General features: G+C 40.3%; 1 protein-coding gene across 2 annotated transcripts; it reads right to left on the minus strand.

Moving 5' to 3' along the window:
• Positions 1-26451: 26451 nt before the first annotated feature.
• On the minus strand, positions 26452-85283 carry SLC7A11 (solute carrier family 7 member 11). Of its 2 annotated transcripts, none has more exons than XM_058803123.1 (12): positions 85007-85283; positions 82671-82797; positions 78029-78144; positions 69589-69714; positions 66737-66836; positions 63725-63769; positions 40259-40382; positions 38919-39022; positions 38352-38448; positions 35186-35335; positions 33271-33448; positions 26452-28559 (listed from the first exon to the last, which is right to left on the minus strand). In XM_058803123.1, exons 1-12 carry the CDS (start codon positions 85281-85283, stop codon positions 28492-28494), a joined length of 1512 nt encoding a protein of 503 aa, XP_058659106.1. In that variant the 3' UTR covers positions 26452-28491. The 2 variants fall into 2 exon arrangements, with proteins under 2 accessions (XP_058659106.1, XP_058659107.1); XM_058803124.1 differs by having other exon boundaries at positions 26452-28555; positions 33267-33448.
• Positions 85284-144179: the final 58896 nt, after the last annotated feature.

Below are 144179 nucleotides of genomic sequence, written 5' to 3' on the forward strand. Positions count from 1 at the left end.
TTTAGGTCTTCTGATAACGATTCTTGCTTTGGTTTTGGGATTTTGTTTTCTTACTTGCTCAATGGTTTCTTTATAGCATTGTACTTCAAAACATGCCAGAATCTGACTTTTACTAATAGATCATCTTGTTTGCAATTATATGGGTGCATGATACAATATTCTTCATCTTCCATTCCAGGAGAATTTAAAAGCTTTTGGTTTATTGGAGTTTTGGCTTGGATTGTCAGAGGGTTATGTAAAACATTCCTCCTAGTCTAATCTGAATGTGATATCCTGGAATTTTATTGTTCACGAGCACATAAAAGGTCTGACCCAAGCGAAACTCTGTCTGAACTTGAGTTTATTCTGAAGTCACATCCCCTCTATCCAAACTTTTTTTTTTTATTTTTCTAGATACAGAATTTTAAACAAGTGAAATTGAATTCACGTTCAACCTGCCGTTAGTGCAGTCACCTGAAATGTTTGAGAAGCTTAGAATGGTGGAACAAGCACTTATCTTTGTGAGCTTTAAGGTAACTTGAATACCATGCAAAAATAAGTCCCATGGTTCTGGAACACCTCACATTCCAAAAGTCTGAACCACCACAGCTGAAGCACGACTTCAATTTACATGTTTCCATTTGTTTGCAAACAGATCACAGTGCTTTTCTGTTAAACCCACCCAGGAGTGGGAATATGGACACATTGAGAGGCCCCAGCTCCTGCTCGTGAGAATCAGCTGATGCCAGTGGAATTGGGTAATTTACACTATTTGAAAATCTGGCCCTCTGGAATTTTCCATCAAATAGAGCTAGAGTAACAGTTGAGTGGCTAAGCATAAATTCACAGATAGTGAGCATATGTAAAACAGTTGTCCATTTTGTAATTGGCAAAGTAAGAAATAGATTTTTCAGATAAGACTTAGTCCTTCATCTTGCACAAAAGTGCATTCATCTGAAATTTAGATGCTGAAAATACTTGACGATAACTTGCCTTAACACACAGAAGTACTTCAGGCTGGGTACACACAGACCTCCCCAGCACTTAAACCATGGCAAAACCCCTGGAGTGTTCACCAGCCAGTGTTTCCCTCACCACTCAGGGATATGCTGAATTTCTCCTGCTCAAGTGGCTCTGCTTGCAAAAAGAGATTCAATGTTAAAGCAGTGAGGAGCCCAGTTCAGGGAGATAACATCTCTCTTTCTTTCTCAGTCGTGGTAGAAACCAAAATCCCCTCAAGCCCCCTGAAAGCTTAGCCTGACACTGATAACCTCTCCAAGTGAGTCCAGAGGAGGGCCAGGATTGAGATCATAGATCTGGAATATCTCTCTTGTGAAGAGAGGCAGGGAGAGCTGGGGGTGTTCTCCCTAGAGATAAAAGCACACCAGGGGGACCTTAAATTACCTTCCAGTACCTAAAGTGACCTACAAAAGATCTGGAGAGGGACATTTTACAAGGGCAGGTAGTGATAGGAAAAAAGGGAAGGGCTTCAAACTGAAAGAGGGCAGATTTATATCAGATATTAGGTAGAAATTATTTACTGTGAGGATGATTAGGCATTGGAAGAGGTTGCCCAGAGAAGTTGTGGATGCACCATCCCCAAAAGTGTTCAAGGCTAGGCTGGATGGAGCTCTGAACAATCAGTGTATTGAAAGCTATCCCTGCCATTCTGTGATGCTTTGATTCATAGGATTTTTCTGCTTGTTTGCTTTTTCAGAGCAGGGAGGGGTTGGCCAGCTTTCACAGCTGTGCATCCTGAACACACACAGAGACCTTTCCATCTCATTTCTGAGTAAGGTATCTAAACATTTCTCTTGCTTTCTGCTGGGCAGGCTAAACAGCTTCTTACTCAGCATGCCGGTTTTTATAAGCCCCAGCCTTAGGCTTTTAAGAGATATTTCTAAGTCCAGGTGGTGCTATTCAAGGCAACACAGGTAGCAAACGTGATGACTGGGCTGGGCGGTGTGTGCCCAGGGGGGCTGTGGATCCAACACAGCCATGCTACGCCCAGTGCTCTGAGACAGAGCAGAAATTCTCCAGAGTAGAAATCCATTTTGATTTAGGTGAAACGCACATCTTTGAGTCTGTATTTAGAAAACACAGCCCAGCCATCTGAGCAATGCAAACTGGCTCTCCCTGTGCATCATGTCCCTGCATTGCAGCACTAATCCACTAATTGTGATGGTGTTCCCAGGGGTCTCAGGCTGAGGGAAGAGACGAGGATCTGACTCCATGTTTCAGAAGGCTTGATTTATTATTTTATGATATATATTACATTAAAACTATACTAAAAGAATCGAAGAAAGGATTTCATCAGAAGGCTGGCTAAGAATCGAAAAAGAAAGAATGACAACAAAGGCTTGTGGCTCGGACAGAGAGTCTGAGCCAGCCGGGCTGTGATTGGCCATTAATTACAAACATCCAACATGGGCCAATCACAGATGCACCTGTTGCATTCCACAGCAGCAGATAATCAATGTTTGCATTTTGTTCCTGAGGCCTCCCAGCTTCTCAGGAGGGAAAATCTTAAGGAAAGGATTTTTCATAAAAGATGTCTGCGACAGCTAATCTTAGTTTTTTTCTATGGCTAGAATAGGTTAATTTGCCTCCTGATGAGGCAATGAGTTAACTGGAATTTTTTTTTCTTTTGGGGCAATCTGAATCCAGACATAAAAATCTTTCTCATGCTCCTATCACCCCCTAAAATTTGTTCCATGAGTCTTCTGAAGCTGTTTGTCTAAGCTTCAATCATCACACCAAAATAATGCGGTCATCTCCCAAGTGCCAGCCGCTGCCATCTTCTCAGCGGGAAAAAAGGGATCTTTGATCCACGCTAATTATTCATCTCGCCCCACACCTACTACTACTGTTGAAACACATAACACATCAGAAGTAGATTGTGCTATATTTCATGAACATTCACTGCTGGCACGAAGGGACATACCCATCTGTTATTTGCTCTCAGTTTCGCTTGCTGATAAAACAGGAAAGACAGAATGCTGATGGGCTCTTTGGAGCAAAAGGCTTCACTCTTTTACAATTAAAGTCTATAAATAATTTTTTTTTCAGTAGACAGCATGCAGCGTAGCTCAAATCAAAATTACTTCTACTAAATTAAAACTAGGTACTCTGTACTTTTGTTTCTTTTGCATCATGTAACTTTGAGTGATGGAACCTTACAGCAGCGTGACTTTCTTTAAATTGTATTGGACTTTCTCCCAGAACAATCTGCCTTTCTGTTATCTGGATTTCAAACATATGCTCTAGTCTGTTTTTCAGCTGTGTCTTTGTAGAAAAGTCTGTGAGGGGATCTGTGCATTCTGGCTCAGGGACCCAAGGAGGGAAGCAAGGGCAGAAGGCAGAGGGCAGATAGGCAATGCAAATGTCTGCAGGATGGAGGCTTTGACAGATTCTGTCCTTTCAGAGGTTCTCTCTGCTAATTTTTGTGGCCATCACAGATCCCAAGAACTTCCCAGCACAGAGGACAGACAACCTGTAACCCACCAGGAGGGAGTCACAACCCACTGGTAGCAGACATGGTGTTTGTTATAAATTTTCACCGGGCTGAACAAAGACACCAGACACGTGTCAGGAGCTCTTCTGTTTTCTTGTACATTGTTGCAGACATCCTTTATGGAAAATCCTTTCCTTAGGATTTTTCCTCCTGAGAAGCTGGGAGGCCTCAGGAACAAAATGCAAACATTGATTATCTGCTGCTGTGGAATGCAACAGGTGCATCTGTGATTGGCCCATGTTGGATGTTTGTAATTAATGGCCAATCACAGCCCGGATGGCTCAGACTCTCTGTCCGAGCCACAAGCCTTTGTTGCCATTCTTTCTTTTTCGATTCTTAGCTAGCCTGCTGATGAAATCCTTTCTTCTATTCTTTTAGTATAGTTTTAATGCAATATATATCATAAAATAATAAATCAAGCCTTCTGTAACATGGAGTCAGATCCTCATCTCTTCCCTCAACCTGAGACCCCTGTGAACACTGTCACAGTACATCACACTTCAGTGAGTTTTCAACTCCCACCACAAACTCCTGAAAGGTGCTGACTCACAAGCCACAACAAACCTCCAGCATCTTAACAGGGATGGTTTTCATCTCCTGGAACAGGTTTTGTACAGGCAAATTGTGCTTTCAGAGCGTGAGTCGGTCCCTCCTTTTTGTCACTCAGAGCAGTCACCACACTCCCAACCCCCATCCATCAGTGCATCAACTCAGATTTAATCCCAAAAGTATTAAAAGTTACCCTGGAAGATTTCCAGTTTTCCCAGACACATAACCTGGCAGCAGCTCATCTCATACACGTTACCTGTGTCACCCCTCGTGCCCTATCACTGGATCTCTGGCCAGCCCTGGAGTCTTTATTCAGCACAGGAACACTTGGCAGGGACCTCTCTGAGGATCAGACATACTCAATGTCACTCACATCAGTGACAGGGGACATAGAGTTTCTCTTGATATACGTCTCAAAGCAATATTTAAATCTTTATGGAGGAAAGTTAACTTTCTGATAATAATTAAACTTTCTGCATGCTGGTATTCTACAGGCAAGAAGTACAGCAAGAGCCATCCTCTGTGATTCATAGTCAGTGAGTTCTGAGCTTTCAGGATTCAGATGCACTATCCAATAAAGTGCAACAGTTAACAACACCTTCTGTGTGCTTCTCACGATATCTGAAAAAAAGTCATTGTTCTGGCAAGGTCATTTCTACTGCTTGAACCAATTAAACTGCTTAAGGAGAAAAATAGCCTGCTAAGCACAGAAAATTCAGCTCTAGGCTCAAAGTACCTGAACAGTTCTGAGTAAATAACCTTGTAACTTTGGGACAAATTTGCTAACACAAACATCTCTGCATAACTACTGTAATTTTGCTCAATGGGATCAACATATAGATATAATATAACCTTGTGGGTACGCACCCTCCATATGAGATACCCAAATAACTAGAACAGCAAAATTTTGCTGTCCTTCTTCCCCACATCTTGCCCTATTGTCCACAGCAATCTACAACGGGACCAAAACCTGAGGAGGTCTGTTGCCTGGTGAATTCTTACTGCTTTGGGAGGCTGGAGGTCTTCATGAGCTGAGTTACTGTGACACAGACAGCATACTAAAATATCCTAGGAGAACACTTCATGGAAGAACATCAATGCTCCCTGAATATATTATTATTCTATCTTTCCCATACCAACAAGCCTTTTGAGAAGACTGATGCTTCTGTCTTACTGTCATGACTTAACTCCATCCAGCAACCAAGTACCACTTAGTGAGCAGATGCTCACTCGCTCCTTCCCCACTGTGGGATGGGGAGGGGAATCAGAAAAAGAGAAAAAATCCTCATGGATTAAGGTAAGGCTTTAATAATAGAAAATAAGTTAAATAAATTAAATAAAAATAACAAAAACCATTATAGTGACAAGGGGGAAAGAAAGAGAAAGAAATAAAATCCATGACAGACAAGTTGCACATGATAAAATTGCTTACCACCCACTGACCAATAGGCAGCTCATTCCCAAACAGTGATTGCCCTTTTTCTGGGTAACCCTCTCCAGTTTATACTGACCATGACATTCTAAAATATGGAATAGCCTTTTGGCCAGCTCAGTTCAGCTGTCCCAACCATGGTCCCTCCCAGATTCTCGTGCGCCTCCTCACTGCAGGGCCTGGGACACTGAAAAGTGCTTTATTTAAGGTAAGCCCTGCTGAACAACAGCCAAAACATCAGTGTGTTATCCATGTTATTCTCATACTAAATCCAAGCCACAGCACTGTTCCAGCTGCTAAGATGAACATGAACTCTACCCCAGTGTGAGTAACTACTGCTCACTTTGAAAATTTAAAAAGGTTTATTAAACCTTGACAAAATACAACAAAGGACTACATAATGAAAAATTCTCAGTGCTGGGAACTGCCCTAGTGGTTACCACATAGCTAGTTCATCTTCAGGAGGGATGCTCAGTCTTTTATACCCCTGGGGCTGCATCAGCCATCCCTGGCCCTTCCCAAAGTCTGTCAGTCAGCTCTTCTTTGCCATTTATCAGTGGAGACTGTTTTGTAACTGGATTGGAGCTCAGGAGTTGCCATGCCTCACCCCCTATGCAGCCCCCTAAGCTTCTCCATTCCCCACTCCCCCAGGGAAGGGACACATTTCTTTTTAACCTGTTCTAAACACAGGCTGTCTGATGGTCACAATACCAGGGGGAGAGGGAACCATGGGGAGAACAGAGGACATCTAAACTACAATAACATAACTATACATCACTAAAGCTTTTATTAATATCCACACAATAGTTATCCCTTAATTGCAAGAGGAAATCATCTCATTATCCACCTATAACACCAACCTGAAGCAGGACACTTACCAGCACCAGGGGGGTGTTTTGAGATCCTTGAAGAGAAGCATGGACTGAAGTGCAGGCAGCAAGAGGTTTGGGGCAGCAGAGGAGCTGAGCAAGCACAGCCCGGGCAGCTGGAGCCTGCCAGAGAACTTTGCTGCTCTTCATGGAGGGACAGGCCTCACAGCTGCAGCAAGTAGCTTCACCTGGCTGATCCCTAAAAAGTTAAATTTAATTTGGAAAGCAGCTGAAGGCAAGTGCAATCAGCCCCTTATGAGCCTCTGGCTGCAGGACTTGGTCTGCCTGGACACACTACTGATGGGTCAGCTGGGTTTATCTGGACTTGGGGGAGGTACATTGATGTGTACAAAGTCAGGGTAACCTCACAGTGCAAAAATCCCGACTGCATTACTGCTTTGCCTGCAGCAATCGTTGTTACCTCCTCTGTAACTATATCTGTCATTGTTGCAGCTGGACATAATTACACAGCAATTTGTCTACACTTTGGAAAACAATGTGTAGTTTGCAATAGTGTGACCTCACTCTCACAGAGTGCTCTGACTCCATTGTTCATCTCCATGCTTGTCACAGGTTTGGGGGGTTTTTCTTCCTCTTGGGCAGAATAAACAAAAGGATACACAGCAAAACCTTTCCTCCTGCAGGCACTGTGCTTGTGGAGCACAGTTCCCCTCCCTGGAGGCAGAAAGGGCCACCTCTCTCTATGAGTCCTGCAGCATTTCTGAGCCACTAGAACAGAAAAAGGGATTTGGTAGCATCAGGCCATGAACTTTGTGTCATAGGGAAAGGGCAACCTCCGGTGCCCCTTCCCTTGCCTAGGAAAGTTAACAAAGGGAAACAAGGGAAGTCATGCACAGCAGAAGTAAAAAAATGCTGCTGGTAAAAAGTAGGCAGGAATACCTATGTTTAGCATGGTTAACAAATGGTTTTCATCTCTGATCATCTAATACCTCCTGTCTTGAAATGCCCCTATATCCATGTCCACATACACAGATGTATATAACATTAGTTATGTTTTCAACCTGTTTTCATGCCAAAAGCCAGATGGGAGAAATGCTAAGGACTTTATGGGTAGTCCGAACTTTTCATTTCTTCCTTTCAAACAAGGTCTATGGTTTATTTATCCATTCCCTTCAAGTGTGAACACGTTCTGTCATTCATTATTGTATGAACATCCTTAGGGACAACATCCTGCAATTAGAACCCCTTCTGTCACCTTCCTGCTAGGCCTGGAGATAATGCACTATCCAAACATCACCTCATACATAACTCATTCATTTAATTCCCTGCAGTGCACTCACTCCTCACCCTTCTTTGCACTTCCTAAAGCATTTAAATACCATCTTCAAACTATTGCTGTGAGACTAGCCCACAAAACAGCACACAGGACTTAGACCAGTTTTTTGGAGATGCTGTGAAGACAACTTTTCTCTGACCCATAAGAGTGTTTTTCATGGTCTGCTGGCAGCTCAGCCCTTTGAGAAAAGGAGGCCCAAGAGCAAGCCCTTCATAAAAGAGAGCTGCAGCTTATTGCTTTCTCTGCTGCAATTTGTGTTGTTTCCAGGGCCTTGCTGAGCATCCTGGGTCATAGGATTTCCTTTTGCTCAAGTGTGTCAGCAGCAAATCATCTCTGTTCTGGTGGTGCTGCACTCAGCATGCAAACAGTGCAGGCAATGAATTTCAAAACAGAAATGCTGGGAGCTACAGAGAATGTTCTTAGTGTGACCATGTTCACAGGGGTCTCAGGTTGAGGGAAGAGACGAGGATCTGACTCCATGTTTCAGAAGGCTTGATTTATTATTTTATGATATATATTATATTTAAACAATACTAAAATAATAGAAGAGAGGATTTCATCAGAAGGCTAGCTAAGAATAGAAAAAAAGAAAGAATGATAACAAAGGTTTGTGGCTCGGACATAGAGCCTGAGCAGCTGGGCTGTGATTGGCCATTAATTACAAACATCCAACATGGGCCAATCACAGATGCACCTGTTGCATTCCACAGCAGCAGATAATCAATGTTTACATTTTGTTCCTGAGGCCTCCCAGCTTCTCAGGAGGAAAAATCCTAAGGAAAGGATTTTCCATAAAGGATGTCTGTACATTCTTAGTTTTTTGAAGCATTGTCACAATACTCAAACTTCAAGCACCTACAATGAAACGTCTGCTTGGAAAAGAAAGGTTATAATTTATAACAGCAAGAGTTTCTATTGTAAAGCAAACAAAACAAAACAAAACAAAACAAAAAATCCCAAAAATAATCAAACACCTGAGGGAGCAAAATATCAACCAAATATCAATTCCTCTTCAAGCAGCCCTCTGGAGAAATCAGCTATTTCCTTACAAGAGGTGCCACTTAGGAGGAAAGCATTCTCCACTTTTCCTTCTGAAATTAATTTTGTGTTCAATAAAAGCACGAGCATGTGATGGCACTATGCTTCTTACCCTTGCCAGTGCCTGACTATTGTTAGTCTGCTTCCAAAGCCCGTCAAGTGCACCTATTTTCCCTGTTGCTAAATAGCCTGTTTTGTGCAGTTTCTTCCCTCTGCACAATGAGTACAGTGGTGTGTGTCGCTCCAGTGCTGTCATTAGCAGCAGGCTGGAATGAGGCCATGCTTTGCTGGAGCAAAGCCAGACCGGAGAAGTGTCTTAATAAATGCCAACACTTTTCTGAAAGAATACCCCAAACAAAGCACGCCAGGAAAATTCCAGAAAAATATTTTTTCATTGAAATGTATGGGATTTTCCAAACATCAAATATTGGGTTTTATGCATGTTTATTAATTAACATTTAAAAAAAAAAAAAAAAAGCAAAATCTTTATTTTGGTGAGAGGGGCCTGGAGAAGTATGACTGGTTTCTTGTCAGATGAAGCAACCCTCAGGAGCCTAGGGTCTGTTCTGAAAATGTCATTGCTGATGAAAACCCAGAAATTATTCTATGATTCACAGCCCAGGAGCAGGTCCCACTTGCTGGCTGCCACATGTAAGAGGCTCTAGAAGTTTCTCAAAGAGTTTTTTTCCTCCTACTTTTCCCTAGGTTTTTTTGGTTTGGTTTGGTTTGGTTTGGTTTGGTTTTTTTGGGGTTGGTTTTTTTTTTTTTTTTTTTTGGTGTTTTTTTGGTTTGGTTTTTGTTTGGTTGGTTTTTTTTTTTTGTCTCAGGTTTATCACACATACTTCCCTCCCCATTCCCCCAAAAATTAAAAAAGGAAAACAACAAAACAAATATCTCCAAAGCCCCAGGGCTTCTGAATTCCTCAAAACTGCCAAAAGGAATTTCTGTTTTCTGCTCACTGTGCTCTCCAATATTGACTTCTCCAGAGAGTTCACAGTAAGTATGAAATGCAGGTCTACACAACACAACACAACCCAACACAACACAACCCAACACAACACAACACTCAGGGTGACCATGCAGTTTAAAATGAAAGTTCTTTGGTGTCCCTACAAGCAGAAGAAAACCCCAATAGTAATTGAGCAATGTTGCCTGCTCTTAGGTATTTCTCTCATTTGTTTCTCTTTTGGTGGAATACACTATACTTTAAATATATCACTGGAGTCATCAGCAACGCTGTGCTGCCTCATATGAAATGAATTAGGCTCCTTGGAGAGTTAGTTTGGACTTAATGCTGGGTTTAATGGTCTACCTAGTGTGGTTCTCTGCATAACCTGACTGTCATTAAAACTCGCTCTGTGTGGAAAGATGTGAAGATCCAAACCAGATGAATCAGTGCTACATCTGCAAAATTAGTGTAGTGTTGAATTCTGGTCCTCAAAGAGTGCAATGCAGAGCGACTGCAGGGATGACTTATGAGGCAATTTTTCTGTATTAATTTAGATGACATACTCTGCCCTGCAAACATAACTCAGGCATTCTTCTGTCCATGTCACAGGCACAGTCTGCTGAGTCAGCTCTTAGTGGCTTTTGATTTCAGTGCCATAAATTTCAGCAGCTGCTGATAAAATACCTTCTTGTTCTTGTTCTTGTTCTTGCTCTTGCTGACTAGAGCCAGAAGTTAGTTTTACATTTCCCTGAACCTGGAGCTGGGTTCGGTATTACAGTGGTACCGGGAGGTAAAAGTAATTAATTGTTCCTGATCAAAACTTTTCTATAAAAACTATTCTCCTTTTATATATATGAATTTACAAATTACTCTGTTAAAAAAAAAAATCAAAATGTTTTAGACAAGCTGAAAATTCAAGAGGTGTAAAAATCTGCTTCTAGTTGGGGTGAGTGGGCTGTAGTGACAGACCCTATTTACAAAGAAAACTATGGTCTCTTTCTGTCTTAAACCCCAATACTTTTGCCTTAAGCATTCCTTCAGCAGTAGCACCTATTTAACACAATCACAGAATCACTTTGGTTGAAAAAGTCCTCTAAAACTATGAGTCCAACTGCTAACCTAGTACTGCCATTACAAAACCTTGTCCTTAAGCACCACATGTACTCATCTTTTAAATATCTCTAAGGAGGGTGACTTAAGGACTTTCCTGAGCAGTCTATTCCAGTGCTTGGTAACCCTTTCCATGAAGAACTTTTTTCCTAATACCTAATCTAAACCTGCCCCAGCGCAACTTGAGGACGTTTCATCTTGTCCTATTTGTTGTTACTTGGGAGAAGGGACTTGTGTCACTTATACAGGTCAAATTCTAAAAGTAAAATTTTATTTTACTGTTATTCTCAGTCTAACAGGTTGCTCTTTCTGCCATTTTAATGCTTTTATTTGCTGGCACCTTGTGGGCTGTCATGCCATGGCATGAGAGAAGTTTGCTTTCTTTATGAGAAACCACAAACATTGACTACAGATTCACAGATCTTTAGTGGCAATAATGTCCAATATCTTCAGTTCCCTCTGTCCTACTCACACACTCAGTATCAGTCTGTAAGCCAGGCTTCAGGATAGACTGGAGTCTGTCTAGTCCATCCATCCCAAATAATCTGTTGAGGTCCCTTCCAACCCAATTTTTCCTCATTTGATTCTTGTGTGCAAATATAAAAGTCCTACAAAGAAATGAAGCAAAATACAAAACCACAAGAAGTGGTATAAATAAAGGGAAGAAACCAGGGCAATTTTAATCCTGAGATTAATTCTGCTACCATTTGAGATGGTTAAGTACTTCACAAACATCACTAGGAAAATGTCCAGTTCCTAAGGTTCATTTATAAAATGCACTAACATTGAGAGAAGTCTTCCAGGATGACATTCTTCCTCTCCTCACAAAATGTGCTCAGATTTTTGATGATATTTCACAGAGGGACAGCCAGCCCTAGAAGAGCTGATTAATTGCACTCCCTGTTCAACGGGCTAGGTGAAAAGTTGGAATGCAGGCATCTGGCCTAGCAATACCAATTAGGATTGTAAAATGACTAAAGAGATGACTAATGGCTTAAAATTTCACCTTTCCCAGAAATGAAAAGTGGAGGGAGTTAGTTGCATTTATGTGCTAATTCCACCTATAGAGAGACCAGGTGGCTTTTAGAACTTGTTCCATTGATTTTCTCTATTTTTTTCAAGTTTTATTTATTGACATTCCAGCACGAGAATTCTTCTTTCATAGCAGCCACATAACTTATCTTAGCAGAGTTTTACATTTATTTCTTCCCTCCCCTTTTTCCTGATCTCTTTTTTTATAACTCAGAAGCCAATTCTGCAAAGTTTAACTGTAACAGCAGTGTAAGGTTGTGTGACAGTGTTCACAGGGGTCTCAGGTTGAGGGAAGAGACGAGGATCTGACTCTGTGTTTCAGAAGGCTTGATTTATTATTTTATGATATATATTACATTAAAACTATACTAAAAGAATCGAAGAAAGGATTTCCTCAGAAGGCTGGCTAAGAATAGAATAGCAAAGAATGATAACAAAGGTTTGTGGCCCGGCTCTCTGTCCGAGCCAGCCGGGCTGTGATTGGCCATTAATTACAAACATCCAACATGGGCCAATCCCAGATGCACCTGTTGCATTCCACAGCAGCAGATAATCAATGTTTGCATTTTGTTCCTGAGGCCTCCCAGCTTCTCAGGAGGAAAAATCCTAAGGAAAGGATTTTCCATAAAAGATGTCTGTGACAAGGTTGTTCTTTTGCTTAACCTGGTTTGTCACTTATACTAAACAAAAATTTGGCCCTCAGAACAGGTGTTGCATGCAGGAGATAAATGATGGCTCTGTACAGCAAGTTGAAATTTTTGCCTTCTTCTAGACCCTTGTCCTGTCCAGTATCATGTGTCTAAGTCACACCTGAAAAAGCACTTAGGCACATACCTGTTTATAGGCGTCAGAAGTGGTTTCCTGACTAGGAATGCACTACTCAACTGGGGACTGCATTTGCAAATTGCACATTTATCAGTAAATCTGAGTCAGTATTTTAAGAGGAACTGCCTGAATAGCACACATGTGGTGCAGAAATTGCCGTAGCACCAGAAAGAAAAGATATAGCAGGGTGATGATAATCACTATTACTAGTATTTTTATCAATGGAAATTATGAGTAAGTAGTAATAATGTATCCCAGTGTTTTGATTTTAAATGGTTGGTTGGGTTTTTTTCTGAGATTGTTTCACAAAAGTTTGCATTATATTTTAATATACATAAGGCAATATCTCAAGAAGGAAGACAGGCATGTTTCACAGAGCTCTGAACATCAGGACATTTCAACACTTCAGGCCCATGCAATCATACATTTGCAGAGTGTTCCACGGTGGCACTGCTGGATACTGTGCCAGAGGTGTCCTGTTCCCTGCTGAATCCATGAGCAATCCTTGCAGCAGTACTGACCATGTTCAGTGTGCCACTAGGAGCTTTTACAAGTGGAATTAGAGCATTGGGAAAGGAAGATATTTTACTCTCTGCTTTAGACTTTTCACCCATCGACAGCTATCGTGGTGAATAAATAACTTCCAAAGAATTTAGCATCTCCCTGAAAAGGGAGGTTTCTGTTTCCTGTTTTACAAGCTTTGTAATAAGTTTGTTTCCCTCTGTCGAGGAGACAGCTTGCAATACTGTAATATCTACTGCATTTAGGAATAGGACAACTCCATTTATTCAACCTTATTGCACAGTGGGTGGAGGGGGCCAGTTGCCTTTAGTAGGTGACTCAGAGTCTTCAGATCTCTGGACAAGTGGTCTACCTCTCAGTTTGGAAGAGGTTTTAATGTTTTCAATTTATCATTCTGAATTATTTTCAGTTGAAAGACAGATAGTCTGCTTAATGGCTTGAATTTATAGCCTTCTGTTAATAACTTCATCTGACTATGGGGTTCAAATAACAATGGTAAAGACAGACCGTAGGCTTATAGCAAAATATCCTCTGAAAAATTGAGTTCAGTATATGCTACTATAGCTATAAATAAAAGGAACTAGTCTATGACATCTTTACAGAGGAAAAATACCACAGCAGACCTTCTTCTTATGGCCTTTCTAACTGTTTTTTTGTGATTGTTCAATGACTTCATGCATTTCAGAGAAGAAATGCAGCAATGCCTACTTTCCACGTCAGTACTGAAAACAAAATGTTTCACATTCACCATGAGTGTAGTGTCTTGCCTGTACAATTTTTTTTCTCCTGGTACTGTCAGCCACAGAAGGCACAGTCCTGATCCATGCATTGCCAATGGGAAATGGGGAGTATTTGCCTCATATGAGAGGAAGATGTAAACCCTCAGGTGGATAAGATCCTGTTTCTATTGCACACCTCCAGGAGCTATTTATGTTTTCACAGGTGGAAGGCAGACATGAAGCCACTGGCAGATACACTGGAGAAAGGGGGGTTTCTCACAGTCCTTCCCTCCCTATTCCCCTCCACTTATGAGCATTGCCTAACAGACCTGAAAAAATCCTAGAATAGTTTCATTTGGAAGGGAACTTTAAAGATCATCTAGTCCAACTTTAAAGATCATCTAGTCCTCTACAATGAACAGGGACATCTTTAATTATATCAGATTGCAAAGAGCCCCGTCCTTCAGGCCTTGAATGTTTCCAGGGATGGGGATCTTCCACCTCTCTGGAAACTTGTTTTACCACTCTTAGTGTAAAAATTTTCTTCCGTATATCTAATCTAAACAGAACCTGTTTTAATTTAAAACCATTACTCCTTGCCCTGTTGCTATAGGCCCTTCTAAAATGTATTATGATGTAAATCACATTGTTTTCAAAAATAAAAATTTCCTGTGACCATTCAACTAAATAGTGGCCATAGGTAATGCCCTTAATTATGAATAGAACTAATCAAACCTTCTTGAGAGCAACAGTTCTCCTCATTCTGGAGAAAGTCTTCAAAGTCTATCCCATCTTTCTTACAAGTTCCTTGTAAAGAATGAAATGCCACAATCAGGTTTCTCAAGAGCTTTCTCTTGTGCTGAGCAATCTGATTTGGTTTATCCTCACAGCAGAGATGCTACATCCCTCTGACTATTTTTTTGCAGAGAAGAACAAAGAAGCCTCCTCCATAACAGTGAGTTATTGCTGCTGATATTTATCCAGGGTCTAGATCTCACACCTGTCTCCTTCTTCAGCACCCTTGGTCTTCTTTTGGATACAAAGCCTTTCCCTTGTTCAACGCTGTCTGACTTGCAGATGGAACTTTGACTGCAGCTGAACCATTTCCCGTTGTCTCTGTTGCCCATCCAATTGTTCTTCCCATAGGAACACTGCAGTTCAGACGCCAAAGTCTGACCCAAATACACCATCAGGAACTGAGGAACCAAGAGGGTTCCATTCCAAAGCATCACACAGGCGTCTCTGCTACGCAAATATCTGGGTATTGTCTGTGTTTGCATGCATCTGTGGGAGAGTGCATGCATCCCCCAGCTGCTAAGTTACACTCTCTTCATCACTTCAGTCTGAGACAAATGAAATTGCCCCCCAAAAAATGCTGAAAGTGGATCAAAACAAGCTTAACTGAAATAGATGTGGGAGTTTATCAGACTTGATGTAGTAAAACACTAATAAGATCACTCCCATTTCATACATATAAGACTAAGTTTTCAGCACAGATTGATCGTATTGCCAGGGATTAATGGGAATTTTTAGTAACAGATTAGGGTTGCAAAGCATTCTTTTTCTTGTCACAGACATCTTTTATGGAAAATCCTTTCCTTAGGATTTTTCCTCCTGAGAAGCTGGGAGGCCTCAGGAACAAAATGCAAACATTGATTATCTGCTGCTGTGGAATGCAACAGGTGCACCTGGGATTGGCCCATGTTGGATGTTTGTAATTAATGGCCAATCACAGTCAGCTGGCTCGGACAGAGAGCCGAGCCACAAACCTTTGTTATCATTCTTTGCTATTCTATTCTTAGCCAACCTTATGATGAAATCCTTTCTTCTATTCTTTTACCATATTTTTAATGTAATATATATCATAAAATGATAAATCAAGCCTTCTGAAACACAGAGCCAGATCCTCGTCTCTTCCCTCAACCTGAGACCCCTGTGAACACTATCACATTTTCTAAGAAATAGATTTTCCGCTTACTGCTAGCAAGTTTTTAATGCTGCCTTTCTTTTGATCAGAACACTAGGTGCTCTCTGAAGTGCTTTATTTCAGGAAATAAACCATCAGTTCATTGTCTGCAACATTTTGAACTGAATGGGACCAGAGAGAAAGAGCATGGGAGCAGAAATCCCTTTCTAGCCATGACTGTTAAAGCAATCCTCTTGGACCTTATTTTGCTCCCTCTACCTGCATTTATCACATAAGGGTTTGGATGAAGTGAAGCAGCCTCAGGGGAAGGGATGGAGAGTCCCCAGCAACACCGCAGGGGTGGGAAGACCTGAACTGAAGGCCCCAATCACTGGCAGTGACCACTGTATATTTGGCACTTTCTCCTTCAAAATTTGTGCTTGAGGTTTACTGGGAAATAATAATAAAAAAAAAAAAAAAACAAACAAAAAAAAAAAAAAAAACCAAAAAAAAAAAAACTCTTTTCCCTTAACTCCATGTCTATAAAACCAGCTATAAAAGGTAGGTCACTCCATCTGCCCCAGTGACAGTCACCAACATAACCTTTTGGAGAGGGACCGAAGCACCCTGGTTCTGCATTCTCCCCAAATGTTTTCTTCCCTCTGCACATTATCCTGGCTTCTCACTCAGGCATGTGCACTGCTAATTGGATGGATAGTCTTGGGTTGGGTTGATCAGTATTGCTTCAAAGAGTAGGATTTATTTCTTCTAAATTCTCGGTTGCCTTGGCATCTGATGTGTGACTTAGCCTCTTCTAATAGTCTAAGAGTGTTCTTTGTGGTCAGTGGGGAAAAACCAGAGTGCTCCAGAGGGGGTGAAGAGAAAACCCACCATTCTCAAAATGCTGTCAAAGGGTGTGAAAAACAGCCAAGTCCAACAGTGCTGGAGAGACAAAAACGTGCAACTCCACTACAAGCAGAAGGCAGACAGAAAAACTCATCCTTCATAGAGCAGAATATAGATATATATAAATTATATTATATTATATTATATTATATTATATTATATTATATTAATATAAAATAATCATCTTCAAAGATCCAGCATCCACAGCTCTGAAGTTAGCTCTTCATCTGCTCTTATTCTTTTCTGCAAGGCTGTTCATGCAGATGGAATATAACTTTTTTGCTGCAGCTTGATCTACTTAAGAGAGGGAAAAAAAGAAAGGAGCAAAGAAAAGTATTCTCCTGGCCATTTACAGATATATGTATAAATAAATGTATCCAAAAGGAGACAGTCCATGCAGAGCTTTGCCTTTCTTTGTGTGACTCCTAAAACACAAAGAAAACAGAAGGAATTGCTAAGAGAAATCTTGTCCTTTGGACATGAGGAGAAAAAATAAGACTATAAAGTTATTATAACTATAACTTTTTATAGACTAAAGAGAAAACTATAAGGTTTGTAGATGAAAAAATCCATGTTTTGACTATGTAAAAATTTGTTAATGCGGGGAGGTACTTTGTGTACCATTACACAAAGGTTTTTTGTAACCCAGGCTGAAGCTGGTGCATAATCTTAGAAGTGATGCCTATTATTGTGAGCTCATTTCATTGAATAAGTGATTCAGATTCCCTGCTGGTCTCGGTCCTTCACAATGGGGCATCCCCAGCTTCTCTGGGCAGCCTGTGCCAGGGCCTCACCACCCTCTCAGGGAAGAATTTCCAACTAATATCTATTGCAAACCTACCCTCTTTCAGCTGTAATCCATTCTGCTTTGTCCTATCAATAGTCTGTTTGTAAGGAAATCCTGTAGTTGTTTACAAGAGCAAACACTGAGTACCAAGGACAGCAGAATGATGCTGAAGGTTTTGGCAGAAAAGCAAAAAAAACTGCAGACTGAAATGCAGGACTCTGAAGATTACCAATTATTAGAAATAAACTTAATGAAAACCAGAAAGAAATTACGAAATTTAAGATTTTCTGGACTAAAACTTCTAAACATAAATTGTTGTCTTAAAAAAAAGCATATTGAAAATGTCGCATGATAGATAGGAAAACCAACTGGAGTCACAATCAATTTTTGTAAGAACAGAAGCATGAATAAAAAAGCAGCAGCATCATGATACTCATCCAACCTGTATTTTGGTAATGAAGAATAAAGGATTTCTGCAAAACAGGCTGTTAATGCAAAATCCACAAATCTGCCTAGACTTCAGCTAGCTGCTTCTGGAATGATAGTTCCTAGCATTGCCAAGAATGCAATAATATGAAATGTGTATAAAATAAAAGCAAAGTGTTTTTTTAATCAACAAAATCTTTTAGGAATGGACTTGAACTGAAAGCAAAAATTTCAAAGTGCTTTTGGAGCCCCATGAGCAATATGAACACAGTTAAGAGGAAAAAAAATATTACCTTTCCAAAAAGAGTCTAGACCTTCTAAATTATGGCTCTGTAAGTTCCTCTTAAATTTGAATACTCAGTTACTCAGTTTAAAATACATCAAATTAGATGTTTCAAAAGAAATCCAAAACCTGTGGCTGTCTTTTAATACATTATTTTATTACTTCAAAAGTGTAATTGTAACTGAAGCTTCTTCCTGTTATCCCTTGAACATAAATGTTTGGAATTGAAACATAAAATAGTTTGGGCTGACAAAGATCTTAAGGATCACCTTATTTTGACTCCCTTGCCATAAGCAGGGTCACCTTTCATCAGACCAGGTTGCTCAAAGCCCCATCAAACTTGGCCTTGAACGTTTCCAGGTATGGGACATCCACAACATCAATAGATGCCTTAGGAGAAAAGAAACAATATTATGTGCCTGTCTCAATCAATCAATCAATCAATCAATCATCAATCAATCACAATTTTTTTATGGATATAGTTCCTCAGTTGTAGACTAAAGATTTCAAAACAATATTTCTCAAATACTGTTGAATATGAGTTGACTGTCAAGAAACCACAGTTTGTTAATTAGTACAATGTCACCCACACTCAAAAGCATTTGTTGCCTGAATGTAAAATGGGGAAAAACATGGAAGGCAAATCAGATATTTTTAAATGTTTATATGAACATTCATTGTCTGTTCATACAAACAATGCCACCACAGCTTGGGCCTCTTTTCAGCTCAGTCCTGGTCTTGTCCCAGGCAGTTCTTACCTGCCCCCAGGTTTCATACAGCAGCCACTCGTTTCTTCTGGAAAAACACACAGGTGTGTATCTCTGGCATCCCCCTTTAAGGGGAATTTAAGTCTGTTGTTTCCTCCTCAAGACACTAGGACTTGAAATTCATAGGGAGAAAACTCTGCCCATTCTCTCTTAGAGGTGATGCCTGTTGGCACCCTGTCCTGATGCTCTCAATTCAGCCTGTCTCCCTGCTGTTACCTTTCTCCTTTTCTCCAGCCTCCTAAAATAACCCAGCTTTCCCAACTGCCCTCCTGAGCTGAGGCTTCTTTTTTCATTTTGTATTTCCTGAGATGTGTTTAGCTCTCCAGGGAGCTGAATTACTCATCCCCCACGGAGACAGCAGCACAATACTGACAGCACCTCTGTGTTCGCTTTGGAGCTCAATTCCTTTTACACAGCCTATTGGAGCTCGATACAAAAGACTTCCTGGTTTTAGAGCTTCCAGTGACTTACATTTGTCACAAACATGGGCTGCTCGGTAGGTTCTCAAAAGCCACCCACTTTTTCCCAGACTGTTCTCACTGTATTTCACAGTCCCACTGGGTATGGGGACTGATGACTTTCCCAGGTACATTGCACCTTTTCCACCACCCAGACAGGAAAAACCACTCCAGCCAAATTTCCTCACAGTGGCAGCACCTGAAAGACTGATGCTGGAAGTGCCTGGGAGAAGGGACAGGAATATCAGAGTCCCAAAGTTTTGGCAGCACAACTCCCCTCCCGAAGCACTCAGTCCTTCCCAGAGTTTCAGGATTAGTACACAGAACATTGCTCTCATGTGTTCTCCCTCTGCAATGCTTCATTTCTTCTCTCATGCACACCTATTTGTCTGCTTTTATTTAAGAACAAAATGTTTTATATAAGTGTGGAGAAATTGTTGGGTTTTTGTTTCCTAAATATTTGCAGCAGTACTTCTGAAGCATCCCATCATCTGACAAAAAAAGGGAATTTAATGCAAACCCATATTTCCACCTCTCTCCCAATACTGCTGCTTCCTCCACAGAAATTGTTTTACTGATTCTGATTTTTTTAAAATTATTTGGTATTCATGAAAGAGCACAGATTGATAGACTAGAAAGTGATGGCCAGATTTCTGCACAGAACTCAGATAAGCAAAACTATCTCAGTTTTAAAAAGAGTTCTGGTGGGATTTTAGCTCTAATCCACAGGGAAACGTTTCACCCCTGTGCACAACATGATGCAAGGCAGTGTCCCCACTTCTTCCCAGGTCCATTTTAAAGGCTTTTTGCCTGTTTGGAATGCTGTAAGATAGCAGGCTACCCTACCTGGAGATGTTGAGAGGCAGCTTAATGAGAGACAGTGGCCAATAATGTGGTCAAACAGTGATTTAAATAGCTGATCTAACATTAAAAAGATGATTTATTGCCTGAGAGATTGAATCTTCTCTTTCATCAGTTCAGTTAGAAAGAAAGGAAATTGTTGTATTTTAAGAGCAACATTGAAAAATATGGATTGGATGAAATACAAAAGAAAAAACATTTTAATTTTGAAAGTATCAGTGAAGAATATCCAGTGTTCCAGTAGTGGTTACGCCCTCTGAAGGACTTCAAAGTTTGCAGCAGCCTTTCTACCTACCCAAGGGCTATGTTCACATGAGCTGGTATGCACAGTCACTTTGATATGAGTAAACACAGGTGCAGATTTGCATCAATCAAAAAAAAAAAAATCTGTTTAATGTTTTTCCAACAGCTCCTTTTTATTAACTTTTCCTTTTTGATCTAACTTTGTTCCAAGACCAAAATAACAAGCCTTCATCCCATGTATGCACAGTTGCAGTGTTTGGCAAGCTAGGGGCTGGTATGATACCTTACCAAAAAGATGTTCCATTCTTAAGGAAAAGAGGGTCCGTGTTCTTTTGTCTCACTGATGTTGGAGAAAAACAGAGTGTGAAGTACTATAAGTTTGCTACAAAGAGCTTGAAAGAACCTCTTTATTATCATTCACTGCTTTATAGATCCTTGTTAAAAGTGTTAATTTCAATTATCTAAATGTTTTTCTGGCTTGTGTGTCATTTGCAGTAAAATTACCAGGGCCAGATTTACTGGCGTACACCATTTGCTGTGTGCAATTCCAGCCTCAGCTTTAGGGCTACTTTGTGTTTTTGGAGCGGTGCACTGAGCTTTTTAATTATTCTGGCTTATTGCCTATTCCCCACACATTCTATATCAATTTATTATTCCATGGTGGATAGCTGTGTACTTGCCGCAATTTACTTTAGAAACAGCATTAAAAAAGAAGTTGGCATGCATTAAATAATGCTTCATTGATTGTCTTAAACTTGCAACACAGGAGTGCAGCTCTGCATCACTAGCCCGAAAGAATACACACATACGTGTATGTACACAGAACATTGTTTGCATTATAAAAGAGAAAGCCAAATGAAAGCAATACAAGCCAAACATAAATGCATCTCAAGTAGCATCTTGAAAAATCGTGAGAAAACCCAGCACAATGTGCTGCACCACTCTGTAGTTTGTATGCAGGCATATTCCTAACACGAATGAACTGCAATTTCTCCATGAGAGCAGCTTCCAGATGAGTTCTGTTCTTATGACAGATGCACAAAGCCCTCACCAGCAAGGCAGGACAGGGAGATAGTCACAGGCTGCTGCTCCTTGCTCCCTCTGCCCAGGTCAATTTTTGGCTTTCAGGTCCAAATTCGGTGTTCAAGACCAGAGCCTTGGTGCAGACGTGCATTGCCAAGAGCCAAACAGCAACCAAACTCAAGTTTGTATGACCAGAGAATTTCTGATTCTTGAGTAAGCACTTTTTTCTGAGGTAGGAGGAACATCAGTGTTTGCGTGACCACCTAAGCTTTTGACTAACACATAATGATTTCATTTCTAAAAGCTGCACTCTTAGTGAGTGCACAGATGAGCTATTTTATTACCCACATGGGTCTGCTTTAGCTAAAGGCTTTATGTTGCCATTTTAGAAAGGTTTTTGAACAATTTTTGTTTAAAATATGGGTAAAGGAATAAAAATGGGGAGGATGGATTCAACACAAGAGAGAATTATTACCATGAGCTACAATCTGAAGCCTTTCACCACTAAATAAATGTGACAGTGGTGCAGCACTGTATCATTTTCATCATCCAGATGCCTCTGTATGATCAAAGCAGGGCTGCATGAGACTTGCAGTCAAATGCAGTGCTGTCAGAAAGGTAGGATCAATCATCTCTGCCAGCCTGACAGTACAGGATCTGATTTATTCTGCCTCTGACTCCTGTATTTATTGCAAAATCAAAGGCAGGGCTTAGCATTAGTACAAAGCACTGGAGTTTTGTTCAATAGTGAGCTGTTGCATGTGGAACAAGCATCAAATCCCCTGATGTTTAGTGATTCATTTTAAATATATCTGGTACGTGAATTAGCAAACAGAGATGGGAAATACTAACAGCAGCCAAAAGTAATTTATGAATATTGAATTGCACTGTGCAGTACCTGTAGAGAAAATACAGTGAGAATTCCCTTAAAAGCTTCTTTGTCTGCCCCAGCTTTCAAAACACCTGAGGGAGCTGTCCTAAATATAATGCTTAAAAACAAAGGAAAGAAATATGAAAAAGAAAAGGGAAAAAAAAGGAAAAAAACCAAAACAAAACGAAAAAGAAAAAAAAAGAAAAAAGAAAAAAAAACCCAAACTCAGGAAACCTGAAATGTCCCTCTAGAACAGTAGAACAGATATTTTTTAATGAAGCTATTGGTAATTGAAAATATGCAAGTAATTAAGTATACATAGAAGGCTAATCATAAACTTCACTGCTGTGCATGTAGTCTTTCAGCTTGTCCAAATCTCTCACTGTCCCCACAGAGTTTTCATAACCTTGAATGAGTTTTGCCACATGCCCAAATTTTCTAATGCCAAGTTGGCCAAGTCAAGACCTCTAATCAGGTGTTGGAGTGCAAGTGCAAGGATTCTATTAAAACACCACACCCTTGATACCTGAGAGGAGCTGGGCATTTGCTGTGATAAACTTTAAGATCCTCTGGCTGCAATCTGCAAACAAAACTATATGAGCCTGTTAGGAGAGAGCAGCTTGGAACCGCTTTAGAGCTTTATGTGACCCTAATTTATGACTGTGTTGTTTTTCAAAAGTACTGGTTACAGCCTGAAAAACCAGTTTTCTATGACATGACAGCTTTTAGGTGAGGAAAAATAGGAGGTGTAAAAAGATAACAAGCACATGGACAAGAATAGCACCCAGCTTAAAATTAAATACAGATGTTTCAAAGAGCTGGCTTGCAGAAGAGACACTGAATAGAAATGCTCTCAGTGAAAATGTATTTGTAGCCTTCAGTCAGTGTGAATGCAGAAGAAAGCACTGGGAAAATCATCTGCCTAGGAGGTCACGTTTATACCTCTCAGATTTTCCTCATTTTCTCCCAGAAATTTTGCCAAATGTGGAAGAATACACACTTATATAGAACCTGAAACATCTCAGGCTTTGCACTCATGGTGTGCTGGGCTGTGTCATAAGCCCATCTGAAGGCCTGCATCCAGTTTAAGCCAGAGATCCTGCCTTATTGCTTTTAAACACCTTGATAGCATGAAAGCTCAAGTTCCCAAGAAGAGTTATTCATCTGCACCAGTCTGACTGCCTTGCTATGCATATTCATTGGTGGGCATCGTCAGAAATCAGCTGGAAGTCATAATTAAGACAAGCCAGCACTGCTAGCAGCAAATTATAGACATGCTTTAGTTCCAATTACACTGTAATGACTGAGTGGCAAAGAGATAATGGCAGCTGAAGCTGCATCAAACAACTCTCTTCAGGCAGAGCCAAAGGTGCAGGGTAAAATTAGAAGATCCCATAACATTTAACTTCTCATAACTAACAGGGAAGGGGGAAAATAGAAATCGCATTCACGCACATTCACACACAAAACCACATTTAAAAAACAGCACTAAAATTCCTATCTAACAGTTTTACAAAACAAATGAGAGAGGTGATTGCAAAAGCCAGCTTCTTTTTAAAACCCAGGGTTCCAACTTCCCTCGAACAGAACAAGCTCTGGGCTCAGCAAAAGGCCTGTCTGGAGCTAAGGTCACCTGCTCACATCCAGGTCAGGTGCACCACGAAGGAAGGGATGGCATTTCCCTTTCAAAGGAGATGTAGGTGAATTCCTGCATCTGAAAAAGGCCAGTGGAAAAGCTTGGCAGTGAGAACATTTTGTAGCCTGGGTTGGGAGCAGAGAATGAGCTAGAGGAGCATAAAACTGACTGTTGCCACAGCATTTTTAGAACCGTGTTGGATCACCCCCAATAGCATATTTAGAAAATATCAAAGCTTTGGTATGCATCACGACACCGTAGACATTGCTGTTATAGGGAATATGAAGAGGATCCAAACTCTCCTGGTAAAGTTAATCCTTTGTTGGAACAGGTGTTTTATCCACTTGGTTCTTTGCACTTCAAGGAAAAATTATTTCAAATGTTTCTTTGAATAAATAAAGAAATAGGAAAGCGAATGTAAACAGAAATGGTGTCCATTGTTGACATGTCCCCCAAGAGTTCCTAGGCAAAGATACCATAGAAAACAAATTAAACCTGGACTAACACACAGAAGAAAATTCTACAGGCTTCTGAAGGCAACAAAAAAATTCCATGAGTTTGCCAAGTCTCAACAAATCCCCAGAGGTGTTGAAGGCGTGGAGGCTTCCTGCAGTTACTGCAGACACCCCCAGAGAGGAATGGCTCAAAGGATGCAGGGGGAGGGTCAGGGGGCGAAAGGAAAATCACAAGTGATGTCTTCTACAGAAAAGGCTCAGGGATATCTCAATCTGCCCTCTCCTTTGGACAGTACCAGCCTTTCCTGAGACCTTTCCTGCCGGGGGAGAGCCAGGCTAAAGGGACTCCACAGCACCTTCGGCAGGACGCAAACTGGCATGGGCACAAGCATTAATTTTTAGGATGCTTGTCCAGCAGAAGAGTCTCCAGCCTCAATCTGCCCAATCACCATTAGGAGTCATCACACATCGTCCTGCACTGCCCCCTGACCACTCCTGCCTGGGTTCAAATGCCAGACTTCATTCACACTTGGCATCCTTGGCAGACATGAATACAGCTTGTGTATTGGATTTCAGTATATTGGTTACCTGCACCATGCTCTGATGTCCAAGCTGTCTGTGGTCTGCTGCTCATTGAACACAATATTTGATAGGTACAATGCAAAAAATTAAATATCTAATTCCTCCTAAGAAAGATCAACCCCTATTTCTCGAAGACTTATGCTAATTAAAATCTGCTTGGATTGTGATGTATGGCTAATTCTTAAGTCAGAAATTCTGGAGGCACAGAACATAATGGGAAATCCTCTTTATCTTGTTATATCAATTATGCACCCTGTGAAAATAGGTAACTACTACTTTCTTCTGTAGAAAAATACTTGAAAACGATTCTTAAATTGAAGCCTGATTTTCCTGTGAAAATCAAAAAAGCAGGAGCATATGCATTCAGACAAAGAGTTATATTTATATACATATAGTGAAAGGCACATAAACCTTTGACAAGCAAAGTATTTTGGGTTTTTTTTTTCCATTCAGATTGAAAAATATGGAAGATGTAGTGTGGTCAAGAGAAGCCTCTGTTTCAATTTGAATTGAAAATAAGTAATTCTTATGGGGGAATTGTGATGCTCCAGATTAGGAGATGCAAAGGCATGTCAGCCCCTTCAGAGCTTCAGGTGCTGAACAGTTTCTCTATCTTATACTAAACCTGACCAGTATTTGCTACTCACATAAGATACACATTTCTCTTGCCTTCAGTAAAATTTTTACCTATACCCCAGAAAAGTGACAATTCAAAGAAGAAAAAAAAACAGCAACAACCACCTAAACAAACAGGAAAATATCTTTTGGCACATCCAGTTGATATACAAGTGCAAAAGGCAAGAAAAGTAAGAACTACTGAATATCTCCAGAGAAATGGTCTCATTGGCTGACCACCTCAGGCCCTAATAAGAAAAAGTATATATCAAGTTTATTCTTTATTCTAGAAGTATTTCCTCTATGACTCTGAAAATAAATACTTAAAAATCTTATAAGAGAACTTGATGCTTTAAAAAAATATATTTTTCCTCCATTTCTGAAGATATGCCTCACTTTCAAGTGCAATAAAAATCCTTAATACTGATTTTCATCATACTGTGGAAACCCAATTTTATTATTTTGTATTGCTTTTGCATGTGCTATAGAAACGAAATCTGAAATTAAAATCCCTGTGCACCTTCAAAAACCCCAGATTTTTATTTTCCATGTATTGTTTTTCCTCCTAAAGTATACAACTTCACAATCAACAAGTCCTAGGATTTCCCTTGGGATAAATTAACCCTTTACATGAACTAAAGCTAGTAAAGATATGTTCACTGAATCAGGCTTCAAAAACATTTCTAAACTTTAAAGACCACAATGGGAAAATAAAGCAACATTCAGTTATATTTATGGAGCCCATTTATTTCTACAAGTTAACACTGCCAACAATCCAATTTTCAAGTAATGTGGCACAACAGAAGTGAATACATGGGAATGAAACAGAGTGAAAAAGTCATATCCGGTGTGGCTCTGGAAGTGGTTTGCTCTGGATCCCATGCACTTTGCATTCATCAGGGGAGGAATGGGTTAGGTGCACTCCTGCAGGGTGCCAGACAGTTTATTTCTGTCAGAGAGGAGCAGAGTTTGTGTGCTTTGGAGATGCTCCATGGTGACAGAGGCCAAACCCCAATGAACGGGGATGGCCTCAAAGGCAGAACTGTGACCCAAAGGTAAGTACTAAATAAACACACCCACTGTCAGCACAAAAAACGCTCTCAAAACGTTTGCCTAAAAAAAATTTCAAATAACACTAAATTACTGTAAACAGAAAACATTTAAAGAAAAACACTATTTGCAAAATGCTTTCTGTGTCTTAAATTACTGCTCTTCTCCATAAGCAGTTACGTGCATTTCCCTACTTTTGTGAAATTCCACCACAGAGATACAAAATCAAAAAACATGTATACATTTAAGACACATTACTCTACGCCTTTAAAGCAGTAGATATTCTGGATATATACAACACATATACAATACACAGTCTCCCTTTACTGTAGTGGTCTGGCTACTAGTTGTGCTTTTCTCCCAGTTTAGGAAGTTAAATGTTGCTTAGTTCCATAAGAATTTTCATGAAATGTGACTTGCTGAAAGCAGACAGCTCAAATAGTAGTGCATTCAATAGTTAGGTGTTATGCTCTTAACAGAGGGATAATAAACCTTAACCTTAAGGTTGGGTAGTCATTAAGAATATAAAATTCAATTTCTAAGTATTAAAAAACTTCTTCAGCTATACAATTATCTTTTAAAAAGGGCAAAATTTCAGCTCACATTTGAGCCAGAGTTCAGCTCAAAAATAGCTCTGGAGATTCATTTCATTTCATTTTATCTGTTTTGAAGGCCTTTCTCTGTTTCTGCTGAGATAAAACCCATGAGAAGACAGGAAAAGCACATGTTCCTCAATGTTCCAAAGCTCTGTTAACTGGAGTGTGCTTGAGTGAAAAGCACACATCCTACTCAAATCAGCAAATCTGCTGTAGCCTGCCTTATATCTTACTCATAAGAAAATATTGCATTTATTGCCATGTCTGTACCATTTCCCACCAAGTGACATCTATTTCTGCCCACCAACACTGATATAAAACTTTAAAATCAGGCTTGCCTGACTGATAACTGCAGGATCATATGCTCCTAGATAGGAAATATTCATACAGCAGTGGAGGTGATCTTCAAATATTTTGATTCATTTTGAAGGTCAGTGCTCAACTTGCTGGATTTTGTGTGTGTAGGCACACAAACACTGGTAAAACCAGTGATCAATTCCAGCCTGGTAAAAAAGTTAGTGTGCATAAAATTACTGCGAAAATTCCCATGCTAAAATCTTTCTGCCCCACTGGCAGAAATGTTGAGTCCCAGGAGATGTTTCTGTTGGCTATGGTTTAAGAACTCTGGAATGAAGAAACCTGGAGTTTGCCACCACAAAGGTCTGAGGATTGGTGCTCCTGCATCTGTGCACTGGGGCTTCCAGCAAGCCAAAAGAAGTCAAATCAGGCTGCCAAAGAGAGTGGTGGGAAGAATGTAGGATGTGAAACTCAGCAGCTTTACTTCACCCTTGCCCTGGTGAGGGTTGAGATCTCCAGGGACAGAAAGCAAGATCCATCTTCACAGTACACCGAGCTGTCACACATCACTTAAACCCATCTCCAGTGACAAGGCAAACAAAATCCCAGTATGATGAACTTACAGTCTGTTAAAATAATACACTGTTAACCAAAAAAACCAGTAAAGAGTTCCCTCGTAGCACAAGTACTTGCTTTCTACATATAGATTAACCGTGTTCAAAAAGTGTTGCAACAGCATCATGGAAGACAATTCTGGTGAGGGACTTGTTCAGTATCCGTTGCAACTGTGACTTGTTCCTCCAGTTTGCAGCATGTTAGGAAGGGAGATAAATCTCCCTACTCTTTTTATTTCAGGTAGAAATGAAACACCAAGCCAAAAGCTGTGCATGATGATCATGATTTTTGATTTTCCTCTGCTGGGATGACTTCCAGGAGGATTTGCAATGTTGTGGTTACCCTGCCTGCAAAGATAAAAGCATATACATGGTAAGATTTTGCAGGAGACAAAAGGAGGAGTGGTCAGGAAAATTATCTTAGCTTCTATGCAGGCTACTTGCACATAGACTTCACACAGGTCATATACATTTATCATTTAAACTCGACATTTTCCTATTAACTGTTTTCCATGCCTCTGATCCAAGGCTATGCATACACAATAGTAATAGAAGGGTATGGATGTATAATCTTATTCAATAAAAGTCTGCATGCTTTTAAAGGCTATCTTAAAAAAATTACTACTCTGCAGAACTGCTTAGCTTTATCAAGATTTTATGTTGAAATAAAATTCTGGAAAAATTCAAATAACTTAATTTATCTGTGCCAAGACCTGCCTAAGCAAAAAAAAAAAGTCACTCATCCAAGTAACTTCATGTTTTCTTTTTTTCACTCTGAACATTTATTTCCTTCTGGTGCTTTTGGTGGTTTTCTTTTTAGGGTACTGATGCATAAATGGCACAGTTAATTCTCGTACAGCACATAGAGAATAGTAAAAGAACATTTTTTTCAAATTTCTTTCACTTATCACTCTTTTTTAATATCCTATTTTAAATAAGCAGAAATTGTTGAAAAGAAAGTTCTCATTTTCCTTGAATGTCTGGCATGAATGTTGACAAGGACACAATGCCAGAAGGGTAAAATAGTGCAGCTCACAAAAGATATGAACTGAAACCGTTTCTCTGATCTCCTGTCTAAGGCAGATTCCACCACCCTTTCCTCTTTTCTCTGGATGTCACCAGTTCAGTGCAAAGCCAGGTTGCCCTTAGACTATAAACAGACAGGGGCAGAGTCTCCAGGCTTTGCATTTCCCTCCCATCTGCTTTGCCTACCCGTTGTGGGGACATCAGAGCTGGGCTGGGTGCAGCAGGGAGCAAAGACAGCAGCAGGAAAACAGCAAGGCTTCACCCCTGCCATCCCAGCCCTTCCAGCTCTGAGGACAAGCAAAGGGAAAAAGAAAATTTTATGAAGCTGAGCAGAGGCATGACAGTTCTTAGGAGAGGGCACAGCAGCAGAAGGAAATCCTGGGCATCTCTAGAGCTGGCTGTGATTCTGTTCACCTCAGTGGACATGCCCACCAGCAGCAAGACCTTGCCCAGCTCTCCATTTCCATGCAGCAGTTTTTCTCTCTCCTGGGGTGAAGCCACAGCGGAGCAGAAAATTTAGGGGAGCTGGCATTCTTTGCATTTTTTGGTTGCAATACACCCAGAATAAATCAGTATAAGGAGCATTTTCCCCTATGAAAATGTCCCAATCTGTTTCCAGGCAGTACCTACCTCTATGTGGTCTGCTTGGAGCAGTACCTAGAGTTACAGGACCAATTTTGCATTTGTCACAAGACAGCTTAACATGCCATGGCAATGCAGATAACTTCCCCAGCCCACTTAAAATCCTAATTATCCCTTTTTGAGAAAATTCACTGCAAATGGGTCCCAGGGGACATCCTTTATAAAAAAAAAAAAAAAAAAACCAAAAAAAAAAAAAAAAAAACCAAAAAAAAAAAAAAAAAAAAAACAACCCAGACTTTGTATCCACACAAGCACTACGTAAAGTTTGTTGAGATAGTCTCCCATGGATCCCACCACAAACTCGACAAAGAGAAGTAAATTGAGCATATAACACTTTGCCCTAAGTGAACAAGTGTTATCCTCTGGAATTGCTAAATAACCCTGGCAGATATTTTTCTATATAAAGAGATCTCATTTCCATCAAGGGCTCAGGTATGAAAAAAAAAGTAGGATTCAACTTTTTACCTCTTTGCAATTCAACTCATTGTAAAGGAATAGATGTTTTTAAGCAAAAGTCTAGGGTTGGGTTTTCAGCTGGGGAAGTACAGATAGAAGCATTCTCATGCAGGTGATGCATCCTTTTACACACTGATTTGCTGCTTAGGATTTGCTAGGCTCAACTTTTTTTTCATTTTCACCTTAGTTTTACAAAAAGAAAGAATGCAGTTGTCAAACGAAGCCTGTACCAGCTGAAAATTATTTGTCCCAGCACACCTAGTTCTACAGCAGAATTCCTTTGAAAGAGGACAGAACAAAATGTTATTCTCATTGCAAAACACCATCCCAGAATCTACAAACCCTGAGAGCTGTAAAGTTACCTCTTGTTCAATGCAGCAGTTGCATAAGGAGAATGGGCAATGTAAATTCCCTAAGTACAGATCAAAGCCTTTCAGCCCTGGGAGGGGATTCCTTGGGTAATCCATTCCAGGGCTCTGCTGGTGTGATCAGCCTGAAACTCCTTTCAGAAATACAGGTATCTTCAGCCTGGCTCTTTTATCCCACTACTCATTCTGCCTTTCCTCTGATCCTTACAAAGCCTGTTCAGGATATTCCCTCTGACCTTACATGGGACTGGTCTGCGCCCATGGGCATTTGCACCTTATGGGGTTTATGAGCACAGCTGGGCAGCTGGACCAGTCAATGCCTCAAGGAGTTGACATTTCAAAGCCCCACACCAGCTGCCCATGTGCTGATCTGGGCACGTGAAACAGCTTGGGAATAGTATTGGCAGCACAGCAGTGTGCCCAGACTAGCAGGCTGCTACTTCTCCTCTGGTACCACAGGAAACACTTTGGTCAAGTATAAGTAGATTGGATTCATCACATTTGTAAAAACAAAAAAAAAAAAAAAACCAAACAAACAAACAAACAAAAAAAGTCATTTATCTTCTCATAGAAAGTTACTCAGTTACTCTGGCAAAAATCTACCTCTTAAATGAAAATCCCGTTTTTTTATGCTGTCCTTTACCTTGTGTCAGGAATCACACTTTCATGCCCATGCAAGACATATTGTTTCAAGGTTAGAATATCAAGCTTGCAGCAGCCCAATTTCTTTTCTATATCTCACAGAGGTACCTTAAGTGAATTTATCCTCAATCAATACCTTTTGTAAATGTTTTCAGGCTCCCAAAATAATGCCAGCTTAATGACTCCACAGAGAAGGTTTATTGCTTCTCTTTAGGGAAAAAGAAAAATCTGTTTCACAAGTAAATCTCCACTCTGCCCCTGCTCAAAACTGTCAGCATCAGTTTTCTGTCATTACTGTTGTTATTTTAGGGATAATAATTGCAAAGAAAACGAGCTGTTTCCCTCACTGACTGGCTTCTGCTGCATTCCTCTCTGAGCCAGTACACCATGCCCATCCATAGATATGACACAGGCACACAGGCTTCTTTCTAGGAGGAGAATTTTGTGTTATCTCAAATCTAGAAATTATTCACCTTCCTTGTCACAGTTGGCAGAAAAATCTTCACATCTATCCAGTCTACCTTAAAGAGAAGAATATTCTTTCTCTTGCCCAAATAATGTAGTTCAACACTGTCATCCCGTGGCCAAAGATTCAAGTAGCTGTATTCCAAAACCTCTGAGACACAACAGAAAATGCCAAAAAATCTCCTGAATTTTGATGAGGGGAAAATTCCTACACCCTAAATGTCAAGACTGAGAGATTATAAACAGACTAAACCCCAACTACTTAATAGAATGTCCTTCTGCGTACAACTGCTTTAATTTGTACTGAAGATTTCTACCCATTCCGAGGACAATGCAAGTAATTTATAACATTTTTGCTATAAAATTAAGATTTTGCTAGTGCAAACTAACATATTTTGCTGTAAATACTTCCTGCCCTATTGTCTATGGACTTCCCAGCATGTATTGAGAGGGAAATTCACATATTCTACAGAAGATAGGATATAACTCTATAAATTATTTATATTGAGAAAATATATACAGCTGGTTACACTGTAATTACATATAAAAGCACTATTCTTTTCTTGAGAGCAGCTCATTTTAAATCATCAATTAAGACTGAAGCACAGAAGACAATATGCACTTTTAATTCAGCATCTACAGAAATCAACTAGTTTTAGTTAAAGATTTCACAGGCTGAGTTTTAGTTTTGCAGAAAAATAAATTATCTTTTTTTGTTGTTTAATAAATTATCCATCATTCCTGAAATACCTTGCCAATAGTCTTATTTGATATTTTGAAAATTCCCTTTATTTTAGAAGCCTATCATCCTAGTAACAAAAAAATGAGAGTGAAGAGCTGTAATAAACTATAAATAAATACTGACTTCTAATTGAATTTTTTCAAATAATCCTTCTCTAACGCATCAGAACTTCCACAAATCCTTTCAAAACCTTTCAGAAATGGTACAGAAAGTATTCTCAGTGTATTTCAGGCATGATATACTACCGAGCCAAGCCACACAGAAGTCATTCTTCATGAAGCACAGAAATGATTTCCAAAGAGGCCAGGGTATATGCTGCTATTGCCCTGTCAGGAGCCACTGCTAAGGAGAGCATCCCCATGAATCCCCACCTGACTGAATCTTCCAGACACTTCCAGCCCCGTTCCAAACACTCCTCAGTGGTCTACAGACACACAGTGTCGGCAGGGAGCACCAAGCTCATCCTGATAGCACACTTGCTTTGCTCAAAATTCCAAACAGATTCTCCAAGGAGTGCAGTGCTGTCTTCATTAGCACAGAGGCAGGGCCAGGAGAAGGTGATGGTGGTTTAAAAGGAATTAGGTTTAGGGGAGGGCAGGAAAGAAGCATCAGTCCTTTGAAGTCAATCACTGGCTGAGGAACAGCCCTGCTGTGAATGTCCCTCATTAGTTAGGGGACACTGGACTTGCCTAGAAGGACTTACCACCCCAGGACTTACCCAGAAGCTTTCTGAACCACTTTGGCTTGTTGTCCCACACAATGAAGAGGTAGTAGGCAGGAATGCCTGTCAGGGTTATGGCAAATCCAATCCCTGTGTTCACTGGGTCAGAGTAAAGCGACAGCGCCACCATGAAGAGGCAAGTGAAGGAAAACAACGCTGGAATAAATAAAGGAACCTGAAAAATAGCCACACAAAGGACCATTAAATAATAAGGTCATTGTAAAGTAATGACCAAGGCATTTAGCTTTCCATGAGATGTAAATTGGATAAGACCCAGCAGTACAGGACAGTTCTGGAGAAATAAGGGTACCTAGAACAGGCACACAAAATGTCAGTGACTGCAGAAGCCAGGCCCTGCCAAGTGCTATGCAGTGAGTACCACAGAAGTGTCTTAATTACACTCTAAAACACTCCAGTGTTTTACTTCCTTTAAAATGCAAGGATTGTAAATAAGTTACATTGTAAAAGTCCTTCCTGTAATCCCCCAGCCTATAAGCAAGCAGCTCTAACCACAGTAAAGATTTCCATTTTGATAATTACCCATTAGAAAACATTTTAAAACACAACCAGGAGCTCAAGTCACCTTTTAAAACTATTAGGAACATATTGATTTTCTTCCTAAGGTAAAAATCAAAATCTAGCAGGAAGAGAGCAAATTAAACAGCAATTTGATTAGTGATAAAGATATTTGATAGTGTTATGCACCTGATAGGGATTGAAAAAGCACTTTCTGACTGTATGACTGATGGCATTGCCAGTGTCACTGCTGAAAGCACACAAAGTAACCATATCAAATTTATTTGCTCAATTTTCAAAAACACCAATACAATCACTCTCTTAGCAAGTCTCTGAAGGAAATGCCTACAGGCATGGCTTATGAGACATTAAGTGTAATGAAAAATTGAGAATTCCTTGGAGATTGTTCTCTTCCTTTCATGCCTCAAAGCATTACTGTTCTTCTTTTGTGTACTGTCAAAGCTTTTCTTTAATCAAAGCAAAATAGGCTGTACTTATTTACTATTATACTTCCTTATTTACTAATATACCTACAAGAATGCAACAATACACATTCTTAGTTCTGCACAAAATAGTTGTCTTGGCAGCATCTAAACAGAGATATATTTCCCAGTTTTTTGATGATGGATATTATCTTTCTGGATACACAATGGGACAACTTACTTTGTATGATGCTACTTAAAACAAGCAAGAAAAATAGCAGAACCAAGGCCAAAATAGATACTATTCAAGGGGCTGGACTATTAGCATTTTCTTTCAGGGTTCACAATAAGTCTGTCTGCCAATCCACTGCAAGTGCCAAATATTACAATAATCACACTGACCACTTATTTGCACAGAAAATTGGCATACTTGATATTGGACAGGCAATGACATAAATGCCCTCTCTCATAAATTCTTGTGCTTGACATGACTTTTTTTATCATGTTATTGTATATTTGATCATAAAATTATCCAGGCCTTTATCAAAGGAGACATTAAACAGAGGACTGGCTGAAAATCAGGTTGGCTCAAGTAACCCCAATATTTGCAGCCTGAGCCCTCTGTGGCTGCAGAGTGCCCGCGGTATTTTCACACAGCTCGCATCGCACAGCCTGAGCACAACAGACAGGCAAAACTGAGCAAATGCCTTCATCTCAGCACAGCACCTTCAGTCTCTGCTCCCCAAGCATAGGCAAGAGGGAAGAATTCTTTTCCAGGATGGAACACAGCTGGGGTAGCACTGGGGACCTAGCAGGAAAGCTCTCACTCTTCACAGCAAAGCACTGTTTTCTCTTAAATCGGTTTTTCCTGAGAAAGAGGTTAGCCTGTTACATCAGAAAATGCTCTCTTGCTGTCTGACTGCAGAACAGAGAGGAGGGAGGATTCATGTAAAAGAGTAGAGAGCAGATGTTACCTTGAAAGGACGAGGCATATCAGGACGTTTATATCTGAGATAAATCAACCCAGCAACTACCAGTCCAATAAAAAGCCACCTGGCAAAGCTGAGGAAATTCAAGAGGCTGTAGAGATCCCCGTTGAATAACATTATCATTGTGAGAGGATGCTGCAAAAGAAATTCAGAGCATAAGAGGGGTTTAGTAGATCGATCTCTATTATTTTACAGCGGCGATGTCAAAGTTTTCCTCAGGGACAAGCAGCACAGCCTTATGCACACACTTGAGTGCCACAGACTTCAGGCTTGCCTTTGTCATAAAATCAGGTGTGTGATCAATGTCTAGCTGTCCCCTGAGACCATTTTGCATCAATATATATCTGTCCTGGGTGGCCACACATAGTCAATACAGATCTGTCCCCTGTGACCCAGACAAAAATACACAGGCACGCTGCACCACCAAAGTGCTGGAGCATCCTGGGCAGCACTCTCGTGGGATATAAGCTCACTGCAGGTTTACTTGCTCATTGCTGATGTAAATAATAAGAACAGTTAAATTTTGGTCACATCTAATCATATGAAAGCAGAAGTTTCTAGGTGTTTTGTGGAAGGAAAAAGTCTTAGTCCCCCAGGCTTCACAGGGGAAGTGAGCAAGGAGGACATGGCAAGGGGCAGTTCCACACCATGAGATGCCAGCTGGGCACACTGGGCTGCCACCAGTGGGGGTTTGCCTTTGTCCAGACTTGCTGAGTGTACACTTACGGCACATTGTAAATGCAAATATTTATGAGAAGAAGGAAGAATTTAGCTGTCACTCAGGTAGCTACTGAAGAGCAAGAAGGAGAGAGGACACCAGAATACACACAGTTCCTCACTAAAAATCTAGTCTGAGATACAAGGCTTCTGTGGGGCAGGCAGAAGGTTATGTACAAACTGGTGTTTTATTGTGGGTTAGATGGTTAGGGAAGGCTACATGGATCTATTTCAAAGGAGTATCTGGAGAAAAAAAATATCCTTGCATTTGGGCATGAAGGAGTAAGTCAAATTCACCATATCCCTCATTCTTCAGCAGGAGGGAAGGTCTTGGAAGTTAGAGGTTTATAACAAGGCCACAGGTGAAATCAACTGCAGATGCAGTAAAACACTGGGCTAAATGTTTACACATAGAAAACTAACTTGTATTATTTACCTAGATTCACAGCCACGCTCTCCTTTTTTTCAAAGGAGTGCGGACAACATGGATTTGAATCAGAAGACTCAATATTTCAAATGTGGGTCTCTGGCCTCCAACCTGTAATAAAGTACTTGGTTCCCTACAATAGATAGTAATCAAACTCCTATGTAAATGTCAAGGGAAATTATACCACTGAATTGTATTGGGCAAGATTTCTTCTCTGCAAACTCAACCTCTAAAAGCTTAAAATCTGAGTCATAACTAGAATGCAAGCTATGTACAATAATGAAAGTGAAGGAGAGCTATCAAGAGAAAATACAAGAAAGCAGGATTACAATCAGATGGCTTGATTTCTATGAGTCACTACACACATCTATCAAATTCCTCATGTTGGTGAGAAATACTTCTGGTCCAGGTAGCTCAACTTGCAGACTGAGATGCAAATTGAAATGCAGGCTGAGCTCTGTGTAGAGGCCTGAGAGAAGAGGCCATGAATAGCCAACTTTTGAGGCAACAAAAAATGGTCAGACTGGAAAATTACTCTAGCAACATACACACATAAACAGATTTCTTAATTTAAAAAAAAAAAAAAAGTGTTGGTTTGTTTTGGCTTTTTTTTTTTTTTAAATTTAACAAGCCTCAAGCGCATGCTCGTTTTCTCAGTTTATCCTCAAAAGCTCTTTCCTTTTTTACAGTGTGTAGAACTTGGAAGGAGAAATAAAATAGGGAAATGCTAAAATTACTATTGATGTAGAATATATCCTGCCATTGCTCTATTTGCAGTAAGGTGAGCTAAAAAATTGCAATCTTTGAAGGAAAGCCATCTTCATACTAGAATCTGACTTTTTCAAAGGAAATCAATGCACTTGGTGTAACAGGACCACATGCAATAGCAGGAAATGTCTGTCAGGAAAAAAAAATAATATTAATACGTTTTGTGCATTTCATTCCACAGAAAACAGTCAATGCAATTTACCCACAAGGTATGACTACACCCAAAAAAATAAAATGCAAAGTAAATGTTTATGGAAAATTAATTTCATTAAAACGTTTCACCATAATCACACTGCCTAATTTTCAAAACTTCAAAGCCTATGGTTATATGTGCACATATGAAATTCAACAATTCAGCAGTGAGCTTATAGGCTTCAAGAGCAAAAACCAATTTAAATTCCACAAGGATTTGCTCTTAGCAGCATAGACTCATAGGTGCATCTTTTGCTTTGGCTGAGAGTCCTTAAATATGGCAGAGACCCATCCAGATACACTGCAGTCATTGATCCCCAAAGTGGGGCTGAATACCCATGAATATGAGGACTGCATGTTAAGTGAAAATCTTCCTGGCACTATGAAAACTGAACTTTGAAGCTGGCATTCTGACATTCAGTCCTAACATTTTACCATAAAAATTAGTCTGCAAAGCTAACACATGGCCAACATTTACCTTTGCTGCTTATTTTAGAAGTCTGTAACAGGATTTCCACCGAAGCACCAGTGGTTTCCCTTAGAAAACCCACCGACCATTTCACAGGCACATGTTCTCTCATTTTTTAATCATCACTATGCTGGACAGCTGAAGGTTCTTCCTCCTTTATCTTAGTTGCAAAACTGCTTGCATTTTTTACTATAAGGTAGTAAAATGAGCCCTTAGGGTACTCCCAGATGCTGGTGTTTAATTCAACTTTCAGTTAACTGAATCCCTTTTTTGTTTGTTTAACTAGAATTTGTTTCTCTGAAAGGCAACTAGATCACCACTAGCAGGTCCTTAGAAATTAGAAAAGAGCAATAAGAAGTGAATTAGATTGCAGTGAGAGGCAAGAAAGCAAGGAGGAGATGATGGAATAAGAACAACTCACAAATCTCATTCCTCTTTCTCCTGTCCTCCACCCTGCCCAAAGCCCATGTTCACATTAATAAATGAGACTCAAGCAGTGCCCAAATTCTGTTTGAATACTCTAGAGCAAGCCTTGTAATATGAATTCTAGTGCAGGAACATTTGTTTGTATGATTTACCAAAACAATGACAGCTGGCAGAGGAGTGTGCTTGCGGACATGAATCATGGAGAGAATTTCTGGAAGGTGACCCTCACGGGATGCAACGAAGAACATCCTGGTGGGAAATAAATGTGGACAGACTTTAAATGTGCTCATTACTGTGAGTACGCAAAGTGGCTCATGAAAGTCACAGAGCACAGCAGAACTTCTTAGTCTTGTTTGAGGTGTTCTAAATGAAAGCACTGGCAGGAGAAACCCCCACACAGAAAGCAAAACTATCTCTGAAGTTGTCCCTTGACTGGTGTTGGGAAGGAGTTAATATTTTCCCTGCAGTTTTCCTCCTTTACATGAAAAAAAAGCAGCCATTGATTAAGGGCTAGCCTCAGAGACATTAATTTCCAAGCCATTCAAAGGATTTTTAAAATAGTACCCCACACAAAGTGAGAAAAAGCCCTACACCTGGTAAACAGTGTAGTCATTCATCATATCCCGCTACAGAATAAACCTTACTCTCCCTTCCCCTTGCTTCCATACCTTCAGTGTGTCTCCCAAGCCCTGACCCCCAGGAACACCAGCAGTGCTCACCTGGATACTGCAAAAACGCCACCATTCATAGATCCAAAGCAGGAGAGAGCCACAAACACGGGCACAGCTAAAGAGAAGTTTCCCATCAGTCGTTCGGCAAAGGTCTGTTAGAAGAGACAGAGAAACACACAATGACTTTCATAAAACGGGAAAATAATTTCCTTCTATTAACAAATTATCACGGCGTTAGTTATCCCCCTTCTCTGCATCCCTCACTGAAAACTGTGCAGTGCATTTGTTCCTTCTTTTGTGAGAGTTCAGCTGATACAGCTGGGCTGTCCTACCCCCACCGCTGAGGGCGTGTGGAAGGGCATGGCTCCAGCTGAAGCCACGATTGGGAGGTGGAATCAGGCCCAGACTCATACCAATTTAAACCATTATGGCTCCAAAGAAGAAGATCAAGACCTGAATGGATTAAGATTTGATCTGCACACTTAATACCTTTTTTCTCCCGTTTTCCTTGCACTCAGCTGGTACTACCCAGTGCTATCATCTAGAGTTTTAGGCTAACAGAGGAGCCTTAATGGGAGTTTGGGGCACCACAGGCAAGATGCATAATTTTTGTCGTGTTTATAAAATGTTTTCTTTGTAGCTCTCCCATTAGCTACAGAATTTGGTCATTTTTCAAAACTCACGTCAATTGAAATAGCCACAGGCAGTATCACTACTGGAAAAAAAATGGAATTATTTATTTCCTCATTGTGCCTCAGACACCAGAAATATAAAATATAAAATATAATATATAAAATATAAAATATAAAACATAAAACATAAAATATAAAATATAAAATATAAAATATAAAATATAAAATATAAAAAATAAAATATAAAATATAAAATATAACATATAAAATATAGTGTTTCCTAGCCAGGTCACCTTGCAACTCCTTCCCAAATGAGCTCCAATACTCACAGCAACCCCCTTCCCAAGTACTCAGGACACACATTGCGCAGAGACAAAGTTACTGTATTCTGCCACTCCAGATATTTCAGAGTTCTCTCTTCCATAAATATCTGTAATTCCTGCTTCCCAGGAGCTGAGTTTACAATTTAGCTCTGAATTTTTCAAGCATGTACTTGGCTATGAAATGTAAGTCCTATTGACTTTGTTATGAGGTAAATACAGTCCAATGTTACATTGTAAATGCTACCGATGACCTGAACTGCAATCCCACTCATCAGTCAAAAATCAAATTTCACTGAGATGCTGATAAGTGCTGCCATACTAAAACCTGACTGGATGTGTCCACCCAATCTTTTTCCCCCCTGAAAACAAGAATAATATCAACAAACATAACTGCAGCAGGAATATATCTTTGTACTTTTCTTCTGTAACTTACCACTGCTACAGCTTTTGAAAGCAGCAATTCCCCAGCACTGATTGTAGTGAAATAAGCCACGTTTGTTAACACATAGCCAACTGTGACGATAATCATTGAAATGCATATTGCGAGGGGTATGTTTCTGAAATACACAAGGCAGCTCATTATTTTGCAATCTGGTTGCTAATCCCTGAACATGAAACAAATAACATGGGAAAAAGCCACTAATGATGGTGAATGCACATTTAGAGATCCCAAAATATCATCACTAGAAACTACCAGTAAAAAAAAAGGGAATAAACAAAACCTTCTGGACAAAGGAAATAGGTTTATAATGAAGAGGTGAGAAACCATTTGAGGGAGGAGTCCTTTGGGGGACACCAAGGGGATTATGGCCCCCATGCTTCCCATTGGTCCCCCACTTCCCTTTTAAGTTGCCTACTCAGATTATTGACCTGCAAGTTGAACCCAAACACCTGGAGGTGTTTGACATCTTCCCCTGGATACCAAAATATCCAGCATGCAAAATTCTGCCCTTTCCTCCTGGGTGTATTTCTTCTTTTACACACCTTACCACATCCCAGTGATCTCTCTCACTATTCAGGGGAACATGAGAGCAGAACATGACACAGAAAGGGAAACAGTACAAATTTGTAAATTTAGTACAGCACAAATGATACTGAAAAGCACAACCCTCCTGCCATCCTAGCTAAAATAGAGAACAACAAACAAAAAAATAATAATACCAAACTTTTATGTAGCATGTCCTTCTAGTCAGAAAAGTGGAATTATTTCTGTTTTTAAAAGGAGGAACAGAGGCACAGTGAATGTGTCCAAAGCCACACTGCAAGCAAATGTTTGAGTCAGGAGAAAAACCCAGGTGCCCCAAGTGTTAATCTAGTCTCTTTCCACCTAATATTATTGATATCTATGTCACACCGAGAAAAACCTCAGATCTGAAACCAATCCTTTAGTTCCAAGGCTGGCATGTACATTCTCTCTGAGGAGAGCTGAGAGCTCCTCCTTCACGGCTGGTTCCTTCCAGCTTTCTATATTAAGGCTGCTTTTGGAGGGATGGTGGGGTTGCCATATTTAAAGAAGGTCACCCCAGCAGGTGGCTAAAGGAAAGACAGGACTAGGAATTCTGGAATTCCAGAAGAGATCACAAGCACATTTCTCAAGGACTATTGTAATCACCTCAAAGGAAAAGGTATTTTGAAAACCAGCACAAAGATTTTTCTTTTCTGATATTTTTTTCTCAAAGAAACATAGCCAGGTAAGAATTTAAGGATCTTATTCACTTTATTTCTCAAATAGATGCTTCACATCATTATGGCTGTATAGGGCTGAAAACAAGCTCTGAGACTGAATAAATAAATATATTTATAAATAAGTAAAACAGGACGGTATCATTGTTGCACATCTTGCCCACCTCAGAAACCATGGTGTCAAATGTTCCCATTAACCCAGACACACAGGTGGGTAAGAGGATCGTGCTGGGCATGTAACACCAAATCTGAGTAGGCATCACGATACTGTATTAAGCCACAGTTACCTCATGCACACATCTCAGGTGAAGAAACTGGAAGGAGGAAAGCCAGTCAGCTTGTAGGATGTGTCTATTGATGGAGAAGATGACAGCAAGGACTAGAGCAAAGAGCCCAGAATACAGGTGCTGTATTGCTGGAAAACCCACAGTTATGGACACAAGAAATAACTGCAGCTCTGTGTGGCGATAATTTATGCCAAAATGAGGTTTGTAACTCAGATAGATAATAGAAGGCAAAATGGGGTCTGTAAGTTGCTAGATATATTGGAATCAGTTGGGTTAAGCTTCTTACCTGACGTGGGCATATAAATTGAATTCAATCCTCTTAGCATCTGATTCAAGGTAGGGATACATGGATTGAAAGCCTCTCAGAGCAGGTATTTTATGTATATTTTCTGCATCGCAGATGAATGCTTCAACCACCAAGCTTTTGGAAAAATCAGCCCTGACTCCAACCTTAAAAAGAGTGTTTTCAGCCAAATATAGTAAATTTGGACTTTTTTCACAAATACCATTTAAATGACTGAAAGCATAGTGCTAAACTTAATAGATTATCTATGTTTGTTCTAACTCTTACTAAACACATTATATCCACATCTAATTTAAATCCAGTTTAACTTGTGATAAAACAAAATGGCAATTCAAAATGGGGAGGAGGTGGTGGGGCTAAGAATCATGCTTCCAAACATGTGAAGAATACGTATTTTATGATTGGCTTTTCACAAATATTAAAATGAATATTACATGTGTTATCTTAGAAAGTGATGCTGTATTCATTTTCTCAAGTAGCATGTTAAATATAGTTTTAGGTTAAAACATAATGGTAAAACAGAAACTGTGCTATGTAGGATACTTTTTTTCTAAAGAAAGGACGCACACTGAGATAGCGGCCACAGGACACCTAAATCTTTGAGAGAAAGAGAATTTATTGCCCCATTATCAGAAGAAACAAACATCTTCCTGCCTCACTCAGCCATGAAGACACCGTTAGGATTAAGAGGAAGAAGCTGACGATGACCAGACAGAATCCTGGTTTGTGTTTGAATGGAATTTATGCATCATGTATGAAGTGTATGAATATGCAACAGGCCATTATTTTTAAGGGTTAATCCTCTGTTAACGTGTGTCCTTTATCAGGCTTATTTTGCCCAGAAAAAGGTACCTGGATATCCGTAACTCTTTGTTTCTGTTGTCTCATATTGTCCTAATCCAAATTGTCTAAATTATTATTACTCTAATTATATTACTATTGTTATAACCATTTTATTACTATTAAACTTTTAAAATTTTAAAAAAACAAGTGATTGGAATTTTTCACAAAACGCGACCATTCTCTGAGCGCTGCAAGTCCTGCTTTGTTATGCTGAAGAGTGCTAACGCCCTTGGATAGTAATACCAACAAACACATTCAGAAGAATAAAACCCCTGAACAAGCCAGAACTAGTCAGGAAGCACTGTTAATTAAAAAGCCTGCAAATCATAACCCAGCGCCTGGAGCAGCACAAGGGATGCTGTGACTTCTCAGCCCCCAAGCCCCTGTTCCTGGAGGAAACGAGTGCTCAGGCTGCAGCACCTTTTGTCTCCTGGCCAGGAGTAAGCTTTCAGAGGGCTGTGCTATCCCTGCACAGCCCTTCCAAGTGCTGCTTATTACCCCACTGCTTCCAGCGGCAGGTTCCGACAGAAATACAAGGCCAGTTTCGAGATTTCGGGGATAAGCGGTACAGTATGGTTCACTTCTCACTGACACCTCCATTCAGATTCGCGTTGATCCTCAAAACACCTGAAAACACAGGCAGACAGGCAGGAACCATATGCAAAACCACTGAGTGAGAGCTTAAATTGTGTCTTTTCTATCCATCCAGTTTAAGAGATAGTGCCCAATTTGCAACAGAATCCCATTATCAGATTCTCTGCTGTGAACTACAGTCTCCATGCTGGAATAAAAGCTATAATGCCATTAGCAATAAAGACTAATCCTTTCCTTAGAGGAGCACTGTATCAATTTTCTTGGAATATTTTAGATACTCTCCAGACCTCCAAATCTGTCTCTAAATAAGAAAAATCATACCTAGGTTCTAGTCTCCATAAACTGCCTCTACTGATGCAGTTTCCACCTTTTCACTGCTGAATTCTATGAATCACACACAACACAGGGTGCCCACAATACTGATAAGCCATGTTTCTGATGTAAAACAAATTCACAGCTGCCTCACAGCTAGCTGAGACTTTTGGACTACAGAGAGAAAATTCAATAATTTGTTGGAAGGGGAAACTGCTGCCAGGAAAGTCTTCTTGCAACACTCATGTCTTCTCCCAAATCTTTGAAGAAAATCAGTATCAAAGGGAATCTGCGGAAATCTGAATGAGGACAATGTTGACCCTATAATTAAACAGTCTTTTAAAAAGTGGGTGAGAGACAATTAGGATAGTTTCTGTGTAGCTGAATGTTGACTACAATTGAATTGAATTTTCATACCTTTTAAGACTTACCCATCCTTAGCTGCTATTCAAAGCTAAATCTTCCCCTTCTGCCCTATACACAGAGTAACTGTAATGAAGAATCACACTTGAGCAAAGAGTGCATTTACCCTGTGATTCCCAGAAAAAGAGTCACCAAGGAGCCTACCATCACACAGAAGTTCAGGGTTGGGAATACACTAGCCCATACTGTGCCATACAGGGCTGAAATGGTTGCCAAGCCATGCTGTATATTGCTTGGGAGCAAATTTCCTTCCTCTAGAGCCTGTAAAAGGCACCAGAGCTAGGGCATATGGTTCAGTTAATCAGGATAACCACTGGGCTTTGCACTTAACCTTCAGTGCTGCAGAATCATAGATCTGCTGATAACCTGTTCTAGTACATCTCTACTCCTACAGATATTTTTGCAGGGAAAAAAAAAAAAACGAAAGCAGAGCAAGCAAGAGAAAGGAAAAAAAAAAAAAAAACAAAAAAAAACAAAAAAAAAAACAATATAAATGGAAAAAGAGAGAAAGCCAGAGGAAGAACCCAAGGGTGACAAAAACCATGTCAATAAATCAGCTGAGGAGCATTCCTAGAAATGCACAGCACATATTCCAGGTTAATGTCAACTTTTATAACAGCAAACAGCGCACTAAGGGCCATGTCCACTGAGGGCTGTTTTCCCTATGAAATGACAACCACACAGTCAAAGACACCCCTCCAAGCTGAGCTCACAACAGTGAAGCATCTTCCTGCCACATTCTTTGTCACTTAGAGGTCATACCAAAACCTCTTCCTTGCATCCATATCAAAGCCAGGTATTACAAATACTCAACATAGTCAACTGTCCTGGACAAAGCTGCACTAGCAGGACCCAGCCAGGAAACATAAATAAAAAGGTTGAAATAAATAACTTAATTACAGTTACATGAAATTACATCTTTACTGTAGTAAAAAAATTGTGGAAGATAATTTTGCATATAAATTTAGAATGACAATAACAAAGGAGGAAAGAAATCCTAATTCCCTCACATGATTTATGGGCAAGAATTTACTTAGCTTTCATGAGCATGATGCTGTATATTCTATATTTCCTTACTTGAAAATTTACCACCAGAGGAGTTTGAAAAGTTCCCTTGTGCAATAATTTATTCACCATTTGCAATCCGCTAAGCAATTTTTCAAATGAACTCTTTCCTGATTTTGGCACTCTTAAAAAAAAAATCTAATCATCCACTGCACTGCCCATAGCACCAAAACTTGGCAGAAAAAGAGCACATTTAGCACAAGAGTAAATTTATCCAAATAACCTGACACTGAGAAAAAAAAAACCCAAAAACCAAAAAACAAACAAACAAAGAAAAAAAAAACAAATACAGAAAGTGGCAAGAAAAATTTAATATTTCCAGGACTTCAGCGCAAGACTAGAAGACATACAGGCTTGCCTTAGTCAGCACTGTGTTCCAGAGTCCAAACTATGTCTCTCACCATTCCCAGGTGGTCATTCCATGAGCTGTGGCAATCCTAAATCCTGGACAGCAAGCAGAACATTTCAATATAAACTCACTTATCCCTGACATGTTTTTCATGTAAAACACAGCCTATTAGACAGGACTTTACACTGAAGGGATCAAATCATCCTCACCATATCAATAGGTGAAAAAACTACAATCTCATCCATCTGCTAGGAGAAAAGGCAGACGTAAAACTGCATTTTAGGTCACCTCCCAGGACTGAATCGAAGCCAGGAATGGAGAGACAGAAGGGATGGGCATCATGACAGCACCTCTCAGATCCACATATTTCTACATGCTAACCAGTGTCTCAGCAACTGCTGACTTCAGCAGTTATTTTGTTCAGCTATTATTTTGTTTATCGAAGATTCCCATCAGCAAATTATCTCTTCACTGCCTTCCAAAATGTTCCATCCTTGTGTTCCAGATCAGAGGGACTTGCAGTCTGTGGGCTTGCAGCTTAGGCAATATTCAATTATATAACTGCCCTCTGTCATCCTGTGATCTTTTTTTGATTTTTGAGAGGAGGAATGAAAGAAAGGAAAGCCCAGTCATTAAGCTGCACTCTCATTTACACCACCACATGCTCCATGGAAGCTACTGCTGGAGTGAAGTTTTAAAGGGGTCCCCTTATTCATTTCCGTGCTTTGGTTCCATATCTCTTACTTCAGAGACACAGCAGCATGACTCTGGGATAAAAGAGTGAAGAATCAGGCTGCAGTCTGTATTTAAAAGCCTTCTTGCCTTCTATATACCTAGCAAGAGAAGAAAAGAGCTTCTGCTGTGCTAATTACTTATTGTCTTCTCAGTGTTTGGCTTCACTGGTTCAGATTATAATTGCTTACAGTTTGTAAATAGGGTCTTCCATGACCAACTGACTTTAAAGGGTCATACTGTGTATTCAGTGTGCTGCAAAAGGCAGGAAATTTTATTAACTTCTCAGACGTTTTTGGCACTTTTTCCAACAGGTTTTCCTCAAAAACTAATCAGCATAAATACTGCCTTAAGACTTAGGTATTAATTGCGCAGGGTAACACTCTTCCATAAAATATCTCCTTTCAGGCAAACTCTCCCAGCTCAAGTCTCAAGAGGCAAATCTGTCCACAGCCCTTGAGAAACTAAGAATAGTTGTTATGCTCACAAGGGGATTTGCTTTATTTTAATAGATGTTTAAAGTTGGCTGTGATGTCTTTGTGTAAACTTAGGTTGCCAAGCCAGGTATCTGACCACAGTGCTCATTTATGCCAAGCCCCACCCTGTCAAGTAAATACCTTTTATGAAACATCTTTCTTGGAAGAGCAAAATGAACTCTGAAACTTGGACTGCCAGCCAGAGACACTCCTCATGGTCAAGCAGGATCCTGAAGCATTTTGCATGGAATGCATAGCACTATTGGCATTCCCAAAGAAAACTGTGCCAACATATCAGATGTCAAAAGTGACAGCTAAATACACAAAGAACTTTTGAGATTACAGCACTAAATATTAGTCCCTCTGTCTCTGCTTAGTCTTTTCTTCTATAGCAGGCATGTGAGCACTCCCAGGAGCCAGAAATTAAGCATAAGAGGCAGCACACAGAGCTACTATGGGGACTAATTTTTAAAATCTCTGAAAAAGAAGAAATGGAATACAGACTTGAAACATAAAATATCAACCACCCCGTGATTTCTCAGTCAACTCTATTTCTATAAGTACATCAAGTGCCAGTGTTCAACATCTTCATATTGCAAACTTATTGTACTAAGTTTAAAACTGTTTCCAAAAGACGTGTGAATAACCAAATGTGACTTTTATTTTGCACTGTAACTTGACCCCAAGTTCAAGTGCAAAATAAAAGCCACATTTGGTTATTACAAATGGCATTATCACATCCCTCTTGACAATTTGAAAGTCCCAAGGAGCTTGCTTTTCTTTCCTACTGCTACAGTCATACCTGCAGGGAACTAGGCCTACCCTAGGAACTCAAGTGTGCTTATTGTTAAGAGTCAGGGAGGCTTAACCAGAGAACAGCCAGGTGCCTGGAAAAAGCAGGATCTCTAGCAAAGGATCTGCATTTTGCATTTCAGAACCTGAAATGGTGATGAAGATGGCCAGAAGACAATGGTTATTTATCTACTGTACTGCAATTAAAGTGAGGTTTAGTTAAAAGGTTGTCTGCCACTCTCACAAAAGCTTGCCATTTAAAAAGCAGCAGAGTCTAAATTCAGAGGATTCAAATACAAATATACTGTCGCACCTGGGTTTGATGAATGACTTCTATGTTTCTATCTTACATCATCATTTAACATCACCCTCCTTTTATTTCATTTGTGGGGAACATTATTGTCCTCGAGGAAGTTTGTGACCTTTTCCACCAGAGGGACAAAACCTCAGATTTTACCTTTTTTGCCCAGCTCCCTCCCAGCCAAAAGATGAAAGGAGTACCGCTGCTCTCTCAAAGAAAGTTCCAGCATTTTATTTGCTCCTGAGGTCTATTTGTGGAAGTGCTCCCAGCACTGCCAGTGGTGTAGATCATGGTGAGAAGCAGTAGCAAATCATTGTGCTTGCTTGGAGGCAAGGAAGCCATAAAAACAAACCTGACACAGGGCTGTAAAAAATAAACATCTACCTGCACCCAGCTCCTGCATGGAAATGAAGGGGAAAGAGGGCAGAGGCACAACCCAAAGCACTTCCTCCAAGCTGCTTTATTTAGTGGGTCTAGTGGGTCTAACTTCCTCTTAGCTACTCCATATCATCACATATCTCATTGCCAGACTTAAATAAATGCAAAAGGGAAGAAGTGAAGTGATTGTGTATCAAAAGTAGTTCAATTTATTACAGCAGTGTGACGGTGTTCACAGGGGTCTCAGGTTGAGGGAAGAGATGAGGATCTGACTCCATGTTTCAGAAGGCTTGATTTATTATTTTATGATATATATCACATTAAAGCTATGCTAAAAGAATAGAAGAAAGGATTTCATCAGCAGGCTAGCTAAGAATAGAATAGGAAGGAATGATAACAAAGGTTTGTGGCTCGGCTCTCTGTCTGAGCCAGCTGGGCTGTGATTGGCCATTAATTACAAACATCCAACATGGGCCAATCACAGATGCACCTGTTGCATTCCACAGCAGCAGATAATCAATGTTTGCATTTTGTTCCTGAGGCCTCCCAGCTTCTCAGGAGGAAAAATCCTAAGGAAAGGATTTTTCATAAAAGATGTCTGTGACACAGCGGGCTCTCCTGGGAATTTGAAATTATTAATTCCCTGAGCGCCTGATTTATGAACAGTGTCTACTTTCTCCAGACAGGATCACTTTTCTTAGGAAAAATGGACCACTGGCAGCAGTTGGCAGTGGGGGAGTGAGGGATATTTAGAATTATAAACAAGGGAATCTGATCTGGGAAATGTGCTGATCAGGCCACGTAGCTGAGAAACCTAACCCACCATCTCCTGCATAACAATATCATGGCCAGGGAAAGAGATCACAGTGGCTGTGAAAGGAATCCAACTGAAAACAGTGCTGTTTGTCACAGTACCGTCCCCACACTGCCACAAGTACCTCAGGGTTTGCAGGGAGTGGGGCTGGGGTGGAAGCAGAGCCCTGCCTTGATCTGTGAGTATTTCTACAGTCTATGTTTGTCATTTGGGCCAGGGCAAAGGACAGAGAAGCACTTTGAGGAATGCAAGGGAGCTGGCAAGGCTGCTATCATTCCCAAAATGATCTACTCACACTCACAGCCTGGCAACAAGTAGCCTGAATACCAAACTCCTCACTCAGTTCCAGTGGAAGGTACAGGAGGGAATGCTACCCCCTTAACCCCTCTAATAGCTGGACTTTTGGGGAAGCATCACTGGGAGCATATTAATGACTCCTTACAGGAATAAAGGAAGGCAAATGCTTAGATGCAATGAGCACAAAGGGAAGAACATACATCACTGCATGTATGTGCATAAAAGGAGCCAGATTTTTCATACTTGCTAAATTCCTTGACATTTAATTTTGAGCAGGAGAGTTTCCACAATGCCAAGGATCATAAAGGAACAATTTGCTGCTGTAGGTTACCATTGATATTTCAGCATGAATGAAAATTGCACCATTTGGTGATGAAAAGAGCAACTATTTGTAATAAGGAGCGCCATGGAAACTGAAATATCATTTACCAATGTGATATGTAATGGAGTTCATTCATGCTGTATAAACAGATATGTGTGGGTATAAAATACTGTAAAAATTATGTTTCAACCTCCCCAGCCAGGAACAGAGATCTATTCAGATTGTAACTAATTCCTGGCAGCTCAAGATAGCATGAGACCTGTTTATCGTCTGAATGGAACCTTCCTGGACCATCAAGGATCATTTCGTTATCTCCTGCACCTGGGAGATAACATCGGGGCCTTCCTGGTGATTCATTGCAGTGTCCCAAGAATTTCACTAGATTCAGACACCTCCTGATTGCATCTGGGTACTCAGGGACCGATACCAACTTATTACATGTGAAAGCAAACTTCCCCTGTGTACCAAACTTCTGTCTGCAGACCGGGACCCATCTTTGCCTATTTCAACATATGTATGGAAATAGATTTGCATTCGAAGAAGTGAATAGAAAGATGTGGTCACCTGTGCCTCAGGCAAAATGAACTGTATATAAGCTGGATGCTGGAAACACTCAGGGTGAACCTTAGAGGGGACACTGTCACTCTGTAGGTCGAACCTCTGGTTTCACCCAGCGCCAATACCTGGGACCGACGCTGTCTTGATTGTGGTGGTTGCTCGAAATTCTATTTTTTTTGCAATTGACCCAATAAATCGTTGTTAAATTTTTCATAAATTCGGCTATCGATTTGATCATTTATAACAACCAATACAGGGTCTTCTTCCAAAGAAATTCAAAATGAGAAAAAATGGTAAATGCAGGTGTCTTAAAGCATTGGCATTTTGAAAGACACAAAAAGGTGTAAATGAAATTAAAAGGAGATGTCTTAACAATACTGCACTGCCATGAAGGTGGCTATCTGGCAGATAAATTGTTTTCTCTGCAGAAAGCAGGGAAATTGTGGTCTTGCTAAGGACAGCCCAGCAAAGCACCTACAGATGTGGGACAGCCTATACAGCCACTGAAATAACTCTGTAGGAGTTCTGACATATAACAGAAATCCATAAAACTTCATATGTGAGCTTAAATATGCCTTTGCAGCACACAGTAACTGGAAGCACTTGAATGGAGTTCAAATGTGAATATCAACTTTTTCTACTTTATTACCTTCTGTGCTTTGAGTAGGGAAACAGTAAGCTGAAATCCTCTCTCACTAAAACTTCATAATGCTGAAACTACAATCACAGGCATAGGAGAAAAGCTTATCCTTGTCTTTTTTGATGAAGTGATATCATGAATCAAAATATGGACAATTTTCAGAATGGCCAGTAAGGCTGACGTTTCCTTTTTCTGTGTTCAAACTGAGAAATCTTAAACATCACCTTAAACATAATCTTAGTTAATCCTGAAATTCTGCTGCAAATCAAGTTCCTGCAGTTGATAGTGACATGAAATAGCCAGACTTAGTAGCCTATTTCAATTATCTTGGACAGTATAATCAATGAGACTCAGGATTTTAAGGCTGACTCATCTTTGCCATTGCACATTGTTCAGTGTACTCTCTGCAAAATGCCCTACTCTTCCATGCTAAAAGCTTAAAATGAAAGTGATAATGAGGGTTCATACAGAATTTACCACATTATCTCTTATCCTGACCCATAACATCAGCTTAAAAGGACCATGTACTGGCCATCACAAATCCCTACATCCTGGCACTCCACAGCAGCCTGTCCAGCACCAGCCTCCCTGACTTCTGCATTTGAAAGTAAACCTAGATAATCATAGAGAGATTTAGGTTGAAAGGGACCCTTAAACGTTCCCCTACTTCCCTTGAAGAGCACAGACACCTTCCCCTGGATCAGATAGCTCAGAACCCCACCCAACCCTGGCCTTGAATGTTCCCAGGATGGGGCATCCACCACTGCCCCAGGCAACCCATTCCACTGCTTTGCAATTGTAAACCTCTTCTTCCATGTAGCTAATCTAAACCTATTCTCCTTTGGTTTAAAATCATTACCCCTTTTTCTGTACATTGCAACAGATCCTTTATAAAAATTCTGTCTTCATTTTTCTTGCAGGACCCCATTTAAAAACACCAGCTCTGGGAAACAGAGACAAATTTATGTGTCAGTGTAGCAATAGTGCTTGCAAGACATTTTTTCAGTAACCAAAATAAGCACAAAGCAAATGGCAGCTTTTGGGCCTCTGTGTGGGCAAAAATATATTCTTAAAAGCAGAGAAAATATGTAATTCACTGCACTCCAGGGTCATTCCAATAAAGCATCGTGACTCTGTCAACACTTAACACCAAGCTGAGGTGGCTTAAAGCTTGGATCTGTTCATGTCTGGGATAGTCTGCAACTAAGAAAAAGCCTCTGCTCATGACTTTTACAATCACCAAGCAAGAACCTTAAAGCATTGCTGCTTTTTTTTCACATCCATTGAAATATTTCTTCCTTAGACTCACAAGCAGCTTATCCTCTAATGGGAGTTTTGCCCAAGGAAAATGAATTTCATGGTCTTCTACATTCCTTGTGGATAAATCTTTACTTTTATCTGGTTTTGCTTAGCAACTGTTTTTTTTTTTTCTGTAATAAACAGATACGATGAACTAGAAGTGCCTGTCATTCCTTTACAGTGCTAGATCACTGTAAATTTTCTTTCCTTTAAAACACCCCCACATAGAAGTTAAACCTCTTGCCCTATCAGAGTGCTCCTATTCATTATCCATTCTTATTATCTATGGAGTAGGTCTCTAAATTGCTGTCAGATCTTTCCAAATGATGGTATCAAAACTATTCTTGTAAGGGATTTTCCATTCCATCATACTTTAAAAAATTAAATACTGTTACTGTATAGTCCACTTTTTGACAATAAACAAAACATAATGTCAAGGTGAAGATGGAAATAACAGCACTTGTTCAACAGCAAGTGCTACAAGTGAATGAGGATTGACAGAATAAACCACAGCAACACTACTTGTGAAATGCAGATTATTCACTTCACAGCACCCCTGGAGCATTAATAATCTTATATAAATCCTCTTAGTTTACATTTCATGGATATAGGCTGTACTGTAATTTAAATGCTTAAAAACCCTAATGGTCACTTATTTAACAATAGTTGTTCCATAAATAAAATATCACTGTCACTTTGTGTTTAAAATTCCAAGATATTCACAGCCAAATATCAACATGTAAATGATCAGAACCTGCTCCCAGAACATCTGCACACCCATAAGCACTCACATAAAACAGCCATCATGCTGTGAAGGGGTGTGCAGGGGAATAACAATCATAGCATTCACTAGGTAAAGATCAATTCTCCCTGATGGAAATTCTGCTGTAACACAGGAAATTATGTACTCATCTACAGGAAAGATATACAAAGCCAAATTGTCTCATTTTTATATGCTATTACAGATCTTAAACACAAGCCAGCAATCTCACTGCCTATTAAAAATGAACAATCAGATAAGAGAACCCCATTTAATGTCTCATACAAAAAGACTGTGTCAGAGTAAGTCATTGTGCTGGCTGAAGTAAGTGGAACATATTCCTTTTCTTGTGTTTGTAATACCATTGCTATTGGAATTGTGACCATGCCAACTACTCATGGTGACATGGCACATGTTATTAACTCTTTGTGCATTATAAAACTCCAATCTGATGTGCATGACTGCAATAAAGAGCATATGGCCCTTGCCATTTTTGTTGCCCATTGTTTTGTTTGTATTTTGTTTTCCGATTTTGTATCTTATCCCAGTAAAAAATGCTGTCTTGCTTTCTCTGAAAGTCATCTCACCACCTCTGTCAGATGATGCTAGCCAGCACCAGCCTAGTGGTATACTCCAGTAAAAGATTTGCTGTTAATGGCAAGCAAGATGCTGCTACATGTGCTGGTGTAACACCCTGCTTACCTAACACTGCCTTAGCACTCTGCTCTTCCTCATTTTTGAGGCTCAGCATTAAAGAGAAAATGAAATAAAAATTGGCAGAAGAGGGTCATCCCCCTTCTGGCTCCAGGAGAGGATGCACCACATACAGATCACAACATTGCACTATGAATTAAAGTAGCTATTGCTGCCCTATATAAATAACCATGGGTAGTGGGGGTCATTTGCTGTCACAAATACCAGGATAAATGGCTGTGAGACCCCTTTTTCTATACCCAGGCTATAAACCAACACTGACTGTACCCATGAGAAAAGGCTGACCTGTAATTTCATAAGGAATTTCAGGGTTTTGGCTGGGGTTTCCAGCAAGATTTCAGTGCCATTTGAAAAACAGATTTAAATCTCAGACCAAAACATTAGGGCGAGTGCTCTGAGTCACCTCCACAAGAACTAATGCTGTTGGTAAACAACAGAAATAAGAGCTCAAGCATCACACAAAGCCAGGTTCCAGTTTTAAAGTGGGAAGGAGAAAATCTGGGAGAGGTTTACCTACAACACAGAGGAGCACCCACACTAGAAATTCTATAAAACACACTTGCTTTCACAAAGAGTGCAACACCCTTAGGACCCAGGACAGGAGATGTGAGGTGCAGCTTCAGTGACTGCTCTGAATCACCTCAGCTGGACTTGTCACCCTAGTGAATTTACTCATGTTTCTTCTATCTACCCCTAATACACTATTGCCCATCACTTTTACAGTAATTTCAGCCAAGCCTCCTGCTTAGGAACCACCAAAAGAGAATGGAAATGTCTAATGGAACCTTCACTGTGGCAGAGAGAACAGCTGCTCAGCCCTGAGAAACCCATCATCTCTCCAGTAAAATACACTCTGTTCTGCAGCAGAGCATCAGTCTTGCAAGGGATTTTTATTCCCACCATGAATATTTTGCTGAGCAACTCAGGTTCCCCATGAAGAGGAAACTGTCACCCTTCTCTACAGGTACTGCTATGTAACTCAGTGAAACAGAAATAGATGTTAGAACAGTTTTGCATGTGTATCAGCTGGTGAAAATGAAGGAAAATCTGGGGCAATGGAAACTTCAAAGGTTACAATATTTTGTGTTACATTACCGTGCTGGTAAAGCAGATTACGATTTTTCCAGCTACCCAGAGAGACTGTGGATAAACATTTGTTTTACTTCCTGGAGAGCTGATTCATAGTAACCATGATTCATATAAACAAACAGAAGTGATTTTAAAAAAACAAAAAAAGTAAAACCAGCAACAGGAAAGCAAACAAACTTTACACTCAGGAGGTTATCACATTGGCAAACAAAATGAACCACGAGAGCTAGAAAGGAGCAATGTGTTGCGCAGTGGCACAACACCGTGCACCACACACTGAATAGCCACTGTGGGGACAGACAGACAGCCACTGTGGGGACAGACAGGGCCAGCATATGGGCTTGCCACATCCTCACATCTTGGAGACACCAGAGCTCCGTGAAACAGAGGGGCTGCAGGACCCTCTGCAGCGCCCAGGACACGCCTTCTCCACTGCAGAGCAGGAGGCAGGGCAGGAAGCTCCTCCACCCGAGCTCCCTGGACTTTGCTTCCTCAGAAGAGGCGCCACAGGCTTGGCAGAGGAAAGCCTGTTTGAGGGCTTGTATCCTAAGTGGGCACCTCCACGTAGATGTTTTCCCCTTCTGTGTACACTGCAAGCAGAACCTCACCCATACCTTCCGCTGTCACCTATGAACTAACGAAAACAGGCACTTGTAAAAATCAAAAGATTGAAATCATGCAATAGTTTTGGTTGAAAGGGACCTTAAAGACCATCTAGTTTCACCCTCTGCCATGGACAGGGACACTTTCCCCTTGACCAGTCTGCTCAATCATCATCCCTTCAGAAGAGATTAGTCCAGACCCCCTTTCTCCACTGGCCCTGGATAAACAGAAGAGATAAGGACAGGCATCACAGCAGCCCAGGCATTCACATGTCCATTCATCTGGTGGGTTTGCAGGAACCTCTCCCACCCTCCCAGGATCCTGCCCCAATGATGCATTTTTAGAACTATCAAATAGTTCTAACAAATAATCTTCAAAAAGTTTTAGTTGTCTCCGGGATTCTGAAGGAATTTATCCAGTCATTTTCATTTCAAGTTGGTTCTTTTATCTTAAGCCACAGAGTCTACACTGACAGAAACAAACATATCAAAGCAATGGCTTCTGAAGTATTGCCTTAATGTAGATCTGCCTTAGAGGAGGAGGACGATCCCTCGGACAGCACGTGCTCCCACCCTGCTTTACCATATTCCCTCCCAACAGCACACACAGAGCAGAACCACTACTGCCCCTGTGTCCTGGCATATAGCAGTATGGAATTACACTGGGATATAGCAGTATGGAATTACACTCTCTGCCCTTGCAATTCATCTTTTTCCTTCCATCCTCCACCTATGCTTGCTGCATAGATTTGATTTTTCAGGTAGCTGACTACTGTCACAGACATCTTTTATGAAAAATCCTTTCCTTAGGATTTTTCTTCCTGAGAAGCTGGGGGGCCTCAGGAACAAAATGCAAACATTGATTATCTGCTGCTGTAGAATGCAACAGGTGCATCTGGGATTGGCCCATGTTGGTTTCTAATTAATGGCCAATCACAGTCAGCTGGCTCGGACTCTCTGTCGAGCCACAAGCCTTTGTTATCATTCTTTCTTTTTCTATTCTTAGCCAGCCTTCTGATGAAATCCTTTCTTCTATTCTTTAGTACAGCTTTAATGTAATATAAATCACAAAATAATAAATCAAGCCTTCTGAAACATGGAGTCAGATCTTCGTCTCTCCCTCATCCAAAGACCCCTGTGAACACTGTCACAGACTACCTTCCTGATTTCTGACTAATGTCTTGGCAGTGTCCTTATTACATTTTTGAGACATAAAAGAGGTTAGAATCAGATTCTCTATCAGACAATTAGGGGGAAAAGAGCAGAGGTAGCGCTATTAATTTCAACTCACATATCCACAGATAAAACCCAGCGCAGCAATACTGTAGCTAACCATGCATTTATAGCACTCATTTTTATTCTGCCATTTTCCCACTCACTCTTCTCCAAAACCCATGCCAGGTGTGTGCTATAAGTTAACTTTGTATGAGATAATAATTCAGTTTATAAAAATCAAACAAATACATAGAAAAAGACAACTACTGTGTTTGTTTGTTGTGCACAAACCTTTAGGTATGAAAACTGCATTGCCTCATCCTGAATATTTACACAGCCTTCAGCTTGACTTTTATGTGAGTAGGAATATTTTACACAAGGAATATAAATGTTAGAACAGGCAATTATACAAGTGACCTTGCCTTGCTTCATTCAATAGTGAATTATTAGTCGTCTCAACTGCGGTTTTATAAGACATCCTTATTGTCTTAATTAATGATCAAGGAACATCTTTGAAATCTTTACAGACACTATAGATTACATCACTCTCTTTTCTAATTTACTCATATTGACTGGCATATCAGTTTAAAGCCTGCCACAGGTAGCTCTTCACTGCAGTTTCTAAACAGAACATCACTTTTTTTTTCTTTTTTCTTTTTTTTTTCTTTTACGTAAAACAGAAAGATAATAAAGAGGAAGTAGAAGTTAGAAAGACCTGAAGACAGTTGAACCAATTCAAATGCTAAACTGGGGTTTAGAAATCAGCTGCCAATGACAAAGATGCAGCACCCCAGGGTCATCTCTCCTATGGTGTAGAATTTCACCACAGGATTCAACAGTGACATAAGCACCCCAAAAAAAATGGGGTAGGGGGAAAAAAAGCAAATAACTGCACATGGGAAAAGGAAAAATAAATAACAATATCTGATAATATGTATTGAATTATTGAATATGTGCGTCACATACACACCCTGAACACCATAGACTGTAACAGCATCCCTAACTAAATGCCTTAGGAAAACATGCAGCCTCTGGAAAGCAGCAGGCACACACAGTGGCTGCCCCTGCCTGTGTCAGAGGAAAGGAAGAGGAATAGTGCCCGATGAAATCTGCAGCCCTTTTGTTATCCCTGCTGCTGGAGCCTTTGCTCCCTGTGAATTCATGCAGGGAGTCATCTTCCCAGACCCTCTGCTGCCCGCTTCTCCTGCCCCAGTGAATTCAGAGCACTGCTCAGACGCAAGGTGCATCTGTCAAAGACAGGGCTGGGGATTTGCTGTGTTTTCTGCATGCATCTGGGTCCCTCCAGACTCAGGCTGCACAGCACACTGTGGTCTCTATTCCCTCTGTCTTGTGACACAGCGCTGCTGTGAAGTAAGGCCTCATGCACCTGTGGGGCAGGGGACACTCAGGTGAGGCAGGAGGAATTTGCATTCAACAGCCAAGAGTAAGGAAAACAAGAACAGAAGGATTGGATCTGCATCCTCACTTAATTATATATGGTAGCTACTATGTTGAAAGTCTCAAAAATTACAGGGCCAAAGAAATGTCTTCACTACAAGACTACAGGATAACCCACATTATCAAATCCAAAAATCCAGTCCAATGTATTTGAAGTTAACAAAAAAAGAAAGAAACCAATTACTTGGACTTTAGTTTGGGTTACCATCCAATTCCATTCTGAATCTTTCCCCATTTTTACCTCAAGCTGGTAACACAGTTAAAATCACAGTTTTCCTTCTTACTCTGGTTGGAAATATTTTGTGAATTCAGTGACCCCCAACAAATCCTATCACAGACAGAACCCAATTAGGGTTCACAAGCAAGTTGCAACCCTTGAATCATTTGCATCTATCACATGAAACTCAATCATATTTTGTCAGCAGATCCAACAGATTGTCAAGATTAGGGCATTTATGGCACATCTCCTGAGGGGTGGGATGGAGGGTAATCTTAGGTTACAGTGTAAGATGTAACCAAAAGTATGTATTCTATGACCACCTGTTAAAATCAGGTGGGGCAGTGTTCTTTATCTCTTCCATGACTCATGCCTGATAACTCCAGGGGATATCTTCTGTTAATGGGCCATCAAGCTTCACTGAATGACTCTTAAAATTACACCATCCCATTGTGAGAGGCTCCGCCCAGGGGGAGGAGCCAAGCATTCCTAACTGCATATAATCTGAGACTTGGAGCACCACAAACAGCCTTATCTATTGGATTCCCGGAGGACAAGAGCTACATAAACACCACTGGATGGTCAGAGGAAGACCAAACCCTTCTACAGGATCCCTGCTCCAACAGAATCACACCTGGCACTGCAGGAGGGCTGCAGCCACCATTTAATGGGACTGCTGCCAACACCCTGACCCACAGGGTGTCAGGTTGTATCCTCACTCTGTCAGGTTAAGCCATTTTTTTTTTTCATTTATTTTCATTTTCCTATTAAATTGTAGATCTGATGTGGAGTCTCTTACTGATTTGCTTTCAAACTAGTGCAAGAGTGAAGAAGGGAAATGTTGGAGCCAGAACTCAGGAGTGTCCAAGGCGAGGTTGGAGGGGGCCCTGAGAAGCCTGGTCTAAAATCTCCCGAACTAAGAGTGAAGAAAGAATATAAATAAAAGGCAAAGCAACTCAGGATAGTTGAGTCCCGCTCATAAGAGAATTTCCAACTTCCAGCAAGAGCACCATCCTCCAACTAAAAAGAATAAAATAAATTTATGAAAGGAGAAAAGTTTGTTCCCATACTGAGATGTCAGAAATCATGCATCCAAGACTGAAATACTTAGTTTCAGAAATGAGTTATTAGTAATTTCTAAAAGAAACAATAATTAATGAGTTGAAGATGTGAGTCATAGTAAGGAGCCAATAAGATTAGTGAGAAAGCAAAAGTAAAGGAAAGATCATTTTATTAAGAACAGCTGGTGAATCAGCTCCCCTGAGAGCTAGGAATTGTCTATTTGTCCCTCTCAAACACACACAAATACTACTGAATCACATTCTTAATTAAATGTTTTTCATACATTTTACAAATAGCAAAACCCATGCTTGGTTTCCTGAAAGCAGATTTGAGCTAGTAAATTAGTTTGTTTTCTTTATTTGGCAGATTCAGCTTCCCATTAAAGGATTTTCTAGATCTGAAAACACAATTTTATCACTTACAGAGGGCAAAAATAAACTGCAGAAATTGTTGTTGAATTCACCAGGTTCAGACACCTCATCTGAGGTGCCTCCCAGATAACTGGAAGAATTTAAGCAGATTGCAATGCTGTTAGATATAGTCAAATTTAGAAAGTATAAAACTTCTATTAAAGAGACACAGAAATAGCTGGGGGAGGCTAATTAGGATTATGATGAAGAATGAGTATTCAAGTGCAAAAAATCTACCAAGACATAAATAATATATAGAGGAAAAACTGCAAATGCTCACTTAACAGACCTGGTTTTCCCTTTAAGGTAATCTGATGGATTCACATGAGCAAATGGGCTTTACAAAATACTGGAAAGATTAGCATTTGTCTCTTTTCATTATCTTCAGGTCAAACATCACAATGTAATCCTATAACTTCTGCACTGAATATTTGGCATTGTAGCATGACATGAAGAAAATGAATTGGAGTCAAATGTATCTTTTAGGAATAAGCAGAATATAATGATACAAGAAAGATGTCAAGCTCCAAGCAGATAAACCTTTCAAGTGTCTAAGAGTAGTGATATTAATATTCCTCTTCAGAGTAAATCTTGTCATTAAATTATAAAATAACAACCAAAAAATGTAAGAAGCAGAGAGGCAGAAATATCAAAGGTTTGCAACCTCTCAATTAACACTGAAAAGATTTTTTTACTCTTTTGCTTACTGGTAATCTGATCCCTAATCAGTGGTTAGATTGACAATGAGCAACAGTGCAATTCAAGTTTCTGACTGACTTTGGCAGGGGGCTGCATTTTAATGAGAAGTGCCAAAAATCAGACGGCCACAAATAACAGGGGAGCTGGAAGAGTTGTAGCATCTCAGCCACCATTCCCCTCCCATCCATCTGCATCTCTGTAATTCTCAGACAGATTGAAGAACACACCCCTAATATTTTATTTCTCTCACTCAGTCCTCATAGACACAAAGTTGACTCTATAATTAGAATGAACGGGCGGCACACATTAGCTAGACATGACATTCACATTATTTAAAAACAGTATAAAAATAGATTTTTTCAAACATTTTGATAGCCTGATTTTATAAAATGTCTGATGATATCAAGCTCGGGTGGCTTGCTATACAGCTACTGTTTCTTGGTATTTTGGAAAAGAAGGAATAAATGAAGTGAGAAGAACGTGGAAAAATCTAATAGACAAACTGACTGATCTCAGACACCAAGGTCATAGCAAAGCAATTCATTTCTTGGTTTTTCAACAGCACAAGACATGATTTATCAATCTGAGACTACACTTATAAACACTATACATCTCAATAATATGTTCTTTGCACTGTGTAATTTTTTAAACAATGATACATTGCCTGGGCTGGACCAAAGTTATTTTGCAAACAAAAATGAAATATTTGCCAATGAAATGGTTCAATAAGGCAGGGGGGTGGGGGTGAAGGAGAAATGGGAAAAAAAAAAAAAAGAGAAGAGATAGAGAGACAAAAGAAAGGATTATGCCAAATAGCAGCTGTGCTTAACTGCAACTGCAAAGTAATCTATGCTGTAAAATGTTTTCAGAATCCACATCCTTTGAAATTCTATTATTTTTGTCCACTAAATGAAAAATATTCCCTAAGTTCAACAACACCAACAAAAACCTGCACTGCCAAATAAATAAAATTATTTAGTAAAACAAGAGCCATAAATTCACATCTCTCTCAAGTTGCCCACTTGATGGCAGACAGCCTTGAAGTCAGTAAGGAATTTGAGTCTAAGTTTCCCTCCCCTTAGAGTGAAACAATGTTTTCTCTCTCTTCCAACACAAGCCTAATCTTCACAACTTGAAGAATTCAGGCCAATCATCTACTCATAGTGAGGATGGAGCACAATTTTGTTAAAGTGGGATTCACTTTGGCCAGCATCTGACACAACCTGGCTCTGACTTTGACAGGGCTCTGAAAGTGTTCATGTGATGTGAAAACACTTTTGTGTTAATCTTCTCGTCTGGAGGCTGCCAAAATTCTTGATGAACTACAGCACTGATCCTGCAGTGCTCTACCTAGGGAGGGAAGAGGGAAGTGCTCTTCAGGCATGAGCTGCTTTCAGGGTTTTGATTGAAAAAACTCAGCCTGTTTCTTGAGAGTACATAGTGGGTGTGACAGTGTTCACAGGGGTCTGAAGATGAGGGAAGAGATGAGGATCTGACTCCATGTTTTAGAAGGCTTGATTTATTATTTTATGATATATATTACATTAAAACTATACTAAAAGAATAGAAGAAAGGACTTCATCAGAGGGCTGGCTAAGAATCGAAAAAGAAAGAATGATAACAAAGGCTTGTGGCTCGGCTCTCTGTCTGAGCCAGCTGACTGTGACTGGCCATTAATTACAAACATCCAACATGGGCCAATCCCAGATGCACCTGTTGCATTCCACAGCAGCAGATAATCAATGTTTTCATTTTGTTCCTGAGGCCTCCCAGCTTCTCAGGAGGAAAAACCCTAAGGAAAGGATTTTTCATAAAAGATGTCTGCAACAGCTCTCCACTGATACAAATGCCTTAAAAGCACAGAAGCCTTCAGGTTTGAAAAGAACTCTAAGACCACTGAGTCTAACCATGAAACCAGCACTGCCAAGTCCGTCACTAAACCATGTCCCCAAGTGCCACATCTACACATTTTAAATACATCCAGAGTCATGTTTACTAAACCACAGCTCCTAAAATGGCATCTTATCAGAACTGAAGATTACTAGTGAAAAACTCATTTGTACATAGATATCTGTCATAATGATTATTCACAAATATTAATGCAGTATTTTCTACCTGGTCTCAGATTCCGGTCACACAATTCTCACTCTACATATCTAGATCACATCAAAGAGTCTGCTAAAACACAACATGTCCCAAAGTCACTGAAACAATGGAAATCTGCCAGTGTTTCTGCCAGCCCCATGTTTTATCATCCATTTTCTTATAATTTCAGGCCTCTGAAATAGCACCAGATTTGGTTCAGACTTTGAAGAAACTAACAAAACTCTTCTGGATGCTCCCAGTCAATGGCTTGGGGTTTTCTTTCCCTATATGTCTCAGATTCATATTATCTAAGTGCACAGTGCTGAGGGTTCTTTTAAAACAATAAGCAATTTGGTACCCAGCCAGCTATCTTATTTTAAAAATGTAAGAAAATTTAGCCATTAATTTCTTTGTCAAGTAAATAGCTTCTTTTCCTCAAAGAAAGAAAATCGATCTGGAAAGGCACATTTTCTTTAACTTTTAGAAAAAGTTAGTAGCCTTTTATTACTGGCCCATGTACCAAAACACATCTACCCAAATAGATGGGACAAATCAAACTCTCCCTAACAAGACAACTTTCCATGTTTTACAGGCAGGTGATGTGGGAGTATTCAGCTCTGACTGGAAACCGGCTCAAACCCATATCCCCTGTTCAGTTTAATTAGATTGGATGCTTTGTGGCATGTATTCAAGATCCTGCATTTCTGAGACATCTAGAGCAAGTAGAACTAAGTATTTAATTAATATTTATACACAGCAAAACTGACAAATATTGCAGCAGATAAGTTTCTTGGGCAAGATTTCCCTGACAGGGTATCAGTAGCTTCCACTGAAAGGAGCCGCTGATAGTTACTTGTATCCTGAGGGGGAGAACCAGAGCCCTAGAGACAGATCCACTTAATCCTGGAATACACAAAACCAGCCACTCTTTCAGTGCAGATAAAAGCAGAATACATAATAAGGTCACAACAGACCAAAAATAGCAAATTTTCGAGCAGTTGCAATTCAAATAGATACCAAATCTGCTGGAAGGCAAGCAGCTTGACCAGCATACAGAACTTTGAAGATCACTACTTTTACATCATTTCTCAAAAGTCAAGCAAAACATTAAGTACGTACTTTTCAGGGTTTTCCACTTCTTCGGTGACAAAATTGAGGTAAAACCTAGAAAATAGTTATAAAATGTATGATAAGATTTATTCCTATACTTTTATTCTGTATTTCTCTCACTAAGAATCAAGAAGATGATTTTAGTTAAGCACTGCTGTTAATTACAGTAGGCTTTGCAGGCCCATGTTTGGATTAAGGAGAGAGGGATATTTAACCTTCCCTTATCCTCACACTCAGGAAGGGAATTCTCAGAAAAGACAGCAAAGCAGGAGAAGAAAAAGACAGTGACTATGTACAGTCAGTGTGTAATTAATTTTTTTCCCCCCTGAGCATACTACACAGTTAATGGTTTACCCTAATTCCATACATACGCACACACATGCACACTTCAAGCTTTATATTCCATTTGTGCTTGCTGCCTTTTATCCAGTACAGGCTGCACTCTGATCACATTCCAGCAGCATTCAAGGGAGAGCTCTGTATGAGAATTCATAGGAGCTGCTCACCAGGCACAGCCCTGCATGCAAAGCAACCACAAGCCTCAAGGCCACTGAACCCTCTGTTCTACATTTATTAGCACTCAGTCTGTGCCTGCCTGGAACACAGTTGTGCCTGGCTCAGAGACAGGCCCGAAGTCAGATCTTGTCTAATCAAACAGAGCAGTCCGTACAGCACCTATGCTGGTCTTCTGATCTTGTGCAGAAAGACAAATGGCACCTGAGCCAGCACTGCTGCTGTGAATAAACCCCTGGTGACCAAGCTGGCCGGAAGTCTGGGAGATTTGCCCCATCACAAGTCTTGGAGCAGAACTGGGTTAGCAGAACAAGTTAACGTGGCTCTTTAAAAATAGTGATTTTGTGACTGCGCAAGAAATTCTTTGCCACCTTGTGCAAAAACATCAGTACTTGTTTTTAAACTTTCTAGCACATAGAGCACAGAAGTAGATTTAGGTTAGATATATGGAGGAAAGTCTTTCCAGTGAGGGTGCTGGAGCACTGGAACTGGTTGCCCAAGGAAGCTGTGGATGCCCCATCCCTGGAAGCGTTCAAGGTCAGGTTGCATGGGGCTTTTAGCACTCTGGTCTGGTGGGAAGTGTCCCTATCCTTGGCAGGGGGATTGGAACAAAATTATCTTTAAGGTCCCTTTCAACCCAAACCATTCTGTGATAGCCCAGCATCAGTTCTTTTATTGATGCAAAGGCATGTTTCCTCGCATTCTTTTCTCCACTTTTTCAGCCAACATTTTACATACCCCACAGTCTACACTTGCTCTTGGCAGGATGAACCCACACACAGAAGAGATACTGCTTTTCTTTTCTTCAAAGCTGTATCTTTAAAAGTTAACAGCTAAAATTTAACAGTCTTGTGAGCTATGCATAAAATTCTGCCTGCATCCCAGGACACATCACCAACACTTCCAACACTCCTTCATATTCAGCTAATTGCATTGATTTAGCCCCATGAAACTGATAGTGCAAGCATATTGCCACTCCACTTAATGGTCTGCTCCTCGTGATGAGGTGATGAATTTTAGTTGATAACAAAGGAAAATAGACAGCAGGGAAGAACAACTAGCCAAATTAGGTCTTTTTCCTGCTAATTTCTTTTATAAGTAGCAAATAAGGACCTTGAAATAAAAGTCAGAAGGTGTAAAGGGGAAAAAAAAGATAATTTTTATTGCAAGGCTTTGAACCGTTATGTGAAAAATGGGAAAGAAGCAACAGAATAACAGTATTTTTGATTAAGCATTTTGCAGGAAAGAAATTCTGAATAATAATAACGAGCTTTTTAAATTGCTTTCATACAAAAACTTAGGTTAATATTTTAAAAGTGAGAAACCATCACATGCATGGATATGAGAGACAGAGTCAGTTATAGGAGAGAGGGGGGAAAAAAGTAGAGATCTCCACATAATCAATTCCATTTCTTTGAGGCTTCAAAATGCCAGGCTCTTTTCTTACATGTCTATCTCAGATAAAGGCTTTGGACTCTCTTGGGTTTCTTCCCCTGCTGCCATTTAGTATATAAAGTTCTGTTCATACTTCAGTGTGCACATTTATAATGCTCCTGCAACCGGGGAGTTACAGATGGGCAGAGAACTCCAATGCCCGGCCCATTGTCCTTTCATATTAAATAAATAAACCCCTTATCTTGCAAGGTAAAGGACTTGGCTGCCTGTGAGGCTATGGGGAGCAAAGGGAAGGCCTGCAGACAAAGCTATCTCAAAATAAGCCCACTCTGTGCGCTGCAGGCTGCTTCCTTCCCCCCAGGCTGCTGCTGCTAAAGCCCTTTGGCGCTGCACAATGCAGAGCCCCGAGGAGCATGAATAAATTGTAAAGGCAGATTCCAGAAGGGGCAGCACCTTTCAAACCAGCTGCTGTGTACTTTGGAGGGAAAAGAGAGAAAGGACTTGAAAGTTCTAAGCAGGATACCTGAAGGTAGATTCTCATACCTTTGCTCACAGTCAATCGCACCTGACTTTTGTGGAAGCCAGCTGCACTTCTTTTAAGTATGGTCCAGATCTCTCAGACCAAGAAGTTTAAAAATCTAAAGATTTCTATTCTGTTTTGTGGCCCATACCAATCTCATTGTTTCTTACTTGTCAAATACTGCTCTTAGAAAGCAAGGCTAAGGGCCATTTTGCAACAGAATCATAGATTTGTTTTTTATAAAATTACTGATTTCTTCAAAAAATTTAAAGCTTCATTTGTACTTTTATCCTTTTATTAAAATATTTAATGAAAAAATGAAGAATATTCCTTTCTTGTGGTGTGATTATTGTGGTGGTCAGTGCATGTTTATATATTATACACTGAAAAAGAAAAATCTTTCCCTTCCAGAGCTGCTTGCACAATCACCACTGAGCATATGGAAAAGTGATGACAACTACCCTAGCTGTATGATGTAGCTTGGCAAAAGATGTAGAATGTGTGACTCATTGCTTCATATAAATAAATAGCTTTGTTAAAGCACATTAGTGGGGTTTTTTCAGGACAAACACAAATAAGTTTCATCCACTTACCAGCCTGAATAGGCATACATTCCTGAATAGAAAGCAAGTGGTAATCCCATAACACTGGCATCATTCCCTGCAAAGGCATTTTTAAAGTGCTGTGTTTCTCCTGCAAAATCAACAACAAAAATGTTGAAAAATGAGCTCTTTGGTCATAACTAGTCAAAAAAAAAAATATATTATATAACACATCATGGAACATTTATTTAACATCATTTAATCACCCAACAGTTCACTGACATGAAGTTCTGCCCCTTGACCTTAAATTCTGACCCAACCCTCACAGCCATAATCTGCCAGCAATTGTAAAAGGCTTTGTGGAATCTGTATTCATGCAATAGGAGAATTTGACCTATTAGTTTATTTCAAAGCATGCTGAGCTTGATGACACTCACTGCTCTGTCATTTCCAGCAGTGACTTACATCAACATGAAAGAGCAGAATGAGCTCAGTAGTTTTTTATGTGGAAAATTTCACTTGTTCAACATTTTAATCAGAAGGCACTTTGCTGGCGTTTCATTCAGAAGAAACATTTATAAGATAAATAAACCCAAAATTCTAGAAATTTCTACCATTGAAAAATGAGTTTAGTAACCCCCAACCACGATAATCAATACTGTATTAATATTACATCAAGTAAGAATTATCTATATATCTATAAATGCAAATGTGGAACACTTTTGTTATGCTCTCATTCATTTACAAAGCGCTTTATGGTTTGTAAAATGTCCCTACCATATCCCAAATTTCCTGAGAAGCAATGATCCTCCACAAATATGGAGCAGGAAGAAACTTAATTAATTCAGATTTAAATTAGCAATGAGTCAAATCCTCTACCTTTGGTCTGGTTTTACTAAGCCTTCAGTCAAAATCCCTGTTGAAGCAGAGACTTTTTGGTTAAGGGAGGAACTGTGGCCAGAAGAAGGTCCCAGTGGAGAATCAGGGACACTTAGCTGAGCTACATCAGGGCAACAACCCCCAAGGGTTGGAGCAGGTTTGACCTGCTCCAAAGGTCTAGAAAAAGTGGGGTGGATGGGAACAGAGAGAAATTTTACACATTTCATATGTCACGTGCGAGACTGTCCTGGGTTGGCTGTATGGTGCTTTTACCCCCAATCGTCTTGTTCTGTTTATGCTGAATAGTAAGTTTTGCACCTTTAAGACTTATTGCAAGGAGTGAAGGGGGGAGAGAAGTGCAGGTTTTTTTCCTCCAGACACTGCTCTCACGCCCCACATTCCTCCTCCTGGACTATTGTAGTCTGTGGACAGACAGCAGGACAGAGTTCTTCTTTTGCTTTTTAGTTAGTGTTAGCTAGCTGAGGCAAAGAAGTTCCCTGGACTGTGTTTTTTTCCCTTTTCTTTGGACCTCTTGAAACTGCTCTGGTCTGAACACCCAGGGGAGCACCGGCAGCTGCAGCTGAGGCCCACCGGGCTGGGCCTGGCCTGCGACATTGCCAGCACTGAGGGACTGACCAGAGACTGAGTGAGCTGCAACCCGGGGACGGGGTTTTCTCAGTTTGTCATCTCTTTTAGATTAGCAAGAAGTCTCATTGTTTGATATTGTTTTAGTTTTATTGTTTAATAAACAGGTTTTTTCCACCTTTCTCCAAAGAAGTATTTTTTCCTCCCGGACCAGTTGCGGGGAGGGGCCGATTAGACCTGCTTTTCCCACCAGAAGTCCTTTAAGAAATTCTTCCCCAAATTTGCTCTAAACCCATACAAATACAGAGACGCAACGACATTGCAAGTGCCAGAAAGAAAGTGAAAAACAAGAAAACAAAAATAGTGAATCAGCAGAGTGCCACACAGGAAAACTTTTATTTCAGAGTCTATGTTAACCACAGAGAGCCTCCTGTCCCTGAGAAACTGAGCTCACTGCACAGACTAACACTGCGCTCTTCACTTGGGTGGGACATAGCCCAAAACTGTGACAGTTTTGTTGGATAAAATCTGCCACCAACACACTCAAGAGGGCTCCTTGCTCTGCCCCTGTGCGCTGCATGGCTGCTGGCGCTCTCTGTGGTTCTTGAGGGAGGGTGACCTGGGGCTTGTCACCATCTCACACCTGCTGCTCAGAGGGCTGGGATGGGAAAGTCTCTACAGGTAGCTGAGCACCTGTCAGTGAAAAGAGGGCCTTTACAAGGACATGTAGTGACAGGAAAAGGGGAAATAGCTATAAACTGACAGAGGGCAGGTTTAGATTACGTGTTAGGAAAAAATCTGCCCAGTGACAGTGATGAGGCACTGGAATAGATTGTCCAGAGAAGCAATCCAGGATGCTCTGAAAGTGTTCAAGGCTTTGGATGGGCCTTTGAAACACATGGCCCGGTGGAAGACATCTCTGCCATGGCAGAGGGTTTGAACTAGATGATCTTTAAGGTCCCTTCCAACCCACACCACCGTGTGATTGTGTGGTTCTGTGAATGGGGAGCCCCCTCTAGCACCACACACACACATGTACCATGACTAGGGACTAGCGCAGCCAGAGCAGCCATCCTGCCTGGGCTAGGCATGTGCTCTGGGGAGGTGCATGTGTATCTACCTGCCTTTAAATCCCACTCTGCCCCTTTCACAAAGTTCAGGCCAAAGACAGATTCCAGAAGAAAAGCAGTCCATTTGCTCCTTGGAAAAGCAAGTCTGATTGGAATAGTCTCATTGGCATGCTGAAGGAAATACCATTTCATCCCAGTGTTAGTTCCACTTCTTATCAAAGACATGACAGTACAGAGCCTCAGTTAAGCAAGCACAGACTAATTAAGAGATTTTGCTGCTATAAGCATTATGTGGTGGAGGCAGGTGGGGAAAGACTGCTGAGTGTAAAGATAAAAGCTCTTTAAAAGCATTTACTTTTCATTTCATACCTTTAATTAGCTGGATAACTCCAGGGACTATAATTATCAGAATTGCTACAAGCTTACAAAAGGTAAGGAACATCTGAATGCGGGCGCTCCAGCTGACACTTGTGCTATTCAGGACCATCACCAGTGCTGTGAGGGGGAAGAAGAAAAGTCAGAAAGAAATAATTGTCACAAAATTCTTTGCCAGCAGAGAGGTCACACAAACAACAGATCCTGATGCATTAAAGGAAGTACACCCTGATAACCCTCTCCAGCTCTTGTCCTCCCTCTTCTCCGATCCCCCTTCGAGGTACTGCAACAAAGGCTTGAGCTGAGCCCCTGTGCCTCACCCACTGCACTGACCATCCTTCCATCCCTTCTCTGCCTGACATCCTCCACACCAAACTGCAGCTTCATTGACCCAGAATTGTCAGCTGCTGGTAGACAACAGGCTGCCAGGACACTTCTTGAGATGAAAGAAATTAATTGCCCAACTCTTGTCATTCCAGATTTCTTTGTCAGCGCTGCTTTCAGTAGAGATTTGTATTTTTCATAAACAATAACAATTAATAACCATATTGAACTTTCTCACCCTCACTTAGGCCACACATAAATTTGTTTGTGTGTGGTAAACCAGCTGCTTTACCTCTGGTCCTCTTTTCCATGTTCTCCCCCCTTTTTGCTGTACTACCAGAGAAGCAGGAGGGCCAGAGTGTAAGTACTGTACCCACCTTTGCTAGGAATCAGTAAAGAAACAGAGAGCTTTTACTTCTTGAAAACAAAGCCCAGGTCTGCAGCTCTCCAGCATGTGGAGAGATCAGTGAAAAGGGTATTTACATCCTGCCTGGTCAGCTTGCATCTCCTTCTGGGTCAGGGACAGCATCCTCTAGCATTTCCTACAGCACTGATTGACAGGAGGAGGGCAGGTCTTGTTATTTTAGTGCCACTTATTCTAGATTACTTAAACAGAAGGAGTTTAGAGATTAAAAACAAAAATTTCCCTAAAGAATGGAAGATGGGAGCCATTTTACTAGACGAAAAATCTCTTTCCCCTGCTGCTCCAGGTAAGCATGGTCAAACATGTTCCTCTCTCTCTTTCATGTGGAGCTACTTCATTAGCTCATTTCAATCCTCCTGTAACTCAAGCTCTCTCAAGAGCAGCAGTTTGTGTAAATCAGCCACATCACACATCTCAAGACACAAAAAGCACAATTTGCTAATTTGTAGGAGCTAGCACTGTAAATCTGGCATGGCACAGGCTTTCTGGGAAAAAAAAAACCCACTGATTTATCTCAAGTCTTTTATTTTATACAGTTTCTCTTCACCAGCGAGGTTAAAAAATATTTTAAAATCTTCTCATTTCAACTGAAAGTAATTTGAGTTTAATGGAACCGGGGAAAAATTCCATGTAATCTGGATCCCAATGTATTTTTCATATATTTTTAATAAAATAAAAATTGCAGGGAGAAAAAAAAGTATTTCTCTAGAATTTTTATTTGGGAGATACAGTTCCACTCTCCAATGAGCAATTTACAAGTCAATATATACTCACAACACCACCTAACACAATTTTTTCACCAGAAAAAGATCTTGGAGATCAAAATTTTTACTCAGTTTTGTATCTCACCATATTTCAGAGCTGAAAGCTGAAGTCTTCTGAAGTCACAAAAAAATTTGCTTGGACTTTGCAACATTTCACTTGAGACCCAAACATGCAATGATGTTTCAATCACTTTTCTTTTCTTTTCTTCTTTTTTTTTTTTTTTTTTTTTTGCTTATTACTTCCTTGTATACCTATATTTGACAGGCAACAGAAAATCCCAGGGCCTGATTCATTACTCTGTTGTTCCAATATTACACTGACATATCTTGACTCATTTAAATTTTGAAAGATTCCTTTAGGTTGCTGACTAATATTAGCGCTCTTTGAGTTTCCCCTTCTTTCCCTGAGGCCTGATTACCAACAAGACTAACAACTGTTATTTAAGCAAAATATATTTAAAATATTCATTTGACCAAAAATGCTTAAGTTAGAAAAATCTAGTGCCGTAGTCAAGCACTAGCTTATTTTAATTTTCCTGGAAGACTCAGGATACAATACTTTCCTTCTGTAGGAAGTCAAACCCAGGCATGGACCAGAGCACAAGAAAATGCCAAGGAGGAGTTTTTTTGTGTAAGAGAATCTGCAATTTGATACCCAGTTTACTCAGAGTTCAAGCTGACTGCAGCAATCAGTCTGTCAACCTCACACAGGTCAGAGTAGGTAACATGAATGGGGAGAGCTTCTCCAGGTTTTCTGATGCACTGGTTTTACCTTCCTGATACACATATGAGAAGGTTTCTGGATGGCATGGCCTCGAACACTTCGGGAATGGGTCAGCCACAACTTCTCTGGACAGCCTGAGCCAGTGTCTTACCAGGGACATCAGAAAAATTTCTTCCATATATCTAATCTAAACCAGCCCTTTTCCAGCATGAAGCCATTTCCCCTCATCCTGTTGTCACGGTTTAAGCCCAAATGGAAATTAAACCTGGCAGCAGCTTGCTCAATTCCCCCCTTTCTCCCTGCATCCACCACTGGAATGAGGAGGAGAATCAAAGTAAAACTGGTGGATTGAGAAAAGAACAGTTTAATAATTGAAAACAAAGTAAAATACAGAAATAACACAAAGGATAATAATAATTATTAATATTATTAATAATTATTATTAATAATAATAATTATTATTATTAATAATAATAATAATAATAATAGTAATGAAGAAAAGCAAGTGCTGCCCAATACAATTGCTCACCACCCACTGAACAGAGCCAGAACCCCCATTCCCAAACCCAGATCAGATGCGTTTTCATTTAAATCCTCCCAGTTTATATACCAGGTGTGATGCTCTGTGGTGTGGAATATGCATTTGGTAATCACCTGTCCTGGCTATGCTCCCTCCCAGTTTCTTTTGTGAACCTCCTCACTGGCAGAACATGGAGGCAGGGAAAAATATCCTTGACTATGGGTAAACTGGACTTAGCAAAAAACCAAAACATCACTCTGTTACCAACACCATTCTCATTCCAAATCCAAAACACAGCCCTGTAATAGCTACTGAGAAGAAATTAACATTAACCTGGCTGAAAGGTTCACATCACTGTGTCCTTATTTGTAAATAAGTCCCTTGTAAAAAATCCCTTGATAAAAATGTCCTTTGGTAGTCCTTCACAAGAGTAAGTGCAGAGCTGAAGGACTGCAATAGTAGTAATTCAGGCTGCAGAGCTGAGACTTAAGTGCTTACAAATGCTTAGAAAATTTGAGGCCATTTTTGTTTTAAATTTTATTTTATTGCACTTTTTAGGCTGTAGGAGTTTACAGTCTTCTTTATCATATAATACTACATAATATAAATGCATTATTGTTTATTGTAGACTAATAATAATAATAGTAGTAGTATTTTTTAATAAAATATTCAGTGTTAAGGGTTCTGTGTGCATGACACTTGTCTAGAAATGTGGGACTTACACCAGTACCATAGTACTAATTGTGTGAGCAACTGGGTAGTGAAAGGCAATGGGGAAGTGGAGTCATGAAGAAAGCTGCTAAAAAGCAAAAAAAGATGATGACAGCTGTGCCAGGGCTCAGGAAGGACATTATATTCTGGGACTATGGCCATTAGTCTACACCTCTCTTCAGAATGGGGCCTATTGGAGATATTTAGAGAAGCTGATTGCAGACACTTTGATAAAAGATCACAGCAAATATCAGAAGGAGCAGTTTCTCAGAAAAGGGGAAGTGAAAGGAGGACTCAGGTCTAACTTTTCTAACTAAAAGTCAGGCATTGAGCGTGGCTGCCCACATGAGATAGTTTACCTTCAGGAAGCTCCTCTTTCCCCACTGTATGGGGAGCACATGAGATTACCTAAACTAAACACCTTGCTAAGATGAATCCTAACCAAGCGTAGTGTGGAGGGAGAACAAAATGGGGTACATGAACAGTCAAACACAATGGGAACACCAAGCATGTTTTTTACAATCTCTTCCCTTCCACAGGCACAGCTATAGACAGATAACAAAATCTAATGGGAGAAGCAGCAGTGAGCATTACATCCTGGCCTACTTTTCAGAATATATGTACCATTGCCTCAGCAGGAGACCAAGAAAATGCTTTCCCATAACTTGTCACACTTTTAGGGTCAAGGCATTCAAAAAATGCCAAAAAATACCCTCAATCTGCCGACCCTAATGAGCCAATTAAAAGTCACAGGAAGCAAAAGAGCACCTATCAGAGCATATCTGCAAGAGAATATCAGAGCAGATCCCTGCAAGCCAAGAGACATTTTAATGTAAACTGTTTGTCTGAAGACTGTCAGCAGTAGAGAGTGGCATCTGCAACATCTGCCATGATGAGGGGAAAAAAGGCATCTAATTATAGACACACCTAGACACCAATAAAACCTGGGACTGGAGCATTTGCCAGCAAGCACTGATAGACCTACAGCCAACCACAGTTTTCAAGCATAACTTTAGCTCTAACAGCCAAAGTTTGGGGTATTTGAGTTTGCTAGCAGACTTCTCAAAAGAAAAAAAAAAAAAGAGGGGAAATTATATATTATTGCAGTGTAAAATGCCCAAAATATATGTATGAATTAGTGCAAGAACTCATGTGAGTTGGTAGAGTTAGTGAGTGGTTTTCAGTCTCACAGGTTTTAATGGCTGAAACCTGTTTATCTGCTTCCTGACATGGAGGCCATGTGAAAAGTTTGGAAAAGGCTCAGTTCCTATTCAGGCTACATATCGATAGAAGAGTTTGATACCTTTTGCACAGTCCAATTTATTCCTTCCTGTTACCATTATATTTAAGTTTACCATTAGGAAAAGAATTAATAGATACAAACAAAGCAATATATGAATATAGGGCCTTTTTTGCAATGATAGGCATGATGACAGGATGTTGCTTCATGTGAAGAAGCAACAAATATGGAGCAGTTTACCAACTTTCACTTCAAGAGGTAAATGAGTTTTAAACTCTTTCTCCTAAAAAGACTACCTTCAGCATCAGAACAAAGGTTGACAACCTCCCTTTGCTTTGTGTCCTGGAGCTATTTTGGCCTGCTGGAACAAAGCAGGGAGTTAGAAGGGCTAATCTTCTCCCTGCATTTTTTTCAGCTGTCCTTCCCTGTGCAGGAGCACATCCAGCTTCTCTCTCCTCTAGCTGGCCATTTATTTTCATAAAATTGTAGCAATTAGATCCTGTCTCTGGAAGAGTTCAAGGCCAGGCTGGATGGGGCTTTGAGCAACCTGATCTAGTAGGAGATATCCCTTCCCATGACAGGGTGATCTTAAACATCCTTTCCAACCTAAACCATTCTATGAGCCTATGAATGTATAGTGTAACAAAAATCTTTGAGACATCTGCTCCTCTTTCACATACAGTTAATTAACTGAGTTGAGAAAAAGTTTATGGCAGACTGACAAATTGAGATCTGCATATCCAGTATTTGATCTAGGTTTTTCTCCTTGTGAAGACTTGCTTAAGAAACACCAAGTGAATTTAAGTGATTTATAAGTTTGAAAAGAACAGGAAGGTTTTGCTCAGAGGTTCAGAAAGCTGTGGCATCTGAATAGAGACTCCACACAAGCATCCTTCTCTCTACAGAGACATTGAAATGTTTGGACATTTTGGTTGGTTGGTCATGGTAAAAAGAAAATAAACCATAATAAAGACAACTAAAAATGAAAGCAGCATATTGTGGAACAGAAAATTTGTTTTTACAGATTGTTCAAGATTGCTCTGAACAGGTGATTTTGAGGGGAATTTTGTGCCCAGCATATGTCTTTTTCTAATAAATAATAAAGCCAGGACAAGGGATTTTTTAAATGTCACTGTGACCAGTAGTTGCATTTTAACTTTAATCTGATCTACATCTCCTTTGCACTGTCTTTCTGTCTTTCTTTTTTCACTGAAGAGGCACAGAATGGCTCCAGCCCCTCTACAAGAAATATTTTTTGGCAGCTGGTAGAGAAGCAATAGTATTTGTTACTCCTCAGCATAATCCTGGTTGCATCCACCTCAGTCAACCTTTTAATAATAGGCTCCAGATGCATCAGTGGAGATACAGGTGGGCAGAAAAACAAAAAAGGAAAGAGAAAATCTGTACTGTGACAAGGACCAAAAAAACTGGGCTACAATGCCAGTGAGGGTTTAAAAAACTCTCATGCTGGAGATTTCAAGGCCAGTTTTGACAAACATCTGTAAGAAATTGTTTAGATAACACTGATTGTGTTTGGGATCAGGGGATCACCTGAAGATTTTTCAAATTTCTCCCTCTCCTTTCTAGTACAATGAGAAATGACAAGGAAAAACTTCGAGCCAAGGACAGAGTTCAGTGGTGCATCCCACTGCCTTTCCCCATGCAATAAAGACATATACACAATCTGTGCTGTCTCATCAGGCAAGGAAGGAAAAGGGACCAGGCATGGGTAAGAAAAAGGCATGTCATCTCACCTTCTGATTAACTTAAAATTTGAAGTGGAAACAAACACTACCTTTTGCACCGTTATATTGAATTACAAGATCTCCAGAGCTCCAAAGTGTCTGTTCAGCTCAGCACCCTAATCTTACCTGTCACTCTGCCTACATGCCCAACACCAAACATTTGTAGCAATTACCACCACAGCATGATTCTTACCACACAAGGATAACATTCAGACACTCTGGGATCCTTGAGATTAATTGCAGCATGAGTTCTACGAACTACTACAAATGAAACTCCACTGTAGAACATACTGCAAATAATGAAGCCCCAGTCTGACACATCATTGTTTTTCTCAGCATCATCCCATTCACCACTACAAGTTTTCTACAAGAATCCCTTCTTTCAGTGAAATGCCAGCTCACCCTAACTGTGCTGTACACACCCACTCTGAACAGAAGCATCTGACCTCCCCTGTCTCTTTAGGCTGTGATTATTTCAGCCTAACTCCACCTCCCCTGCAATGCTACTTATTTGTTCAATTATTTTGCCAAGCCCTGGCCTATCATACAGATTTTCACTTAAATTAAAAGTAATAAAAACATATTTCAAATTGTTCAGCTATTGTGCTTGAATCACATGCAATTAACAAAATGCTTTGATGGAGTCCTCACTTAATATTCCTTTTGTCTCAGTGACCTTAATGTTACTGAACATCTGTTTCACTCCTATCTTGCACTGAAATGTTTTAGACAGATGTAGCTGAAAAAAGTAATTGACCTCAAAATTCAAACCCCTAATTCAATTATTCCTATGAAACCTATAGTTTGTGCATAATTAAGTTGGAAAGGAATGCAGTCACATACTGATATTTTAACACTTCCAGCAGAAAGGAAATCCTACGGACAGAGCTCCCACAAAAAGCCACAGTAACCTGGAGACTGGAAATTTAAATGTCAATTGAACTCCTTGCCCCCAAGAAAAAAAGTCATCTGAACCTATTATTGTGCAAAACTGAAGGGGTCTCCTGTGGGCCTTTGATCATTTTGCATGTCTTAATTCCTTTTTCCAGTCTTTTTGTTTCTGATATGTGCACTGAGCAAATTTAAAGGAACAACCTGTGACTAATTACTCAGGTCTACTCTGCACTCCCTCCCAGCACAGCTGAATTCCAATGTGTGCCCACAAGGAGCATTCTCACCTGTGACCAGGCAGACCTGGAAACAAGCCTCTAATGCTACAAGCTCCAGAGTCCCAGTCCCATCATTTTTTGTGCCCTCCCATTGCATGCATCCTCCACACTAGCCCAGGTACACTGTAAGGCCTCTAGTCTCAGGGTAGTGCCCCCTCTTTCTACTGCAAATATTGGCTTTCTGTGACCCTAAATGATCCCTTTTACACTAACTACAGAGTTAGCAAGTGTAGGACAACAAGTCAGCAACAACCATGCACCAGGCCGTATGTTCTGCTCTCAGAATTCAGTTCCTGCTTTCTGAACCACAAGTGCCTCAACAAGGATTATTGCCAGGATGGAAAGAGTGGGACTGGGGAAGATGACCTCATGTTGCTGTCTACACTCAAGAGAACTACATTTCTTCATGACATCATATTTGGCATTCAGTTGCCTCCTAAAACCAAGGTAGAGCAAAGCACTTAAAGAAGGTAATCATTCTTCCATATCTCTGGCACTGCCTCGCCGTCTCCTAGGGACTGAAATTGCTTCTACAAAAATAATGAAAATTTGGCCATAAATTCAAGTGGCAACAGAATCAGCCTTGATAATAGATTTTCCCAGCCATTGATAAAGTCTGCTGTTCTTTTTGCTCCTGCGTTTGTTCACAAACACACACACCCAGGCAAAATGTCACACAGGTGTCCCTGGCATTGGATGCACAGTAATTAATGATTTACACCAAACAACAACCTGCTCAGTGTGCTATATATTTTTTTTTAATTTATATAATCTTTACCCCCCCCCCCCCCCAACCTAAAATGGGACACTTACTGATGCCAACAGCTGTGATAAGTTTAATCGCAAGTTCTGGGATTTCACACTGCATAAAGAAAGGCTCCAAGATGTAGCGTCCAAATGCCAATGATATCACTGCTGTGGCAGCAGGGCTGGAGGGAAAGGAAAACAAAGTCACAAAATTAATCTGTGATAGTACATAGTTATTATTCTTACTGGATCATACTGTAGCTTCACTATCAGAGAACTGTGAACCTTAATTTTGGTGCTTCCTTGTAGCTTTGCTGACATGCACCACAGCTTCTGAATGTAGCAGAACATTCTTGACAGCAACACTTCTTACCAGGGTGGCTCTTACAGCTTCCACGTTGCAAAGCAGTCATAATCAAAAAGGAAAAGTATCAATAGAAATCTTCATTCATTCACTTGAAGTGAACATAGCCAGTGAGAGTAATAGCAGATTTGTCTTTACAAACCATCTCTGGGTCTGCTGGTAGATAAAACTAGCACCGGGAGATAAAAGAAACTATGGGAAGGATTACACTGATTGATGAATGGAAAAAGATATTTGCTTTTACAAATGAACTTTAGGTTTGCTGATAAATGAAATTAGACATTGAAAGATGAAAGAAACGATGGGGAATAAAATCCCCTAGATTCCACAAGAATTAAAAATTAAAAGGGGAGGTTGTACTTTAGAGGGGAATCTTCGGTATTAGGCATATGGGGAAGTCTGTACCTCTCAAGTACCTCAGACAATGGGGAAAGAGAGAAGGAAAATGTGGCTGGGAAATTGGGATAAAAAGGAGGCTGTGTCCTCCAAAAATCTGAGAGACCTCAGGGCAATGCCTCATGGCTTCTCCCTTTTTTTGAACAAAGTAAAAGGATTCCTCTGTCTCCTTCTTGGACATAAACCTCTGATGTTTGTGGATTAATTTTCCTAACAGCAGGATCAGATTACATGGGCAACACCCTGCTCAAAAGTCAGTGAATTTTAATGGCCAGCTATACCTCACCCCTCAGAGACAAAAGCAAATGAAATTCATTCACAGTGAGAATTCTGGTTTACTAAAATAAGCATCCAAAATCTACCCAGATCTTTTATTAACTTCTGGGACAGTCCAAATGGGATTTTCTAAAATACAAACAGAATATTTTTCTTTTATTGACTAACAATTTCCTAACACTGCAGCTGAAAGCAAAAATCCCTGTAGCAAACCATAGAATACCATAAAACAAAGGAATATGAAAAAATACATAATATTTCTTTATTTGGTCAGTTAGTGCTTTTCATAGTAAGAATTAAGCTCTCCAAAACCCCACAAAGTTGTTACATTTACAAATTTGAAATGCTCATAATATTTTTACAGCCTTTCCGTTTGAGGGAAGCTAATTGTTTGACAGAAGCCTTAGCACTGACACACATTAGTAGCAAATTAGCCTGTGCCTGCATGTTACTGTTCATGTTCCATTTGGGAGGACATTTTCACTCTTTTTAGGACAGCTGGTGGCATCTGTGTTTTATCACATACATACTGTAGGACAAAAGGACACATGATTCTCAAAGGATTTCTGAGTTGAACAAGAGTCCATGCAAATTTCTTGTGAAAAAATCTGCAACACCTCACTTCACAGAATTTTGATCAAAATTCTATGGAACAGGGTAAAAATTCTGCAGAGACGTTGTTGTTCTCCATCAAACAATAAAAGAATTTCCCACAAGGGAGTTGCACCCTGGAAACAAAACTCACTTTCTTTGTGCTATGACTCAAGCCAGAAGTCACACACTGTGTTGGACCAAGCTGCAGAGCAGGACAGAACAGAACAATCTGCCTCAGTAAGTTTCTGCATGGATGAGCAAGGGCTGCTGCATGAGCATCTCCCACGCATGGGGATGTTTTCTTCTCACTGGCCAAAAAATGGCTTTACAAATTTTGTCTGGATTTTCACAGACATTTATTGACGTTACCTATTTCTAATTCATATCAGAAGATCATCAGGCTTCTGGCTTTCAAGTACTGCAGGCAGCCTGCCATAAGTGGTTTTGGAGTACCCTAGATCAGATGAAAGATCAGATCTTTGGAGCTGTCCCAGACTTTTTTCCTTGGTCCCAGCTCCTTTCCCCAGAACTTGGATCTTGCCCTCCCATTTCAAGGAAAAGCCTTTTTAAAGAAGCTATCTATACCACCACTATGTTTCTAAAAGCATAGCTCCTAAATGGCACCTCTAATAAAAAGCTCTGACATTCCCATGTCTTGGGGGAGATGTTGCTGGCAGCCCAGTCAATCAGTGGAGGGGGAAGTTCAAAGAGTGAAACAGTATTAAAAAAACACACAGATGAGTGTTTAGGGACATAGCTGAGTGGTGGACTCAGCAGTACTGAGTTAATGGTTGGACTCAAGGATCTTGGAGGTCTTTTCCAGCCTTTCTGATCCTATGCTTTTCCTTTTGCTACAGTGCTCAATAGCTGTGTGTTCAGGAGCAGGTAGAAAGTGCATGACCAGCTTTCACTGAAGGGCAAGGATATAGGAAGACACCAGATGAGGACCAAGACAGGGTCCCAGCACATACCACAGGTGAGCCAGGCACCTGGCAGCACACTCTGATCCAGCCTTTGTTTAGCAACCACCACAGTGAAACTCTACAGACCATGCGGTCACACTGCTGTCTTCCTTTGTTTGAAAAGTAGTTGTTGGGGTTTTTTTAAAGGTACATAAATATGTATAAAATACACACAACCTGGCTTTGGGAGAGAAAAATGTTCACACTGAGTGCACTGAGTGAGAAGCAGTGCAATGCAAGGCAGAACTAGTTGGTATATGGGCAGAGTAGTTAAGTGTGTCCTCCACTGTCAAGTAGCAGCTTTAAAGAGATATATGAGAGCAGGAAATGTCTGTTTTGGTTGTGACTCCTCTGTGTGATAATCCTGCAATTTTTCAGGATTATCACACTCAGGGAGTGTGATACTCCTGCAATTTTTCAGAAGCAAAATCAGTCTAGCTGAGACGTGTGTGTGCAACTTCATCTGCTGAAAACAAAAAATAAACATATAAGCGGTCTCAAGTTCTTTGATGGTAGCAGTCAATTAGTTTCCTGATGCAGGAGTCAGATATAAAACTCCACACAGAGTTTCAGCAGTGCTGCTCTGGTCGTTGCAAGTTATAACACGTATGGCTTCCTCACAGCCTCTCACACTGGGTGATTAAAGAATCCACTGATGTTCTCTCCCATGCAACACGATTATTTTCTGGGTGTGGGGCAGATCACGATGACTAAGAGCATTTATACAACACTCCTGGGACACTGTTGTATGTAAAAAAGTAATTATTTTGGGAGGAAAGGAATTTATGATGCCTGGTTTCTCGTGGGTGTTGTGCCTAGGTTAATAAGTTCCCTCTGCCGAACCAGGTGCAGATTAAGAGGGAGATTTCTATTACTGTTCCCTTTTGTTGATTCTCTGATGTGAAATGATATAGCTGTTCACAGAGACCTGTGAAAACATAGTTCTCATTCCACTGCCTGATTTTCCTTCTTGGCAAAAAGTCCATACAGTTGAGACATCTGCCCTTTCATCACATTTGATGGAAATGATGCAGTTAATTCAAAGGTTACATTTTGGTGGGGAGGTTGTGTTGGACCATCTGACGTACAAAACTATTTCCTCTGGAAACAACACAAGGGTTTATAGACTCATAATGACTCAGCACCGTCAGCACTTCTAAACTCCACAATCTATGCTAGGACTTGTCAGTGTTATGTAAACGTGGCTGTGATTTGAAATCATGCTTGTGCCTCATTTGTGACTAATCTGCTGATTGCAGAGGAGGGGGAAGAAGCGCTAACCAGCCTGAGGCAGGGGATGGAGCATTCCCAAAGTTATTTTGTATAAGTGAGTTGCCCTGCTCTACAGGTATCAAGATCTCAGCACAACTGTAAAAACAGAGAGGCTACACGTGAGTTTGAGATGTTGATCCATTTACATTATGAAAGTTTATTTTATATGATTCAACACTTTCATATTGTAATTCTTCTGCACAAAGGCTGCATGAGTCACAGGTTTACACACCAAGGCAACATATTGGACATTTTAGGTATGTGAAGACAATGTTTCTTTATTCGGTCAGTCAGTGTTTTTCAGAGTAAGAGTCAAGTTCTCCAACACCCCACAAAAACAAAAAATCAGGGCCCCAATCTGACATATAAATCATATATATGGTGCCCCTAACTCTGAAAACTACTGGACAACAGTCTCACCAGGAGTTATTCCTGTATCCATAGACAACAGTAATTGCTCCAGAAGGTAGTGCCAAGACTGAGAAAAGGCAAAGGTGACTTCTCTTTTTCACTGTACCATATCTAGGTATGGCTAACAACATTATTAGTGATATCAATGGACATAGTAAGCTTACCAAAATGAAGGCAATTTATTGAATTTTTGTGTCAGGGAGTTTTCTTATTTCCCCCATATATACACACGTGTCTCCTTGAACATTTCAAAGCTGATGAGCAGAATAGCATTTTTAAACTCTCTGAAGCAATCATAGTGAAAGAACACAGTTGACTGACCTAAATATATTTAATTTTTCTATTATTTTTTGCCCAGCATATATCAGAGATTTTTTCTTTATGACTGACAAGTGCAGTGCCATCAGAAAAGAAAGAGTCTTGATACACTTACCGAATGATGAGGAGTTCAACCCAGACCCTCACAAATGCAGGCAATGGGCCAAAGGCCTCCAGGATATAGGTGTAGTGACCACCAGACTTCTTAATGCATGTTCCTAGTTCAGCATAGCAGAGGGCACCTGTGAGAATTCAACAGTGCCAACATGAGAGATATCCAGAAATACCTATCAAAACAGTTATAGCCTAAACAACGGAGCTTCCATGGCATCACAACTACTTTTTATATTTTTTAATTTTTTTCCAATTAATTTTGTAAGTTTTAATTCACTCAGTTAGACATGCAGTAAACCAAACCATTTATCCAGTTATATTTAAAGCCTCTGGACAAGCTATTTGCAATTACTACTGTGCTACTCGATACCTTGTGAAGAAGGACAAAAAATTGGGGTGTCACACCAGCCACCATACTTCTCAGGCAGCCAGATTGCACTACTAAATGAAAGATTTCTGACACAATTGCTTGTTATCAAAGGCTGATCTACTCCTTTCAGCCTTAGAGATGCCTGGCTCCAACTCTGAAGGTCTAAAAACTGTATTGCCTCTCCTCAGCCATGGGCAAAGGCAACCAAATGGCCAAAATTGCTTGGGACTTTGCAAAAATGTGGCAACTTTTTATCTGCTATTCTCTAGCTCAGCTGAAGATGTGTTTAAAGGAATCCTTACAGCCACATTAAAAAAAGGTCTCTCTGAATTTTCTTTTGCTAGCCTCTTCTGTTGAGATTCAGGATGAAATTAAATTGTGTTTTAATATAAGTTATAAACATAGCCTCAGCAAGACCTTACGTGACCTCTACATGTGATTTAACTATAAGTCACACAAGGAACTAAAATCCAAAATATTAAAAAAAAAAAGCAACAACCAAAAAAACAAACAATCAATCTGTAACAGGTCCATTCTGAGAACAAGATACTATGTTTTGCTGTGCTAATTTCCACAGTTCTTCATATCTAGAGGTCTGGAAAATGACTTAAAAAATCTGTTTGATAAAAGAGAGGGGGTTTTTTTGTTGTTGTTTTGATTTGGGGTTTTTGTGGTTTTCTGCTTGGGTTTTGGTTTTGTTTTTTTTTTGTTTGTTTGTTTGTTTGTTTGTTTGGGTTTTTTTGGTACAGACTTTATCTCACAGCCAGAATAACTTTACTACTGCTAAAGTTATAGCCATTAAGGCAGTGCTTAAGCAAATTCTGGGTGAAGTAACTCAAAAGACCAAGGTCTTTTGACAGGGTTACAAATAGGATCTGAGGTTTTTCTTGATAGCAGAATTTTGTTGCAGGCAGATCTTCCATATTTGTACAAGAGATTGTGCTGCACATTTATCACTTGACCCAAATGGGTCCTAACTTACTCGACTGTTTGGCCTGGGTGGGTTTAGCATGTGAAGAATATTTCTTTTAAGTTCAGAGCCAATTTACAAGGTGGCATTTGCATGTTCCGCCTATTAAGTAGACACTCAGTCTCTCTTTGTCCTCTTCACCTCCTGCCAGTAAACAAGCAGTTTCCCTTTCAAATAAAGCCAATATTCATGTTACTTCTTCAGTTTCTTTGAGATTAACTCATTAAATAGGTCAATGAACCCTCTGTCCCACAGAGGCCAGGGTGGGGTTTTCCACTCTGAATGAGGGTTTTGTTTTGTACAGAACAACTTAACTGGACTTCTTCACAATTCAACACTCTTCAAGAATACAAAGAATCAAACAAAAACACTCCCACAATATGCAGGCCAGCAATCAAACTCCCAGGGCAGATTTGCTTCCATCACACTGGTTTTTGTAGCCAAATCTTTCAAAGCAACATCATGAGCGAGGAAGGAAGAGCTGGGAAGAGAGGTTATTAGTATTATTGCTTTGCTCCCCTTCATGCCAATACAGCTTACCTACAGTAGGAATTATTCCTCTCAGACCTTGCTCTAGCCTCTGGGGAACTAGGTTGAGCTGTCTAAACATTTCAGTGGTGTTCAAGAAGTGTGTTCATCCAGCTGCCAGGGCTTTACAAGCAAACCATAAATACATCTTACAGACAGGAGAAAAACATACAGCACTTTCTATAGGGAAAAATGCTCATTTAGTTTTCCTGTTCCTTTAGGAACCCATTAAAAAAAAAATTTAAATTTATGCTTCCAGCTTTCACCAGCTGGTGCCGGGAGTTGGGGGACAGGGGTTGCAAATCTTTGCACCCTCCACAAACCCATCATGAAGCACAGACCTTCTGTAGTCCCATTGGCGCTCAAGCTCTGCACTCTGACTTCCTATCCAATAGTAAAATCAGAGAAATAATCACAACAATTCTCCAGCTGCCCCTCTAGACCAATTAGAAACTTTTCAGGGACTTACCAAAAAGCGAGAGGATACCACACACTGTCCAGACAGTCAAGGACATGCCCACGCTGCCTGTGTTCTTCAGGATGCCTTTGGGAGAGATGAAGATGCCAGCTCCAATGATAGTGCCAATTATGATGGATATCCCCCTCAAAAGTGTCACTTTCTTCTTCAGCACAACTTTTCCCTGCCGGGCCGGCTGTCCGCTGTCCAGAGAGGACAACTTGCCATTAGCTTGTCCCTGCAAGTAGCTTCCATTAGAGACCGTGGGCACAGCAGCTTTCCTAAACATGCTACAGTGCCACCAGCACTCTGCTGGCAAGCACAGGCAGAAAAGTTTTCAGCAGAAACTGAAGAGGTTTTTTTCCTTCTCTATGTAGCCAACTACTTTGTCTCTTCCTGTTTTATCTTTCCAGCTGCTCCTACACACAGGTAACAAGCTCTTAAAGAGTCTGTGAGCCCTTCCTGTGATCCAAGCCCAGCTCAGGAACACCTGCGTTTTCACACTGTGGTACTGCCCTATCATTGGAAACCAGCTCAGCTTCCGCATGGACTTGTATTTAAGCTCTTGTCATACCAAGTTACTCTAGCTGAATGATGATGCAAATTCTCCAGGTTTGCATCAGCCATTTGAGAAACCGCTGGCATTACTCAGCATTTCTTTTTTTTTTTCTTTCTTTTTTTGGTTGTTGTTTTTCCTCCCCCCCCTCCCTTTTTTTTTTTTTTTTTCTTTTTAAACTGTAGGGGCATGTTGTGCAACTGACCTGGGGGTGGTGAGAAGAACAAAGCACTCGCAAGCAACTCGAGCCAAACCTCACCAATCAATGCAAGCATATCACCCTCGACACCCTGAAACACACTCCCAATTTTTTAAAGCAGCTCAGAGCCAGAAACAAAAGCCTGCCTAAACATAAAGCTCGTCAGAGCACAAGGGGAAAAGAAATCAAACAGGATACGTCATCCCTGGGTCTAATCCAATTTCATTCTCGAAAAACTCCCAACAAAAGTTCAGTTTGCGGGGGCTGAACTTGTAGCGTCGCAGTTGATCCGCCTCTCCCACGTCCGTGTTGCGAATTTGGAGATCTCTGCAGGGACCAGGACCCACTGTAAAGGATCCATAGAGCCCCGGTGTTACCCCCAGTTACTTAGCAACACCTCCCAGTCAGCCTAAGGCGTGATTTCCAGAGAACAGGAGTTTTCCTAGGTGCAGCTGTTTTCCGGGGTGTCAGGAAGCAGCACCATGACACCACCTTGTTAAAACACACTGCAAAGGTTCACAGACACCTGGCATGTGCAAGCAGGCAGGAGCAGGGCAACACCCCGGAGCACAGGATCTCCAGCAGCTCCGGAATCAGAATGGCATTTCTGAGTTATCCCTGATAACACAAAAATCTGCAGCGCTCCCCATGCCAGATAAACGGGTAATCAGATGCATAAATACGTTTGCTTCACCTGATCATTCAAAATTCAAACGGAGCATTTAAAGTGTTAAAAAGAGGTGCCTTCTCCTAAAACAGATAAAAAATCAATAGCCTTCAAGCATTTTTGACCTAATCAAGGGACAGCCTTTATAACATATGCCAAAGGGGAAAAATTCTTCATGGTATAACTATTGCAGCTGCTAATAGCTTCAGATTAGATCAGTGTAGTGAGAGGTTATTGCTACAGTTACTGCTTTTACAGGTATAGCTTAATTAGTACCTTGGTTTGGGAGTAAAAAGAAGACCAGTTAAACCATTTTATCCTTCAAAAAGAAGGCACTCAGCTCAGAGCACAACTCTGCTTTCAAATTTATGTGAGAAAGAAGAGATACTGGGCTACCAACATGCTGCAGCTGTAAAACTTGAGTGTTTTTAAAGCCTCATATTTTCAGTTATAACTCACCTGTAATAGTTGGCACTGAGATAAAAGAAAGCATAACAAAAGCTTATCTGGTTTAAATGCACGCAGGTGAAAAGCAAAGTGACTGTAGCTTTTGGCTGCAGAGCAGTCAAGAAGTACTTGTCCTGTTTTCTGAACACATCCTCCTTCTGCCTCCCCCTGCTGATACGCTCAGCAGCGGATCCCTCAGCTGTCAGCTGATCCCTGTGCAGAGCCCACATGTGACTGCACAGACTGACTGCAGACAGGACCTTCCCTGCCACCCCACGGCCCAGACCAAGCCAATTTCCATGGCACCAGGTATGAGTAAGGCCAGGATTAGGTGGCACGCTGTGCCAAGATGTTTTCTCTTGGTGCACGTTCCACAGGCTGCCCCCCAATAAGATCAGGCAACTGGAGCAAATCAAACCAGCAAAAAGCATTAACCTGAGAACTGAGTTGGGCTGGTGACCTTTATTTTCATTTTCAAAGGCTTTTTAATGAAGAAGCACATGACATCTTCAAATATCTGATGCTTTAACGGAGACATTCTTAACTAATGTTTACCCTTTATTTACACAGGAAGCTGGTTCCAAGATCAAACCGAAAGCTCAATAACCAGACGACCCCGAGGCAGCTCCCGGCAAGCCAGTTGTCTGCAACAACCATCCAGTACAAACCCTGGGCAGTATAATGGCTTTCAAATAACATTTGATTACTAGCCAGCAGAATACATGTTTCCCCTTTGGGCATAGCAATTAACACTCTCCCACGCAGGGAAAATGGTGCTTGCTCCTTCAGTGGTACAGGGATAGCATGCATGCAAAGCTTAGGACTTTGTGAAATTCCCAGGGAAATTTATGAGATAGGACCAGAGAAAAGCTAGATGCAGAAAACTCCTTTTCCTAACTCCTGGCAGCTTGCTAGTGATCTCATTATTTGTAGTCTTCCCAGGGAGTATGTTTGTGTACTTCTTCTTCATAGCTTCTCCGTGCTATCCACTAAAATGAAGAAAAATAGGAGCTTTTCTCCTTTGAGTTCCAGCCTTACTTCCAATTATTAGTTCCACTCAGGCTAAAGAATACTTATTTGGTGTTGGGGGATTATTTGTTATATTCTGGGAATTTCATGAGAATTATCCATCAACTGAGCCCAGTCCTGAGGATGTCACAAAGCTGGAAGAGGGTCACAACTGTCTGCTGACCCCACTTACAGTGTACTCACAAAATCTCCTCTGATTATTTGTATCTCACCGGCCACTTTTACTTCAATTATTCATCACAGAGCAAGGACTGCTATGCAAACACAACAAACAATGCTCAGTGTCTTTTCAAAGAGCTTTTCTTAAAGCACAGGGCTTAACCTGTCCAACACTCAGAACAGCCCCATTCTTCCATAAAAACTTACTCTAAAAGCAGAACAAAAAGGTATAAGGTGCAATTTTCTTTAGAGTGATGAATTTTTTTGAAGAAGTGTTTCTAAAAAACATGTTCTGAAAAGAAACCTTCAGCCTCTAATAGCATCTGGCATTGTGCATAGACTTTTTATTTTTTCTCTCTGGTTGTTTTTTTTCCAATTCATAGACATTTTCTCCTGAACAAACATTTTAAAGCATAACTGAGATCAATAACTGAGATCATCACTGTGAAGCAGTTTCCTTTTGAATCTCACTGCCAGCCCTGATCAATCCATCCACTGTCTGTTCCAAACAAAAATCCTTACCAGAAAAGCCTACAAGTCCTACACCTATACCCTGCAAAGAGCTAAAACATCACCAAAACATCAGCCAGAAGATTCAGCAACCCAGACTGGTTGCCTGAATGCCATCAGTGGCCTCTCACAGTGTGAATAACCTTGCTGGCCAGCTGCACCTTTCTTCTCAGTGCTTGAGCATCACAGGGAATAACAACAGCTCAGTACCTCAGGCAGAACACACCTGACATGATGTTAGCCCTGCTTTTCACAGTAACAGAGTTTTTGCCAACATCTGGACGCAGCTGTATCATTCCAAAGAAGCTACAGTTTTGGTATTTCCCCTGGTGGAATGCTACAGAACACACACAAAGCATTCACCTTTATGGTAATGCTACAACAAATGCAGCAAAGTGAAGAACTTAAAGTTCAATCCTGAACTTGATTTCCCAATTCTCAAGCCCACAAAAACTCTATAATTTCTAGATGTAGAGAGCATACCTTGACAACGTTTCCAGGCATTTGTCTATCAGCTTATTGCGTCAAACAAATCCAAAGAGTCACAAGTCAAGCCTCCAGCCACACATTACCACGCTGACTGGAAACACAGAAATGAAAGAGGAAGTTCAGCCAGACTGAAAAGGCGCGAGGAAAGCCCCAAACTATTACATGTGGGTGGCATGGCATGAAAAATGTTGTTTAGAAAACTGATCTGAGTCTTCTGTGTATAATGCCAAGTTGTTTGTGAGCTTCAGAAAGCAGCCCTGCAGAAAGGCAGCAGTGTGGTTTCAAATGTCAAAGGATGGCAAAATACATAAAAGTATTTGTTTCATGTAGATAATCTAGCGTTGAGAAGTTTTGACTGGGGATTTCAGCTCCTATTGTAGTGTTGAGAAGGAGTTTAACTAGCACTGGGGGGAGAAAATCTATAAGCATTTAAAAACTAAGGTGTCACTGAGAATAAATCATTATGAGGTAACAAATATCTCAACAGACTGGGAAAGATTTTTAAAGCTTTAATGCAAACATAGAACTGAGAATATCAAAATACTTTGTTATCTCTACTACAGGTCAAATCTTCAGTTAAAATGGAACTGCTGAGAATGTTGGGGGGGTTTGCTATTTTCTAGTCAGAGTCTTACAAATTACTCAATTATTTTGCATTCCACTCTGTGCTGGATACAAACTTATTTAGCAGCAAAAGAAAAAGTGAGAAGGAATGAAATACACATCGAGCTCACAGGTTTTAAAAATAAGGTAAAACGTCTATAAGAAATCCAAAAGCAATTCAAATATTTTTTCTTGTATTCTCAGTCAAAAGCTTCCTACAAAATGCAGGAAGCAAATGAAAATCTGATATCTGGAAGACTGCAGGCAAGAGCAGTTTAGAAGGCAAATGCTTCTGAAAGTTTCCCTGTGTTCAATTTGCTGATAGCTGCCAGTCAATTTTCAGCTCGAAAAGAAGGAAAGAAAAAGGGATTTCTGAAATCTGAAATCCCTTCTATTTTTCTCACTATTAAAGCTCTATTTCAAAAGACATGATGAATTTGGCCGAATGGTTTGACAGTTTAATGGGTCTTTTTTAAGCAGACAGGAATCATTAGCACCTTGTATCAAGCATGAAAGCTCCACATGAGAGAAAGCCAATTCTCACTGAAGCCCTGTGGATGTGAAAATATGAGTGTGTTTTATACTATCCCATTTTTCACATTCGGGATATATGTAATCATAATCTAAGCAATGCTGTACATAAATGTTATTCTTGAGTTTTCTGTGTTTGCATTTCTCATTAGCAGAATGAAACAACAACTTTCAGAGTCCCCATGTTATTTTTCCTCAGCTTTTGGATGCAGACACTGAGATACCTCATGGCACTCAAGAAATCAAGACCTCAGGGTAAATTTCCATTAAAACTGCATGTGCCAGATACCTGGCACGATGGCAAGATTGCTGGCAGCTTCAGGGAGTCAGGATTTTATTTCAGATGACTCAGGCTAGGCTGGGCATGTGAAGAGAATTAATTGGCACTTCAGAAAAAAAAAATCTTTGAAAAACTCAAATAGAGACAGGATCAGCAGTGAGAATGTTTTCTAACCCATTTCCCCATTTATTGTGGGAGAATCCTTCACAGCAGATAAAAGCTTGTAATGTGAAGAAAACATACAACAACCGCATAGATTGCCAAATTTTACCTTGGCTCTTTAGCAACTCCATATTCACTTTTATGGTATTTTTCATACAATTCATACAGTATCATTTTCCATCTGTATTACTCTTCTATTTGATCAGGTGCTGAACTTTCTATGAATTATGGTTTTCCACTATAAATCACATTTTTCTTTTTCTAAAAAGGGTTAATGACACTTATCCCAGTTTCATAGGTGTGACAGGTAGATTCAGCTGCTGAATTCTGTTACGAAAAGGATCTATGCAAAATCTTGAAGAGGAGAATTCAAGACCTTAAACAAAGTTTTAATTTACTGACCACTAAGTGGAGAAATCTTTCAGATCCCTTGTCGTGATCTGAAGCCCAGTTCCTTACCTCCACCCTCAACAGAAGGTCACCTGTCTGTCCCACCAGATTAGGTGAGCTCCTTCCCCTTCTGCTGCATACAATTTAGACTAAATAGAGAATATCTACAAAGTTATTTGATTTTTCTTAAGCAGAAAACTACAACTCTTACCCAAGAATAATTGTGATGGGAATTGTAGGTCCCATCTTGTTCTCATTCCTGTCTCAATTGCCATATGCAGCAATACTCACACTTTTCCCCTTTTAATATAGATTTTTCTCCTTTCTCATTTAATGTAGATTGTTTTTGTCTGGAGACCAAACAAATCTTGGTTGGGGCATTGTGCAGGCCATGAATGCAGCAAGGTCAGGCTTCAGTCAGTGAGTTCTGGGGTGGTCAGGGCTTCTTCAGCAGCAATGGCAGAACATCTCCATCAATAGAGCATCTCAGTTAAGGATTGAAGCAGTGACAGAGTTTGCCACAAGAAGGGATTTAACCTGCAGATAAGCAAAAGCACATACATGCCCAGAAATGACTGGCAGTCAATCATTCACACAGTCATGGAAGTTTAGTGTTGAAATGCAGCCTGTGGATCATACAGGGAATCATATCATTGGCATCTAAATACACATACTTTGTCTTCTTGAAGTATTAAGAACTCCAACAGAAAAAGCACTTGCTTGGAGCACTGCCAAGGTGCTTCAGCAGTTTGTACTGGTGCAGCTCCATATATTATTCCCACACTTCAAAAGAGAGCAGTATTTTAGTGCTGAGGTCAGCCTCCGTTTTTACTTTGAAAGTGAAGTTCCTATTTTCCACATTCACAATCTATTCTTCAGAGGCACTGCCTACTCAAGCATAGTAATTTTACCAAGTTTTGTGACATTTAGTAAAAAGATTAAGAATCCGATGTGTGACAGATGGACACAGTGTCTGGGCTTGATGAAGGTACTTCTGACTTGCCACTTCTAGACTTTAGAATTTTGTGCAAAACAGCTACCATGACAGAAATATGCCCTCTTCCCCCTCCCCACATTTGTGAGGAGGTACAGTTTACCCATATCCTGAGAAATTCAGTCTCCAGGACAACAAAAAGTACTGACATGGATTTCTAAGCCCATTTCAAGCTCATGCTTCACATATAAAAATAGCCAACAGCTCAACCCTCTCTGTGTATAATGCACCACATCCAGCATTCCTCCATTCCTTCCACCTTTAATCTAGTTCAAAGATTAATAGAGGAGGCTTTCCTATCAAATGTTTCTACTCTCATCATAGGCTCTTTTATAACAAAATGGACACTAACCTCAGATTTTATTCTTCTTTGTTGCACTTCAAAGAGAGGAGTTGAGAGGACTCTGTAAGAGAGCACAATTTGAGGGCTCTTGCCTTAAAATAAATTAATATAATCATTATTGTTCACACTTTTCTAGAGGCTTCAGAGCCCTAACAGCCCCCTCACAAGAGATGGTGGCAGAGAGGGATTTAACAGGATAAAAGACTCTCACTCCTCTTTAACACGAACACACACACACACACACAGAGTGCTGAAATTTGGAGCTGATATACACAGTAGAAAACTTATCTCTATAGCTAAAGAAAACTTATCTCTATAGCTAAAGCAAATCCTTCCCACTGCATAACCTCCCCCCCCACTGAAGTGGCCCTCCCCTTGAGGATGCAACCCTGAATATACAGATATCTCCTTTACTGAGTATCCATCTGGTGAATCAAAATACAAATTGTACTTGAGTTAAAACAGCACACCAAGTAACTGTGGTCATTTTTGAGTAGGACAACACGTCCCTGTAAAAGATATTCTGTGTTAGACAGAAGGGATGCAGAGAGGGACTACAGAAAGATGGTGCACTGTAAATCACATGAACACTTCCTGCAGAATAGGTTAGAATGCCACAGAAATTTAGGTTGGGGAAAATTTGAGCTGCTCCTGTATCCATTTCTCTTCAGGTTACACAATGTAGGCTTTTATTTATTCTTAATTTAAACAAGAAATAAAGAGACAGGAGTATAGTTTAAGCAGAGATATTTCGTTAATCATCTGCATACAGCTTTTGTTAATAATTATCTCCAATTTATAAAACCCTTCAGAGAAACTAAGGAAAATAGCCCAATTCAGCTTTCTGAAAACAACATATATTTAAAGGCCTCTCCTCAGGCATGACAGCAATGAATCTGCTACATAAGGAGTATCCTGCCATTAATTGTTGCTTTATTTTAGTTTTTGATCTTTATTTCTCCCCTTTTTTTTTTCCACCTGAAGGCACATGCTCAGTAAAGTCTGAACTAAAGTAGGATCCAGAAGTTCCAACAAATCCCATGACCAGAGTAGGGAGCTTTTTGATGTGCTCTCCTCTTTGTATGGACAGCCTTGATATTCTTCACAAAATGGAAGATATCACCATGGAGCACGATGTAAAGGACTGAAAGGTCAAAGTAGTAAAGAATTTTATTTTCTGTAATGTATTTCTCATTATATTTCCAATACTGCTTCTCCTGACAAGAGCTATTCTGAAAACACTGGGCAACAAAATAGAAATTCTACCTCCTGACAATTGTTCTGTCAAAAAACTGGAAATGAGAAACAATGCTCTGAGTCACAGTCCATCTTCCTAACTCTCCCTTCATCTCCCCATGAAGGGTACAAAGACCAGTTTTTCTGTATGTATTCCCTTTCCTCTTGGCTCCTGCATGGCAGCCGTGTATTTGGGAACCTATGCAAATTTCAGAGATCCTTTGACATTCACTGTTTTATTTTTATCTTCTGAGCTTATTCGACCTTATCTATCCAGATATGCAAAGTCCACTCCTATAAACTTCAGAGTCTCCTAATAAGTGAATTCATCTTGGTGTAAAAGACTCATGCATTTTTATTTCTACTTGCATGATCTTGCATTTAATTTCTCTTCTTCCCTTCTGATAATTAATTACTTGGGAGTGTGGAGAGCAGAGGGAAAGGTGAGGAGAAAAGCCAGGAATTGTGCCAACCTCAGGTTTGAAAAAATACTTTTCTTCTCTATTTTGGCAGCAAAGTTTTGCATTAGTTGTTTTGAATTCCTTAACTGTAGCTGTTACTACATTTTGTTTAGAAGGAGAAATTGTCAGAGTGTGCAAAAGTAATTCCAAAGATAAAAAGCAGGAATTGTTTAGCCTCTATGTTCTGGATTTTCATGTCTGTTGGCAGTTTCTGTAATCGAAGCAGCAGATTCACAGCTCAGCACCACAAAATACAGAAAGAGCTGCAACTACTGAAGTTTGCTGGGTTAAAAGAAAATCTGCCACTATTTTGTTCAGAAAATAAGTCCCAGAAGTAAAGGGAAAAAAAAAAAAGGTCTGGGAACAAAATCAAACGTACATTGGTTTGTTTCTCCCCCAAAAATAAATGTCCAAGTGCCCAGCTATCACCCAAAGAGTGAAATTTTGGCACACCAGGGATTGTGCAACTGTAAATGAAGGAAATTCTTCTTCCTTCCTCCTGCAACTTGCTGACAGACTACTCTGTATATTTTAACAGAGTATGGGTGATGTGCCCTTGTCCCTGTTCAGGAATGGAAAAATCCAGCCATATCTATATGGCAAAATCCATCACATTGAGAAAAAGATGGGGGTTTTTTTTCCCCTTGGTGTGGGATCTCAGCACCTCAGGATGGAGGTGCAGAGAGGCCGAGACCACCCTTGGGGGCCTCGGGAATCCTGGAATGTTGCCAGAAGTGTCTGGTGGCAGGATTTTGATCCTACACAGGAGATGAGACCTGTATGAGGACTGGGAGGATTCCACTGGGTGAATGGTGAAGGGATAAGTTAGTTAAAGTGTAAAACACAGGGTTTAGGATTTTGGTACAGGGGGGTCTAGAGAAGTAAGATGGAGGAATTGGGGCGTGTCCTGTCCTTCTTCTTCTTCTTCTTGGCCTCCATCTTCTGTGGTGGTGGTGGCACTTTGGGATTGGTCATTACTAAAAGTGCACCGGTTAATAAGGGTAGAAGGTATTGGAGTAAAATGATAAATATTGTACACGTAACTTAGGGTATAAAGATAAGTGACCGCCCGGGGGCTTGGGGAGTGTGCCCATGGCTGACTTGCTGTGCAGACCTCTGTCGGGCTGAAAGAAAATCTTTTAGATAAACAATTAATAAACACCAAGACCGAGACAAGATCAGAAGTCTCTCCTCGTCCTTTGAAGCGTCGGCTCTCCAAGGCCATCCCTGGGCCTTTCCAGGCCACCAGAACAGCAACACAGAAAACCCTACAAGTGGCGTCCCTGAGAATTCCCTGGGAATTCCCTGAGAATTCCAGAACACCTAAAACAACGCAGAAAACCTTACAAGCCTAAACAGCCGAGAAACAGAGCAAAAATGGCATTCTCTGAGCTATCATCCCAGGTAATAAATCAGCCGGACATAAATCAGCAGCGAAAAGAAGAACGCCGGAAAATTTACAAGTGGCGTTCGCTGCGTGGGCACCCCCCACCAACCCTTTCGGGGGGGGATCAGCCCTGAAGAGCTGAAGAGCTGAAGAGCTGAAGAGCTGAAGAGCCGAGAGGGCAGCTCCTGAGGAGAGAAGCCTGAGGAAAAAAAAAAAGGAAAAGAAGAGAGAAGAAAAAAAAAAAAAAACAGCCAGAAGAGTCTGCAAAAAAAACAGCAGTCACTGAGAATTCCATCTCTCAGCTTCTGCCGAAGGCAGTTCGTAGAGCAGCCCGGATCGGAACCGGAAGGCGCCTCTGGATCCTTCTCCTGTGACCTGCTGGACAGAGACAGGAGCCTCCGGACAGCTCTGACGACAGAGTCGGTGAGAAGGCCAAAAAATAAGAATATGGGGGGTACACTGTCCCAGGAGCAAAAACAAATTTTGTCCGCCTTACAAGGCGTGGCTTAAACATATACAGAAAGGATCTCAAAAGAAAGAATTAAAACAGCTGTTGTTGTGGGCAAGGCTTAATTACCCACTGGCCGAAACATGCCTGCTATTCGAAGTGGGGTTTTGGCAGGAAATTAATAGGCACTTATATTTTTTAGCAACAAAGAAGGACGAGACAGCGTTAAAGCTGCTCTCGCCGGCAAGATAGATGCTAGAAAGGCATTTCTGTACAGTCGAAAAGACTGGGAGAGCAACGAAAAGTTGCCGGCACCCTCAGAAGGAGGGTGGGGAGCAAAGCTCCAGGAGAAAAAAAAAAAGAAGAAAAAATTTTAATTAGTTCTGGCCTCAAGAAGCCAGGGGAAAGGGCTCTCGAGAAAAGAGAGCAGGAAATAATATTAAAGCCCCGGTCCCAAAACCCAGAAACCCCAGGAAGCTCCTAAAGCGTCCTGAAACTCCGGAGAATACAAGGGAGTCAGGAACGGGAGGGGGGGGTGCAGGGGGAAGAGAAGGGATCGGGGGGGGAGGCGCTTCCTCGCGGGGGGCACAGCGCGGCAGCGGCGGAGCCGGCGGGGAGCGCGGGTGAAGAGATAAAGGGAGACATGAGTGCAGACGCGGCTTTTATCAGCGCGGCGCCGGAGGGTGGCGGCCGCTCCGGCCGGCCGGCAGAGTAGCGGAAACGCGCGCGGCGGGCAAAACTCGCAAAAACCCGGGAGCGAAGTCGGCTCGAATTGCGGGGCGGGCCCGGGTGCCGGCGGGGGGCGGGCTGTACACACCGGCGGGAGGAGCCAGGGACACAACGTCAGAGGGAGAGGAGACAGAGTCGGGACAGACCGAGGGGAGGAGATTCGGAGGTGGAACGAGGGGGAGAGAGTAACGTCTCAGGCGAGGACGGGCCGTGCTCGGGATCCTATGTCCCAGCGGCTCCACACCCTCTTCGGAATTGGCACCTTCGGTTGTAACCCTCGGAGTCCCAGTCCCTTCCCTTCAAGGGAGACGTTCTGGTGTTCAAGCTCCATTTTTAGCTGAATTAAAAGCCAAGCAGACATGGTCTCAAATGAGATCACGAACACGGCAGTCGACAGGACAGGGGCAGTCGAGCTCAGGCTGTCATCCGAGCTGGGGAAGCCGGTGACAGCGCCACCTAGTGGGGGGCAAGGCTTTCGCTTGTATCTCCACAGATCGAGACGTGGGTGTCGGCACGACACGTGAAACCATTTCGAGTGCGAGAGCATGAAAATGCGGATCCCAGAAACAAAGATCCAAAAAACAAAGAGACGAGTACTCAGACAGGGGTCGAGACTCAGATTGCCAAGACGACTCGGAAGAGAAATAAAAAGGAACTAAGCACTTTGGGGGAATTCTCTGTTAAGGTCCTGAATGAAAAGCAAAACAATGATGTCACACAGAAGTGAAGCCATGAGTTTCATGATGCTTATGCGCATCATTCTTTCATTCATTGCAATAAGCAATGGGGGTAATTTACCTATCTGTCAGCCAAAGCAAAATGTATGGTAGAATTTTTTGACATCTCTCCCATTTGGAGAGGAATTTTAAGGGTAGAATTCTTTGACATCTCTCCCATTTGGAGAGGAATTTTAAGAGTAGGGTTCTATGTTTTAATAATTCTCCTATTCCTTATACTTGTCGTCCCATGCATATTTGCATGTTTAAAACACGCTATGAATCGGATAGTAAAAGAGGTCTTCCTGGTGCAAACAGAAGGGGGAGATGTGGGATCTCAGCACCTCAGGATGGAGGTGCAGAGAGGCCGAGACCACCCTTGGGGGGCTCGGGAATCCTGGAATGTTGCCAGAAGTGTCTGGTGGCAGGATTTTGATCCTACACAGGAGATGAGACCTGTATGAGGACTGGGAGGATTCCACTGGGTGAATGGTGAAGGGATAAGTTAGTTAAAGTGTAAAACACAGGGTTTAGGATTTTGGTACAGGGGGGTCTAGAGAAGTAAGATGGAGGAATTGGGGCGTGTCCTGTCCTTCTTCTTCTTCTTCTTGGCCTCCATCTTCTGTGGTGGTGGTGGCACTTTGGGATTGGTCATTACTAAAAGTGCACCGGTTAATAAGGGTAGAAGGTATTGGAGTAAAATGATAAATATTGTACACGTAACTTAGGGTATAAAGATAAGTGACCGCCCGGGGGCTTGGGGAGTGTGCCCATGGCTGACTTGCTGTGCAGACCTCTGTCGGGCTGAAAGAAAATCTTTTAGATAAACAATTAATAAACACCAAGACCGAGACAAGATCAGAAGTCTCTCCTCGTCCTTTGAAGCGTCGGCTCTCCAAGGCCATCCCTGGGCCTTTCCAGGCCACCAGAACAGCAACACAGAAAACCCTACAAGTGGCGTCCCTGAGAATTCCCTGGGAATTCCCTGAGAATTCCAGAACACCTAAAACAACGCAGAAAACCTTACAAGCCTAAACAGCCGAGAAACAGAGCAAATGTCATCCCTGAGCTATCTCCGGTAATAAATCAGCAAAGAGAAAAGAAGAATGCCGGAAACTTTACACCTTGGGTGAAGACAGATGTGCAGTTTAAACCTCTCAGTTGCTACAACATCCCTCTTACCTAGGTGTCAGGTGAACCAGTCACATCTTCACTGTAGCCTGATAACATGAAGTGGAGCACAGCTCTGGTATTTGAAATTAAGTCGTGTCTTTACAGTCATGCTCAGTACTTAACTTTCTCTGCATGGCTTTTCTGCTTCCATGCTCCCCTTCTGATCTCAAATTACAGAAATTTATTTGCATTCAAGGCTTCTCAACATACTCTTGGTTCTTTTTTCTGCTCATCAGAAGGATAATTTCCTCTTCTAGAGTCTGATACCGTCCTGAAGAGCAAACATTAGAAATAGATCACAAGCAGTGTGCATTCAAATAAATTATATGTTTAAATGTGTTAAACCATAATGCTCAATTAGACAGCTAATTATGTTGAAAATGCAGTTGTGTGCATAAATTGATGGCCACGCCCCCAGCCTGCCTGGCTGCTCCCATTCACACATTGTCCCTTTGTAAATTTTATCTTTCATATATCACCCATATAATATAAACCTTTAAGGTTTATCTAAGTGCAGTCAGACACTGCTTTACTGTTATTTCATTTTAAAATATAATTTCAAGTCCAATTCAACCTTTGCGCTGAGTTTTACTACTTGCCATCAAAAATGTAGTGGCAGTAAGATTTGTGGACCAGGTCTCCAGAATTCTCAAGGTCATATTCCCAAAATGCTTTTCCTCATTTATGATGACTCACTTTCCAGGATGCTTTATAATCATTCTCACTGCTGCATTTTACAAGGAAAAACAAAATTTCTTTTAAATTTATATGCACATGTGAACTTTAGAGATTGACCTCATAGAGAAGCAGTTCATGAAACTAGAGATGACACACTTACATTTAAAAAACACAGTCTTAAAATTGTCGCTGCATTCATGAATGCTAGTTACAACTTGGAAATCACTTAGGAAGAATAAAGAGTCTGTCAGCATGAACAAAAAGGTTCCATTTAAGAGTGATATCTTGGTATGACAAAATACATCCTTGTACTTAATTCCTGACATATCATCTCACAACCATCAGATAAAATAAATCTTTTCATATATATTTTCTGTGTTTTGTGGTAAAACACATTCATTCAGTTTCTATAGGTTTAGCATTTTTATTGGCAACCAATCTGACTGAAGCATTTATACACAGAAAAACCCAAACTCTCATAATTGATGAGATCTGAGAAAAGATAAATTATTTTTTTGGTGGTTCCAGACAGCTACACATTTCATTTCTCACAATATGAAAGGAATCATACAACATCAAATTTCACCACTATAAATGCGTTAAAAATTTAGGCAAAATAAAGACATAAAAACAGGATAGCACCAAAGGGATAAAAATAACCTTCACTTGAGCTCAGCATAAAGTACCATTTCAAGCAGACAGCTGTTCCCTTCAGTTCTTAAGCACAGATAATGCAGAAAAATTAATGGTTAAATAAAAACTCCAAACCTGACCATTTCCTTTCTTTTCTAAGTTGTTTTTTCCTCTGAATTATGGAAGGCGTAAGTTTCATTTTAAGGTCTAAAACCATTGTCATACAGTTAATCCATACAGTTAGACCATATCAGCCATATTATTAGTGTTCTCAGTCAGCCCACATTTCCTGGTAATATATTTAAGATCTCACACAATAAAGAAAAACTGAAATAACCCCATGTCCGTAGTTCAGGGCGTATATGGCAGTAAAATCCAGCTCCTCAAAACAACCAAAATTAATCTGGATAAGTACTGAAAATAACAATGTATGATCCTGCTTCAGCTTTGACAGCCTAAGAGACAAAATTATCTATTGCATTACACTTTCTTTCATTTTTTTTAATTTGTTACTGCTACAGTCATTTAAGAGGGAAAGTTTTCAGCACTATGTTCTGCTTTGTCCTACCAGGACTTTGAGCAACTCCTCTGAACTACCTTAACAGCTGAAATCCAGGGCATGTTTTTTTTGGCACACATTACAAATTATTAAATTCAATTTCAAAAATGAAAATTCTGTTAAAGTCACTTTTCAAAAATCCACACATCCATTTCTGACATGTCATTTTGGACCAGTAGTCCTGGAACAGACTGACTGATATATATAGAAGCAGGCTTAGTATTTATAATTTGGTCCAAGTCACTGAGCAGTGCTGGTGTGCCAGCCTAGAGACTCAGAGAGTGACACTGAGAGGGGCTAGAAACTGCTCAGAAATTTTTTAAGGTTCTTATGATTGTCACTAAGCTCGCTGCTTCACAACAGATTGAAAAATGTGAGGGGTTTTCCAGCTGAGGTCACATGTGTCTTAAAGAGGATTAACATGAACAGCCAACTAACAAATGCCAGGGGTTTTTTTTCTTTCCATTTTTTAAATCCTTCTTTCTTTTCTATCCTGTAATAAAACTTTTTTTTTCAACTTTTTTTCTGCCTCTTTTCTATATATCTCCCCCCTTTTGGCATAGCACATAAGGAAACTGCAAGTCATTTAATAGATGCACTTAGCACAACAAAGCTCTGTGCTGCAGACTCTGAGGATACAGAGAGCAAAGTCCTTGAGTGAATCTCACTCAAAGCAGGGAGTATTAAATCACATAACCAGTGAAACAGTTCAGGATCTCACCTGCTCTTTTACACATTTCAGTTGTGGCATGCTTATCTCTCCATTCTCTACTATCCCCTCTCTGTATATCAATAAAACCTGGTCAGGCTTAAAAACACCTTTGGCTTAGCTATCAAAAGTCTTTGCAGAAATAAAATAGAAATGCTTTGGATGAATCACACTAAAAGGCAGCCTTCAAAGTGACACCTCCATCAAGGCAGAACGCAGCACCCTTGCAGAACTCATCCCATCAGCTGGCCAGCTTTCAGCTACATCTCTAAAACATTAAAGGCATCATGGTTCAGCCCAGTTCTACAATTATTGTTTACAGTAGGTTGGCTGAGTATGGCAAAAAAATCAGAGAAACAAACACTGTAACTAACAGATGCCACCATTTTTGCAGATCTGAGTAGTTTAATCAATAGTGTCCTATTTATTCATGTTGAAGCCTTTCCACAGTAACCTGATGGTCTCTTGGTGCACTCTCAACTGAAAGCTAAGAGAAAGAAAAAATACCAAGCTTTATTTTTTTTGGTGGAGATAAGTGAGACAAGAGGCTAATACTGAACTGGTACTGTTCACCTTTCTCTTCTAGGATAATCTCTTTCCACAACAAAGAAGTAATTTCTTGTTCCCTTATTAACTGCTGCACACTAGCTTAATGTCACCGTAGCATTTTATCATAGCAGTTCTTCAAAGCCTGCCAAACTGGCTTCCCCAGCAAACACTATCCACCTATAGGACATAGGCTTGACTCCAGCTGCAGTCCCCAGAGCTCATGACACAAAAATTGCATCTGAATTACCTCTATTTTAATTGCCAGAACACCACTCCACCAGGAATTTGCATAAGTCCCTTTGAGACATGTTTAACTCTGGCGAAAACAAAACAAAAAAAATGTTTTCCATATTTCTGCTTAAAATATGTTTTATTTTAGACCATCCACTCACATTAAAATTCCACACTATCCTGCTCTTTAGTTCGTTTCCTTTTAGTCTAGAGGAAGTTTTCTTAGATGTATTTTTCAACCACTTTAAGGAATAAGATATGAAGAAAGAAAGAAGAAAAAAGAAAACTAAATCTTGATCTTCACCAATATCTATCATAGGACTTTTCCCCCTCATTAACACTCTTGAATATCATTCACAAAGCAATTTGACATCTGTATGCACTTAAACTATGAACATTTCAATTTCCTTTTAAATTCCTCAGGAAGTAATGGTCAGGCTTAAATGCTAAAGAAGAGGAAGATAAATTTCTGAATAGGACCTCTGAGAGACAGATTATAGCACATTTCACTATTACATTAAGTTTTCTCCTGGCAATAAAAAAAAAAAAAAAAAAAAGTCAAAGGTAAAGCAGACCTCTGAGTCTCCCACACTGTTCATTTAGGTCAGAAAACTTTGTAGTGCTTAAATATTTCAAACCAATTCTTCCAGAAAAACCTCGAACAAGTAATATTTCTCTCTTTTTTGGTAGAACTCTCTCCAAGTTTGGACAAGCCAATCTGAGCTGTAGATGGGAAGTGGTACATTAGTACAGTGAGGGACTGATCTCATTACAGTTGCAAACCAACAGATTAATGATTTAGTGCAATACCTTCCTCTCTTGTCCTTCTCTCTGCAAGTGAACTATATATGGACCAATTCTGCTCGCCGATCAGGCTCCAAAAATTTGGATGTCATAATAAAATAAACAGTATTTTTCTCTACTGTAGTTGTTTCATTTCTTATAATTAAGGAATTCTTCATTAATTGCTTACACCAGAGAATCTATCAATTTGGACCTCAATGAGCATACCACACCCTTCAAGAGATACTTGTTGGGTGTGCTTAAAGCTTGAACTAGTTTAATTCAGTTCTCACAGACATCTTCAGCTCTTTATTCAGGTAGTTTTCTACACATAAGAAGCACAATTTCATCAGAGTATCAGCCATGAACTTTTTCAGCATCTATCCAATAACAAATTAAATAAAAACAACAAAAATCAGACAGATTTTTATGGATGAAAATAAATTTAGCAGTTCTTCGTTTTGAAGCTAATGATTGTGTACATGTAAATAGCTACATCTACTATTACTCATAATATGTGGGTAAGAAAAGTTCAGCTTTATGTTCTCTTGGAAGTTCCATAAGCAGCTTCTTTCATCCATTTGTTCATAGGAATGTGCACTGACTACATGACAATCTCTGTCATGAACCATCAATAAAATGACAAACCTGGGGATATAAACCACCTCTTCTGCAAAAGTGACTCCACCAGCTGGCAGCAGTAACCAGAACACCACACATTTATTTATCATACCACCAAGCTGCATGGAAGGAAGGGAAGTAATCACTATGTTTACGTTCAGCACAGCAGTGCAGGAAGAAATACTGGTACAAGGCTGTGTGATTTAACTCTACTTACATCCTAAAGCTCATCCAGTGAAATAATCATTTACTAATCCCAGCATGCAGCTGCAGAGACAATGATGGCACTGGACATTGATTTTGCATTACTATCAAATAATTGATTTTGGTTTGGATAGAAAGCAGTCCACCCCCCTTTGTCTGTTGGCTTCAGTTATGCCCATTACCAGTACATAAGTTGCTTATATTGCTTTTCTCATAAATTTCATCATAATCTTGCACTTTTGACATAATTTTTGTTGTGAACATCATTGTGAATTACAAATGGAAAAAGAAGCTTCTTTTAGAGTACTTGTCAGGTTTTCTAATGCAAAATTGTTGTAATTTTCTCAAAACCTCCCTGAGTAACAAGCAAAAGGGAATTTTTCACTCTGCTTTTAAAATTAGGAAAACACTTATTAGCCTCCAAAAGACAGTGGACCATAGGCAGAGAATCCTTCAACAACTTCTCTTTCCACCACCTGCCACATCAGCTTTCTTGTATTTGCAGCCAACATCTCCAGTCCCACTGCCTGCCCAGTGACTCCTACACTTTACTTCATTCCACCAGTTATTTTTTTTTAGGTATTCCACTAGGTATATTTCAGTAGTATTAAGAATCATCAAATTATTTAGGTTGGAAAAGGCTTCTAAGGTCACCAGTCCAACAATCTAGCGCTGCCATCTTCATCTTTAAGCTATGTCACTCAGTGCCATGCCTGTATTTTTTTAAATTTTAAAATTTCCAGGGAGGGTGACTTCACAGTTTCCCTGGGCAATACTTGGCAATTCTTGACAACACTTCCTGTGAAGAAATCTCTCTTAATGTCCAATCTAAACCTCCCTGGTGCAATTTGAGGTCATTGCTTGTTGTCCCATCACTTGTCACCCAGGAGAAAAGACCAAATTCCACATGGCTACAAATTTCTATTCCTCTCCACCAAGCCTCCTTTTCTCCAGACTGAACCCCCCACCTCTCTCAGGCACTCCTCATCCACCACGCGCTCCAGACCCTTCCCCAGCTCCATTGCCCTTCCCTGGGCATGCTCTAGCACCTCAATATCTTCCTTGAGGCAAAGGGCCCAAAACCCAACACACAATTTGAGGTTGCAAAGCCTTTAAGGCAGGGACTGGCTCTTCAATTTACAAACACAAACCAATCAACACAACAGAAATTCCTCAGACTGCTCTGTACTCAGGCACACACAGGCGTTTTCGCATCCTGGTATACACATTCCTGTGGCTGCCTCAGTGCAAGTGTTCATCCCAGCTGTTCACTGATTTGGCAGGCATCTCTCCCAGCTATCACATAAACACACCAACAAGACTTGGTCAGTTCTCAAAGCCCAGATTCAAAGCCATGGAAAACAAAGCCACAAAGTTTCTTGTCCAGCTCTACTGATGGACCCTAACCAAAGGCTTCCTCACAACATGGGAAACTGAGCAAGATCACTTCACTAAAATTGGTGCACTTTGCTATCTACAGAGTGGTGACCACTAAAAGCCTACACCACCTTCTGTCTCTTCCCTGAAATATTTTGCAAAAGGGGCTCTTTAGGCCACTGTAATTCCTGTACTTTTGAGATTAATTACTGTTCTTTTGAGAGGACACTAACTAAGCATAACAACTAAGCTTTCCATTACAACCACATCCATTGGCAGTGGAGAGAACAAATCAGCCCAAGCATGGATGGCAAAATCCCCAGCGTAGAAAGAGACTCACTAAGAGCCGAGTACTTTTGCAGGCTTAGGGTATGTCATTTGTCATTTTTGGTACTATGGAAATATGCTGCACCTTTGCTAGAACACATCTCCACCTCCACCATGTTAGCACCCTGACATGTTCCAATGTAGGGTACCTCAGCCATTCCAGCGCTGGCAAGATCAGCAGCTCAGCAACTCTGGCTTTTTATTTTCTCATTTGCATATTTTTTTTTTTTACAAGGAATAGAAATCCTGCCTGGAGAAAGTTGATTCATTGCAATATTTCTCCTTTTCTTCTTTCATATATGGGTCATTGGAGGCAGACAGAGGTCAGACTGGGTTTATAAAAAGATGAAGAATATGTAGAATATGCTCTAAGAATTGTCTTGTTTTCAACATTATCCCTGTTCTGAGTTCATATGAAAGCTGTGAGTGAGTAATTTTTTAAAACTTAGAAAAGATGATGCCTAAGGCATCTCTAATCAACTCACTGGTGAGGCACATATAATTCTGCTGAATCCTACATGGCAAATAAGTAATGTAGAATTTTAATACAGCAATTACCATCTGCCAATTCAAGATAATGACCCATTTAAGATGCATGTGTAAGTTGCAAGCTATAGGAGAAGAGGCAGCATAATGAGGTGTTTGCCAGATGAACTGCCCCTCAATCCTTCAAGGAGGGTAAAAATAGAGTGTGTCCACTTCAAAGCTTCTGCATCAGGTACTAGTGACACCAAAAAAAAAAAAAAAAAAACAAGAAAAAACCACCAACACATATAAGAACTCCTAGCCTTAAACTGAATCTCATAGACCGACAAACAGGCTGGCATAGGCATATCTTTGGGCAGAGAAAACATTAATAACCAAAGAAACAAACACAGGGAAAAGTGGAAAGATTTTTGGAGGGCATGAACAATGCAGGAAAAAGAGGAACTGTCACAGTAGAAACAGACAAAACACCTTTCCTTCATGCAGCAATAGCCAATGTTTATTGCTCACAGCTCATATTTATATGGTTTTCTAAAAGCATCATGTTTAATTTTAATCAGTTAGTAACTTGTTGCTACCCAGTTCATTGGTTAGCAGTTGCTAGTGTACGGGCTCACCAAAGACTTTCTTCCTAAAGATGTTTACATTCTTTTTCATGGGGACAAAATGATTCTCATGGGTACAGAATCTTTTTCTCGTGGGTAATTATAAGGTTTTTATCTATATGCAACAAGGAACTTGAAAACATGTAATCATTTTCCTTTCCTCTACTTGTCTTTCTGACCTGTCCCTTAGCTCCTCAGGTTTTAAGGCATATCCCTATAATCTTGGACCATAAAAGGCTCTCACAACAAAAGGTGATGCAGTTACTCTGCTTATCTAGCATTACACAGCACAGATTTAAACCAGAGTCAGAAGCTACCCTTGGTACGAAGGAAAGCCCAAAACAAAATTACCCACAATAGCATGGCAAGGCATAATTTGCTCATACTTGGTACTAGTGGACCATGGGAACATAAAAGGAATCACAGAAGAAACAATTGATTGCTGCATGCCTTTGCCCCAGCCAAGGGAGCAGCTTTGAAAAACAATCCAGGTTTCTAATGAGTTTCACAACAGCACACAGAAGTATTCAGAAAAACAAGAGGTGGCAGTGAAAAACATTGTGATGTATCAGAAAACTGCAGGGTTTTCACCTAGGGGTAGATGCTTCAATTAATTTGTTGCAATGAATCCTCTCTGTTTTTGTCTTAGAGTATGAACCAAATATGTCCACAAAATTCCATCCAAAGTTTCAATCTCTGGTATTTTACATAGGATATATAAGTATATATAAAAACTCAACTCCACACTACTTAAGATTAGCAGGATGACAACCACTGAACCTGTAGACAGCTTGAAAATTTCTACATAAAAATTCTCACTAGAAATTTCTGAACAATTAGTGGTTAAGTGAGAAATGGTATAAAACAGGAAAGTTGAACAGAAGTAGTACAAATTATAAGAAAAATCCCAAAGTCAAAGTAGTACTAAAGTATGAGGCACTAACAGAAGCTGAGACAACTTAACACCTTACTCCTCAGATTTTTACCAAATGAACAGATCTTCTCCTTAAAGCTTGGTTTGTCCTGTGTTTAAGGTCTACTTTAAAACAAACACATAAAACAGATCGGGGTGGAACTCTACAATCCAGTGCATACCTTCTGTACTGCTCCTCTGTTGAAAACCCTCTAAATGAGTAAGCATGGGAGATGGACATTTTAGAAGGTTGGAGAATAGCATGATACATTCCTCACTTTCCCATGACAAATGACTCATGCTTGGGTCCTTTTTCTGGAAATTGCCTATCACTGCATGACAGGTCCGGAAGATTTGTGGTCCAAGATGAAGCACCTTTACCTCTTCCAGCTTTACTGTTAGCAGTTCTTTCTCCATCACACATTTAAACATACTTAAAATGAAAGATGCTACAGGATTCCTCCTCATATTTATGGATAACTAAATAATATTGTACACGCCATTTTTAAGTTTCACTTCCACATCATCTAAAGATTAGTATTTTCATTTTTGCATAAATCTCTTTGCTAGTTTAAAGAATAGCTGAAGAAGAATCTCAAGCACTGTCACATTCCCATTTCTGGATCTTGTGGTACTTAAAATTTTCTCCCCAAGCCCAGTAGTATGCCAAAAGAAGAGTAAGTATTACCAGAATAAAATGTAAAGAAAGAGGATCAGCTTAGGCTGCAACTGAGGTCAGAACATTCAGCAACTTCTTGAAGTGTAATAATTGCAGTAAGAAAAGATACAGAAAAATCTACTGTACAAGAGAATCTTTAGTGATTCACAATCATGTGAATGACAAAAGCCAAAGGCTAAGCTGACTGGTAACTTTGCTGCTAGGGCAGGTGATTCCAGGGCTAGGTTTTTTGGAACAAAAAACTGTTAAAACTGTTAAAGCAGTTTTTTGTTGCCTCGCATGGCCGTGAGGTCATGGCAATAAGGACTTGTAATCTTGTGTCCTGTGGATAGCTTTTGATAGCCTAAGACATTTGGCCTATTTTTCTTTTTTAGTTATTTTTATTTTTGCTATGTCAGGCAGTAATTTTTTGTGCCTGATAGAGTAATATCGGGCAATAACAGCATCATTATTTCAAGCTGTAGAAAAAGGAAAAACAGTAAAGCTATCTACATTCTGCTTCAATGCAGTGTTAAGATTAGTGCTAGACAGTTGACACCAGCAACAGTTTTATCAAAGCCAAATAATTATACAGTTAGCTTTCCTTCAAAACACATTTCATAGCTGCTGTAACCTGCTAATAACCTTCTGCAATGTGTGGAGTTTCTTTGGAAGTCACACACTAGGTAAAATAGGTTTGGTCTCCCTTTAACCCCACTGATAAGTTTTCAAAATTATGCTCTAGTTCAATTACATTATTCTTCTGGTAATTTACCAGGACATGAGAGTGGATAGGAAATCATTACTCAAGCTTGCAGTTACACCTCAGGTATAACTTATTTTTCCATCACTGATTCAAGGAAAAGACGGCATCACTTTCCAAACCCAAGAAAGAAAGATGGAAAATTTCCACCCTGTACAGCTAGCTACTTTGGGAAGATGTGACTCACCAGATAGCCAGCTTTAAGTATACTCTTGGGTTCAGGGCTCTGGCAACAGCTGCCAGCCCTCAACCTCTCTGCTTTTCCACCTCCCTCACCCTGGCGAGGCACTTCTTTGGAAGAGACAGGTACAGCCCTGTCAGCTATAGAGACATCTAGATTCCAGTCCTTGAACAGCTACTGGAACATCTTCCCCTTTTCCAGTCTTCAGAGGAACAGACTAGATATCCTGCTTTGTTTGCTCTGTACCATTCATCCATAAGCAAAAAGGTGAGAGATAGTTGTGGTGGGTGGCATCCCTCTGTACCCAGACATCTCCTGATAAGTGTGCGTCTCTTCCTGACTTACCTTCCCCTATAGCTACATCCCATGCCATCCCAGCTGTCATTTTGCTGCAGAATCTGAGCTGAAGCTCTCCTGAAGTCACAGAGTCACAGAATGGGTCAAGAAGGGACCACAGTGGGTGATCTGGTCCCACCTCCCTGCTCAAGTAGGGTCATCCCAGAGCACACAGCACAGGATGGTGTCCAGACAGTTTTTTAATATCTCCAGTGAGGGAGACTCCATACCCTCTCTGAACAATCTGTTAGAGTGTTTGGTCACCACATAGTAAAGAAATTCTCCTTCATGTTCAGGTGGAACTTCCTGCACATCAGTTTCTGCCCACTGCTTCTTGTCCATTTGCTCAGCACCAATGAGCAGAGCCTGGTCCATCCTCTGACATCTCCCTGCAGACACAGACATTGATGAGGGCGTTTTCTTCTCCAGGCTGAACAGCACCAGCTCCAAACCTTTCCTCCAATCCCTCATTATCTTCATAGCCTTATGCTGGACATGCTCCAGGATCTCCATGTCCCTCTTGTAATGGAGGAGCCCAGAACTGGGCACAGCACTCCAGATGTGCCTCACTGGGGCTGAGGAGAGGGGCAGCATCACCCCCCTCAACCTGCTGGCATTGCTCATTCCAATGCACTCCAGGACACCATCGGCCTTCTTGGCCACGAGTGCACTGCTGGGTCATGGACAGCTTGTTGTCCACCATGTCCCTGAGGTCCATCTCTGCAGACCTGCTTTCCAGCAGGGGGTTATTCTTCCCCAGGTGCAGGATCCTGCACTTGCCTCTGTTGAATTTCAGATAGTTCTTCTCTGTCCACCTGTCCAGTCTATCAAGGTCCTTCTGAAGGGCTAACAGCCCTCTGGAGTATTGCTCACTCCTCACAGATTTGTGCCATCAGTGAGCTCACTGAGGAGGCATCTGCCCCTTCATCAAAGCCATTTGATGACAAAAACCACTACAGATGGTTAATACAGAGCCAAGGATCTGTTCTCTACTGCTCTCCTTCCTCCTTCCTCTCAGGATATTGAACCCCACTGTTTTGGACCCCACTGTAGCAGCCTGGGTGGATGGTAAATGGCCACTACCCTCCCAAAAGTGTCTCCAGGTGAGGGTGTTTGGGCAGGTGCTCTGACAATCATGCAGTCACATACGCTCTCACCACACATAGCTGTCAATGACTGAAAAGGGGAATGGCCTTCCATATGGAGTTCTGTTGGAGGTTTATTGAATCCACAAAACTAAGGGGCCAGGGATGGAAGCCATGGAACAAAGGAGGGACCAGGTAAGAAGGAGTGGAGCAGAGCATCAAGGATCAATGATCTGAGGGCACAGGGATGGTACACAGGCAGGGATATAAGGGCCAATGGGGAAACAGGGCACAAAGAACTTTCTAGAACTGGGGTACAAACATGGTAAAAGGGGTAGGTAAGGCCAACGGGCCATTGGGGAGAACAGAACTGGGGATAATTAACATTGTACTGCAGAACACCATGGGAGAAGTCCCTTCCTCATCATAATTTGTGGGGAATGCCCAGAGCCTAAGACCTACCCTTCCATTGCCATTGCCTTTTCCCTGGTAGGCTCATGGGCCTCCACACCCCACAGCCATTGTCCAGAGAAACTGTGCATGCCTCATTGCTGGAAGTGTTCAAGACCAGGCTGTATGGGGTTTCAAGCAACCTGGTCTAATGAAAAGTGTCCCTGCCCACAGTAGGCGTATTAGAACAAAATTATGTTCAAGGTCCCTTTGATTCCAAACCTGACTGCTTACCACATCCCAAAGCCATGTCTTCAATGCTAACAATGAGCAGACCTGTCTGTGCATCAGACTAGCTGCTCATTCCAGTGCTTGAAGCAAGAAGTTATTCCTGATGCCCTCCAGAAATCTCCTTGACTGTTTGTGTCGTGCCATGAGGAAAGAAAGTCTCAGGGTGGGTTAATAAGCTGGCTGGTAAAACTGTGGTTTAATAGTGAAGACAGCAGTGTTAGGTTAATGGTTGAACTCTGTGATTGTAAAGTCCTTTCCAAACTAAATGATTCTGTGATTCTTCTGAAGAAACAATAAATTCATAGTCCAGTTGGGATCAATAAAGATCAGGTAGCAACTTTATAAAATTAACTGTGTAAGTGACAGTGCCACAATTAAATTTCTATTCAGATTATGATCAGCAGCTCCTGCAGGCCCCCTGCTCCCCTACATCCCTGCCTCCCTCCTTCTCTCCCTTCCTCCCTCCCTTCTTCCCTCCTGTCTCCATTTCCTCTGTGACACTTGTCAATGAGCCACACACTCCTAAGAGGCTACTGCATTTCAGGAGTGGCCAAAGTTGACAGCTCAGTCTTTCCATGTGCTGTGGAGACTCCGTAAGTCACAAAAGTTACACCAATAGGACATGTTTCTCTCTGAAGGCACCATAAGCACTTAAAGGAATGACTTTATTATCTTCAGACCGTCCTGTGCGCAACTGTCCTCTTTCTACATTCAAAGTTTTCAATATAAGGAGCAGAATTCCCAATAAGAGAACTTGCATCAATTTTTACTCTATATTTTTTCCTATTATTGCCTGACTTATACTACAAGTAGCCTTTCTTGGGCTCCAGGCAGAAGAGCTCATGAGCTTCTAACACATCCCAGATGCAGTAGGCTTCACTAATAATTCACACCTACACACCTCCTCCTCTCAACCAACTAAATATCACCACATACATGCTAAAGAAAGACACATTAAAGTGAAAAAGTTTAACTGTAGCATATGACATCCAGACTCATTGATACTCTGTTGTTCTGCAGCTGCTTTCTTTTACTGCTGGTTTCTTTGCGTTATATCTATTTTGGTCCACACAAGAAACAAAATTCCTTTCCTACTTCTGAATAAATCCATAGAAATCTGTGTGGACATAGCACCTCCCAGACTTAGGCAATCAGACTTAGGCAAGTCAGGATCTATAAAACTGGTGGCAAAATTTATGGCAGCACATAAAAATAATAGAGTTTAATTAAAATGAGATATGCTAGGGTGGATTTTCTTTTCCCCTTATTATAGTTTCATGGTCAGGCTCCTGTGGTAATTCAGGATTCACCATCTTCTTATGACCTTCATCATAATTATTTTTCTTCGTTTATTGTTCAAACTGAGTTTTGTTTCTATCCTCCAGTTCATTTTACAGATTTTGATCTTATTAGCAGCCTGGACAGCCTTGTTTAATTCTTCTACATGTTAGGACCAAAGAAGAGAACTACTTAAAAAGAAAAACTGTGAGTACAAAGAAGGTTCAGGATGGGAGGGTTAGAAGGGTTGGCAGTAGCACGACAACAATAATCACCATTAAACACAAACTTTATACCTCAACTCAGCAAGCAGAGTTATTGAGGTATTACTCCAAAGGATTCTCTTATCCCAGTAGTTCTGCCTTTCTTTACTCAGTCTGGAAGAGTTTCTAATTGTATTTTCAGGAGGCACTTGCAGATCTAAATTTCCTGTGTAATAACTTTAGGTCACATTGTGCTTCACAGGAATCCTCACATTACTAATCTGCCTAAAACCAGAAATTATTTATGCCACAGACTCCCCTCCTTCCCCCATTTTCACTGAAAAATTTCACCCAGTTTATAGAGTGTTATGAGACTAAATGCTTATGTGCAAAGACAGAAAGTTATGTTGTAACCAGGGAAGCAATACATTTGCAGCTTTTATTCGACTATGATAAAATTAATTTGAAAACCAGCATAAAGTTGCACATAATTTCACTGAAAATTAAATGAAGTTGTTTGCTTTGACTGCAAAAAGGTGAAAATGATCATGTTGGCTATGCACTTAAACTCAGTGGCAGACAGGTTTTTTTGGTCAGTACTTAGCTATTGTATAGGTATAATGTGACTTATGTCCTTTTTTCTGTACCATAGCTTTTGCATTTTTATCAGCTGTAAGAGCTGTTATTTTTATGAAAATGCAGGTTAAAAGACCTCACATTTAAAGACTTCAGTAAAGAATTTAAAAAATCTACCAAAAAACAATACAGCTCCAAACTTTCCTGCTATAAATGTCCCTATAAACAAATATTGAAAAGTAACAAATCACTCTCTAACAGTATGTAATTAAAATCTTTCAAATGAAAAAAGGTTACTTAACCATTTGAGACAGGAACTGCTGTTATGTTTGGTTGTGATTTCAAAGGAAAATATTTACAATCTGTGACTTCTACAGAAAATGTTTTGCTCATGTTCTCTCTCTGACATTTATGAGATTCCTTTCTATCTCCTTTAGGCACTAGTGCATGTAGAATCAATAGTTATTAAGAAATACTTACTTGAGGATTGTTATTGAAGATCTTTATTTTTTCTTTTTTCAAAAAGTACCTGACATTTGAGGTTAAAATTTAATTAGTGAGCAATAAACAGTACTCTGCATTTGTTTCCACTGCTTAAGGGTGTATCCATTTTCGAAGAACATTTTTTGGATGTAACTTCATGTGAAATCAAACTGCATGTACTTTGGGGGTGTCTCCAAACTGTAACAAATTCATTGGCAGTTAAAATCCCCTTAGAAGTTCATGGTTCTTGCAGTTATGTAAAGACTTTCCTCAGAAAATTAACTTCATGCCAGTAGTTTCCAAAGCAAGTCTTGACCACTTTGCAAAAATTATTGCATCTATAGCAACTGTCAGTGCTGTAAGCTTATGCTTGGGCATCACGACTCAAACACACAAGTCATATATTTTGTTCCCAGAACATCACAAAAAGACAAGGATTGAACGTGCTTGTTGTGTCCTAAGGAAGGACACAGTCGTCCTCATCAGGGTCTGACATCACACGTCATATAATGCCTGGTCCTTCAGATGTCCCTGGGATTGACTGCTCCTGTGTGTAAGGATTAAATTTCAAGAAATAGTGAGAAATGGGGGAGAATAATGAGATTAACTGGAGAACAGGAAAATGCATTAAACTTCCTGCCTATAGCCCACATGCTCAGGTGGGACTGGCTGACTTCTTCACTTTGCTTAGTTTGTTTTGCTCTCACAGAAGAGCTGAGGGTGACCACACTTACAGACTTTCACTGTTCCTTCTGGAAGCTTCCCTCCTTCAGCTATTAAATACCATAGCTAAGTATAACATTTGTTCTGGAAAAAATCCTCACCTGGCAGGAGCAGTAATTTTACTTCTTCATAGATCTCATGACCTTATAATTATCAGAGTTATAGCAAACTAACTCCTGACCCACAACACAAGGCACCCAACATGTCAGTGCTCAGCAAAACTCTGGGTTAGGAACATTGTAAACAAATAAATGCATAGTCCAAAACAGCTTTATCTCATCTAATTTTGAATTAATCAGATATTACTCATTTGGTTTGTTTCTGCAAGCATCACAAGGGGAGGAATTCAAAGAATATCTTCTATAAAAAAATTAAGGTCACTAAAAACCTGAAAATTCTTTTAGACAAGAAATTTCATTTTATTGCAGCTGTTTCACACTTGGGATTTTCTTTGTTACATTAACAATACATGATAGAATAGTTTTCTTAAAAGTAAGTAAATCAATTACTCATATCCATATTCATATGATCTTCTCCATTTCTTTAAAATATGGATGATCAGCCTATGATATAGTTCAATATGTGCAACTTTTGGACCATATTTTATAAAATGATCCATTCAAACACAGGAAAGTTATATTTATCTCTTTCAGTTCCTTCTACCTTAATTTCCTGAACTTATCCCATCTATAAAAGGTGAGCAGCTAGAAAATACAGCAGGTGACAACTGGAAATTTTTTATAATTATAATAAGAAATATGCCATAGCAAGACAAGCATTAAGCATTTTATGGATTTTTCTTTTCCTTAGGTAAATTCCTTTGCTCTGGAGTACACTGAGGATTTCGTTTTTATTAAGAGCAATTAATTTTGCTGTTTGGGTCACTGGTTACATATTCTCAAATTTGATGATTTTGTTACTATTTATGTATCTTTTATTGCTCATCAACACCTTCAAGAAAACAGAGTTCAAAAAATGTAACATTTTCTTTTAATAGAGAGGAACGAAGTCATTGCCTAATCAGGACTACCTAGATACAAACATGTGAGTGAAAAATTTCCAAACTTCCAAAACAGGATTAATTTAGTTGAAGGATAATCAGAGTTTTGACATACTTCTCCTTTTACCAATGTGTCCTTGATAAGGCACATATCAAGACTGCCACCTGGCCAACACATTTTTGAGTTGGGCATGATATCTGCATGCAGAGAAAGCTCCCAGTCACTGAGTGACAGCAGATACTGCAGCCACTCATCCTTAAAGAAAACACATTTTCAGTTAATACCCACAAGTGCTCAGCTAACAGGAGTTTCCAAAATCTGTATTATAATGACTTCAACATGCTTTATTGATCTATTTTATTTCTTTATTGGAACATGGCTAGATGAAGATGGTATGTTTTATATAATGCCCTGACCTTCCCCCAAGCTTGGCGAAATCTCAGGCACAGCTGAAAGGCTGGATGTCATGTTAAAATAGAGTTTGAAAAGGCTTTTGAAAAATCATTCTCTGGCTAAAGGTCACTGAATACTGTTTAAATTAGATAAAGGGACTAGGAATTAAGATTATTCACCTCTGGCTGTTTTCCTGCTTCACAGAATGTGAGGGCAATTAATAATGCCAAGGGCTTATAGTATTTATTGATGCAAAGTGCTTAGCAGAAAGAAATGCATACCCATTTTATTTTCAAGATGCCACAGCAGACTGAACAGGTTTGCTGTTCTGCCTGCACAGAATATCATCTTGTTCCTTCATGATTTTTGAAAGCACTACTTTCACAACTTTCCTGAAGAAAACAAACACAATCCAAATTCCTCCTGCTTAATTATCTTGGTATCGGAGAATAGTTTGGGCTATAAGGGGGTTTCAAAGGTCACCTAGCCCAGTTTCTCAGCAATGAGCTGGGACACCTTTCACTAGACCAGGATGCTCAATCCAACCTGGTCTTGAACACTTCCAGGGATGGGTCATCCACAACTTCCCTGGGCAGCCTGTGCCAGTGTTTTACAACCCTCATCCTAAAAATATTTTCCAAATATCTAATCTAAACCTGTACTCCTTCAGTTTAAAGCCCAAAGCTGGATGGCTCCATGTGCACTGCCGGGGTCTCACACTCATGTGTGTGCTTGTTGGAGCAAGAGAGGCAGGAGCTGCAGAAATCAGTGTGACTGTAATGCTTGCCTGAGGCACACACTCAGAATAAGAGATCAGAATGAGAAAAAGGATGGAGCACAGGAAATAACAAAGCTTCAAAGGTGATAATGAAAGCATTTGGTTGGCAAATTTACTTACAGCCCCCCAGTAACAATTCTGTGGAGGAAGCTGAAAAGGTATAAAGCTGAATATACGAAAACAGTAGTTGGGGAAGACTGGCTAGAAGAAAAAGGGTCAGAATATCCAGGCACTTCAGGGCCCTGGAATAGCAATGCCTTCCCTTTTCCCCACTCTCCTTCCAAGGTAGGTCATTGTGGTGGATTTTAATCCCTTGGTATGGTGTAATTAGACACATTGGGACACGCTGTGTGGCAAAAGGTTATGTGGGAAAGAGTCTTGTAGCAATCGCGTAGCAGTCCACTCCAAGTCTGTCTCTGGCTATGTTCCTTTTCCATCCTAGACTCCATGCAAGCCCACAGGAGACACCAGATGTTTTCTATCATCATCAAATAATCTGAAACTGAACAATTTAATTGGAAGGATGTGGGTGAGGATAGCAGTGGAAGAAGTAAGAACACGCCCAGCATCACATCTGACTAATTCACTGTCTAGCATTCACTTCAGAGAGACAGAAACAGCCTGAATATCTGATGAGCTTTATTCACAACTTTTCTACTAAAAAAAAACTAGAACTAAATAATAAATATTAATAATGAATAATAACTAAAATAAAATTTGGCACAAACAAAAAAATTAAATTGATATTTTCCTGTGCTACATTAACCTCATAAAATCTTTCTTACACTAGAAGCCAAGTGATTCAATAAATTTGGGATAAAATTTCAATTAACTGACAACAAACAATCCCTTATTCATTTAGGGGTTCTGCAAAAGAAAGTGAGCAAATGAAATGAGAAGTGGAACATTTATTTCAGAGAATTAGCACAGATTATTCCTATCATGCAAGTGTACTTAATATATAACTAATTTGAATCTAGTCCTGAACTTCTACTTGTCTCATCCTGAGCAGACTGAAAATGAGTGAAGGTATACATCAGGTATACCTCTGCTGAAGTATATCTCTGATTTGGCATCTTAAAAGAATAATAATCTTGTAATTTTTAAATATCAGGATATTAATTACCTGTAAGGAAAGCATGGGGCTTTTGACAGAATAAGGTTTTACAGTATAAGGATGTTCTTCACTGGGACTATTGCTATGTCCCACACTCCCCTCTTGCCTCCACATTCCGGCCATCTGCATCTTCATGCTCAGACTGTGCTCAGAATGACTGGAAATTGAGAGGAGATCCTCTCCAGATTCTACATTCTGGCAGGGGTTGAGCACCAGAAGTATTTCTTTGATGTTTCTCACTAAGTAATATAAATAATAATTATATATACTTTTATATATATATATATATATATATATATATATATATATATATATATATATATATATAATTTTTATATATATATATATATATGGCAATGAGTGGAAAACTATTTTAAAAATATTAAGAGAACTAGGAAGAAAAATTTCAGTTTCTGATAAAACATTTCACAATATGGTTTGTCCCATTTACCATATCTTCTCTATTTTCTGATGTTCTTCCTCATTATTTATGTTTGCTGAGCATGTTCTTCCATACCATCCTACTGAAAGCTAGATTCTTTCAGTTCCACTTCCACTTCTAATACAAGTAGCTTCTTCAGCATAAAAGAAAAGAACAACTGTCTGTCTTTTTAATGGATTTCATACCAGGAGGAAAGGCAATACTATTTACTATTTATTTTGTCATCATAAGCAGAAACAGAAGTCTGAGCTGCATCTGTATTACCAGGCTTGGCAGGAGTGCATACCCTCTTCCAGTTCTGCGTTCTGCATCCCAAGTGATCCTTTACTCCTGAAATCCCATTTCTGTGCATAAAACACCTGCACACACTATAGTTGAACCCAGTATGTAGTCTAGATGTATCTTAGATAAAATCCTGAATTATGCAAACAGATAAATTTCATTAAGCAAATCAATTTCTATCTTACTTGAACTTGAGAAGTTGATCAAGAAAAATACAAGCATAATTAACAAATGTCAGCAACTTCTTCTTTACCAATGAAGACCTTGGCTGTGACTGAAATTTCTCAGATGCTGGCAAGACTTTTCAGATGATCAGGATTCCTCAGCCTGTAATCTGCAAGATATCAGGAAATCATTCATTTATCATCGTCAATAAAGCAACATAGAGACTCCTACAGATAAAAGCAAGCCACCAAACAAACTCAAATTACAACTAAATTTTTTAAGTTAACTATTTTGCAGACAGTGTCCGGGACTGACTGCAAATTTTTGTCCAAGACAGCTGAACCTTAGACGGAGAACAACTGGGATGCTGTAAAACTGGGTGACCAGGACAAGCTTGTAGCATTTGGAAGGCTGACTGGTGCCTGCAGCTGAATGAGAATTGTCTTTAAGATACGAACAGGGAAAAGATTTCTTGAACCACATTAGAAAACTGCAGTGCCAACCCAGTAAGGTGGGGAAGATGTCAGAAAAACTGAAAAAGTAGGAAGGAAAGAAGTTTCAAACTGCAGCCCTCCCTCTCCATATGCTGAGGGCTGGAGAAAGCATTGCACAGCTCAGGCTCATCTGGTAGGAAGAGTTTGCTTTTTCAGTAAGCAAATATAGCCCATGGCCATATGTCGGGCAAAGCTAGAACCTTTGATCCTGTAAACCTCAGTCTCACTGAGAACAATGAGTAGCAACTCTTAGTCCAGGAAGGACATTTTAATGAGGGGTAACCTGTGACCACAGGGCTCTGGCAGACATGCAGGAGCAGAGGAAAATCAGGCAGCTGAAGCTGCTGTCACTCCCTGCCTTCCTCCCCCAGCTGCCTAACAGATGTTGCCACCCTCAAGGCAGGGATGTCTGATCCACTCATGAATCAACTCCTAACTCATCCTATTTTAGCATATTAAGATAACCTGACATCAAAGTTAGTTGACCAAGTTGGTATGGAGCCCATACAGGCAGTAACAGCTCTGGCCGTGTGATGCTAATTCACCTCTGCATTCCTTACAAAGGCTGACAGCTGAAGAGCAGAATGGCAGTGGTTTGGCTCTCTCCATCTACCTGCAGATTTCCTCCAGGCTTCAAATAGGTCAGCAGCTTGGGGGAGAATTCACAAGTACAGGGCGATTTAAGCTCTAGAAAGATGCTGAGTCCTTCCTTTAAGCACAAACTCAGCCCTAAACATGTGTTCTTTGGTGCTGTAATTCAGTGTTTTGGTGGGTTTCTAAAGCTAATTAGAAATAATAAATGTAATGCTCACTAATCGATATCCACATATCACCTAGAGGTCCAATAAGCATCTTCTAGAAAGCTATTTTTGCATAATATTTCAACTATAAATTCACATATTATTTAAATTGTTATGAGGCTATTTAAAATAACCGCTCCAGTAAGGGGTTTGTTTTTCAATTTGCATTTGTGAGTACGTACATGAGGTCTTCTTTATGCATGCAAGAGCTTGGGCAAAATTTGCATGATAATATGCAGAGTTTCCTCTACCTGTATTGACTACTAACTCCTCCTTCAGCACAGACTCTTCTTGTAGTGTTTCCTCTCTAATCATTGCCCTAGGGACTATATTTTCATAAGTAGCTCCCTTCAGAAGCCAGTCTGGACTGTCAGAGACAAGATACTGCCAGAAAACTATCCAGTAATACAATGTAATTAAATTGGCACTCAGGATGCTTCATATTTAAATCTAATGACAATCTAAAAACGCAAAGGTTAGGGGATGTGGATCTAACAGTGTCCTTATAAATCCTAAATAGATCCAACATCAATGTGAAAATCAAGCAAATTAAGAGTAATGTACAGAAAACAGCTAAAGAAGCTGTGCTTCAACTCTGAAAAAGTTTTCCAGAGTGAGTTTTGCAACTTCTTCTCTGAGACCCTTTGTTGGGCTTTGGCCAGGTTTTGGCAGCAGGGCAGCTACAGGGGTGGCTTTCTGTGAGAAGCTGCAGAGGCTTTCCCCATGTCTGACAGAACCAGTGCCAGCTGACTCCAGGATGAACGCACCACTGGACAAAGCAAAGCCCATCAGAGATGGTGGCAGTGCCTCTGGAATAACATTTGTAAGAAGGAGGGTAAAAAAATTATTGCACAGAGGAGAAAGGAGTAAGAAGATAGGAGATGAACAGCACCATGGTCAGTGAAGAAGGAGGGACAGGAGGTTCTCCAGGCACTAGAGCTGATTGTCCCCTGTGGGGCAGCCATGGGGAAGCAGCTGTGCCCCTGCAGCCCATGGAGGTCCATGGGGATGCAGAGACCCACATGCAGCCTGTGGAGGAGACCAGGCTGAGGCAGGTGGATGACCAAAGGATGCTGGTGACCCCATGGGTAGTAAAGCCTGTGTTGGAGCAGGTTTCTGGCAGGGGCCTATGGAGACAGAAGCCCACATTAGAGCAGATTTCCTGGTGGGACTTGTGACTCTGTGGGGGACCCACGCTGAGCTCCTCAAGGACATCATCCCATGGAAGAGTGACCCACATTGGACCACTTAGTGAAGAGCTATAGCCCATGGGAAGAACTCACTTTGGAGAAGTTCATGAAGAACATTTATTGATGGGAGGGACCCAGGGCAAGGACTCCACTCCCTGAGCAGCAGCAGGAAGAATGTGTGATGGACAGACCACAACCGCCACTCCTTGTCTCCCTGCCCAGCTTGCAGGGGAGGGGGTAGAGTGTGGGCAGAAAGGAGGGTTGGGTGGAGGATGTTAGAAGATTTTATTTCTTATTATCCTGCTCTGATTTGCTTGGTAATAAATGCAACTAATTTCCCCAAGTCAAGTCTGTGTTGCCTGTCACAGTAATTAGTGATTGATTTCTCCTTGTCCTTAGCTCATTAATCCTTTATTATATTTTCTCTCTTCTCTCGAGACATGGAGGGGACCTGGTGTCTAACCAAAGTCAACCCACTACAGTCCTTTGACACTGGTAGATCTTGGGAAATCACACCTGGAACAGGTTGATACGGAGCAAACAACAACTTCTTCACTTCCATCCTTCCTGAAAACTCCCTGTGCTCTAAAATGGGTGAGCTGGAGACATTTGGCCAGAATTTCTACTCCCAGGCACAAGGAGGTGGCAAGAGTTCTTGCCACAAGGTCTTGGTGGCTGTAAAAAAACTCAAGACCCACCTCTGTCTCAGTTGAACCAAACTGAAAAAATAGTTTTGTAGCTATCCCAGACACTGAATCCCTGCTGGGCTCTAAAAGGAATATTCTGAAGGCAAGATGCTGTTCTTTACTGGTATCTATTTGAACAACAGTCAAAAAAGTACCCCTAGAAAAGACAGCCATCCCGCCTCCAGAAAAGGAGGAAAATTGTTTTAGTGGTGAAAAACCAAACACCGTTAGGATATTGAAGTATGTGGAACTGATACATAGATAACAAAAACCTGAGCACATTGAACTCAAATTCTGCTCCTTAAAGAGTTCCTGTTCTGATTCTACATGAGCCCAACACTAAGGATAAAATTATTTATAACATATAATAAAAGCAACTCGGATCTTTCTAAAAAGTTAGTGATAGTGATCTTAGGTTCCCTATACAAGACAGTATCTGTTGTTTTTCTGCAATATTATTCTTTTCCTTCTCTACCAGATCTACTATCAAATAACTCAGTTCCTCTTTTAATTCTCACTTCCCAAACACTCTTGGCATTTCAGTTACACTAAGATCATCAGATTTCATTGGAAAGATGAGCAGACATCAAAAGTCTGAGACCACTTACTAGAGTCAACAAGAAACACTGTCTTCCTTTAGACGAGCTCAATATTAGGTTCCAAATATTTATTGCCACTTCTAGTGATCACATGCCAGAGCTTTCAATAAGTCATTATAATGAAGTGTTTACTGGAAAGTGGCAACAGTAAATGAGTGAAAATATGTCCAAAGTGAACATTCAATATCCATAACCCTTCTCCTATCTAGGGATTGCTAGAAGAGGAAAACAAGTACTTCTTTCCCTTTTTCCATCTAAGAAAAAGACTCACAAAAGGCTTCAAACAAAGCTCAGGGGAAGCATTAGGGAAGGAACATCTTCCAGCTGAGCTGGGATAATTCTGCAATTATTATTCTGATCTGGAATTCCCAGCAGGTTAACAGCTACCTTTCAAAAAACACCGTTGAATCAGGTAGCCATCCGCTTCCTATGGAAAATAAAAGCAAACCTCAACAAGCTACGCTTAGATGCAATGGCACAAGAAAACTTCTGGCTGTCACCCTCAAACATTTCTCCAGAGAAAGCTTTTGTGTTTACATTTCTCTGATCCCTTCTTGGATCAAGCAGGGGTTCATGCTGGTTAGTGATTGGTTGTGGAATCCTGCTCCCACTGTTTCTCCTATATCACGGACTAGCCTTGTTTGTAATTCTGATGCAAACTACAGCACTATGCCAAAGCTCAACGTTCCAGGGATCTGCCTTTAGTCCTTATTATATGCTCACCTTTGTGCTCTCCACTTTCAAGGGCAGCAGCTGCTATAAATTACCAGAGACAGAAAAACAACCAAGTCCCAAAACAACACCAGCATTCTTGAAGGGGCACTAAACAACATACAAGTTTGCCCACTGACATTTTCTTCCTGTATAATCCAGACCAGGAGGTAAAAACAATGGCTGGCTAACAAGATAACATAGAGGGAAAAGGTTTCCATGAATAATGCAAGAGAAGAACAGTGTGTGCACAAGTAATGTAGGAAAAACACACCAAGATGACCAGTAGGTTACAGAGGTCACACAAGAAATGACCAGATGATAGTCAGAGAAATTATTTTCTTTAAAAAAATGTAATTTTGTAAACTAAGCATCCTTCCAAGCAGTCAGTAACTTCTGCTCCCTATTTATTTCTTTCAGAGGTAGAAAATACAAATCTACTGATGTTCTTACTTTGTTATTAACATAAGTAAGTGCTTTGATAATCTTTCCTTAAGGGCCCCCAACAAAACACACAACTAGAGAAAAAGAAAAAGAGAAAAGAAAGGGGAGTACCTGATCCGTGTTGCTCAGGCAGATCTAGAGTAGAGGATTCCCTGTCTGCAGCAACAGCACAACCAGTGCCAGGTCAACATATGATGCCACCCATCTCATGCAGTATTCCCAAGCCCTTTTTCCAGCCTGATCCAGTCTCTGGTCTAACAGATAGATACTGCATCTATCTGATACATGTATGTTTACTACCAAAAATATTCATGCAGGAAAATATTCATTCCTGAAGGAATGTCCACTGACAAGATCAGCTTCAGTGGTAGCTGAGAAAAGACTACATCCCACCATTTCCAGACCTACAAAGAACTGAGTGCTGTACAAAACAAGTACGTTTCATTCTCATAAGAAATATTGGCACATAACAACTTTGTGCCTAGTTTGGCTGTTACCTGTACCTCCTGGTTTCCTTTCTTTGAACACTGATGTGGAAGCCTTCGTAGTGGAAATCCAAAAGCTTGTAAAGCAAGCAGTGCAGGCTAAAAGAAAAAATGTAATCTCCAGGCAGAGACTTGGAAGTTTACCATTTGAATGGTGTGGATTCCTGATTTCTAATACTAATTCCATTAGCAGCATTCTAACCAAGAAAATGCCTTCCTACAAAACACACATAAATTTAAGGTTCTAGGAATGCCAGGTATTAGGAAATTGCAAACCTGTTCCATTTTCTTAAAGCTAACTATTCTCTGACCCTTCCCTTACATTACTGTAAATCAGGAATAACTTCAGTGAATTCCCATGAGTTACAGCCATCTAAGACAGAGACAGCATGCAGGTAATCTTTATTGCTGAACAACCCCATCTCCTACCCGTGCAAAATAAAAAGCAGTTTCTGGTGTCTTCTGTCTGTTTAACAAAAATATACTCACAAAAAGGCTTTAAATCACTGTCTTCAAGTACAAAACAATTAAAGTTGTTTCAAAACTGCCTTTGGTGAATTAGGTAGGTAGGTAGGAAAAGTAGCCTCAGCAGCGTATCCTTCCCTGTGAGTTCTGTAGTACTGAGGGAGATAACAAAAGTTTCTATTTCCTAATATTCTGTCTAATTCTGACCCAAATCTTGTGATTTCAGTTGATCTACATTGTAGGCTACTGAAATAAAGACTTAATGGGACTTTAAGTGCGGCTTACCAAAAATAGCTGTTATCTACTTCATTAAGAGCTATCATAAAGGATGCATTAGGTCAGAAGCCCATTCTGCTGTAATTGATGATGAATTGAAGAACAAACCCAGTTTCTTCCTTGCAATGTGTCTGAGGTGCAAGCATGAAAGGTGAAGGGAGAAATACAACATTTTTTTAAAAAATTAAATATATTAGAAGTAATTATACTTACTTTAAGGATATAACCACTTCAAAACTGATAAAAAATTAACACGAATATGACAATATGCACAAATCAATTGTGTTGATTTGTCTGCCATGTCAACATGCTGAAGAAGCTTTCCTGCATTTTGTATTACTTCTTTCTTTGAAATGTCAAACATTTTCCTCAAAAGCACGAGGACTATAGAACAGAGGCAGGTGAGATGCTCATACTCAGACCAATTAAATTCTAGCAATATTTCTAGCAATATCCCAAGACCTTTGGAACCTCATTGGTTTTAAACATAGACAAATCTACTGTATGGTAAGGCACAAATTCAAAATTTTCTGGAGTAAGCATTCTTTATCAGTGATGTTCCTACTGCACCCCCTCTTTTGACAGTGCAATATCTGAGGAGAAAAGCTGAAGGAAGAGATGGTTCCAGCCAAGGAGTCAATGGACATTAATCCATCACCCTTTAAGAACAATGAAGAGTTTTATATAAAGCAGAGCTTCTTTTTAACCATACAGATATTTAATCTCTATATCAGAGCCATGTCATTGAGAACAAACAAGGGTACAAAGACAACGAATTTTGCTAGACTTGGTGTGTATGAGCTCCAACTACCTTGGATTTACAAATCCACAGCAATGAGGAAGCCAAGCTGAGGGCAGGTAAAAGTGGTTTTCCTGTGACCTAAAGACTCCTTGAAAAGCATACAGAGAAACAGGCAATAGAGCACCAAAGGTTCTACAAAAATGTTGGCATGACCTGGTTTAAACCAGAGCAAGGAAGAACAAAGAAAATTAGGTCTTTGTGAATAAAATGGAAAGAACTTTGAAGGTTCATCTCACCCCGGATTTGTATCCCTTCCCTCCGGTAACCATTCCCCCTGCTCCCCTGCTCCCAGAAGGACTTGTGCCCAGACTGAATTTAAATGAGAGCCTGTGGGAACTATATGAACCCTCTCCAAAACAACAAACCAGCACATAAACTATGACTTTAACCCACCAGTACCACACTAAATCACCCCCCCTTAACCACAGCCGGATTCTGTCCTACCACCATAATTTTTATAGTACCCAGCTTGGAGGTGTTTTGTGGAGATAATCAAAACTCCACAACTTTTGTGAAAGTTGTAAAGCCGGTATGTTTATTACAGCGCTGGACGCATGTGGGAATCGTTCTCCTCAAAATGACATGCGTGCCTCTGGGAACTTCAGGTCCTTTTCTGTCCCCCTCTCAATACATATGCATACAATTTCACAAGAGGTTCATACATATTCATTTTTACGGATTTCGCATGACGTTTTTGCCGCTAGTTCTTCTTTATCAGAAAGAATTCCTAGGTCAGGTTGGCTTGCTCTCACAGCAGTCTCTCTGTCTCTCTCTATCACCCTCTGTCTCCCGCACCTTATCTCTGTCCTTCACTGAAGCAGTTTCTCTGAGCCTAGGCTTTGCAGTCAGGCTAAATAGCTATGTTTTCTAACCACAGACCCAACTCAAAAATGTACATTTCACCTAAATCAAAATGGACTTCTACCCTGGAAAATTTCCACTTTGCCTCAGAGGATACCCCTAAGTTATGAGCCAATATTGTCTTCCTAAGGACTCTCGTGGGGACAGAAGCCCCAGCTCTGCCAAGAGACAAAGCTGCACTCTTCCTCCACCTCCTCAGCATCGTCCTGTGGGAGCAGCAGCGGTGTGTGCAACCCCTTAGGTTCCCCACCCAGAGCTGTCTTTAATAAAGGCCTTTTTAAAAGACCTGGTCTCCCGGCCCTATTTCTCTCACTTTTGCAATCTAGAGGGAACACTGGGATCAGCTGCCCTTGGTGGTTTTTAAAGGAACACCCTCCTCCATCTCTTCCCCCTGGCTATGTCCGCCATCATCCATGTGGAGGGGCAGCCGAGCTCGTGCCACAGTACCCCTGCCAAAGTGCAGGGAGGGGTGCAGCTGGCTTCAGTCTCTTAGTTTTGGGGATTTCTCTTGGGAAAGGCAGAAACACCATGAGACTTTGGCTGGGGAGTGAGGGCTGTGCTCATCAACGAGAAGAACCCTCAGCAACTGCTCGGGTACCTCAGGGGAAAACCCGGGACCTCAACTCTCTCCCCATTCCTGGAGGGAGAATCTTCATGCTGCGTGCAGCAGCAGTCTGTGGCTGAACTGCCCAGCCCTGCTGTTTTCTGGTGCTGCCCTGGGCTTTTTGCCACACTTTAACCCCACATCCCATGCCCGACCGGACACCTCGTGGCTTCTGGCAGCTCCAGAGTCTTTGCTACTCTTTATTTGCTGCCCCAGGTGTGCTCGCCTCTGCTGTTCCAGCCTGCTGCTCCAAGGTTCCTGCTGCAGTCCATGACAGACCCGGAGGGGCACTGAGACCGGCTCCTTGCCCTGGCTTTGCAAAGGAAAGCCGCTTCTCTCCTCTCTCCCTGCCACCGCCAGAGCCGCCATGGCGGTGTGCAGAGGCGGCTGAGCTGGCGCCACAGCGCCCCCTGCAGGCGCGGGGGAATCATCGCACCCGCCCTGCCCGGCCGGGAGCCACCAGCGCCCCTGCTGGCCGTGCCTGGAACTGCACCGGAGGGGGAAGCGCCTAAGGAGCAGGATGAGACTGTTCCCGGGATTTCTGTTCTTGTCACCATTGTGGTTGTTTGCTGCCTTGTTATGCATACATACACTTGTAAACAACTGTTATTCCTTTTCTCATACCTTTGCCTGAAAGCCCCTTAATTTCAAGGTTATAATAATTCAGAGGGAAGGCGGTCATATTCTCCATTCTAAGGGAGTCTCCTGCCTTCCTTAGTAGGGAAAGGAAAAGGGGCAGGGAAAGGGGAAAGGGAAAGGGAAAAGGGAAAGGGAAAGTGCATGGGGTCTGGGGGGACAGGGAGAGAGTGACGCGGGTTAGGTGGAAGTATATCACCCTTCCAGGTGTCCTAACAACACTCATTGCTCCCCTCCATCTAGTCTTCTTCGTGATGAGGGTCCCCCATCGCAATGCCATGCCGTGCCATGAAGAAGGGTAGAATCCAGTGGATTAATATATTTTTTCGGCAGGCGCTTCCCTTGCAGGGGACCAGTTTGACACTGCCCCTTTCAACACTGTGGGTGCTCTGCTGCAGGGTCGGGGGATCCCCTAGGGGGGCCTTTGATGGGCCATGACACCCCCTTTTCTGTAGATAAGCTTTTCCCCAGCTGAAGGGCTCCACAGCTGAGCTGCTGTGCACAGCAGAGGGTGGACGTTCACTGCACCTCTGACCAGAGGCTTTTCCAACATACTCCCAAAGCCTCTCTCCCCCCCCACCCACCCTTTGGTATGAGGGTCTGTGCAAACCTGGCAGCTGATAGCCTTGGGGCTGTCATCTCTACCCTGAAGATGCTAAACTTGATCCCTGTGTAAATGCAGTCTTTTCTCCCCAGATCTGAGTTTGCTTTACCGTATCTCCATCAGCAAGCAGTCCAGGGCCCCAGTTAGAAAGGTTCAGGGTGTGGTGGTCTTCTCTGCAGCTTTTGTAATACAGTCTTTGCTAGGCAAATGTCCTTCATGAAAATGTTTAAATCATAAACTATAATATTTCAGTCTCTGACACATGTTAATTCAATTATGGACTGGCATGCATTTTTGATTGCTTATTTAATGAATGAGTGAATTCAGGCAGGTTTTAAAGGACACTGTTTGTGTCTTGAATGTTCTGTTACACTGTCAGATTTTATTCACACAACTTGAGTAATAAAAACGACAGAAATCAAAGTTTAGCTGAGCACAAGCAAGAAAACAACACAGTGCCAATTTATGCAGTGATTCTAATGGGGCCAGTTGTCCATTTCTCTGCTCACACAAGCTGTTACCCTTAAAAAAGCAAACAAAAGGGATGCAGAAAGGGCAGGCCAGTGAATGAATACTGATGGACCTACCTTTTAAAGCACCTAACCCAGCAAAGAGTGTGACAGGGTACAAAGGAGGCCTGCACTCCTTCACAAGCCCATACCTGTGCAAGCCAGTGTCAGCAGCTGTTCTGCACTGGGGACCAGGGAGTAGTGAGGGCAGCTGGGGAAGGGTATGACAGCAGCCCTTCAGGCTCCTTGCAAAGGAGACAGAGACCAAGAGCAGCCTCAGCTACCACACCAGCACACATCTGTTAGTGTTAAGCCAACATCTGGACTACAGTGAAACACACCATAGAATCCTAGAATGGTTCCTTGAAGACTATCTCTTTCCAGGACCTTCAACTAGACCAGTATTGGATTTGCAGGGTGCCCTGATGAAGGCAGGAACAATGAAGCTGACTCCTCTATGTTATCCGAAGGCTAATTTATCATTTTATGATACTGAATTGTATTAAGGAATGCTAAACTAAACTATACTAAAGAATACAGAAACGATACTTACAGAATGCTAAAAATATAATAATGAAAACTCGTGACTGTCTCCAGAGCCCTGACACAGCTTGGCCCTGATTGGCCAAAGAGTGAAAGCAACCCACACCAGAAACCAATGAATCACCTGTTGGATAAACAATCTCCAAACACATTCCACAAGAGCAAAACAGAGGAGAAGCAAATGAGATAATTATTGTTTTCATTTTTTCTCTGAGGCTTCTCAGCTTCCCAGGAGGAAAATCCTGGGTGAAGGGATTTTTCAAGAAAATGTGAATGTGACAGACCAGGTTGCTCAGAGCCCTATCCAACCTGGCCTTAAACATCCAGATCCCATCTCTCCCAGTCTCATGCACACCTGCCCAAGATTTACACACTGATATAAAAGATAAAAGAATCAGAAGAGGCCATGGTTTCGCTCAAGACTGTTTTACACAATAGTCACCCTGAATCAGCTGGAACTCCTGCCAGCCTCACATCCTGAATTTTCTTTGAAAAGCAAATAAAGAAACTTTGCATAAGTGAATGATTAAAGAGCAACACCAGACTATTGTTTGTATGACACCTTCTTTTGTTAAGGTGATCTCCAAATGAAAGGTGGACTCATAACTGAGTGATTGGAAGAGCCCACTGCTGAGCACTAAATTATTCAGAATCTATTTAATATCTGAAATATTATCTCAATTTATGGCACACAAGCAGTGGGAAGATGAGAGTAATTGTCTCACAAGCACAGGAGCTTTCTGTTCCTGTAATCCACTGACCAAGAGAAGCATCTGACCTATGCAGCAAACAGAGAAGATAAAACTGTTAGCTGGCACAGGCAAGATAAAAGGGAAAAGTCATTTCTTGTGCCTCCAGCTGCACGAGCTCAGTTCCAGCACACAGTCTTGTCAGTTCCTGGCCTTATAAATTCATTAGTCAGCCTTTACCCCTCCTGAAACAATCCCTTTCCTCAAATGCCTTTTAAAAACAAATTTTTCTTCTGATGGATCCCTTTTTATTGTATTGTCAAGGTACTAGGGAGGAATAAAGCTTATACTTTCAGCCATTTCCATACAAAAGAGATGAACTGAAAGATCCAAAACGCATTCTTCTCTTTTTCTAATAAAAGATTAGGGTCTTCCCTCCAGAAGTCAGGGCTTCCAGAAAACTGCAAAAGTTTCTGATGAAATGTTGGAACTAGTTAACAACTCATACTATTCTCTGACATGATAGAGAGAAACCAGTGGTGGAAGCTACTGTTGACACAATATGTCATTATGAATGACATTCACAATAACCATTAATAAACTTCTAGTTTTTTAAAGTTCTTACCTGAATCTGTGTTTAAAACACAAGAAATTGCTTATTCTGTGTGACAGAGAAAAATGTGGTAAACTGAAGAGAATTGCAGCCTTACGGGCATTTGGCATAAGCCGGTCAGAACCAGCCACAAGAATTTTTAGCACCATTCAAAATCTCTCAAGTCAAGCATGAACTATTGGGCTCATGGCTGGCACAAAGAGTAAATCTCCATGGGCTGAAATACTTGTTTTATAAATACAAAAATATTGATTAGTATTCATCATTTAGATTAGCTCAAGAAGTTTCAGAGCTGAGACAGTTTTTTTTTCAGTGTTGTCTGATTTACTGGACAACACCGGTAAACTTAAAAATTGTTAAAGATTTCTTAAAAAACAAAAGGCAATTCTATATCTCACAAATTAACAGGAAAGGAAGATTTGATTGTCCTTAATTGAAACTAAAAAATACAGAGCAGCCCTGTTCATCTGCATTCTCTAGAAAATTTCAGCCATCCCAACCCACCTCCACTTTGTGGCTACAGTTCATACCTGTACGGTACCCTGAACTTTTGAATTCCTCAGAACCTGTACTTTGCAGCTGACAAAACACAAAATAATGAAGAAAATCTGGTCAACAGAAATACATAAAAATTGAACTTGTAGATTTTACTTTTTATGCTATTTTTGCATGCATTAATGTGTTTGTACATGTGCCCAGAAGCAGCACTTCATCAAGAAACAGCATAAGCCAAGGTAGTTGTGTTTGAAAACTTTGATTTCAAATTAAATTCTAAGGGAAATTTTTGCTTTACCTATGTATTTAGATTATCTCATTTCCTCTAAAATCAGTGTTATAAGTTCACTCCTCTATTCTGCTTTCTTGTATTAGTGAAAGAAAGCAGTTTGTGAAATATGCAAGGATAACACTCTTTAAAAATGTCAATTACAATACAGCAATTCCTCTGACAAGATGGATATACCTATATCTGGTATCCCATATGCTCCTGGACTTTAAAGTTAGAATCATTGGATAGAAACAGAACAGAGAATTGAAGGGGCTGTAAAACAGATCAGGATAATCACATAATTGTATCAGAGAAGTCCCAGATTCCAGCAATCATAAAGGTATACACAGAGAAGATAAAACAAAGGGAAAAAGACAGAATAACCAGATGGAATATTGTTGCTGAGGACTCCCAGCTTTTCAGCTAGGAGCTTGTCATTTGACTTACAATAATTTATTTTTTTTTACAAGTGCTGTATTATATTTACAATATATTCTGATTTTAGAGGGACAGACTCCCTCCAAAATTTAATCAAGTTTGTTTCACTTGTTCTCCTGCAGGAAAGATGTCTTTCCTCCATAACTCTGTTTATTATTTTCCTCCATTTTTCAATTCAAAGTCGTCTAAGCATGTCATTGAAATTCCATACCCTTATTTTTAAATGAAGGATGTGTGCTATAATTTTTAAGGTTTGTACTAAACTGTGTCCTATGGAATAATTTTATATGACTAGATATCTCACCAGCAATCTAAAAGATATCCTAAACTGCCTCTCTAAAAATGCACTTCAAGCAGAGAAGGGTATATAGTTCATAGATTTTGAGCAGCTACTAAACTGTTATGCAAATGTCTTTGCAGAATGGGGACTTTAAACTATAAAGAAAGAGAGTATTGATTTTATTCTTCTAGGAATTTGTTTTAAAAAAAAACCCAGCTCATAATTAGATAATATTCAAGAATTGCATGTTATTCTAAGCTATTCAGACCCCAGGTTTCTTAGGGAATACAAAAAACTTCACATTTTTTTTAATCTCCACTACAGATTCTACTTCCTAATAATATACCATGAAGAAATGGAAATTAATTAAAGACAACCTTTAGTACTGGGAGAGAAGAGAAAAAAATTTAACAAAAGGTAAGCATTCTGAAAAAACACTGAAAAGAGAAGAACGAACTTTTTTTTCAATTTTAATTTAATTAAAAAGTTCTTTTATTTGTCCTAAAAAAAACCCAACTAAAAGTGGAAAAAATGCTTTGAAAAATTATAATATACCTAATTATAATTAAACAGCCATCCAAAACCCCAGTGTAATACTTACTAAATTGCATTTCAGCTAGTGACTGTTTATCTGGGGATTTATCATACCCTCCATTAACTCACCTAAAATTAACAGTAGAACACAATTTACTGATTTGCCTAAAGTGAAAGCTTAGCTCCAGACCAGTCTTTGCTGTTATCATAATTCCTGAAAGAAAAATACATAACCCCTTTCTTTCTGTAAAGGTGTCCTACCCTGTCCTAGGACATCCGTCTCCCATTGCTGGTACTGCTGTTCCCTACTGGAATGTTTTGCTCACAGGTGGTGACTATATCACCATGCACAGATCTGGCAGCAGTTTTCATTGTAGGATAAGCATTTCTCATACCTCTCCTTCATTATGAAAGAGCTGTAATAAGATTTACTCCATAATGTAAATTATGTGATGCAGAAAGCCAAGAAGTTTGAATGTAGGTTTGGGATGAAGTAACAACTCAGCCTAAATCACTCTTTAAAAGAAAATCTCTATTTTAAAAAGCTACTCATGGGGCTGTCTGATTTACTGTTTCAGTCTTATGAAATTCCCATTTCAATATCGGGCTCCAGTCTGTAGCTGCTCATTGCAACACACCCCCCCAGTTCCTCTCTCCTGAAATGGGAGGACATAAAAACCCAATTTTAGCACATTAAATAGTCCAGCCATTTTATCTTTACCAGGAGCTGAGTCTATTTTCCACCATTCAAAGCCCAACCCTAGTGAAGACTCAGCTCTCTGGGAAATGAGGCCCGAATGTGCTCATGACAGCTGTCACTCACCAGGCACACAGCACTACCATCCCCCAGGACAGGCCCAGGTCGTGAAGGAACTGTACACAGGCCAGCCTAAAGGGGCATAATCCTAATTTTCTGTGTACCAGCAATTTTCTGCTTTCTTGTGCCTAACCTGTAGATATTATCATGCTGCCCAATTAAGACCATTTTTACTCCCCCCTCAACTCCAAATATAATTACTGCTTCCTTAGGCTCCTGTCTTTTCCTGCTTTTTGTGTTACAGGCTAATGATCTGTCAACTAATATTAAATTCTTTGCTCTCCTAATTGCCTATTTTCAAATAATAGATAGAGGAGGAAGGTGGCTACCTTAGCACTTTCTCTGTACATTTGAAAAGAAGAAAGAATTGATACATTAGAAATGAAAGGCTCAAATCCCAACATAGCTCTAGTCCTACTTCACAGAATCACAGAATCACAGAAGTTCAAGACTGGAAGAGACCTATAAGATCATCAAGTCCAGTCGATGTTCTAACTGTTCACTAGATCATGGCAGCAAGTGCCACATCCAGTCTTTTTTTGAATTCTTCAAGGGATGATGACTCCACCACCTCACTGGGTAAATGATTCCAGTATCTGACCACTCTTACTGTGAAATATTTGCTTCTTAATTCTAACTTACATCTCGCTTGACGCAACTTGAGACTGTGTCCTCTTGTTCTATCTGTTATCGCCCGGAGAAAGAGACCGACCCCCAGCTCACCACAGCCACCCTTCAGGAAGTTGTAGAGAGCGATGAGGTCACCCCTTAGTCTCCTTTTCTCCAGGCTGAACAACCCCAGCTGCCTCAGTCGCTCTTCGTATGGCTTGTGCTCCAAGCCCCTTATTAGTCTCGTTGCCCTCCTCTGGACACGCTCAAGTAACTCGATGTCCCTCCTAAAGTGAGGGGCCCAGAACTGGATACAATACTCCAAGTGAGGCCTCACCAGTGCCGAGTACAGTGGAAGAATGACCTCTCTGTTCCTGCTGGCCATACCATTTCTGATACTGGCCAGGATGGCATTGGCCCTCTTGGCTACCTGGGCACACTGCTGGCTCATATTTAATCGACTGTCAACCAGCACCCCCAGGTTCCTTTCCACCTGGGCACTATCCAGCCATTCCGTCACATTTGTATTTCTTTCACAATATTAAAATATTTAACAAAATTTCTGCAGTATTTGTTTTTCCTTTCCCTTCCAGTATCAGTTACTTTCATTGCAAAGCCTATGAGTTTTTCTCATTTTCAGATCAAACATTCAAAGCGTCCTGAAAATTTAATACTGCCATAATGCTGCATTCAAATATAAAAAAAAAAAAAGAAAGAAAAAGTATTATTTAATCCAGTGATATTTTTTCCATCTTGTAAGAATTCTTCCTGTATGCCAATACAGAAAAGGAAACCACAACCACAGACAGCTGACTAGGTTACCAGTTTGAGATGAGTTCAGCTGTGTGACACAGGGGCTACGCAGATTATAAACTTCAGAACATATGCTTTCCATAAGTTAAAGTGACTCTACTGATGAGATTCTCCCTAGAGAGTTTTTTGTGAAGTTAGACATTAAACATGTAAATGTATTATGTATAGCATATTCATTTATGCCTAACATTTATTTATCAAGTTGGGCAGAAAAATAAAGCACAAAATAACTGGTAAGACCTTAAGACAACCTGAAATCTTTAATAACAAATTTTAAAACCTTAAAATAACTTTCATGTTTTAAAAATAGAAAACTTCAGACATGTAACTTTGAATTTCCTTTTGTATGACAGTAAATTTCTAACAAAAATATCTTCATCTGTCAGCAATTAACATTAAGTGAATATAACTTCCCACAAACTTAATTACAAGATGCTTCATCTCTAACCTAATGACCTAATGAAAAGGTGACAGAGGAACACTTGCATTGCTTCCACCAGCCCCTTTGTCCTTAAATCCATCAGCATGACAAATGATCACTGAATAACCATCTTCATGTGACTGCATTCCCAGCAGCATGTAGCACTTTCCCAATCAAGGGAAGTGCCCTGTAGTCATGTTTCATGATCAGTCTGAATCACGGACTTAAGACTTCCACAGTACCAACTGTGAGGGAATAAAAAATAGTTGAAAAATAAGCACATTTTTAGCAATGCCTTGCTCACACACTTGGACTCACATTTTCCAAGTGGCTAACAATAAAATCAAATAACATTAATATTTCACACGTTACCTACTAAACTCAAAAAAGCACATCCCGTTCTCTTAGAAACTCCAAATTTGCTGTAGTTCTGGGGTGGAGTCACAAAATCAGAGGTACTAATGAAAAATATGTTCCTTGTCCATCTCCTCATGCTCCCTTGATTTAGGTTTTTGAGGGGTTTTTAATGGATTCTTGTCCTCCACACAAGAATTCTAGTCCCTGCTCTACAGCTTTTATAGATTGCCACTTTAGAGCACATTTCCTTCAAAGAAGGAAAGAGCTTGAAGATACAGCTCTTCCAAACAGTGGCAGGTACTGCACAAAGACAATGGATAATAATTATTTTAAAAATTTATTCCACTCCAGCCTCAGTGAATGAGATAAAATTTCACTAAGAGTTAAGTGATTGCAGTATGAATTCGAGTTTGGGCAGAGCATCGGGTAACCACTAAAAGCAGGAGGTCATCATGCTCTGCCCTTATATTTCTGTAACAAGTTTTTCAAGTGTCATCATCCCCTCCCTTGGAGCCAAAGCCAGATGTAATTCTGTTTTTACTGCCGTGGCAAATCATAAAAGAGAGGCTGTTTCTCTTTAATTTAAGGCTTATGACAGAGAAAATTTTAATGGAAGTTAAATTAACTATTGACATTTATCACAATAATTTGTTCCATAGCCTCTGACCTGCAAGACAGTAGCAGGATAATAAAGATTCAGGACATGACAAGACTGAGCTGGGAGAAGAATCCAAGTAAGCAGCCTGTCAAATATGAAACTTCTGCTTTTACAGACACAGACAGTCCAGTGGTGACTGGATTTTTCTATTTTATCTTTGAGATATATTCACACACAAGCAATCCAAACAACATTCATATCTGTTCATTTTGTCAGCATATGCAAAATGAGGTCCTGAAAAGTCTTTTTAAAGGAAGAAAGCTCAATTGCTACTGACCATTGCAGCATACAAAACAGCCAGAATGATCTTTATGAGAAAATGCTTAAAAACTTTCAAGTTCTAAGCTTAATTTCAGAAATACTCTACCATATGAAGGATTTATGTTTTAAACATTAGGCAGGATATTATAAAGGAGATCTGAGATAATAAGAGATAATCTTTTTGATTTAATGGTTTGTTCCAGTTACATTGAGAAAAACTGGAATTTTGCAGCTTTCCTTTCAAAATAATTTTTTAACACTAGCTGTTAATAACACATTGCAGGCTGGCAGGTCTATATTCATCCAATGTAATTTCACTGTATTTTGCATCAGATAATTGTAAATGCATGTTTTTATACTAATAAAAGGATAATAGCAGAACATATAATTGCTAAAAGTCTCCACTCCAGAATTTTTTAATTAAAATGCTGGTACCATATCAACATGACAGAGCTTGTGCAGTCCAGGAGCAAAAATATGCTAATAAATACTCGGTCTACCATACAAATCCTGCGGCTTTGCATTCCTGCAGGAAGCCTCATCTAGTAGCAGGAATCAAGTCTAGATTTTATAACCAGATCCTTGCCCAAAACTGTTCTGAAGGTATGAGTGTAAATTGGCTTTAACATCACAGGCAGGATAACTCGAGCATGTCAAGCCAAACACCAGCTGGCTTTTTCACAAAATTATTTTCCTAAGTAAAGGGAGCAGAAGAGGCAGATTAAAACCAAATCCTGTGTTTAGGCAATGAGCACCATTTATTTAAATATACCCTTTTTTGCAATTATGCCATCCTGTGGAGAGGGTGGGACAATGAAGCCTATCATACAGGCTTTAATTAGAGGAAATTCTACTGAATTTAGGAGAAGTTTTTCCTCTTTAAAACTCAAACCTCAGTTGGCTCCAACACCCAGCAGATGATCATTGTTTCTCCCTGATGCCCCATTAATTGCTCATAGAATGTAACTTTTTTCATGACTTGTGTAACAACTCCTTTTCACGTGTGTCTCATCCTTTTTATTACCTATCAGGCTATTGGCAACAGCATTGTCCTGCCTTGGCAACTTCTACAGATTAAATAAATGTTGCCTGAAAATGTGTTTCTCTTTATCTAGTTTAAATTTGTTGCCTTAATTTCAATATCCCTTTGTACTTTTATAATGAGAAAGAGCAAAAAGCATAGCATCTTGAATGAGCTCCTCCACACCAGTTCATCTTTCATACAGCACTAACATCTTTTACTTCATCCATCTTCCTTTAGGTCAGGCAAGCCTTAGAAATGTCTCTCTGTTTGGTGGCCCCTCAGTCTGTCATAATTTCCGTCTGTGAGGGTCATATTTACTTCTTTTCCACAATTTTGAACTATCTGTTCCTATGCTTCGGTCTTTTTGAATCACTTCCTAAGGCATTGGTCATGTCTCTTTTATGGGTGTCCATTTCTCTTATAGATAGGTTATCTTTTTTACCCCAATAAGGCAAAAATGTAGCCAATGATTACAGCTTCTCTGCCAAAAGTTATTTATCAATCTCAAGAGCCTGTTGGCCTTGGGGTTATTAAAAAAGTGTTGTTTACCTAGTGAAGGAGCAGTTTATGTCATGTCAGTAGTTTTCAACACAGTTTTAATTTTAAAAAATCCAATGCTTTAACAGTATTTGCTGTTCTCTGTTAAAGACAATATGGTATCGGATTTACATTTAGTACACCACTGCCCCTAAACCTGCTCCAGAGTTCAAGGCATAGCCTAAAAGATCAGTAAGGTGGGTCTGGCAGAGAGCCCAGTGATGATTTTGTCCTCCTCAGTCACTCGGGATTCACCAATTTTGACAGCGGTCACAAGGCTTGCAGGTGAAGAGAGAAGTGAGAATGTTGACCTCATGCTCAGAAGGCTTGATTTATTATTTTATGATATATATATTACATTATGACTATACTAAAAAGAATAGAGAGAAAGGTTCCCAGAAGGCTAGCTAAGCTAAGAATAGAAAAGAATGAATAACAAAGATCTGTCTCTCAGCAGAGAGGGAGAGCAGCTCTGCCGTGAGTGGTCAGTAAATCCAAACATCCACAGGAGACCAATCACGGATCCACCTGTTGCATTCCACAGCAGCAGATAACCATTGTTTACATCTTGTTGCTGAGGCCACAGCTTCTCAGAAGGGAGAAAAGTCCCAAGAAAGGATTTTTCACAAAAGGTGTCTGTGACAGCCCAGCGCTGAACTTCAGGGTGGAAATAATGTCAGCAGTTGCCGCTGCTCCTTGGCCTGACCACTGGCGTCATGGCTACTCATGGCTGCTCTGCTTGGATCTCAAGTTCCTTGGCACTGGCCAATTTTCAAAATGCCAGAAGGCTTTCTAAGCAATATTACAATAAAACTATTAAATACAATTTTTTTTTTTAATTTCAACCCCCTTTTTTTTCTAAAATTCCTCTCCTCCAGAGGGGTTTGGAAGGGGAGGTTACTCTGGTATTTTTGAATCAGCCAATCCAGACACACAATCACACATCTTAGAGATCCCACAGCTGGAGAAGATAGGATGTTCATCATCTGATGACAGGTCATTTGTAAAAACAGAACCTTAGCTATGGAACAATCTGCCAAGATATCACTGGGCTCTATGACACTTCATTCTCAGAGATCAAACTCCACATAACAAGCAGAATATAGTATTTTATTAAAAGGAAGTGAAAGATGTTGACCTCATTGTACTGTTAGTACTCATGGCCCTTCCTCACTCCTAGTTGTGTAACATATTTTAAGTACTTCAGTGAGAAATTCTTTTGAAATATCAGGGACTGAATTAGATTTGCTACAGGTGATGATGAAAGGTAGATGCCTAAAGAGAAAAAAAAAAAAAAAAAAGAAGAAATTAGACACAGGTGCCCAGCACCTACCTGAGGACTGAGGGCATATATTACTGGGCAGCAGACAGCAAGGCAACATCCAAACACCTCCAATAGGATGAGATGTGTATGACTTACTGTACCAAAACCGCTTTTCTTCTCTCATACATCCTCACTTTTTTCAAGTTTCAGGGGCAGAAAATCAGGACTCTTGGATTAGGAATATGCAATGGCATCCCCTGGCCAGTTTGACTGTGCACATCTTGAGGAAAGAGATTGCAGAGGGCACCAAGGATGTTTTAAAGTATTTTTAGATACATATTTTGAACTCATAGAATATTTTTATCTTTGTGGAAAAAAAAAAAGAAGTATGTTGGCTTCATAGATAGGAATGAAACAGAAGTTGTTTTGTGATTTCTTACCTGCTGACAGTTTCTTGTTTTGGTTTTTTTTTTTTCATAAATACTCATAAACCTTTAAGATCTCTTTGTAGACCTAAGAGAGGAATTCTGGGATTTGTATATGAAAAACAGATTTGGACTCTACAGAAAACAGAAAAGACCTATCAGAGTGCTGTCCATGGCAGCTCTCATCTTCATTTCATTCTAGAAAAGAAAAAAGACATCTGCCTTTTGTGGAAATAAATTGCCATTCAGAAACAAAGAGGTATCAAAGTAACGAAACTTGACTTTTTGGGGCAAGTCCACGCTGACAGAGCTAGGTGTGTGTAGAGGTTTCCTTTAAATTATATAGGCACAGTGAAATGGTGGTGATGAGCTGAACTAATTAGCTCTGGTTAAGCAATAGGCACCTACACACACATGGTGCATGAGGCAGTCACTTCCCAGAAAAATGTTCAGGGGAGAAACTGGGAGGATTTACCAGGCAGTTCAACTGTTTCTGTCAGTGCCACTGTGGGAGCTCAGTCAGGGGTTTGGTGGGAGCCAGTTTATGCCAATGCCTGAAACTTCTAATCAGCAGGCCCTAAAAACATATCCACTAAACATTCAAAACCCAAAGAGAACACTAATGATCTAGTAATCACTTCTGCACAAACACCACCATAACAAAATGGATAAATCTATAGCATTTGTTTGGACTGCTGAAAATGAAGAATGTCTTACCATCTCTCCTTGCCTTGCAACGAATCACTATGTTTTGCTTTATTTTTTCTGAGCAGGCTGGAAAATGACTTTGTGGCAACAATCTTTCATTTACATCTCACCTCTTTAGAAACTCTCCATTGACCAGATTTTACCTGTAAATATTGATTTGAGATGGAAGAAAAAAAAAAAGAAAAGAAAAGAAAAACAACAAAACAGCAAAATAACCATGGTCGTTAAAGGCATCCAACCTGGGGAGGAGAAACTGACTTCTTGAGAAAGGGTTAATTTAATGAAGAAGGGTGTGACAGGGGAAAAAATATTTTGTGGAGTTAAAGCATGCCTGCTGCTAAATAAACTCTTTGTACAATTAGGACTTGCAAGTGGCAAAATGCAATCCAATTAAGAGAGTTAGGTTCATGTGATTAACACCAGCCTGGCAGTATTGCTCTCATAGTTCATCAGCAGCTTTACTAATTAGGACTTTGCTGAGCAGAGACATCTGACCTTGCTGTAGCCAGTTCAGATTACTGTTTACCCTTGTGAACTCTCACTGCTTGCTTCTTTGGTTCCTTTTCTCTTTTTTTGGACCCCTTCCAGTGACATTCTGCTCCATCTGAAATTATTTCTAGCAACCACCAACATCAAATTGTTAGTGCCTCTCTGCTCACTTACTGATGAACACAAAAAGAAAAAAAAAAAAAGATGAAAGTGCTTTCAACAGGTATATTTTTCTCCTCATACTTTAAATTCTCTACCAATACCAAAATCAGTGCAGGATGCATAGAAAAGCAGCCAGGAAGTAATTATGAGTTCCAAGTAGAAAAAATGGAAATTGTCTTTGCTCACCAAATACTAAAAAGGGAGAACAGTGTTGAGTGGAAACAGCATCACAAATGCTGCTCAGAAAAACAGAAGTAAGATTTTCTAGATACTATCTTGTCCCTTATAGCTCTGTGGTTAAGTGTCCTTAAAATGAAGACTCACAGAATAAAAGAGTTTGGCAAGTACACACAACTTTGTGATGGTGATGAAGCAACAACTAATAAGCATAATGTAGGAATTCTAAGTATCAAGAGAAAATATTATAAATTTATTTTTTTTCCAAAGCATTTAATCAAACAGAATTGCTTCATAATATGTAGAACTTTCAGAGCACAAAGAACTCATATATTAATAATTTTTTTCCATTTGACATCAGAATTCTTCTCTTTACATCTCCTGGCAAGAACTGCCATGCTACAGAAATAAAAATTATGAATAAAAATTATTTGTAGATCTCTGAGGATAAACCCCATCAGCCTGATGCCAGCAAAAAATGTATCTATGATATTAAAATGGCATTAATAAATGTATTAGGACAGGGATAGACAGTGAATCAAGCAAATTAGTGGGAAAAGGAAATTTCTAAATAGAAAAGAATGCTAATTATAGTATTGGAAATAACTAAGTGACAGAGCCTTCCCTGACAGGGAACTTTACTTCACAGTTCTTGAAATCCCCTTTTGTCCTGCATTTCTAATCTTTCTAGGAAATCAAATTTCACTGCTGTATTAATCTCTCAGTGATCTGGTTAGTTTCTAATCTAACCAAACTGGTTTACAGCTGATGTAAATAATTTTCAAAAGAAAGTACAAGCACTACACTTTTCTCACCACTCCATTCCTTCCTCTGATTTATCTTGTGGTTTCCTCTGCTCCTTGATCTACGTCACTTTAGCTACTAGAAATGCAAATGCCAAGGATGCTTTCTAGACATTTCATGGGCCTTCTAGCTTGGTTCCCAACCAGCTTGATGTCAATGAGTTAATCTTCACTTGTTCCCTAGACCAAGGCATATTTTCAGATACTACACCCATGTCTGAGAATATTGTTGCAGTACTGAAACTTGGTATTAATATCTGCAGGAAAAACAGATTTTTTTTTTAAAAGCCATTCCTTCTGCTCTTCAATAATATCCAATAACAAACACTAATTCTAATTCTAGCTAACAACTGGATATAGAACTCAAGTGCAACAAGCTGTACTTCATTCACATTTCAGTGATAAAGAAATCACTTAATCTAAAATGCTTCACTTGCACTCTATCAGTTCCTCTAATAAATAACTCAGAACAAATCACTCTGCTTTTCAGATGCTTGACTATACGTTTTAAGAGTATTCGGTAGATTAATTTCGTGTGGGGTAAAGGTTTCCTAAACTGTATATCCACAAACAAATATCTGCAAAATATATCTTGTGATGATGATGAAAAGAAAATCAAATGCAGGCTAGAGATAGAATGACAGAATGGTTTGGGTTGGAAGGAACTTTAAAACTTATCTAGTTCCAATCCCCCTGCCTAGGCAGGGACACCTTCCTCTAGACCAGGTTGCTCAGAGCCCCATCCCATCTCCAGGGATGGATGAAGAAATAGGCATAGGTAATACGGTATACAAAACTGCTTACCATTCAGAGTGGGCATTTTAAAAACATGATCAGTGCTCTACATACCAGCTCATACTTATTGTCCTGGATGCTGTCAGATGATGCTGTTGGGTGGGTGAACTGATCCAGAAGCTTCCCCTTTCCACAGAGACCCAGGCACAGGTGTTACTGGGCAATTGTTTCACTGTGCTCCTTTGATTGCAAGTTCTTTAAAGGATCACAGCACTTGCTGTATGACAAGCATATTGTGGATTCTCCATTTGCCACCAAAGAGCAGAATGAAGGTTATGGGTAGTACCTTTTGTAGTACCTTTTAACCTCAGATTAAGTACCTTTAAAGAATACCTTTAAAGGCATTTGTAGTATCTTTTAAGCTCAGAGTTCATTTCAGTTATACCTGAAGTCGCATCATTTAAACTCACGTCTATATAATTTATAATTTATAATGGAATTTGTTTAGAATATGTAAACCTAGACAACTTTGTTTTAAATCTTAGAATTAGATTTAGGACATAAGCCAAACTAAGAGGTTTTCAACTGGTATTTCTAGAATACTGATTGTAAGCATATTGACCCACCTCATTTGCAAGAGGCTTCAGGTCAGGCTTACAGCTGTCAGTATTTCAATAACTTCACCAGAGATAGCTCAGGAAATAAGGGATTTGAAGGCTGCAGGGATCTAGTTTTGGCCGAGGAAACTGTACACACAACTTCAGCCATCTCAGGTGGGCCTTCATAAAAGAGAAGACAGAAAATAGAAGTAGGAAAAAAAGGGACTACCTTTCAAGAGACATCCTTACAACCAACTGATTCCAAGTAGGATGAAAGACCTCTTGCTTGTATCTGAAAATATGGATGTCATTCAATCAGACATAATACAACCAAGTTGTTTTAGATTATCAAGACAATTTAATCGCTTAGTTGCGATCCAGATAAATCAGTCTTTCCTGTACTTTCTCCCCGGGATTTTTCTGTTTCTGCTCTTCTGAGCACAGTGGTGACTCCTCACTTTCTGCTTTTCTCCTTTACGCTCACATTATCCATTATTTTCTTGCTGTAACTTTTTCTCCTTCTATAGAGAGCAGGATTTTGAAAGTTTGGTCAAAAGAGTCTTGTCCCTCTTTGTCCCCTAGCGTCCCACTGCCACGTGTGACCAGGTGTAACCACATGCCGTCATGACTGATCACTTACCAGGCCATGGAAGTGTTCTTGGCACAGAATGGCAGTGCTGGTCAGAATTACAGTTTCCAGGAAACCAATTGCATCAAATCTCCCATAACCCTTCTGGAAAAGAGCTCCAGAAAAAGAGGGCATTGCCAGAAATACAAAAGGAAAAAAAAAACAAAAAACAAAAAACAAAAAAACAAAAAAAGAGAACTGCTAGTAACCCTAGCTCTGTGCAGTTTCCTATCATGGGTGACACAAATAAGGATTTGCATCTGAAAATGAGCTGTTCAGGCAATTTTCACAAAATCCAGTGCCTACTGCAGACACTCCTGAGCTTTCACCAGGATATTAA

Source organism: Ammospiza caudacuta, chromosome 4 (genome assembly GCF_027887145.1).
Source record: "Ammospiza caudacuta isolate bAmmCau1 chromosome 4, bAmmCau1.pri, whole genome shotgun sequence".
NCBI lineage: Eukaryota > Metazoa > Chordata > Aves > Passeriformes > Passerellidae > Ammospiza > Ammospiza caudacuta.

What these genes read in the sequence shown, in the direction of transcription:
- SLC7A11 (XM_058803123.1), bottom strand. Translation starts at nt 85,283, where the DNA reads ATGTTTAGGAAAGCTGCTGTGCCCACGGTCTCTAATGGAAGCTACTTG. An exon ending in TGGTATCCTCTCGCTTTTTG is followed by an intron (nt 82,798 to 85,006) that starts GTAAGTCCCTGA and finishes GAATTCTCACAG; the next exon opens with GTGCCCTCTGCTATGCTGAA. An exon ending in GTTGAACTCCTCATCATTCG is followed by an intron (nt 78,145 to 82,670) that starts GTAAGTGTATCA and finishes CTTTCCCTCCAG; the next exon opens with CCCTGCTGCCACAGCAGTGA.